Source organism: Equus caballus, chromosome 10 (genome assembly GCF_041296265.1).
Source record: "Equus caballus isolate H_3958 breed thoroughbred chromosome 10, TB-T2T, whole genome shotgun sequence".
NCBI lineage: Eukaryota > Metazoa > Chordata > Mammalia > Perissodactyla > Equidae > Equus > Equus caballus.
This window is the reverse complement of record NC_091693.1, coordinates 77,401,689-77,545,867: the sequence shown is the minus strand read 5'-3', so window position 1 is coordinate 77,545,867 and position 144,179 is coordinate 77,401,689. Positions and strand designations below refer to the sequence as shown.

The following is a 144,179-nucleotide window of genomic DNA, read 5'->3' as shown; positions in this document are numbered from 1 at the left end:
TATTTTTAGTAGTGAACTAAAAGGAACAAAGAAAGAGAAGTTGCTTTGGGAGATCTTGGCAAAATCTCCACATGGGGCTGAATTTCCTGGCACCAACTTTATGGCAATTTTTCCTTCTTAAGAAAACAAAGGGTATTAATACATTTTAAACACTCTTCTTGAACAAAGTAAGCCAATCAAGGTCATGACACTATTTCTTGTGAAATATCCAGGGACCTGCACCAAGAGAGACAAATAACATTCAAAGTACTTGCTTGAGGTTCTTTTTGTTACCAAATTACACAAAAATATTAATGGAATATCTCTATAGTCGGGAACTTTTCTTCTTTTTGCAACCTGTATAATCCCCAAGGAAGAATACCTAAACCTCTTTCTCACTTCTATCATGTCACTGTTTAGGAGGAAATTAAGGCTCATTGTTTTTAACTTGCTTTCTTTGATGTAAAAACACATACAATAGTCTGAGAGAACTTCCAAATGCATGATGTATTTATCAAGTGCAAGAGTAGGAGTGTTTCATGCCACATCATATATGGAAACCTGGTGCCAATTAGAATTGAGAATGCATGAAAATTGTCCTTTTGATGGATCCTCTGATCTGCTTAGTATGGATTATTTTCGTTTTTAGATAAAAAATTTAGAAGAGTTTTTTTTTCTGGTTTTGTAATCCTTGAGTATTTCTGTTGTTTACTCTGCACACGAAATGCCAAAGTAAGCTTTGAGTAATGATTACCAGACAGGTAGCTATAAAAGGAAGGTATTAATCTGGGATCAGTTGAAGATTAAATAAACCACTCTAGCTATTTGTAACAGAAACAGGATGAAATATAGGGAATTAGACACTGACAAACTCTTAGAAGGATCGAAGGAATAGGTTTTAGCCTGAGGAGAGCTTTCAGGAAACTCTCAGAATACCCGTCACAGAAACTGGCCTGCTAAGGCACAGTTGTCTCTACTATAATCAGAAAGTTGGAGAATCAGGGAGCTGCTTTCTCACCTGCTGGCTCCAGGAATATCCTGCCTTAGCTGTCATCCAGCAATGAGAGAGCTTCACCCAGAAATACTGGTTCCAGAGGCATGCCACATGGGCCATATCTCAGCAGCAAAATGGATGTCTTGGGTGCATTTTCTCTTAATTGAGTTTTGAATTCACATCTTACACAAGTACGCATGATAGGCAGGGCTTAAATCAAGTGTGAGCGTATGGGAATTTGGGAAATGTCATTTTACCCTCTGCTCCCTTTGTGGGGCAGAGGTGACCACAGAAGGCAGCGGGAACAGAGGTCAGGTGAGCCAATCTACTACACCCCATCCACAACTCAGAGCTAATGGGATATGTTTTAAATGTGTTCGTTAAGAGAGGAGAATAAAGAAAAGATAGAGATATTGTATGCCTGGAAATATTCTGGGGTAGTGGTTCCTAAAGCAGAATTATCATTGGAATCACCTGGCAAGATTTATAATAACACAATTCCAAGGTTACCCAGAGAGATTTTGATATGGGTGGTCTTGGCAAGGCTGAACTTTCTACTGAAAACCAAAATCTTAGGTTGAAATTCTAGGTATGCTAATACATTTAACGCCGTGTGGTTTATAAAATAAATAATATATTCCTGTTTTTCTAAATCATATTAATAAATTTGGATTCTAATATTTCTTCAATGATAAATACAAAGCAAGACTAGGAGAACAGCAATGCTATTAGTTCTTTGAGCCTACCGTTCCAGAAATAGTATGTGACTTATACCAAGGGTGCTTCCACGTTAAAAATAATGTGTCATGTGATACTCAGCAAGGAAGAAACATAACCCAACAATCCTAAGGATGAAATATATTAAATCAATGCTAACACGTAAAGTTCTATGTTGCAATGGAGAGTATCATCAATCATAATACGAATTTCTAGGATTCATGAAGTCTAATCAGCTCTTTTTTAATTTATATGGGCACACTTCTGAGAACATTGAGAAGTCTTGCCCCAAGAGAGCATCTGGTCTCCTAGGCCTTCAGATGAATAAAATATTTTCATACTCATTTTCTGGGAGAAACAGAATCCTTAAATAAATATTTTCCATCTACATTTTAAGTCTTTGCAACACATAATTTTCGAGACAATTTATTGGAGTAGCTCCTGATATAGTTTGATCAGCAACATCATTATAAATCATAAATGGGCCATTGAGATTTGTGGTATTTTTCACCCAATACCCTATTGGAAAGTATAGTGTTATAAGCATATCTTTGAATGCTAGTGATATAAAATTAAAATAAAATTGGGGCATTAATTTATGCATTTTTTATTTCCAAAGTAGCTTGTGAAACTGAAAAGATCAATTGAAACCATTATTATGATTACATTATTTTTGTTTTAAATGCATAGGAATAATTTTACAAATATTAGTGCCCATCAATTTGGTGAAGGTGAGTCTCCACTGGATATTGTTAAGAAAATGCCAGAATTTTGTCAATTTTCTGCTCTCATATTAATTTACCATCGTTTTGGAAATATTCAATATCCTGAAAATAACAATTATAGACATAAGTAAATATGAAGGATTTTGTGGAGCAATTGTAGTAAGTTAAGGTGCTTCTGGAACTCAAATACATTTGCTGAATGTATTTTATTCTGCCATTCAGATACATACAAGAAGTACTAATCTTTGAAGAAAGTAAAATGTAAAACATAAGTAATAATGCATTTTGTATGTTTATGTTTCCACAAATGGGGCTTACAAAGGAATATAATTACCTAAATTATAATTATAGTTTTTTTATAAATATAATTTATAAATTGTACATAAGCCACAATTTTGGAAGATTATTTAATCTTAGAGGGTATATGCTGCTTTTATCCCTAGTCTAATCTGTAATATTTAAAACAAAATTGAAGGTGCATAGATGACATTATTTGGAAAGCCTTTCCATGCCCTATGGAAGTTCATGTCCCCTTAGAATATCTTTAAATTTCGTGAGGTGAGTTTTCATGAGTGACTTCCAGATTCTTGCCACTCCATCAATGGAAAATTTTGGAGTATGATTTGCCTTGCAATATTGATGGGCTTAGCCTGTTTTGTACCGTGTCAGACAGTTGCAGAACTCTTGTCTCTTGCCTTCATTTCCACAGAGAAACCAACTGGCAGGAGACATTTGTGAATTTGGCATATTTTCCAAAAGTCTTGGGAAGACTTGAGAATGCACTGCAAAATGCAAAAAATCTGTTTTTGTTTTTTTTTTTCAAATATGGATATCAATCTTTTTTTTTTTTTTTTAAAGATTGGCACCTGAGCTAACAACTGTGGCCAATCTTTGGGGATTTTTTTCTTAAAGATTGGTACCTGAGCTAACAACTGTGGCCAATCTTTTTTTTTTTTTTCTACTTTATCTCCCCAAATCCCCCCTGGTACATAGTTGTATATCTTAGTTGCAGGTCCTTCTAGTTGTGGCATATGGGACGCCACCTCAACGTGGCCTGATGTGCGCTGCCATGTCCATGCCCAGGATCCGAACCTGCGAAACCCTGGGCCACCACAGCGGAGGGCGCGAACCCAATCACTCAGCCACGGGGCCGGCCCCCCCCAAAAAAACCCTTTTTTTGAATGCTCTAACATCCTCACTTCTTTCTCCATTTTTTCCTACAACCAAATTCCTATTCATTTATAATCCAGAGTACTCTAACCATATCTTTTACTTCCTTGGCGCTTGTTTATCCATGACTACAGTATTGATTATTGAGGTTTTTCCCAACAAAAGACTACTCCTTCCCTACGAAAGAATTCTGTTGTAATCTGGCTGTTATCTGAAGCGTGAAATTTGTTTAATCATACTCCTTGGTTAATGTCATAACCTTATCATTTGTCCATACAGGGCCAATTTTCATTTACTTGGTTAGTTTCATAATTAATTATTTTCGTTAATGTAATAAACAAACACATGTGAGCCTTCTACCCAAAACAAAGCCTAGGACTTTGACAACAGCCATACGGTTTTCCTGAATTCATTTTCCTGCTTCCTCCCACCCAAAATACCCATCTTCCTGAGTCTCATGTTCATCATTTCTTTGCCTTATTTAGTTGTAGTGCATCTATATATTTTCCTAAAACATATATATTAGTGTAGTATTTTTATCTTTATAAACCATTATCTTTATAAAATATAATATTCTAGGAATTAACTTTTACATCTGCAATAGTTTCTTTTGGCTACATTGCTTGAATTGGAATTCCTGGGTCATAGGTTAACCTTCAACTTTAGAAGAAAATGCCAAAGTGTTTTCCAAAGTGGATTCACCAGTTTAGACTCCCACAAGTAGATTCAAATCTTCCCCAACACTTAGTATTGACAGGCTTTTTAATGTTGGCCAATTAGATGCATATAAAATGACAATTATGTCTTGATTTGCATTTTCCTAATCAAGGTTGAGGTGAACATCTTTTCATGTGTTTATTGGTCTATGAAGTTTCTTCCTCTGTGAAATATATCTGTTTATCTTCTACCCAATTTCATACAGGTTGTTTGTTTTCTTATTCTTATTCTTGATCCTAACAATTTTAGAGTGTGGGTGTCATGAATAACTTCTGCCAGTTTGTAACTTTCACTTTCTTTAAAGTAGCTTTTGATGCTCAAAAATTCTTACTTCAAATATGGCCAAATTTGTTAGTATTTTATTTTGTGGTCAATATCTTTTATCTTGTTTAAAGAAACAACCTACCAAAGGTCCAAAAGATAATCATCTTTATTTTCTACCAAGAATTTTAAAGTTTTGAGTCCTTAATTATCTGGACTATATTTTTATATATATCATGAGAATTTTATAGTTTTATAACAGTCCTAATATTTGGCAGAGCAAGTCTATTCATGGGCCTTTATTTATATATATATATATTAGAATTTTATTAACATCATGAAAAATTTTGGGTTTTTTAATTGGAATTGCATCTACTTTATAGATCAATTTGAAAGAGTTGACACCTTTATGATATTGACTTCCTATTCATGAAAATGATGTATCTATTTACATACATAGTCTTTAATATTGTGTAATAATGTTTTATAATATTCCCCATAGGGTTTTTATACATATTTTATAGATTTATTCTTAGATAACTGAGGTTCCTTGAGACTACTGAAAATGATGTCTTCTCCTTCATTATATTTTTCTAGTACTTTGTTGCTGTTATATAGAAATATGACTGAGTTTTGTATACATCTTATTTCTAGCCTGCTTTCTACATTATTCTATTATTTTTAATAATCCATAGGTTATTTTTCTATGTAAATAATAATCTATGCAACTAATTATATTTTAGTTTACTCTTTTCTGATTTAATTTTTCTTATGATATTATTGTAATGTCTAAAAACTTCAATTCAAAGTCAAATATAAGCTGTCACATAGGACATTGTTGTCACATTCCTGATTTTCAAAGGAAAGTTTCTAATGATCACCTATTTATTAAGTCATTTCCAAGCGTTTTGTAGTTAAACTTTTTTCAGGGTAAACACTTTCCCTTAAATTCCTAGTTCTCTAATTATTTCTATTATGAATGAGTCTGCTGGTGGGCCATATGCCTTTTGCCATCTAATGCCATATGGTCTTTAATAAGGCCTAAAACAAAGCAAGAAAGTCTTTGATCTACCCCACCATCTGCCACCCGGCTATGAGATGCTACGTCTGTGTCAACCAGAAACCTAGCAAGAAGTTTTTCCTTGGATATTGTGAACAGGAACATTACATTTTAGATTATTATAGTTCTGCTTCCTCTTTCCTGCACTTTCTGTCTTCTCCCTCTAACCTCTTGAAATTAAAGAAGGAACAGAAGTAGCGTATTGCACCATAGGAAGTGTGGTTCCTACAAACAAGGTGGTATCATCTTGAACAAATACTCAAAACCCACTTAAAGCAGTAAATGATAGATATCATAGTTTTCCTGCACAGAACATATCAAAAATGTCAGAGAATTTGGCAGTGAGGGCAGAAGAATATCCCAACTCATTTCAAAGTTGTTTCACAACTGGTAGCTGATCCATCAGCTTATCTTCCAGCTGAGATAGCTAGCTCAGATAGCTCCTCTATCTGAGAGGAGGATCTTGCCAGTGACCATCTGGGCAGCAAGTTTAGTAAAAAAAAAAAAAAAAATCCACTCCCATTGTTTGTGACAAAAACCATGTCTGATGATTATTTCTCTTTGTTTAAAGAGGAGAGATGGAAAATAACAATCAAATGCAGCACGAAATCTGTGGCATATCTACAAAAAAGTAGAGGACACTATCATAAAGACAGAGAATAAGAGTACACCCTTGAAAAATGATTTATCAAAGAAACAGAAGGAAAAAACAGAAAAGTGTCTCTTTGGTATATTAATATGTACAAGTGGCTTGGATAAAACAGGAGCGAGAACCCATAAGAAAGGAACAGATTGAAATAAAAATATGAGCCAATTGAAAACAGACAAAAAAAGGGCCGAGATTCAAAAATAAGTTGGATGTGATCAGAAGATTCAAAGAAATTAATAACTAAATAGAAGAAGCTAGATCAACCAAGGAGACAGTAATAAATAGCATGATATTGAAATTTCCAGAATGTAGAGAGATGTTATGGGTAGTAAAGTAAAAATGTTGGACATGAAGAGAATGAAAATACAGCCTAATAATTGCAGATATTACAAAGAAGGACATCAAAACAATTGGAATAAGATACGTAATAAACAAAATCATAATTGAGGAAAACTTTCTGTAACAGTATATAGAGCAAAATGCCACGTCATTTGAGATAACGAATGTAAATAAAACTGAAATTCTCTAACGGTAACAGTATTTTTTAATGAAATGTAATCAAATAAGTAAATGTAAAAAATAAGGAAAAAAGCCAATAAACATTCAATCAGAGGAAGAGATGCATAAAATGTTATAAGAAGTATGGCCGACCATAGTCTTTTCCATTGCAGCATTTAGATACCAAGTAAATATAGAGTAATGTCACAGAGTTTTTGGAAAAAGCTGTGGCCCAATTTTTTTTCATTATAGCTGAATGTAGAAGAGATTTTCTCTTTGAAAATCAATCAGCAGGCATTCTCATTATACCGTTTTTGTGTGGTGTTGGTCTGCAGGAAAAGAGTATATTAAGCTACGGACTTGAGAACTCAATTTATTCTACAATTATATTTCTCTTGCAAAATAGTAAATATTAATTGCAGGCGTCAGTCTGGATGGCCTAATTGACTTGCATCTGCCCCTGAGACAAGATCAAGGTTTGCTGTCAATTCATGTTTCGAAATCCTTGGGAACAAGACCAGATTCTGACCAATGACAGACATTTGAAGGAAATGACTTTGAACTCATAGGAAAGATACACATGTACAGCACTTCCTTGAGGCGGAGGATTGTGGGTGTGGGAAGGGAGGCTCTCTTCAGTTTAAGCAACCATGTTCAAAACTCCATTGTTTTGCTTACCGTGTCAAGGGAAATCATATTATCAAAGAAAGGATGGATCAGAAAAGATTGAAGTAATGCTTCAGTTCAGAATTTCTTGGGGATCTTTCAGGAGAGGATTGTGCTTCTATCTCTTTGAACATTATCTTTTCAAAACTTGAACAGATCAGGGGCCAGGCTGGTGGTGCCGAGGTTAAGCGTGCGCTTTCTGCTTCGGGTTCCGGGGTCTGCCGGCCCGGATCCCGGGTGCGGACACGACACCGCTTGGCACGCCATGCTGTGGTAGGAATCCCACGTATAAAGTAGAGGAAGATGGACACGGATGTTAGCTCAGGGCCAGTCTTCCTCAGCAAAAAGAGGACGATTGGCAGATGTTAGCTCAGGGCTGATCTTCCTCAAAAAGAAAAAAACACTTGAACAGATCAGAATTGAGTTAAAATTTATAAATTCTTTCAGAAAGGATTCTCATTATTATATGTATTTCCATTTACAGACCATAAGGTTTTAGCTCCATGTATTCAAAGTTCTTTCAGTAATATGTATATTTTCTATATAAAAGTCTATGTTCTCAATCTATTTATTCTCTTCAAGATATGCTTCAGTTGCAAAAAGAATTAAGACAAAAACTCCATAACCCAGGAATTAGCACTTTTAATCTTAAATCTATACAAGTCCAGTACTTAGAAAAATTAATATAATAATCTTTGGCTGTCCTATATTAAAATCCTATTATGAGAAGATTTTCTTGCTTTGACTTTGAAAGATTACCGTCCAGGCTCAAAACATACTGTTTCTTCCACTGGCGATCTGTGTATTTATCCTTAGATAAATTATCTAACCACTTTAGCATTTGTATCATAGTCTGGAAATGATGGTGTTACTCTGGATCACCAATTAGGTTTCTTCTTTCTCTAATGTCCTAGGAGTCTTTAGTATGTAGGGGAATAGAATTTGCTACTCCAAAATGTATCTCTTTGGCTTGATTATTTTTAAGAACAAAGGACTCAGGAAGAAGCTTTGACCCACCCTCTAACTGCCTAAAAGAATTTAAGTTAGAAGGCCTGTTCCAGGAAGAAGCTATGACCTAGATAACTATAGTATGCCACGAACTAGGTGTGGTAGACAGGGAGGAACCTAGCAACACTCATTTAATCAAAGTCCTCTCCACATCTGGTTGTCTTTGCAAGGCAGGCAGACGTTTGTTTACCGAACATTTGCTTTTCCATCTCCATGTGAATTACCTTCGTCCCCTCCCCTTTGAAGTATCAAACCACTGCCCCCAACATCCGCCTTTGGCTTTAGTTGAAGTTGGTATTTAAGTGGTGGCTGTGGCCATTCAGTTTTCCTGGGTTTCTCCCATGTACACATGTTACTAAATTTGTTTGATTTTCTCCTGTTCTGTTTCATGTCAATTTAATTCTTAGACCAGCCAGAAGGACCTGGAAGATAGAGGAATATTTCTCCCTCTCCTACAGATACTTCTACATTATGTTGGTTCATTTGCAAATTTAACTTGAGGGAAACCCTACCCGAGAAGTTAAGACATCTTTGACGCGTGTATGTTAACAGTCACCTCGTAGGAGCCTCACTCTTCGTAAGTCATGCACTCACCCAGAGGCACTCAGGATTCTAATTCAGGGGAAACAAAACAATTCTACTGAAGTAAAACTTGGAGATAAAAAAAATTTGTAATGTTTTTATGAGGATAAAATTGGAGAGGGGGCGAGAAGGAACTAAATAGCTGTTTGAGTTTCTCAGGTAAATAAAGCTAAATTTAACCTGGAAATCTCAAAAATTTTGCTTCACCATAAGTTTTATTAAATATTTAATTACCTACTTAATGAGGACTGTAAACTAATCATTTGCAAAATTGCAAAAACATGAATTTTCAGTTGTTGTATATGCTCAATTCACCATTTTCTTTCAAGTGTTTATGGCTAATAAAATAGCCGTAGTCAGCATCAAAGGGAACACTTGGCAAAGACTCATTTTATTGTTCACATCAATTTTGAAACAAGTAATTCACTGAAGACGCCTCACTTACAGAGTCATGCCTCAAAAACCTTCATTTTCTTATTTCTTACATTTTGTAGTTTTTTCATTATATCCATTTTATTAATTTTATTTAATTTGAATAAAAATAGTTCAATATAGTATAACAAATTGAGATATTTACTCTTTTAAAAAAAGAGCCACTGGGGCCTGACCCATGGCATAGTGGTTAAGTTTGGCATGCTCCACTTCAGCTGCCCAGGTACACAGGCTGGGATCCTGGGCAAGGACCTACACCACTTGTCAGCCATGCTGTGGGGGCAACCCACATATAAAGTGAAGGAAGATTGGCAAAGTTGTTAGCTCAGGGCTGATCTTCCTCAACAAAGAAAAAAAAAGAGCCAGTTATAAAAAACTAGATGTTCAACTGACCGATTTAATAATAAATGCAAATTACTCCTCAGCCATATTTTTTAGAGTCAAAAATGAAATGAAAAGATTTATAGCTAATAAGCAAAAAGTGGCTATAAAAAAATGCTGAAAAAGATTAAGTTAATCCTAAAGAAGGCAGGAACAGAGGAAAAAAGGAACAAAGAACAGATAGAATTTAACATAGAAAACAAAAAGCAAGACAGTAGAATTAAAAAAAACAACCCAAGTATATGCTATCAGTAAGAAATTTTACTTTAATTATAAAATCACATAGGCTACAAGTAAAATGACAGAAAAAATATCATGCAAACGCTCATCGTAAGAAAGCTGAAGTGCTTGTGTTATTATGAGGCAAAGTAGACCAAGACAAGGAACCTTACTAGGGATTAAGAGAGACATATTATAATGATGAAAGGGTCAATTATTCAATTACTATTTCTTGCAAAGGGACTTGAGAGAACATTTTAGAGTGATGAAAATACTCTCCATCTTGATTACTTTGTTAGATACTTGGGTATGAACATTTGTCAGAACTATCAAACTGTACACTTTCAATGGATACATTTGTTGTATGTAAATTATATCTTAATAAAAGTTAAAAAGGAAAAAAAAGATGACATTTGCCAAATGAACCATAAGTGGGCTAGAGTTGTATTATAGCATAATAATTTGAAACAAATGCTCTGGAGCCAGACTGCCAGGAGCTAAGTCCTGCTTCTGCTCCGTACTGTAAATAAGATTAACTGAATTAATTAACTTCTCTGTTTCTCGGTTCCTCTTTAAAATGGGTATTGTCATAGTTAAATGGTCATTGTAAGGATTAAATGAGTTAATACAAATAAAGCGCTTAGAATAGTGAACCAGCAAGTACTCAATAGACGTTAGCTCTTATATTCTGTATCCTCTGCTTAACCCTGATTAACAGTAGGTGCTTCTGACAATTTGTAACATTACTATGATACATTCAAAGGAGAAAAATAAGAAGACAAAGAGAAACAGGAAGAAAAAAATAGCCCTTTATTGCAAATCAACTTTTAACCCAGGAATTAACTAGAATTCATTTGCATGTCTGGATTTTTAACTTGAGCAATGACAAACCTCTTCCTGTAATTTGATTTGCGTAGTTGGCACACACCCTATAGGGAAAGATGGCAGCCAAATACAATTTAGAATTAGTGCCGAGAATTCTTGTTAGTTAATTTGGAAACTCTGAGGAAGAACCTTTGGGCGCTGTACTGTCACGTTACACCTAGGATGTGCTTAATAAGTATATTTGAATAGATTAATGAATGGGAGGGCATGGGACACATTCTGAGTATATGACACTAGTGGCTGTGCTTTGTAAATTTACAAGGGGAAGACCCAAGAGGAGAACAAAATATGATGTTGTTGATCCCAAGGGATCTTGTTTCTTTAAGACTCTACTTAAAGCACTGTGTAGCTCTACCATTTTCCACTATAAAATTTAGAAGCAGACCTGCTAATTTGTGTCCTGTTGAACAACTGTCTCTAGATAATTTTTTATTTCACACTCTATCAATAAAATGCTTGTTAACCTCATATATGTGTATTTATTCATTGATAACTTGCATGAGTATATTGCCATATTAAGAGTATGAATATTATAATACATATTAAATAGAAATTGCTGAGAATGAGATGAAATAAATAATATTTTATATATTGTCTTGCTAATTACTTTATATATCGCCTTGCTAATTACTTCGTGTTACTGTTAGCTACTATTTTGAGGCCAAATGTACACTTAGGGTTGAGGATTATCTTCAGCAATAGAGGACATAAATTCACATTTCAAGTGGTCTTCTTGTAATTGTGAAGTTTCTTAGCCAAATTTTTTTTTTGTTAAAACTATTTTTATGCTCCCAATTTATGCCTTAGAATGTGGCTGGTAAGAACTTGCACTAGGAATGGAACACATATTGGCCCTCACTTTCTTTTGTTAGGTCATATGTTATTAGCATCGTTTTATATTTTATTTTTTATATTTTTTTTTATTGTGGTACCATTGGTTTATAACATCATATAAATTTCAGGTGTACATAACTATATTTCGATTTCTGTGTTGATTACATCATGTTCACCACCCAAAGACTAACTACAATCTATCACCATACACGTGTGTCTAATGACCACTTTCACCATCCTCCCTCTCTGCTTCCCCTCTGGTGACCACCAATCCAATCTCTGTCTCTTTCTGTTTGTTTATTGTTGTTACTATCTTCTATTTACGATTGAGACTATATGGTATTTGACTTTCTCCCTCTGACTTATTTCACTTAGCATAATACCCGCACAGTCCATCCATGTTATTGCAAATGGCCAGAGTTTGCCCTTTTTATGGCTAAGTAGTATTCCATTGTGTATATATACCACATCTTCTTTATCCATTCATCCCTTGATGGAAACTTAGGTTGCTTCCAAGTCTTGGCTATTGTGAATAATGCTGCAGTGAAGATCGGGGTGCATATATCTTTATATATCTTTGACCTCTTGCTAAAAGATCTACTCTTTTACTCCCCTCCTCCCACATTCTATGTTTTTCATATCATATTTAACCTCTTTTTGTGCCCATGTTCCCATTACCCTCTTATCATGGAAATAGATAATTTTAATACTTTTGTCTTTTGACCTTCATATTAGCTTCATAGGTGGGTGATCTGGAACTTTTACTGTATTTTTGTATTTACCACTGATTTTATGGGTGTTTTTCTTTTTTTGATAACTTTATTATTCCTATTTTTGGTCTTCTCTTTCCCACTTAAATGAGTCCCTTTAGCATTTCTTGTAGGGGTGGTTTCTTGGTGATAAACTCTTTTAGTTTTTGCTTGTCTGGGACATTTTTTATCTCTCCTTCCATTCTGAATGATAACCTTGCTGAGTATAGTATTTGGGCTATAAGTTTTTTCCTTTTAGCACTTTAAGTATATCATGCCACTCCCTTCCAGCCTGTAAGGTTTCTGCTGAGAAGTCAGCTGATGGCCTTATGGGGTTTCCTGTGTATGTGACTTATATTTCTCTTGTGTTTTTTAGGATTCTCTCTTTATCTTCAATTCTTGACATTTTAATTATAATGTGTCTTGGTGTGGGCCTCTTTGAGTTCATTTTACGTTGTGGTCTCTGTGCTTCCTGCACCTGGGAGTCTGTTTCCCTCCTTAGGTTAGAAAACTTTTCAGCTATTATTTCTTCAAATAGATCTTCCACCCCTTGTCTCTCTCTTCTCCTTCTGGGACCCCTATAATACTGATGTTAGTGCACTTAATATTGTCCCAGGGATCCCCTAGAATATCCTCATTCTTTCTAATTCTTTTATCTTATATCCGTTCAGTTTGAGTGATTTCCTCTAGTCTTTCAGCCAGCTCGCTGACCTGTTCTTCTGCATCATCTACTCTGCTATTAAGTCCCTCTAGTGAAATTTTCATTTCCAATATTATATTCTTCACTTCTGATTAGTTCTTTTATATATTTTCCAATTCTTTGTGGAAGTTCTCACTGAGTTAATCCATTCTTCTCCCAACATCGGTGAACATCCTTACGACTATTAGTTTGTGCTCTTTGTCAGGCAGACTGTTTGTCCTCTCTGATTCATTTAGTTCTGTTCCTGGGGTTTTGTCCTATTCCCTTATTTGGAAGGTATTTTTTTGTCTCTTCATTTTACCTCTTTCTCTGTGCTTACATCTACGTATTAGGTAGGTCAGCTATGTATCCCAATATTGGAGAGGTGACCTATGTAAGAGATGCCTTATGAGGCTCAGCAGTATGCTTCCCTCTCCTCACCAGTTCCAAATGTTCAGGAGTGACCCCTGTGTGGGTCACATGTGCCCTTCTGTTGTGGCAGCACTCCTATTGCTGCAGGTACCCAGAGAAGCTAGGGTATCCCCCTGGCCAGCTGGTTGCAATGCTCAGTTGCGTGTGGCTGCTATGGTCTCTTCAGTCTCTTTATTGGACATGGGGAGCCCCAGCACTGTTGGCTGCAAGGTCTGATAGCACATTCCTGATGCAGTTTTTCTGTTAAGTGAGTAGGCTCCTAGCATGGGTGGTTGCTAGGCTCAGAGTCTTACATTTTCTTTAGGTCTCTAGCCTGCAAGGCTGTTGTCAGTTCCTTCATGACTGCAGCTGAGTGGGGCTGGCCCCAGGCAGTGGAGCACCCAACCATTTCAGGCTTTGGAGGGTGGGGCTGATGCCATATGTGGCTGTTTGAGAAACACAAGTCTGCTGCAGCTGATAAGCCCCACCACCTGCAAGGCCACACACCCTGTCAACATAGTCCTGCTTCGTGTGTATGCCCAAACCCACTGAAGCAGACCCAGCCACCCCACTGCAGAGACCCCACACACTCTAGCAATGCAGGCCCTCCCCTCACACATGCCCTGCCCCACAGAGGCAGACCCACTCTCCTGGCTGTAGAGGTTCCAGGCAACCTGCCTATGTGGGCCCACAAGTTGTCCAAGGGCTTGCTATTGGGTGAGGACAGTCCCTAGGGTGGGCTGCCTGAGCTGATATTAGCATTGTTTTAAATCCAGTTTTTTAAAGACATTTTTCCAATCTTTTGTCTCAATCGATAATATTTAGTTTAAATAAAAATAGATAACATTATTTATGAATTTACTTAATTGGATCCACATGCAATACAAAGAGTCATAGTAAGCTGAAATGGGATGAAAAGTGAGACTGCCAGTGTCTATCATGCACTCTTTCCTCAGGATCCTTCATGACAAGTGACTGTCTGACATATGCCTAAGTAAAGGACCAATGTCTACCCACAACTAAATTGTAGTAAAGATTAATTTATATCTCATTTTACATAAAATTAAATATGAATGGAAATATTGATATTTTCTTCTGGCACCTTAATACATCTTCTTGCAGACTCACTGGGATTCATGTACCTTCCTTGAGTGACCAATCAGAAAAACAGGTCCACAAGCCACACAAGGAGGAGAGAAACCTCAAGGATAGTGGGTATGAATTTGCAGCCCAGACCTACATATAATAATACATATCTTTGTTTTTCTGTAACTGAACTTGATTACTAGCTCAACTTTTCATTTTTATCTAATAGCAGAAAACTTTATAATATAGTCATTTTTCTGCAAAGTCAGTAAAAGTTGTGATTATTGAGGCGTTTTAGGTTTTCACTAAGTCGATTCAAGGATTCCTTCTTCCTCCTTCTCCATGAGGTTTCATCTAAGATCTGAAGACAGGGGATGAGATGAAAGAGCTAGGGGCCAGTGGGCAGGAAGGAACTAGTTACTATGGTAGCATCACAATATCTTCTTTGGACATTGGCATCATCCCAGTGCATCTGATGTTGGTGTTTCCTGCCCCAAATGGGAGAAAGGGTAATGTCAAGAAAGATTATAAGACATTTGGCTGGAGCAACTTATTGAATTGTAATTCCATTTAGTGCACTGAGGAAACTAAGGGAAAAACTAGTTTAGAAGGGGTTAACCAGCATTTAAGATGTCTATTATGCATTTAAGGCAGATATCTAGTAGATTCTTGAATATGGTAGTCTGGAGCTCAGAGGAGAGATTTACGGTTAAGATATACATTTAGGAGCCACTGGAAAGATATAATTGATCTTTAAAACCATGGGACTGAATTGGGTCATTTAATCTTAGGTTTCCAGGAACAAATGTGGACAGCACAGAGAACTGATTCAAAGACTGAGCCTTAGGAATCCTCCATTAATAAATCAGGAAGAGTAGAAGAATCCAGAAAAGGAAACTGAGAAAAAGTGGCTGGTGAGGTGGGAGGAAAACAAGGATAAGTATCATGTATCAGAAGCAAAAGGAACAAGCACTGGAGAAGGAGTGACCGATTAACTTCGTGAAATGTGGGTGAGAAATCGGGAGAGATGAAGACAGAGTTTATCTTCAGACTGGGTAACATGGTGGTCACTGATGCCTTTGACAGGAGTGATTTTCATAGACTGGATGAGAGTAAGTTCCAGAGAAACTAAGAGAGAAATTGGATGCAGTGAGTACAGACAAATCTTTTAAAAAGTTTCTCATAAAGAAGAACCCATAAATTGGGGAAGTGGTTGGAAGGTTATGTGGAGTAATGGGAATTTTTTCTTTTTTAAGATGGGTGATATTACAGCATGTTGGTATGCTAATGAGAATTGTGCAGTAGATAGGGAATGATTGTAGGAACAAAGCACTTAGGTGAGGAAGAGAGCACAGGATCCAGGGAATAATTTGAAGTTTGAGATTAGATGCAAATAGAATGCAGATTATATGGCTATAAATGCATGCATGTTGGTTAACGGAGTGTTGGAGGGAGGAAGTCCTTTTCTGATTGCGTCTATTTTCTCACTGTAGTTAGAAGCAACTTCATTAGTGGAATGAAGAGGGAAAGTGTTTGAGGAGAGGAAATGTATGAAATAGATGCCTCAGAGAGCGCAGGAAGGAACTCATTCAGGAAATGCCTTTGGAGGTATAGAAAGTGTTTAGGGTCTACTTCAGAATCATGGTTATAAATAGAAATTAATACTCTATATTATATACTTTATGACATAGTAGTTTATATTACATTAAAATAAAATATTATCTAAATATAAATTAGTAATGTAAAATAATCAGAATGGGTGTGTGTTTTTTAGCTATAAGTACAGCCCAGAGTAGGAAGAGAGATGGCTTTTACCAGATTGGGTTTCACATGGCGAGAACAATGGAAAGAGAGAGGGTCAAGTGACTTTAAGATACACATAAGGAAGTATAGCCATGAGTCATGGAGATCCCTGGTGGGTCAAAGGATTGTTGGGTGGGCAGTATTAGATGTAGAGAACTGGAAAAAAAAAATAAGTGGTTGTTAGAGAATAAGAATCTAGAAGTGGTACAGTAATTGGTGATGCCAATATCTGGAATATGACCGGAAGAAGAGTTGGTGAGTAAAGGTAGAGAACAGAGTAATTGGAAGGGACACTAAGTAACTGCAAGGTCTGGGCGTTGGCTAGATCTTCTGTATGGATATTAAAGCTACAAAAATTATGAGGAGTTTAAGGGACAGACAATGAGCCAGGTGATTTAATCATCGTGAAATGAAGAGGTGTGATGGAAAGTTCTTAACCTAACAGGAGGAACAACAGAGAAGATTATCTTAAAGTATGTGCTTCAAAGGAGGCTATACATACAGAGCGGGAAGAAGCAATGATCTGGAAGAGTTGGAGAGAACAAGGAAGAAAGTTGCTCCACCTCCAGCTTCACATGTCCAAGAGGTGTGGGAGGAGACGGGTAACTGTTGTCCAGGGAAAACCAGAATTCAGTTAGAGCAAAGGATGTGAAGGAAAAATTTAAATAAGAAGATGAAGTATAGGAGGGTTTTTCTAATGATGGGCTTTTTTGAATTTCTGCAGGCTGGCACAGTGAAGTTTTAAAGGATTGGAGAGGGGCTATGTTAGAGCCATGAAGGACGAGACCATGAGTTATGAAAGATGACCAGGGAGGCTTGGACATCAGGGACACTAAGCTATTCCTAATGATTGTCCCTAGAGGCGGTCAGTGCTCAGTCCTCATTACAGCCTTCATGGAGATGGTATCATTGACTATTTGCAGTAGTAAGAAGTGGGAGTGGTGGGGGGCAGTGTGGTCTCGATAGAGGCACTGAGCACCCCATGGGTCTGCTTTAGAGCTGCTATGGGCAGGGTCAAAGCTTGAGGAGCCACAGTAACATTGTAAGTCTAAGTGAAATAGGATAATGCATTTTGCACTGTTTAACTAATGTGTTTTTTTCACCCTGGAAATTCTCTTTTATCTTGTTGCTCTTTCAAACTAGACTTCAAGGCACCTGGTGTCTCCACTGAAGCATAGGGAAAGGGAAAGGCAAAAAAAAAAAAAAAAAAAAAAAAGGTTTCAGAAGCTAACACTTTCAAGTTGAAAAAGCCTGACCATTTGAATTACTTGAAAGTCTCAGGGAAAATTAAGGAAAAGGTTATAATTTCAGGAGTGAAGTCCTGGAGGAGGTGGGAGGGTCTGAGAACTACAGCCCAGTACAGGAGTTGCCTGAGGAGAAGGGACGTTTCTTCCATTGAAAAAGGAGAGGATGGCAGAGCACGTGGGCACTGAAGCAGGCAAGATGGTGGGTTTGACCGGAGAAGATGAGGAAATGCTTGCTTGATTTTCCTCTATGAAATATGCTATATCCATCAGCTAAAAATAAACCTTAAATGAATTGAGATTATCTAGAATTGATAGAGATTAGGTGGAAACCACTTTGTGGAACTCTTAATTGAAACTAAGTTCTACTTTAGAGAGATAATGCTAAATTTCTTATGCAACTTAGTCTTGTGGGCTGATAGTGGTACCCACTGTGTGTAGGAGCCTGTCTGTAACAAATACATGAGCTGGAGAATCAAATCATCTTGAGGTGACAGATGGGAGGAAATTTGCATAAGGGGATGAGGCCGACTGCAAAGTCAATACTAATTTCAGATAAACTGCTGGACAGTGATGAGACTGAGTATGGACAAATTACTGAGTGCTTTAAATTTTCTAGGTAGAAGCATAGGAATCTATATAAGGAAAGAAACAGGAGTCAACAGAGCCTTATAAATTGCTACAGATTCAATTCTCTAAATCCCTGGAGAACACCTCAGAAGGAGTGAAAGTTTTATTTAGAGCCCATTCTTTAGGTTCTGAATCCCTAAAAAAAGCTGTCTACAAAAGCACAGCAAGACAGAGAGCCCCAATTAACTTGAAGAACTGCCATCAAGCAGTGACCTGGGGTACGTGCCCGGGGACAGACCATTCTTGGGGAGAGGAGTTTGGACTCTGTGGTAAAGCCAGAGGGAACCACTTAGTTCCAGAGAGAGAATTGTTTCAGACAGCTGCTAAACATTTAGTCTGGAGTAAGCAGTTTTCTTTTTCTTTGGCTTTATGAAAACAGTATTTTATTCTTAGCTGAGGCTCTTAAAAAGAAGCCAGAGCTAAAAACAGCAGAGACCATGTGGCTTAAGAGGACTCAACAAATCAGAGAGCGGCCGCTGACCCTTTGTAGCCTAAGCTAGGCCAGTATTTTCTTGGACTGGACAACTGATGGCAAAAGACAGCAATCACCATGTGAAAGGGAGGGATACGCCTAGAACTTTGGGTGGGAAACAGGCTATATTGCTGGTAAACTCTGAGTACCATAAAGCTTGGTTTGTGCAGTGGGAGAGAGGTTATCCCCAAGCACATGTGTTGTGTTGGCATACAGTAATCAGAAATAGCATCCCCCTTCACTTTCAAAAGTGTCCAAAGCTTAGATAAAGAGTAGTACAAGGCACCCTATCTATAAGCAAAGCTAACTCTTCACTCCTTGTGCAAGGGCTTTCATCAGGGCTTTCTCACGAAGACTAGCTTCTGTCAGCGTCATGACCAATGTCCCCAGAGGAGGGTAACGAAGGAAAGGAGAAGCCTAGGTAGCACTTGAAGGAGGGAAAAATCCCTATAAAATGACTGGCAATTCTAGTCAAGGGAGTTGCATGTGGAACCCACTATTTGGGCCTGACCCAGGAGAGGCAAGAGGAAATGTTACCCAGAGAACCACAGGCTGCATTGCACGATGAGGAGGTTCGCATGCTTCTCACCCCTTTGGAAACTGCAGACAGGAGCAAACACATTTGCATGAGAAGTCAGTTTCCTTTCTCAGAACACAAAGAGTTACTAGAGCAAAATTGTATTTTAAAATATAAATCGTTGATTCTTTCTTTTTGCTCCTTGGCCTTTCTCTCAATCAAATCAGTAAACTATCTTGCTAGTCAGCTAAGTCACCAAGGGAGGGAGTCTGCCGCAGAGAAAAGCAGAGTGGGCACGGGGGTGGAAAGCTGGGGAGCGGCAGTGGATTTTCAGTGATAGAAGTCAAAGCATTTGAGTTTGGGGACCCAGGGATGTAAACAACGGATCTGGAAGAGTGCTTAATGATATAAGACCCAGTCCCCCCCAGATCAAATTCCATAAAACTCGATAGGAAGTAAAGATTACCTGGGCTGGGGCAAAGGGACAAGAAAAAAGGAAGTAGGGACCTAATCATGGAAGCCAGAGAGCTTGGGAGCTAGTGAGTACCTGCTGACGCCCAGTGTCTGCCACCAGCTTCCTTTTGCCAGATTGAGTCCTGATGTAGAGTACAGGACAAAAATCCTGTGTAGGTTTGGAAGGGTCTGAGAGACAAAGAGTCTGTGCCTGGGTTCTCAGGTGGAGCGAGAGAAGGTAGCAACCTTCGCTGAGTTCTTTTCTCACCCAGTAGTGCAGCAGAGCACTAGGCAGCCATTTGCATCTAAGTAGATATGTCTGACACAGAATTTTCCTGAGCTAAATGTGCTGAAAAGAGGTGTGAAAATTGCTAAGTGTGAAGTGAAACCAGAAAGGCCTTGAAGACAGGATGTGGTAGCAACCTCAGTGGAAACATTAAAGGAACGTGACTTCTCAGCATGCATGCAGGCACGCATTGAAGATGGAATCAAGGACAAGATGCACCCCTGCCATACCTTGCTCCTTTACGACCACCGTCATCACCTGGAATGTAGGCCCAACAGCAAGGCTGAGAGCAGAGGTGATAACAATAGTAGCGAACACATAGGGCTTTCTATAGACCAGGCACTATTCTATGTAATTTACGTATATTAACACATTTAATTCTCACAACAGTCCTATGATGTAGATACCACTATAAACCCATTGTACAGATGAGGAAACAGGCACACAGAGGTTAAGAATAAAAATCTTGAATTAATTAAGATTAAGTAAAATTGACGTCAGTTTTATGATACCTTCTAGACTAGAGTGCTTAAAGAAAAAATGTAAGTATACGTACATATTTATGTATATATATGTGTGTATGAATTTATTACACACCTGAATTTTCACACAAAGATTTAATCCCACTAAAAATAAGCCTGATATGAATTTTTAATTATGAGGTGTTATATATACCAGATAATAGAGAATCAAAGTAACAGTATATTTGGCACAAAACCACAGAAAAAATCGGAGTAACTCTAGCAACCCAGAAGAACAGGAAAAATTCCACAGTCTGTCCTTTCCTCTTTAGCATAAACCTAGTCTTTCAATTTTTCCTTGTCCTCCCACCTATCAACTACCTCCTCCCTTCATTCCTCTCTCTTTAGACACCTTGCCCTAGAGTGAATCATCCCAATGCTGCTTTTATCAACACCTTTAACTCTCTCACGACCTCCAGGTGTACACCAAGTCTGTCGTCTTCTCTATTTATCCTGCCTTTGACATTAGCGGATTCAGGGTAAGAGTAAAGACAGAGGCCCAGAGACTGTTAAATGCATGTTCTATCTCCCTACCTTGTCAGGTATACCTTCATAATCACTCCCTCTCTTGATAAATAGCCCTTCGTATGACTCCCTACCTTGACAAGTATACCTTTGTAATCCAAAGTCATGCGTAACATTATTATTTCATAAGGCTGAATATTAGCAAAATATCAAAGACAAAAGAATTTAGTTATATTGCACGTCTACACGGTTAATAAACTATCAATATGTGATCAATAATAATTACAAACATAATTTATGAATTATTATTCCATAAAATGTATTTTCTTGCGATGATTTAAATAATGATGTGATAATTGAGATTTTTCACTTATTTTGTATTCTATTTACAGTAGTTATTCTAAAGGATTAAAAGACAGTATGTAATTATATTCAATGTGCACAAAGCTTGAACACAGTTTTATTAAAAAGTAAATTAAAATAAAACAAAAAATCCCAAAATTAAAATTATTTTCTATATTTTCAAAGCATTTTTCTCCTGAAATATCCAACATTACCTATTAAAATTTTAAAGCAAATCTAAAATAAAAATTAATGGTATTAATGAGTGTTAAACATTAAAATGAATATTAAACCTTTTAATTTTAAAATTTGCATAATTCTTATTATATATGTTAATGAAATTAAAATTATTCAGAATTCTAGCATTCAGTTTTCATCTAGTTGAACTGGTATTGCAATTCCTGTTACATCTAAAAGTCATATAAATTGCTTAAAACTATAAAATGTTCCTTGCCTGCCATGTGCACCTGTTGTGAATGCTGTTATAATTTATGGTCAATACTGGAACCACAAGTTGCAACATGAAAAGAAGCAAGAAACAGTATGCCTGGTGTTATGGGAAATGATGTTTCATGATGCAAGAATCTACTGCATTCTCACTGCCTGTGAGAATTTGACAAGTTGATCTGTCTTCTATCTTAGCTAGATAATTCTCCTGCTCAAACCTTCCCCACACTCAAAGCATTGTCTGTCTCTGACAGTGACAGTAGCCCACAAACACTCCTGGCATTTAAGCATAGTTGCCTTTTATTTAAGAATATGGGCTATAGGAAAGGATATATGTGGAGAAGTGATTCCCTGGGGCCTGTACGGTGTTAGTCATGAAGCAGATATTTAGCGTTGTAAGTCAGGCTACTCCACCTGGGAGCACCAGGTCGTTAGAACAGAGAAGCCCTTCTTTTTCCTAATATAGATATGCTGACATACACACAGATGTAGAGAGAAAATATACTTGTAAAAAGCTGGCTATCATAACGCTCTCATATGTAAAACCTTTTTCCAACGTTAGTTCTTAATTCCTTTAAAGCAATGAAAATACTTAAATATATATATATATTTAAGTATTTTGTTTTATTGTGCATAATTCATTAGATGGAAAAGGTATTTTCTTAGTTAAAAAAACATGTTTTATGCCTAATACCTCCATATTTCTTGATGATTAAAGAGCCTAAATATAGGTAGCTATAGATTTATTGTAAATATATTAAACAAACTAGAAGAATCTCTCAAAAATCTTATATGAAAAATAAGCAATGTGGTAAAATCATGTAGTAACTGATTAGTGAAAAATGTCAATATTATTGCAGATAGACAAGTTTATTGAATTTAAGTGTAAAATTGCCCATAGTTAGGTTTTGAAAACTATACAGCTAGAAATTTTAGAGACTTGTGGGCATTACCAAAAAAATTTTTTAAATTAATATTCATCTGGAAAATCACCCGAAATAAATTTCTTAATTTTCGTAAATAAAATCTCATGTTTGTTCAAATTTTCAAAATAAGATACAAAATTTACTATACAATGGTGATAAATATACCCTTTAACAAACATCAATGAGATTTTATTTAGATTTTTTTTGTCTATATATATATATATGCACATGTATCTGTACATATATAGATGTATATATGTATATTGTATATGCACATATATATACACATATTAATGTATATGTGTATGTATATGCATATATATGTGTGTATATATATTATTCTCATAGAATAAGATATTGAGTCAAAACAGCCTAGAAGTTAATAGCTTTTGCAAAAGGGACAATCTAGGAAGATTTAATTCACTGTAGTTTCCAAACTGGGATTGCTAGATCCATTTTCTGGTGTTATTATAAACTATTTAAAGCGTGGTAAGGACTACTTAACATTTTACCAATACATTATCCAACTGCTTATTAAAATATCTGCGCCGTTGTACATTTCCACCAGCATGAGGGCAACGATAACTTAAGATTAAACTCTTAATATATGCTAGAGTCTGTGCTAAACACGTTACAGGAATCTCATTTAAATCATCATTAATCACCTATGAGGTGGATGCTATTATTACTCCCAATTTACTGTGGGGAAGTGGAGGCTTGCCCAAGGCTTGCAAGCTGTGAGAGGTACAGCAGCGACTCCAGTCAGGTCTGTGTCTCGGAGCTCAGGCTCTGTACCATCACGTCATCCTGGTTTATCTTGGCTCACTCAATAGGCAAAAAGTAAATAAGTTTGTATTTTATTTACATTCTCATCATTTTTTCAAACATTCATTTTTCCTTTTATGTGGCCTATTTTTTGTACCATTCTTTATTTCTCAATTTGAATACTAATGCTTTTCTTATTGTATTGAGTTCTTCTCCATTGTCTAAGTAACTATCAATATTTTCCCCAATTTTTATCTTTCCTTTGTTTTATATAATAAATTCTTCCTTAAATAATTAAACATACAGAATTTTTTCAGAATAGAAGTTTTGAAAGAGTGTCTAGTCCATTTCCCTCATGTAGTATTTGAGGACAGTCAAGGTCACACACAGCTAATTGTTAGTCTCTGAGTGTAACCTGGGAAGGAGCAGGTAAGAAATATACTATATGAACATTATAACACCAAATTTGATTGGAACTTCCAAAATTATTTGTTTCATTACAATCTTTATTCTTGAATTAGACTATTTTTTACTCTTCTATAAGATTTACTTAGAATTAAAATGTGTGACTATCTTGCTCAATTAAAACATACAAAGATTTGAAAAAAATGTGTGTGAATATTCATAAACTATGGGTAAGTGGTAGAAATGGAGATACGGTAATTATAGCTTTCTTTTTATTTATTTATTTTTTTAAGAAAGATTGTCCCTGAGCTAACTGCTGCCAATCCTCTTCTTTTTGCTGAGGAAGACTGGCCCTGAGCTAACCTGCTTCCTCTACTTTATATGTGGGACACCTACCACAGCATGGCATGCCAAGCAGTGCCATGTCCGCACCGAGGATCCGAACCGGCGAACCACAGGCTGCTGAAGCAAATGCAAACTTAACCACTGCGCCACCGGGCTGGCCCCTCTAGTTGACTTTCTTTTTCAATGTTAGCTAGATCCAGGAAAATAAATCGATACAACTAGAGCAAAATCCCACCATGATTTTCTTGACTTTCTCTGCCCCATTCTTATTTTGGAAACAATCTTGACCTTAATCCAGATGGGTGGCCAAGGGTTAAGTATTACTTTGCTTTGCTCCTAGTCCCGCTATGAACTTCTTAGATTTCTTTTTCCATACTAGATGAAAGTAAGGAGGAACAAATGACTGACAAAATGAATTCCAAGGAGGAAATTCAAACATTTGCCAAGAACCAAAGATAAGTTTTTTGTTTTATGCTATGCCTTTCCAATTTGTTGCCTACAAGCATAAATATTTGTGACCTAGGATTCGTTCTAAGCCAGAGGATAAAACATGATTTTGGAAGTTTCCCTTATAGAAAATGTGTGTTAATGTGAACAAAAATAGGGTGACAAAACCAAAGTATATTTCCAAACAACAGCAAAAATTCTCACACTCTTAACTCCTATTTTTGTTTAGAAAAGAGAGATGGTGTAAAACAACCCCTCTTACTCCTGTGGCCCCTTGCCCCCTCCCACACTACTCCAAACACACATACACACACACGCACACACATACACACGACACCCAAACTGAGAATTCAGCCAAAGAAATACAAGAGGGACAACTTCGTAGAGATGAGTTTATTTATAACAACGTAATATTAGCATTTTCTGGAAAATACAGTAAAATACAGGAAAGACAAAATCAAGTGGGAGCACTGAAGCATTCGGTCATGCTTTTTGTTCTTTATAATTCTTTGATTAAAAGGAAAACCCTGATAATAGGATCCATAGAAGCTGCATGTTAATGGAAGATAACAATCTGCTTTGGAACGTGAAATTTTTTTGTCTCTACACTACATGGCTTTAAGTGTACCAAGGTTTTTACAAGGAAAATGTTTTTCAGCAGCATGCTTGGCAAACTATGAAGATGATCTCGCTTTGCCAAATGGACTTTGAGCAGCTTCCTAAGTGACTTTCGTCACAGTGTGTTACTCAGTTACGCATGCTAACGTGCCATCCTAGATGAATCTGACCTCTCAAAAATCTCACCATGCCTCTGTTTCGAGCCCGCTATTCCTCCCCTGTTACCCTCTAAGACTGTCAAAATCAACCACTTCTACTGTCAGGAGAAAAGCATAATATAAAAAATGTAAGCATAACTAGTACGCCTGAAACTTGTTTGTTTTCCAGTTGTTGGTGGACGGTTGTTTAGGGCCAACAAACTCTAAATTCGGTGTGTCCTTCAACAGTTACTCAGCAGAGACAGAACCACTCCTACTTGTTTCCAGCCATTTGGTGAGAAATCTGCAGTTATATTTTTTCTCTCATTTTCAATTTTTATAGAACTAATTCTTTGCCCTTATTTTCCAATATCCATTCTTCCTCACATTTCTCTTTATATATTATCTTTAGTATTTCTTCTCTTTACTCTCTTCTTCTCTTTTCGTCTACTAATTATCTAAATTTCTTTCTCTTAGGAAAGAGATCAAAACAAATACTTGCCTGTAAAGTTGACCTGTCAACTACCATCTGGTTACTGTTTTGTTCCTTTTTAGAAAATCAACAGTAGATCTTTCACGAAAGTGGAAATTCTGAACACTTACGCTGCCAGAGTGTGGCTGTGTACCAGCCTATTAAAATGCAAGAGTCTTAGTGATAGAGACAACAGCGGTGCAGACTCTCATTTTCACCTCTGCCTGCTTTCTCAAAGGCTGAGAGCATTTGAAATGCTATTTCTTAAACAACACTAAAACCAATCAAAGAGAAAGGGTGGAGAAACTTCGATCTGAGGAGAGATTGCCTTTGTTAGCAGGTTTTTAGCCAGGGTTAAGTTAGATTTGCAAGAAACACATCAAGTATTCCAGGAGAGAAGATGTGAGTGCTGAGCAGCCATTTGTATGGTTGAGGTTTCTTGCAGCATGTACAGGTTGTTCTCTGATGTGGAGATCTTTTTGACAGAGTTGGCTAGTTTTTGTAAGTTGCCATCCATTTCCCATGTATTGGCTAAGAGTAAGGTATAAAATATTTTCATTTATACAACTTGAGAAACATAAGGATTTTGATAACTTTTATCTCATTGCTCCACTACTCGAAAAAAAAATCTTTAAGGGGCCGGCCAGGTGCGCGCAGTTAAGTTCACACATTCCACTTCAGTAGCCTGGGGTTCACTCTTTCTGATCCCAGGGGTGGACCTATGCACCACTTATCAAGCCATGCTGTGGCAGGCATCCCACATATAAAGTAGAGGAAGTTAGGCACAGATGTTAGCTCAGGGCCAGTCTTCCTCAAAAGAAAGAAAGAAAGAAAGAAAGAAACTTTAACTGTATCTATCACCTACAGGATACTGTCCAGATGCCTCAGCCTACCTTTCCCAAGTCTCTAGAATCTAATGTTAATCTCATTTGCAATCTTACTTGCCGTATCTTGCACTGCTTCTCTCTGCACTTCGATACTTCGATGCCAACCACACCAGCCCATTTCTCCCCACATGTGCTTCGTGCATTTCTGCCTCCTCTCAAGCTCTGGACACAGCGGAAATGCTGTCCCCGCTCCTTACTTTGCATTGTCCATCATCTCCGGCTGGGCCTGTATTCAGGGAGGCAGTAGATACTCTACAAGAACACCCAGAAAGGCAGCCACTGCTGGTTTCGCCTCCGCCTCCTCTCTTATCTGATTGTAGCCGGAAGACCTCAAATGTGCTAACTCCAAAGAGATCTGAGAATAGAGACCGGATGAGGTGAGGAGGAACGAGAAGATTATTTTGAGGGGTGAAAGCCTTAAGAAAGGGAGAGGAATGTCCTTATAGTCACCAGCCGCTCAGGTGGGGTGGCTCCTTACCAAGTGTAACAGGACGTATCAGGACAAGGTAAGTCGGACCTGAGTCAGAGTGGAGCTATTTCTGTATCTTGGAGAAGCAGCGAGGGAGGAGTGGGGACAGCTGTGGGAAGGCATTCAGCTGAATTAAACTGAGTAAGTGAAAGTTTTATATAGCATTGCTTGCTATAGAGAGTCTGATCATTCCTTCAGTCAATACTGAGAATTTATAATACCACTCATCTGAGTGTGTATTTGTGAATACTGCACACACAATGGACAGTGTGTCTCTTCTCAGCCAGAAAATTGAAATAAGTAGCGCAGAAAAAAAAAATAAAAACAAAACAAAATATGAATTTGTTTGCAGGGTAGAAGTACCTATGCTACCATTACTAAAAATCAATTTTATTCTCTCAAAATATCTCTTAAGATGAGTCCAAAAATCAGCTACTATCAGAATTAGGTAGGATTTAGAGGACTATTCAGTAACTTCATTCTATCTCTGAGAAAAGTGAAGTCCCAAGAAATTAAGAATGCTTGTATTTGAAAAGAACTTCTATGGAAAAGAACCTCTCCTTCTTCCTCTCTTGGATTTTCTGTCACTCCTGGTGACAGAATCATCCAGGCCACTTAGCCTCATTTTTTGCTAATAGGTGAAGTAATAGGTTATCTCCCTGGGTCTGCGTCCTCTGATGGAGCAAAGTCCGCTCACACTGTCTCCTGGCCAACCCCCCGAACGCCCATCGCTGTAGGGAAGCAGGTGTTCTTGTCGGAAGAGTGGGGCTGATCCTTTTGTTAATTACCAGTAGGGGTGACAAACATTTGGGGAGGAGACCCAAGGCCATCTTAGATGTGGGGGAAAGGGGAAGACTGGTGGGAGGATGGCGTCCATGGAGAGCAGGCTGGCTTCAGGGAAGTTGCCCCAGAACCTCGTTGCACTATTTCAGGGTGTAGCGCTCAGTGCAGACAAAGTTAGTGTTTCTTGTTCTCCCTTTATATTTAATGTCACATTGTTTTGAAAATCCCAGCCATGACAGGAGGCGCCAAGAGAAGAAGCTCATCCCCATACTTATACCAAAGCCACCCAAGAGAGGCAGGGAGCAGCCTGAAGGGGGCCGAGTCAATGGAAGTAAGAGAACTCCAAGAGAAAGGAAAAAGGGGAGATGGGCTAAGAGCTGAATTCTGCACCTGCTGAGCATTCTTCAAAGAGACTTTAAGTCCTGTCTTTAAACACACCCTCACCTTCAATCACCATCTTAACCATTTAATTAATCTGTGCCTCAGTTTCCTCAGCTGTAAAGTGGGAACAATAATATCTACACCACGGGGTTGTGAGAATTTAAAGAATTAAAATGGGTAAAGCCCATGGTATCAGGTTCTGGTATAAAGTTATTACTGTTTAAGTGTTTGCTTTCCTCTGGGGAGACGATACAGGTTAGTGGTTAAGGGCACAGATTCTGGATTCAACCTGATTTGGTTTGAAACTTGGTTCTGCCATGTACTAGTGTGACCTTGGGCAAGGACTTCTCTGGGCCCATTTTTTCATGTGTAGGGCCTTGTAAGAATTAAATAGGTTAACACACAAAAAGCACTGGAAACAGTCCTTAATGCATGTTGCCAGCTGTTAATGCTCATTATCTGTCCCTTCCCCTCTTTGTTTACCCACTTGCGGCCCATCATTGAATATGGAACTTCTTGTCCAGTGAAAGCACGCCAGAGACATCAAGAAGCTGTGCTCAGAGCCTCTTACTCCGAGCAGGTACCCTGCCAAGACTTACTTGGTCAGCACTCCCTGAGTGCACTGAACTTTCCCACATAAAATACAATGGGGTTTGTGGGAACAGGTAACCCTGTTTCCCTTCCTGCCCTTGGAAGATCAGGAATAATCACTTAGTTAACCCCCATTCTGTTTTCATGAGACCCACCTTTCTCCTAAGCAGAGGGGGAAACGGTTAAGTCATAGAAGATATTTTGAATTAAATCAAGAATAAAGCCACACATTCACATACCAATTACTCAGGCTCAAGCTGCTGGGAGCTTTTCAAAGTCTCAAGGTCAAGATTGAAAATCGTGCTTTTAACTTGAAAAACATCAAAGGTTAATTGTGAATCTAAAATTTTAGAGCATTCAGAACTGTTTTTAACTTGATTTTAACGAATAAAGCATTTGTTCATAATGGCTTAAATTTTTAAAAAAGAAAGAAATCCAGTCGACCTTGCAATACAGAAAAAAGAATTCTTTGTTGCATGGAAGAAAAAGTTGTAGCCTTTGTACTCCTAAGAAGTGTATTTTTAATATGTATTAGAGCACTCTTTTTTGGTACCTAAGAACATAGGGTATCCTAAAAATCAATAGCCAGGGGTTAGCACACTTTCTATTATGATTTCCTTTCTAAACTGTCTCTCAGAAAAATTGTGTTTGAATACTGTAGTTTTTGCTTGTCGTCTTATTTTGTTTTTGCAATAATCCTGCCCAACATATGTAGCAGACTTGGTAAAGCAAACAAATCAAAACAAATTGGAAACCTTAAGAAACTTGATAAAATTTTTTGTGAAGTCAAGAAGTGTGATGCTAGCACCACCTAGTGTCTATATTGCGTAATTGCCGCAAGTGAAATTATAAGAGGAAAATAATTAATCCAAGGTACACAGCCAATTTAGGTGAAAATCCTGGAATTAAATCCACATTGACTGATAGCGCCCTGCTTTTTTTCTATTGTTCTACACAATCTTATAATATCAAAGAAAGTAAAGATTTAAAAAGTAAATCCTTCCACTAACAGAAATCCAATTTAAGTGAAAATTTTATTATAAAACAGGAATATTTGAATGTCTAATATGTCTGAAGAACCACGAGAGCCTTCACAGAGCTGCCAAAGTCAATTCCATACACTCTACGGTGGGGCAAGACTGTTTGCATAATTTCTTGCTCTGAGAAGCACGGTTCCCCGAGGCCTCTGCAGCGAACCCCACCCAGGGCTTCCGGTGTTGCTGTGCCGTCAGTGTTGCCGTCAGTGTTGCCATACAGTATTCAACCTCTGGAATACATCTACATGGAACAAAGGAGATCATCTCATTCGCCTACGTGGCCCTACTTTTAAGATATTTAGTTACTTCATGCCACATTATTTTTGTGTTTCCCACAGAAAGTCGATGTGCCCTTTTCACAGGCATGACCAGCCCCAGGACAAATGTGAAATGAGTCAAGTTTGGGTTTGATGTCTCTGTTCTCTTCAGTTCAGCCTGTATACCCTTTGCCTCACTTCCGGGTACTACCTCCCACCCAAAAAAGCCACCGGCTCCTCGCCAATTTTCCATTCCTCAGGGTCCTGCAAGTCAACGGCAAATTAAATGGTAATTGTGCTCTCCACATAAAATCTTTTCTGGAATAAAGTAAAATGTGAATGAATGAAGGAGCAAATGAATGACTAAATACTAAACAAACAAGTCAAATTGCTTGTGCAAAAATATGAATGCCTCACGATGACTTAAGTGCTACTCTGCCTATATACGGCTTTTCAATTTTCCCTAGGAGTTCTGAGTGGAACTCAGACAAATTTAATAAGACCTGTGGATGAGATGGTTTGGGGCAGAGGGCCCTTTTGGTGCAGAGGTGGTGCACATCCTGGCTCAGATCCCCATCCCAGATCACTGTTGTCACTTTCTTACTTGCCTGAATTCCCAAAGGCACTCCCTGAATCTATATCCTTCATCTGTAAAGTGAGAAATATGAACAACTATTTCCTATGACTATTATTATGAAGTTTCAAAAGGATCTACTATGGTACTTAGTAATCACTAGTTACTCAAAGTATGACCATAATAATAATAATTACTGTTATTACTGTTCCTATTGATGTGTGCTCAATGTGAAATTCATTCGAGGATTTTAGCAGGTGGCAACAATACCTTCCCTAGCCCTTTGTTTGAGACAATGCGTCCATTTTTAAATACCTGCAGATTTTCAATGTTCTGAGAGTTGTCATCAATAACTCCGAAAAAAAGTGGAACCCACTCTGATTAATCGGTCCTAGTTTTAGCTAAGGAGGTGCTGCTCATGGAAAGAAATGAGAGCAAAGGAATAGAAGAAAAATCTACTTTGGCAAATAACAGAAAGGAATCGACAGATGTAGGACATTCACCTTAAAGTCTCCACCATCCTTTATGCTCAGGCAATTAATAATGATAGTAGTAATAGTTTTTGCTATATATCAGGTACTTTCCTTAGCAATGTACTCATTTAAGTCTCATAATAATTCACCATTTTGCACACTGAAGAAGCTGAAGCACAGAGAGTAAAATAACTTGACCAAAGTCTCGAGAACAAATGGCAGAGCTGTCATTTGAACTTGAGGTATCCGCTTCCACAGATAAGACAGCAGGCTCCGTGGTGGCCCTTCCTCTTTCTCTCTCTGCCTCTCCACCATCATCTGCCCCAGCCACCTGAGCTGGCAAAACTGAAGCGAATGCACCATTGCCTTTTGCAAGTAGGACGCCTCCCCTTGTGGTTGCTCACATTCTAAGAAGATTCAAACCTTTCCAGCCCAGATCACGAAAATATCTCTTGGCACATGACACAGAACAGTTTCCTTTTGTTCTTCTTTCTCCTCGTTCATACAGAGTCAAGTTTCCGGATAGCCACTTTATAGCGTTATCACCCCCTTTTGTCCTGGTTTGTCTGACAGTATTAATGAAGACTTTATAGCTATTGACTAAAGCAAGAGGCTTATAAAAAGAAAATGACAAAAATGGGCATGGAGACGTTCTTTACTGAGCTCCGACTAGGTAGCTTTGTTGAAAGTGTCTGCTTCCTATGACAAAACACCATAGCTTCCCCCAAATAGCTTGATTTTTTTAAAAACTTGGTAGGAGAATTCAATTTTGTCTTTAAACTACTACTGACCTTTCATTATTCTTTGTCTGGATTCCTTCGCAGCAAAAAAATCCTTTTGCTGGCAAATACTCAACAAACCTGATACCTTGGGTAACACAAAATACTTATAAATATGTATACAATGGGACATTTATGTGTGCATTGTGAGGAATAAGTGATTTAGGATATACATCACTCGGAATATGTCACCACTAGCAATAATGAAGATGGACATGGCTTCATTTCTGGTCTTCTAAATACCATATAACACTATGACCCAAGAGCTATAATGCTTTTTTTCCTTCTACATTTTTATGGAACAAGTTATTCATTTAAACACTGGCTCAAAATTCTGTTTCATTGCAGTAACTGTCATAAAACACTAGCGAGGTGACTCATTGTTACAGGGTAATACTCATCACCTGTCAGCAGCTCATTAGCATGAATGAGTTGGCACTAATGTGGCAATTACCATGAATTGTCAATTGCTATCCTTGTGTCTTCTCCCAGCACCAAGAATCAGGGATGTTTGTGAAATCGCAGAAGAGGGCAGAAGAGAGTCAAATTGACAAATCCAGCTGCCCACCACCTCTACTACCAGCGAATAATGGCAAAAGCATCTGGAATAAAAATGATGATGATGATGATAGCTAATATTTATTGAACAATTGTTCTTTGCTAGGCACTAGTCAAGTGTTTTACATATACAATCTCATTTACTACTTCCACTTGCCCCATAAAGTACATACTATTATTAATACCATTCCACAGAGGGTAAAACAGACTTCGAGACATGACGTAAATTGCCCAAGATCACACAGCTGGTGAGTAGGTCATCTGAATCCAAAATCCACGTGGTTAACAGTTTAACTGTCTTCCAGGATTTCTCAACCTCAGCTCTACTGACACACGTGGCCAGATAACTCTTTGCTGTGAGGCTCTGCCCTGTAGGACTGCAGGATGCTTAGCAGCTTAGCAGCATCCCTGGCCTCTGCCCACTAGATGCCAGTAGCGCCTTCTCTCCCCGGCCCCGTTCCCTAGTTGTGGTGGCCGAAAATGTCTCCAGACATTACCAAATGTCCTCCAGGGGCCAAAATTGCCACTACCCCCAAGCTGAAAACCACTGTTCTATTCTAACCCCTCTTTATACTGATTATATAATATCATGTCATTAAATAACTCTCAGAAATATAATTGTAATGGCTATAATACATTTTATTGAATATGAAATTAGTGCTACACCTTAAGTGTTACTTTTGATTATTTTATAAAGAAAAATCTATATTTGAGAACTTAAAACAATCAGGTGCTTTGGAATCTATCCCTTTGGTGTATATTAGACATAAAAGTAAACGTTGTCAATGAAATAACAAGCAGGGGGTGTTTTATGTTGCAGAGACAATCACCTTCCTGCTTTCAAACGTGCTGCTATTTTCACGTGGTCTACTTTAGAAGATAAAATGAAGGAGACTGTCAGCAACGAGTTTCTTAAACAGTGAAGAGTTTATTTGATTACTGTATACAGACATAGCCTAAGTCACATCAAAGAAAATATAATTGCATGCATATATATCTGAAAATGAAAACAGACTCATTAGTCAAATTTTTTTAAATTCAGAATTCTATTATTTTCTTAAAATGTCTAATAAATCAAAATTTACTAAAGCTTTGGTTTTGGTTTTGTTCCTTTTAAAATACATACTTCAATATATATTAAAAGCTAGTATTTTGCTATTCCTACTTATATCATTCACTAAATATTTAGGTGCCTATTCTCCTATTTACCTCTTTAGGAAAGATATAAAAATTAAGGTCTGCATTCCTGAGGAAATTATTTTAGGGACAAGATATTTATACACAAAAGCCCTAAGAATAAGAACAGATAGTGTAAAGCAACTAGTAAGGTGTTTTGTATAATTCACATTAAAGAAAAACGTATACAGACACTTACACACATCAAAGTTAAGGAAGATAGTGAAATTCATTTGATAGGCATGTCTATATAAACAATTTGTTGCAAATTTTGCATTTGAAGAGTCCGCATGAAAAAATCACAGTATGCATAGACTAGAGGCAAAATATAGCAGACAAAAACATCCCAGAGATGTTTAGGTTGTCAAACTTTTACTATTTTCCCAAATCTTTCTAGGGTTGGGGGAAAAACTGATGCACTTCTAATTAAAAACTGAGAATTAGAGACATGATGTAATTGCCCAAGATCACACAGCTACACCCTCTATCCATGAATTTGTGACTATTCTATTATTCCTTCTCCCTAAAAAACATAATTTCCCACATATTCCATCAAGTTTTAAATTAATTGTGCTTGGTTTATATCTACCAAGAGATGGTTTACTTGTTACCATAAAAATGGAATTGAAAATACATCTGGCTAAATTAATCCAAAAAGAACAGTGGATTTTGTTGGGTTTATAGACAATGTGTATTTAAGCGACTATACATTTTCAACCTTTTCTTTGGGTGCACTTTGGAAGTGATGTGCCTTTTAATAACCTACGTTGCACATCATGGTTGCAATCCAAGTGAATAGCATCACAACAAAATGATGTAGCACACACATGTTGCTGAGGGCTGCAATGTTAGCACAGTTACTACCAGATCAAACGTCTCTGGAGAGCAGAGCCACTACGTCTTCCAACGTGAAGAAATTCAGCACTTTTTTTAAGTTGTGAGCCTTCATTTTGCTTCATTGTTGGGCTTTTTCAGTTGATCTTGTGTTGTTTCTTCACCTTTCTTTTTCACATCTAAAAGGATAAATAATTTTCATTCATATATAGAATATATTGATATATATTTCACATTATATTGGAATAAAACAGTTGTTTTTTTTTCTTTATGCAGTCTAGTCATTTCCTACTTGATTAGGACACATTTTCCCTAAATCCAGATATGGAAACTACTGAAAGAAAAGAGATACCAGTAAGTTGGGGGATCTACGTTCTCCTAATTACCTTTCTCTCTTATTGTCCAAAATTACTATGTGCCAGGCAGTCTTCTAAGATATTATTACAATCTCTCATTACAGATTAGTCCTTTGAAGTACAAACAGGTTAAGTGACTCACCCAAAGTCACAGAACTAGGTAGTAACAGAGCCACAATTTGGACACAGGCTGACTGGCTCCATAGTCCACACAATTCCTCATCTCCCTATGCTGAATCACACTCTCTCCAGCTTCCCCACTTTTTCCTCCTCCTTTGCTCTTAGAAGATGATCACACTTTCTACTTCACAGGAAATAAAAATCAAGGCCATCAGATAAGAACTGCCTCAACTTTCTGCCATCAAACTTCTAAAACCCCCTGTGGTCGGCACCGATTCCTTCTGCCCTCCCTCCTAGAACAATGGAAGACGACGTGCTACTTAGGACTAGCTAGATAATTTATGGGAGCCCCGTGCAAAGTGAAAACACAGCATCCCTTATTCAAAACACATGGAAAATTTCAAGATGGCCACAGTAGACTATTAAACCAAGTGTGAGTCTCTTCCGAGCCCAGAGCCTTGTGCAACTACACTGGTTGCACAGCTTTGGAGCTGGCCCTGGTGCTGCTTACCCTATCTGAGTCTAATTCCTTCATGAACCAGGATCCTATCCATTTCTGCCTCATCAGGAAGCTGACTCTAATGATCATGCCCTCTCTCCATTTCATCTGACTTTCCCTCTTTCTCTTGGTTCCCTCATTTCCTCAAGTCACTACCATCTTCAAACTAACAAGCAAAGGCCTTCTTTCAACGGCAATTCTTCCACTTATTGTCTTTTCCTTTGTCCTTTAAAATGTATCATCTTTCATCATCTCCATTTAAAAATAAAACGGTTAAGTCTCTACTACTTCTCGAAAACTGCTCTTACCAAAATCATCAATGGCATCTGAAGATAAATCTGATGAACTCTATTCAGTTCTTCAACTTTCATTCATGAAATATTTATTAAGCATATATTATGTACCAAGCAGTGAAAAAAATATGCATTCCAGCTCTCAGGGAACTTCTAGTGAAGGAAATGGACAATAAACAAAATAAACAAAATGTGTGGCAAGTGAGAAGTGATACGTGCTATGGAGAAAATTAAAGAATATGAATTGTGAAGTCTTGGGGCCTGGAGGTTGCAATTTTAGATAGGGTTGTCTGGGAATACCTCGTGGAGAAGGAGGCATGTGAGTAAAGACCTGAGGAGGTGATGGAGGGACCCCCTAGCTATGTGGATAAAAGAGAGAAGAGTATTCCTAGGAGAAGGAACAGAAAAGCCCAAGGCAGCAACGTGCAGGAAGGAACTGCGGGCGAGACAGTGTGGAGAATAAAAGAGTGGAAGAAGGGGTCAGATTGGTATCAAAGGACGAGATCTTTTAGGTGAAAAATGGCAGATTTCTGGACCAATTCTGAAAGTAGAGCTGAAAATATTTGCTGATGAATTAGATGGAGAGTTGAGAGAAGAGAGGAGATGAAGATGATTCCAAAGTTTTTGGCTTTAGCCACTGGACAAATGAAATTGCCATTCGCCAAGATGGTGAAGATGCAGGAAGAGCAGTTTTCAGGGACAATATCTGGAGTTCATTTTAGTATCCATCAAGTTTGAGATTCCTGTTAGATGTCCAAGTAGAGATGTCAAGTAGGCAATTAAACACGTGAGAGTGAAGTTCAGAGGAGCTTGAGGCTAAAGATGGCAAATGAGTGAGTTATCAGAAGGATGATCATTATCCCAGTGAGATTGGATAATATCACAAGAAAGGGAGTGTTGACAGAGAGGATGTCCAAAGACTGAGTTCTAGTACCAGCCAATTCATTAAAAGATAGAGGAAATAAAAAAACAAAAGTGTGAAGAGCAGCCAGTGAGGCAAGAAGAAAACCAGGAGAGTAGGGTGTCCTGGAAGCTGAGGGAAGAAAAGTGTTGAGAAGAAGGGACAATCAATCATGATAAAACTGCTAAGAGATCCTGTAAGATGAGAACTAAGAATTGGCCACTGAATTCAGCAGAGACGTCACTTATGATCCTGAAGTAGCAGTGGGGTGGTGCAGTGGGATGAAAGCCCTATATTAGGGTTAGAGAAAAAAATGGGACAAAGGATTTGGAGGCAGAAAAATAGTCTTTTGAAGAGCTTTGCTACAAAACAGTAGCTGGAAGGAGAATTGGGATCAAGAGAGGGTTTGAATCTTAGCAATCACACTCAATTGCCTTCTGATTAGTATGGCAGGTGCTTAATAAGTGTTTACTGAAACAACTCCCTCAGGAAAATGGTCTTGGTAATAAATGGTACGCAAAGCACTAAATTATTTCCAGAATGATTTCAGCAGCATTTGCCACCATAGGTTCTAAGCAAGCTACCCACATAGCATTAGAGCTTTCAGAGAAGAGCTGTCAGCTACGCTTTCTCTAAGTTGGTCTAATGAGGAGACGGTGATATGAAGGCGCCTTAAGTAGTCTTCTTGCTATGAAGTCAATTAGAAACTCAGGATAATGATTAGATGAAGACTAGCAGGAGATCATCTTTTGACGACCTAGTATCTTGCTCAGGACTATCAGCTAAAATATGAAATGTAGGTCCAAACACCTCTTATACCAGTCTCATTTTTTGCTTTAAAATATGAAATTGGATATTTAGAAATATACTGAAAGATGATTGGAGATTAAAGGAAACAATAAACTCAAAGAAGTTTTGATTGTTGCTAACTTTGTATTGTAATGTTAATAAAAGGAAAACAGTAGTCAAACAAAGAAGTTATCTTATTTATAAAATCAAGCAATTTCTAGGATATTTATCATTATTATTATTATTCCGCCTTCTGCACTTGTCAATTGTTTTTCATTATAATTGAGTATATTTTCAGTATATTTCCCAAACATCATTTCTCTGAGTATACAACATCAAATTTTCCTTTCAAACCTGTTTCCTTTCAAATGTGGAAAAGCTTTGTACAACATTTGTTTATCTCATTTTCGCGGCCATAATTAGTAAGAACTTTTGGAAAGGTAAGAAAATGCTGGTTCCTAAATTATCTGTGTTGATTCTGTTTTCCTTATGTATAGCTTTGAAATGATTGTCTTTATATATATATATAGGTGGTAACCTGTGTTATTTTATATAAAGATCACATGCAGAATGCAATGATGTATCCTTTAGGCAATACACCACTTGAATTATTTACTGAACTATGCTTTTAAATTAATATAGGTTTAAAACATGCCATATCGAATAGTCTTTTTTTTCACATTTTTCTATTTCCATTATCATGTTCTCTTCGTGTCAGTTGCTTTTTCCACTTCTTGTGAGAACATGAGGTACAGTACAACATTTTCAGAGTGCCTCACAGAACAATAACTCTAAGATGCTTCTTCAAAGATGGCCAAATAAATGAGAGAAGGAAGTGCCGTGTGTCCTATCCTTAGAGGTATGTAGGCACAAGGGGATGGTAAAGTCTTTGTAACAAAGGATCTGAGAAGTCCTTGTTTATAAAGGAAACATTCTGAGAAGTGTAAAAAGCCAATTACATTTACATCAGTAATTCCGAACTTATGTGACCACAGCACCCTCTTCTGTATGTGACACATTAACATCCAGAAGAATTTCCATGAAATATTCGTCGAGAAAAGTTGGTATAATGAGAAAGATGAAAGCCCTGGAGCCAGAGATCTTATCGTCACCCAAGTTTGTGAGCTGGGCGAGTCACCTAATGTGCTTGGGGCTTAGTCATGGTAACATCTATATTTTGAAAGGCTGGATCTTCTAAAGGTCCTTCTCCTTCTTACATTTGTGTTTCCATAGGTATTAAAAGTCTACTCATGTGGCTTGTCAGTTATGGGGTAATTTCATTTGCACTGTTTTCTCCTCTATCATATAAAAGATATTTCGAAACTACAAATTCAAATATTCCAAAATGTACATCTCCAAATGTCTTTTTTATTGTTCCCCCAGAACTATATATCCAGCTGCTTAACCAACATGTCCATTTGGACGTCATAAGCATCTCCTGGGCATCTCAAATGGAATATGGAGGAAGCAGAAATCACTCCTTTAACTCTCAAAATTCCCCCTCCTCCAGGCTGGCCCTTCTCAGTATATGGCACCACCATAAACTCTATTGCTTTAAGAATTATCCTCCATTTCCCTTCTTCATTATCTGTAGTCATCTCCACCACATCCAATTCATCAGCAAGTCCCATTGATTCTGCCTACAAAACATACCCCAAATTCATCTACCTTTCTCCATCTTTTATACCTATTGAAACTTTCATTTCTCACTGGACTATGGCAACAGTCCCCATGGGCAAAGGTTAACAAAACCCTTTCCCCTTCTCTAAAGAAATTTGAAATTCAGGTTAATTTTCTAGCTCTGTTACCCTGGAACCTGATTAAGGTGGAATGTCATCCTGGTTACTAAGCTTACGGAAAAAAGGATCCAAATGGTCAAATACAACTGTACAGAGAGAAACTATATAGGAACTATAAATACCACGTAAGAAACCATAGGGTTAGGCTTCCATGAATGCAACGACTCTGTAACTGCGCATGTCTCTTGCAGGGAAGCTACTTTGAAGGATTTGTTACAAAGTATTAGCTCCCATGAGACACAGGGCTTCTAACTCATTGCCTCCATTGATGCAGATCTTGTCTACCTGCAGCTGAGTTTTCACTTAGTGCTGAGGTGGGGGTGGCACAGAGACTAGCCCCCAGGACTGCTATATGGATTGCTGCAAGGACTCCCATGGAAGAAGACTTTGAGAGGCTGTCCTTCTGGTCTGCTGTGTTTTCAACCTGTATACTTCTGAGTAGATTGGTGCCCATGGGGTCTTGTGAGTCCGAATGTTTAATTTGGCCTCAAAAGATTTCCTAACAGGAGTTGCACCTCTTAATTCAACTATTTCCACGATTTCTCTTCTACAATCTATTCTCCACATAACAGATAAAGTGAACATTCAAACATATATGTCACTCTCCTTCTGAAAAGCCTCACATTTAGAATAAAATTCTATTCATTCATCTAGGTTTCTAAAACCATAAAAGATCTAGCCCTTGTTTATTTCTCCATCATTGTGTACCACTCTCCCTCTCACCCACTGCCTGCAAGTCATAGGATTTTGTTTCTTGGTCCCGTTCCTCTTCTTCCACTCTAAGAATTTTTTACTAACTGCTCCTTCTGCAAAGAACGCTCTTAGCTCTGATCTGCATGTGCCTGGATCATTCAGTGGCTATTCAAAATATATCACTGTCAGTTGTCAGATTTCAATTAGGGCTTTTCTAATTTCTTGATCTAATATAGCCATCCAGTAGCTCTCTACCATAGCATCTTATTTTAATTCTCTGATAGAACATATCTTGGTTGACTTCTATATTTATTTGTTTACAATCTAACTCTCCCATTGGAATATAAGATCCATGACAGCAAGAATTCATATCTGTCTTATTCACCACCATACTGCTGGTTTTGAGAATGGTGCTTAGCGCTTAGTGGGTGCTAAGTTGAATGATGGATCAAATGAATAGTAAATGATAGTGGGAGTTAAGAAAAGGACCTTTGTGACATTCACAGTTTCCTGGGCTGCCATCCTTTGTCACCTCTTGCTGATATGTTATAAGGCATCATTGTCCTCCTTACTATGGTTACCAATCAATAAGAGATAGATTAAGGCAGATTATGAACAAGGAAAATTTTGGATGGGTTAATTTCATGCGGGATTCAAGACGTTTGAGATCCTAGATTTCTTCCCACCTGAGAATATCAAAAAACAAAAACAAAGGAAGATAGATCTGAGGTAAACTTGCAGATCTTTCCCAGAATTTGTATTTTTAAATGACAAAAACATTGAAACCATAATGCCTGAGACAGACAGCTTTCCATTTTTACTAACAATTGGAAACTATTCATTTTAAAATTCTCAATAATATTTGTACTTAGCTAATGAAAAAGAAGATACGCATTAAAGCTACTTATTTATAGCTTTGTTAATAAAGCATCGTCTAAGCCATCTACCTATGTAACTTATTGCCTTTTGCATATTCTTCAACATCTGGTGTTATATGTTGATCCACTTTTAACATTTTGAGTTTCTTATTTAATACTTTGACTCTTTCAAAATTATTTAAAGAAAATCATAAAAATAGGAACAATGTTCTTTCAGATAATGGTGTCTTTAGTGAACAAAACAAAATGGAGAAGACTGACTGCTAACTCTCCCACTGTGGACTTGTTCTCTTTTGCTTAACTAAGTAATGTCAACAAGCATTATATGTAGGGTATATAAACTTAAATAGTCCTGTGATACTGGCAAGTAACTTATCTTCTCTACCTCGAAAGTTGAGGATGGCCTTTCAACAGCAACATCATGTTCTGATAACCACATTACATTTTCAAAATTAAAAGGTCAAAAACATTACACGTTTTTATTTCTTTTCTTCCTTTTATTTCTTCCATCTTTTCTTTCACCTTATAGTAGTTTATGTGTATGTGTATTTTTTTTACTATTACTTGTAGTGAGTATGAGAAATGCAGTTACCTCTGGAAAAAGGTGAGGTAGCCACAGGACTCCAGGATTTAGCCACTGTCCTGGCCTAACAAGGATGTATGTGTTTCATAGGGCTCAAACCAGGAACATTTATGACTTTACCAGGTAATAAACAATGTCCTGAGGCAAAGAACCAAGAGCCCTCCTCTAGGGCTCACATGAAAGGGTATATGTGCATGGGAAGCTTCCAGCTCTCTCTTGCCTCATTGCCACCAGGAATAAATTGCTACATACTCATTGGAGTCCTTCTTGAAGTCTAAAATGGGGCACAAGGCATAGGTATTTTGGTAATGACTTGGAATTAAAGTTATCTTTAACCTCTAAGAATATTTTTAAATGAAAGGACTCTTTTCACACTTTGTTGAAAGTATTGTTATTTATTTTCAGAAGACTAAACTCTGGGAGCTCTGTGAACTGTATGTAAGCAATGAGGAGAACGACCCAAGATTGTTCTTCATTGGTTTGACAGCTCTCCTTTTTCCTTAATTCGACTTTTTCTACTGGTTGAAGAATGATCATCTTTTATACAAATACTCACCTTAAAGATCTCATCTCTAGTTGATAATAAACTTCTTAGATACGAGAAACAGAAAGGCTTGTAGAATACCACAGTGAAGCAGAAGCTTCCAAAGAGATTTGTCAACGGATGGCAGAAGAAAACTTACTTAATTTCTGAGTGCTTTTTGGTAAATTTTGTAAGCACATTGAGCAAAGGGATCATATTTACTCACTTTTGTATTCCCAATCACCAGCTCTGTGCATGACCACACACATCCAACGAATAAACAAATGTTCTGTTTCCATATACATACCGTGAGATAAAAAGATGAAATTGTTTGCTTTCAGAAATCCACTTAGCCTTAAACAAAAGCTGAGAGGTTTTAGCAAACAAGTAAGGAAAAAAAGAGCACTTTTAACTAGATAACAGGGTGACTGATCCAGAGGCGAGGATTGATTAAGACGAGGTAAGTGCTGCTGATTTTATGAGCATTTTGCATGTTACCTTCCTTCATGGAGAGAGCCTCCAGTCTGTGGGGCAACTCTGAGGTTCCGCCTGTCGCAGCTGAGCCCTGGATGTCTGGTACAGCATTCCGGCGGCCTGTCCTTGCTGAAGATGCAAAATTGTTGACCATAGGCTCCACATCAGTCATTTCCGGTGAATCTGTCCTCATAGCAACATCTACAAATAGAATGTGCACATGAAGAAGATGATCAGCCTACTCAAGGTATATATTCACAAAGGTGGTTGAAAGGCACGACTAGATCAAAAACACAACAGGCTCGAGAGTTCATCACACTCTGCATCTCTGTCTACTGTTACGGTCCTGGAACTTCCATTCGCACATTCACACGTTCGCTAACAGAGCAGGAAGTTCTTGGTGTGAGCCAAATTGCTATAAATAACCCCTGAGCGGAATGAGTCACTTGGATGCTGCAGGGTGCAGTAATCTCTTGCCTTTTGTTCTGCTTTTCTAAGGTTGGATCAGCCACACTAGGGCTTGGAGGAAATGAAAACTGACTCATTTGGCCACTCCCGGAGAGACTCTGCCTGCTAGTATTTGCTTGTAGTGCTTGTTCAGGCTGAAACTAAATCACTGTAATTTGCAGGGACCAAACAAAATACACTCTGTTCCTACTCTTTAGAAATAAGGAAGTTTCTCTCAAAGGCTTTTTTCCCCAGTGAGAGCTGTGTATTTCTATCTGTTCTGGTCTCAGACCTAATTTTCAATAGCCTCATGTTCATGTTTGGGAGAGCAGAACCTGTTTTACCTTTTCTTGCCTTCAAGTGGACATGGTAATCACTAGTGCTTTCCTAAGCATCCTCTATCTTCCTAGTAATTGTCTCTGTTATGAGAGAATTCTCAAGAGGTCATTCCCTATACCGGGAGGGAGGTAGCAGATTTTAAATTTGAAAGGACCATATTGTCCAACCTTCCCGACCCAGACAGTAAAGGGATGCATTAACATAACACAGCAGGTGTGTGTACAACAGTTTTTCCCAAGTTCAGACAGTACTTCTTCTGCCATTATCATAATTGCTCCTACTCCTCTCCAGAACAGGTTCCTCTTTTTATTAGTACATAATCCTTAGTGGTGCATATGCGTGCGTGTGCATGCGTGTGTGTGTGTGTTTATGCGTAGTGGGTGGTATCCAGTTCACAGAATAATATTTTCAGTTGTTCTTTAGATGAGCGTAATTCTAAATGGTTTTAAGCCACAGCAGAGCATACTGCCTATCTCACATCTCACGTAGGTTTGGCCTTTCACCTCCCACCTTCTTATTTCTCTCTTTCTGAGTGATCAGCATTGAGAGGATTTGGCATGGATTAGAAGGAACGATTCTCATTCTTTTTTTCCCACTTTTTCCTCAAATCTTGCCTGTACTCCTTCATTCGCATTTATTTCTCGCATTACCCTTTCCAATCAGTGACTCAAATATAGTTCTATTCTTATTTTATTAAGGTCCTGGAGCCTGCTTAAAAAAGCACTTGGAATCAATGCAAAAAGTATTTATTTAACACCAACTCTGTGCAAAGTACAGTGCTAGTTACTGTGGGATTTGCCATAATAAGTAAGGACTTCCTCTGCCTCAACTGGAGACCTTGGAAGGCTGCATGCCAGGCAGCTCCCCCCATGCACAGAGGAGGGAGTGGGCAATTCCAAAAGAGAAAATGGGCCCAACTGCCCAGGGAACACAGTTTTTGAGTGGGGTCCCAGAGAATGAGTAAGCAGATGCTGGTAAAAGGCTGCTCTCCGACTACGCACTTCTCATCTTTGCCCTTTTCCAACTGCTTTTGGACACAAAGCATTCATAGATTTCCAAAGGAGCACAAAGACTCTCCAAGTTCACAAAAGCCCAAGAACTGAATTTGCACCAGTGGGAAAAATGATACAACTTTGAGGTTCATATGGTCTGCCTGCACTCCTACCGTCTCAGAGTGAATACAGCCTGTTGTACAGAAGGGTTTAAATGCAAGACTTAAGAAGTTGGTTCCCCTTTTAATGAGACAGTGGTTTTAAAATGTCAAGTGACTTTTGATGACATCAACAGAAAGGAGAGAAGGGGAAGTTAACTCTGACCAACGTGGTCACCGTAGAAAAGACTTTATATCCCTCTGCCAAGTACATGGACTGGAACATAGTTGCCTAATAAATTCAGTTAATAAATGTTGAATCCTATAAATTATTAGCAGGCAAGCACAGTCAGTTTAGGTGCTTTTAATTATTAATATCCTCAATACGGACTGAAAGTTCAATTATTAAATATTAAAATGAATTTGTTATGTTAACATTAAAATAGCTTTGGAGGCAGGCTGTAGACCAATGGTAAATACAACGTCTTGCAGGTGTGGGCAACACTGATTGCCATACGCAGAGCAGTAGTTAATGCAAAAATTCTTACAGAACGACCCTCATCCAGGGCATCTGGCCAGTTATTCTCTTCAGACACTGGCCCTCTCTGGAAGGGAGTCATAAACATTCAACTGTGAACAGTCTTGCCAACCTGAAGTCAGTTACACACAATTCATCAGCTTCCCCTTGTGCAAAGATGGAATCCTCTGACACTTTAAATAGACCAGATGCTATACTTCTAACTTATTGGACTGATTCTCTTTTGCCATTTTTATTCTTGACAAGAGGAAAAATTAAGCCCTTTATCCTCTAGACTTATTTTCTTTGCCTAAGATTATTATTGAGAGTGATGTATCTTTGATGAAAAATAGTCCCGTAATTACTCTTCCAATGTAAATGTAACTTAAAGCAGTAGCTTAAGAATGGACACTTTAAATTGCATGCTTCTGTTTCAGAAAATTTTATAATTTACATATACTTATCTGTCTTATAAAGGAAAAATGCAGCTGCGATACAAACTAATAGAATTATTTTTACTATCAAAATTTATACATTAAATGTTACCGTATCCATCAAAGCAATTACTTTAGGAAGCTACACGTTTATTTCACCTCTCAAAATATTTTTGTGACTCCATCAGTGCAACTCACTTTATACTTACATATATGATGGTAGAATAACACTGTATTTAAAATACAACATTATGTTTTACAGTAAACTGTTTTCAATTAAAAAACGTATGTCCTATTTGATCACCCATCTCTTTGTACTAAGAATGAATTCAAGTTAGTTTTGAAGCCTCCTTAAGCAATTTAGATTTGCATATATTCAAAAGAAAATTATTTCAAGGGAAGATTTCAGAGCAGAGCTTTGAGCACTGATAAAATTACTGAATTACATTAGCAGACTCTAGGATGACCGCCCTTAAATCAGTCCTCGTGTTTGTTAAGCAGTCCATATGAACCAATGGAAAGTTTGGTCACCTAAAAGGGAGCATTCCTGAAGTTGAATCCTGCATTGCCTTCTAATAGACTTGCAGCTTCCAGCAAGACATTTACCTCCTCTGTTAATTAAGTTTCCACATTTATCAAAAGTAGGATTAATATTACCTATTCTACTACCTTGGAATCAAGCAAACTAATGGATATAAATGTGCTTGCTTAACAGCTACAGAAATGACATTTGTTTAGAAATTAGTCATATTAACTTATAGGCACTATAATAGATTATCATTATAAATATCATTTATTCTGTTAAACTGTGGTATTGATGTGGCTCTAGAGATAACTTCTAATGTCATGAGTTATAAAGACAAAAGAGATTAACACAGATACATTGCCAGAAACTTGGTGTTTAAAAAAAAACAGTGTGTAAAAAAATCATTTAAAAAAATCACTTACAACCTCCCTGCCTGCCACACACACACGCACGCACACACATGCACACACAAATGCCTCACAGCTGGCTCCCTTTCTGCAACATCTCTTCCAGATAAGCCACCCGTCACAGAAGACCACAGCTCCTTTACACCATTCATCGAAGTCTCTCCCTAAAGGTGAACTTTCCATTTACTTTCAGGAACAAACCACGTTGAAGTGTTTCTTTAATAATTACAATGGGATTGAAAGTCTCAAAAACAGTTCTTAATCTGAGTAACAATATAATGACATGACACATAATGAGGAAAGAAGAGTCACAAAATATGCGAGAGAACTCTACTTTCCCTGTAGGCTCGCCCTGACCGCCATTTAAAACGGTGTCGCCTCCCTGTGGCTCCTGATTCTCCGTGCCTGGCTCTCCTTTCCCCTGGCACTTAGCAGCCTTGACATGCATTAGAACTTAGTATGATTGCCCTCAGTGTTTACTGTCTGTCCTCCTCCACAAAGGCAGAGGTTTTCTAGGCCGTTTCATGGATATTTTCAGAGCGCTAAAAGCTCTGCCTGGCACCCAGTGGGCACTCTAAACAATTTGTTTACTAAACAGTTATCTTTCCTTTTTTTTCAAAATGAATTCTTTTCTATTTGCATATGAAAATATGTGCTCATTGTTGGAAAAAAAATGACAATTCTGAAAGACATAAAATAGAAAAAACAAATTGCCTTATATCCCATTAACTGGTGACAGCACTGTTATAACTCTGGTGCATATCCTTCCAGCATTTTTTCAGTGCTCACATACACAAGCGTATCCAATATATATCTTACATGTGAATATTTCAAAGCTAGATAATACTTATTTGATACCACTGTATTATATCTTAAAAATACAATATGTTCAGGCCAAGATAATTCTAATCTTTTTTTTTTATTACTGAGGTAACATCGATTTAAAACATTATATAAATTTCAGGTGTACATCACTATATTTCAATTTATGTGTAAACTACATTGGGTTCACCACTCAAAGACTAATTGCCATCCATCACCACATCCATGTACCCTTTTACCCCTTTCGCCCTACCACCTCCCCGTAAATTTTTAGTGAAAGTTTTGTAAAAAGAAAATTTTCTAGAAAGCGAACATTTCAGGGTCTATGCCAAATATGTAAAATATGCATAGTCAAAAAGCCAAATGCAATGGCGAAAGTAAGAAACATGGCTGAGGACTGAAACCCTTCACAAACCTTTCCTTAATTAAACTGGATAAATCCAGTTGACATATACGTGAGATGCTTTTTAAGATGTGTGCAAGTTTAACAGTTCCAGTGATGTATTTTTCTTCTATTTCACCAATTTAAAGAAAAATTCTTTGGGATGTCTCTGAGTCCTTTTTTGAAAGGATTTAATTTCCATCTTTTTTTTTTGTTCCAATTGCGAAAAGGGGGAAAATGAGACTTTTCAAGCTCTGATTTGCTTTCTAAGTTCTCTTCAGTACTTTATTTTTCTTTGCAGAGGAAGTAATCATTTTAGTGTTTCATCAAGCACAAAATTCAATCAAAATCACAGTAGCAAAAATTTAAAAGTAGTTTTGAGGATTTTCTGGGTCATCATATAGGCGAAAAGCTCCCAACCAAATACAATAACTTCAGAAGGAAATGTCATACCATTGAAATATTTTTGTCCATCAAAGTATGTATTGATATTAACCTACAATTAAGTTAACAGAAGTGAAATTATTTATACAGATACATTTAACTTTTACAAAAACCTTTTGTAAAAATCAGAAATTGTTGCTACAGTTATTTAATATTATATAACTTCAATAGAAAAAAAGATTTCATGAAAAATATCTAAAATATATTCAATTGACATAACAAATGAAAAAAGAAGCTCAAAACCAGTATACATATAATATTAATTTTAAAAATATATGCACAGGAAAACATAGTAGGGAAAATACACCAAAATTTTAAGAGTAGTTCTTTCACGATAGTGTTCTTGTAAATGATTTCTATTTTCTTCTTTGAACTTTATTGAATTCTTCAAATATTCTGTAATGAAGATTTTTATAATATGAAAAATGGCATAAACATTTGTAGAGCACACAATGTTTTAAAGCACTTTAATAAGAATTAGCTCACGTGATTCTGTACTGCGTTGAAGTCTTTACTATCTTTATTTTAAAGTGAGGAAACTGATGATCACAGAACTGAAGTAGTTTGGCTAAAGCAACCCAGCTAGCAAGTGACAGAGTTAATACCAGAGCCCGCTTCATCTGAGACCTCATGCATTGCTCCTTGTATCACATCTGACCAAATATCTGTTGAAAAAAGACAATCTTAATTCAACAGATTGTTTTTAAACATCTACTATATCCTTCACTCAGTACCAGATTCCGGAGAAATAGTGCCAAATAAGACTAAACACTGTGATGGACACAGTGGGGACACAGAAAAAGCCTAATACGTGGTCTTCACTCTGAAAGTGTGTGATGGAATTGTACAGATGAAATACATGCATGTTAAAGGGAATGTAAAAATAGAAGTCAACATATGCTATATTAAAATAAGCGGTATAAATGAAAAATGCTATAGAAATGTAGAAGAAAAATGGTTACTGAATTTGGGGACTACTAAGAGAGATTTCACAGAAGCTGTAGAACTCATATTGGGGCCTAACATTTGGGAGGGATTCATACAGGTAGAAAGAAAAGGAAAAGGCCTACCAAACCAGAGAAATATCTTAAGCTAAATCAAGAAGATGGGAGTGTAAAAGGGAGGTTCCAAGTTAAGGAAAAGGAAACATCTGGCTGGAATGGAATGTTATGTCATATAGAGTTGGAAAATAAGTTGGACCATAGTCTTAACTAGAACCCAAGTTACAACGAAAATGAACATCATTAAAAAGGAGATTGGTGGCACAGCAGTTAAGTTCTCACATTCTGCTTCAGCGGCCCTGGGTTCGCAGGTTTGGATCCCTTGTGCAGACCACTTGTGCAGCCATACTATGGCAGGCGTCCCACATATATACAGTAGAGGAAGATAGGCACAGATGTTAGGTCAGGGCCAGTCTTCCTCTGCAAAATGAGGAGGATTGGTGTGGATGTTTGCTCAGGGCTAAGCTTCCTCAAAAAAAAGAAAGAAAGAAAGAAAAAGGAGATTGTATTTTTTCCTGTGAGCACTGAGGAACATGAACATTTCTAAGTCATATAGTAAAGGTGATTATAAGATGCATTGTCTGAAAACAGAGACTGAGGTGAAGGAGCGCCTTTAGAAGGATCAAAAGGGAAGTTTGGGAAGTAAATCCACCGTAATAAGAGTCATAGCTGATTATAAAATTTATATGTAAATAGCTTCTTATTTAAAAAAGGAATAAAAAGAAAAAAGGACTTACACTATCAGACCTGAAGGCTCATTATAAAGCTTGAGGATAAACATTTTCAGATATGAAGATTCATCACAGAGTATTAGTTATTAAGATAGTGTGATATCCTTCAAGGATAGGCAAATAGAAAAACAGAATAAAACAGAGACATATGGTCCCTTTATGTGTGACAAATGGTGTAACTACTGATGTGGTCACTGATTGCCCTCCCCAATGAGGATAAGCATCCAATCCATTGAAGGCCTCAATAGAAGAAAAGGCTGAGTGAGGAAGAATTTGCTCTCTCTGCCTGTCTTCCAGCTGGGACATTCAGACTCAGGTTGGACTGGAACTCACGCTCAGCTCTCCTGCTTCTCAGGCCTTCAGACTTGGAATAGAACTATGCCGTCCACTCTCCCGGGTCTCCTGCTTGCTGACTGCAGATCTGGGGCTTTCTCAGTCTCTACAACAGCATGAGCCAATTCCTTATACTAGATAAATATATATCTAGATCTAATAGATCTCATATATCTATTAAATATATATTTATCTATTATAAATATAATTATCTATATTTATATAATATACACATATTATATCTAGTAGATATATATTTATCTGTTATATAGAATTGGCTTATATATCCCATTGGTTCTGTTTCTCTGGAGAATCCTGATTAGCATATTGGTGGCATAATTGTCATTCTTTGTGGTGTGTGGAGAGCCTTATTTTCTGGCTTATTTTGAGGATTTATCATTTTGGTATTCTGCAACGGCATTACAGGTGCCTAGGTACTTTTTGTTTATCCTCCTTAGGATTTCTTAGGATTCTTGAATTTGAGACTTTAATCAATTCTGGAAAATTCTCAGGTATTATCTCTTTGGATATTGCCTTTTATCCTTTCTCTATTATTTCCTTGAGAATTCCAATTAGACATATGAGATAGACATGCTCATTCAATTGACCTTGTCTCTCAACCTTTCCTTCATATTTTTCTGTGTCCATCCAGGCTCTAAATTGGCCTATCTCTTGTCTTTCTGTGCTGCATTCTGCATAACGTCTTCAGATCTTCTTCCAGTTCACTAATTCTCTCTTAATCTCTGTCTAATCTGCTGCACAAACTATGCATCACTTTAATTTCTAATTATTTTGTTTTTCATTTCCAGACAATCTGTTTGGCTCTTTTCCAAGTCTGCTTCATTGTATTATACTATCTTATTCCTTAGGCATATGTAATTTAAATATCTTCGTTTATTCTTTTCAAATATATTAAGCCTATTTTGGGGGGGGGGATTTTTTTGGCTGAGGAAGATTGGCCCTGAGCTAACATTTGTTGCCAATCTTCCTCTTTTTGCTTGAGGAAGATTGGTTCTGAGCTAATACCTGTACCAGTCTTCCTCTATTTTGCATGTGGGACACTGCCTCAGCATGGCTTGATGAGCACTGTGTAGGTCTGTGCCCAGGATCCAAACTCACAAACCCTGGGCCGCCAAAGCTGAGTGCATGAACTTAACCACTATGCCACCAGGCCAGACCCCTATTACACCTATTTTTTAGAATTCTGTGCAAATAATTCCAATATATGAATTCTTGGTAATCTGATTCTGTTATTTATTGTTTCTGCAGAATCTCTCTCATGTTGGCTTATTTCCTTGTATGTTTTATAGCTAGGGATTGTGAACTCATGTTTTTAAAAACTTTTTCTTTGGAATTATCTGAGACCTGGGTTAAAGTGTTTTCCTCTACATAGGCTCTGAATTTGCCTCTACTGGGTGCCTGGGGGCACCACCAAATTGGCTTGCTTTAAATTCTCAGCATGGACTTTTTCAGACTACAAGGACTACACAGTTGCAAATCTGTGAGGTTCTGCTTTTGGTAATAAACTATCGGGAGTGCCTTTTTCCCCTTTTCCACTCAAAGCAAGGCCAAGACTCACAAATATCCCTACTGTCTTTCTTTGAAGGCTGGGGTTTTGTCACATTACCTTTTGACTGAACACGTCACTCCTATCAGTGTAAACCTTATGCTGGGGACCCAATCTGACTTTTCACCCTGAGTGGGTCCTAAATTTCTTCCATTTCTCCACAAACATGGCTCTTTAAAAGAGGAGTTATGAATCACTAGGGAACCCAGGGAAGCCTTTGGGTGTAGCACTCACCTGCCTAGATTTGTGATTTCTCATTGTTCTGGGCTTATGAAGTATTCTCTTACTAATTTGCCAATATGAACATTCATTGAAAAAGAGTCGTGAAGATATTGTACCCTACACTTCAGTGTGCTGTGTACTAGGGCTTTGTAAAGAACATTAAGTCTTCCATAGTTCCAGAAAAGGAAGTTCTGGCTAAGGTTCAATGATTTCTTATTCAAGTAACAACAAGATATCTATTTCACTCAGTCACCAAAAACAGATGTGCAGTAACATAGTTGCATTATTCTTTAACAGAACTTATTTTAACTCACAGATCTCCATTTTTCCTTCACAGCAGAAAATAGTCTTGTGATTCAAAGCAAAATCATTCACTTCCACAATAAAATTTATTCTCTCTGGGGTAAATTTCCAACCAATTCATGATCATCCACAGGATTCATTCCTCCATGTGGTGGAAAGCCTAAAGTCAAGGCTCAATATTACATGCTGCCCTGACATCTCGTAAAATTAGGAGGGCTTCAAATGGCCTAATCTTAAGTTTTCCACCCCATCATGCACCCATGGATAAGGTACCCTACCAAACAACGTGCCTTATCAGTGTGACCAAGAACGGTTCATGCTTATTCCTGAGTAGTGGTTTTCAGCTCCTTGCCAGTCTGTGGAATTATTCAAACAAGGCGATCACATCTTCTTGTGGGAACTAGGAGGTACCACACTCTTTTGTTACTATAAAGTCTGCCTCCCAAAGCCCTTGGTTTTTCCCTCTGTTCCTGTGTATAATCTCCATGTGATGTCTATGATGTCCTTCTCCCTGAGCTGTGAATATATGTGACTAATGAACTTCTGTGGAGCTCATCTGTCCAGTGTCAATGCTGTGTGTTTAGCCACCTCCATATCCCCAGGGCAGGAATCTCTCCCTCAACAATGAGGTGAATAGGAGGCAACAAAAACCATTGGTGTCACAAACCACATGACATGCCTGACCACAACTGAGGACACTTGGTTAGCTTTAATTAACTGCTCTTGGCTAACTTAACTAGTTCCACAATATGGTGAAGACTGCCTGAGATAGAACCACTAGTTGCTAGCAGGCTTGGGCTGTGCCCTGTGTGGTATTCTGTTGTCTTTGTCATCCATTGTCATCTCTTTCCACCCTAAAATGTTCTTGTCCTCAAGATGAGAATTGTTATTTGACTATACCCTGGCATAACCTGGTGCTGTCAAGCCTAGCCTGTCTTCGGCAGGCAGTCTCTGATGCTCCCACATGTAAAGGCTGTGAAAACACAGTGCCTGAACCAGTCAGTGCTTCAGTCTTGCTTACCAAGGGTCAGGTTAAGTCCCAGCATCTAGCCTGGTGACCATAACTGGCTTCTTGGGGAAGCTATACAGACTCTGTTTGTAACTGTGCACATCTAGGACAGACCCAGAGATAGCCCTTTGTGAGGTTTGTGGAAAGGAAGAAGACCACCATCCCACAGAGAATTAAGCATGGCATCCTGGTTGCTCTTATTCATGCAAGGGTAGTGACCTTTCTGGTCTCCTGTGCTTCTGCTTCCCTTGCTGCTGTTGCTTGCGCTCTCCTGACCCTCAAGGGTATTGAGGTGCACATCCATGGTGGCCTGTGGCCCAGGGGCTGATGGAAAAAAAAAAAAGAGTTGGGGGGAAGAAGGAGTATTTGGTACTCAACTGCTCTTCCAATGCAAAACCCATAGCCAATGCACCTAGGCTTTGCTTAGTACTGTGCTTACCAGCACACCAAAGGGCTAATCTTGCAAGCATGGGCCTTATGGCCTCCATCCATGTCATAGACAAAATGATTTTACTGTATGAGGACCCTGACTGCAGGAAAATTGGCATTCCCTGGAGGAAGAGGCAGCCACCTGCCAGAGAGGCCACCAATCTCCTGAATCTTTCCCCATAAACACCCAGAAGGTTGGCACCACAGGTCATTGTATAGACAGAAACTGAAAGCTGCAACTTTATGTGGCTAGAAACTCAAAATATTCTCCAGGAACTTGTACAGAGAAAAGAAAAAAAGGAAGCCTGCATGACAGAAAAGGTGGGGCTGTAGCAGAGGATGGTTTTGATCTATCAAGTCTAGGTGGTAGACCCAGCAATCTTCCAGTGTACCACTCTGCTATCTATGCCTTTGTTGTAACAATGACGCTAATCCTCAGGATTATACGGAAACACTCATGGCACCCTTGTGGAACCAGGAAGGAGTTAATTCGAACCCAACTTAAGCCCAGGGTCTCTAAATCATATAAATCAATCATTGCTATGGAAGAGACCCCTAACCTTGATGACATTGATTTGAGGCTTTCTGGAGGAAGAAACTTACAAATATGATAGGGATATAGAGGAACACTCCCCCACCCCTCACCAACATAAGATAAACCAAAAAAAAAATGGAAAGAAAGAAACCTGGAGGCAGGGAGATAAAACCAACAAAAACCAAGTTACAAGGGCTCATAATCTGACCCAACTGGAGATCCAAAATTTACTAAAAGAGTTTTATACATCCAATAATGAAAGGACACTGGTTGGCTTTTGTGCCTCTACAACACAGGTTCTGAATTAACTTCAGTATCAGCTGAAATTCACCAACTGGCAAAACTTCATGGCCTTGACATGTAAGGCTAACATTGCAGTTATGCCTGGGGATCCCACTAAATTTAAACATGGTATCCCCCATAATGGAGGATTTACTTAAGGGAATTACTGAATACAAAATAGAAGACAGGTATGCCTCACTCTAACTATCAGAACTCGTCTTGCTTAAATTCCCCATGGTAACAGCACTCCTTGCCCTAAAATATCCCATAGTGGGCATGGATGCTCTGACCCAATGAAAAATAAATGAAAATTAAATTGTCTTTGACATTTACAAATTGGCTTGACAAAATGAGAACCCGTGACCCATCCCCCACCTCATCCCCATAAAAATGGTTAACACGACTCAATGTAATTTAAAACAGGGTCCTCGAGGATTAAAACTTGTTATATAACTGGTAATGAGTGAAGGGTGATTAACTCTACTGCTTCTTCACTTAACAGCCCTATCTGGCCTGTTCTTAAACCTGGAACAAATGACTGCTGCCCCACAGTGAATTGCTGCAACAGTAACACCACGGTCCCAACCTTTTCAGCCTCTACAGCCAACAACCTAATTACTAAACTTGCTGACTCCATCCAATCAGCAACCGGTAAATATTTTGCTACTATAAATTTGACTAATACGTTCCATTTAATGCCTATGTCAACAGCCTCTGCACTACAGTTTGCCTTTACCACTAAAGGGAGACAATACATGTGGACAAGGCTACTCATGGGATGCCTCAGTAGTCTTGCCATTGTACACAATCTTTACAGGCAAGACCTTGACTATATCCCACTTTCTCCAGGGGCACAGGTATGCCATTACATTGATGACATCCTTCTCCAAGGAGATTTGGTTCACATACCACTAAAGACATACAAATATTCACAAAGTAGCTCAAAAAAGGGGATGGACCATTGTCCTACACATAGTGCAAGGCCCTGCCACCTCCATCAAATTCCTGAAAGTTACTTGGTTATCTGAAGGTTGCTCCATCCCTGACATTTTCAAGAAATAGATATTGACCCTCTCAGCACCCACAAGGTTAATACAAGTCCAACATCTTTTAATCCCTTTTGGGTTCTGGAGGTAACATATTCCTCATTTACAAATTTTACTTAATGTCACTGATGCTGTTATTTACAAATTAGCCCACCTTGTAGGAGGTCCCCTCCAACAAAAGGCTCTAGAAATCTGTCCAAATTGAAATCAACAAGAACTTCAGTTCGTGCCCTCAGACACCTCTTCACTGTAGAGGTTTCAGCACCTTCTCTCAGGGTTCCTGGAGTCTCCGGACCACCTCTGATGGTCATAAGTTGCCCATGGGCTCTGACGCAAGAAATTGCTTTTTTGGCCTTGTGGTATACAGCCTTAGAGTGGCAATTACTGGCTACAGACCGGGCTCTTCTGGAAATGGAGGCTTTCACAAACCTTGAGACTGTGACCCTCTGTACCCAGCTATCTATTATGCTTTGAGTTATTGAAGCAGCACTGCAAGAGCTTGGCATAGCTCCTGAAGCCTCCTTGCTATAGGATGGAATCAAACGTGGGCATGTTCCACCTGTAGGAGGGAGTGGCTTCCCCTGTCCTCAGTCCCTTGACAGACGCCACAGTGCTGGAAGAGGTCATCCCTCTCCCAGAGCCCCTGATTACCTAAGGAGCCCCTTGGGATCAACTGAATGAACGGCAATAGGAGTTCATATACTTTACTAACGATATCATCACCATCGTAAGTGATGGCTTTCAGTGGAGAACTGCTGCGTTTCATCCCTTAACCAGAATGTCCCTCATAAAAGAGAGAACTCAAGGGTCAGCATACTTGATACACTGCAGACAACTGACAATCAGCCCCATCTGTACATTTACACAGATTCTTAGACCATTACTTAAGAGTTGCCCCCTTTTGGGTAAGAACTTTGGGAATCTCTTGCTTCATAGATACAAAACATATAAATCAAGGTAATATATTTCTCTACATATACCAAGGCCATGATACAAGGCCTCACCAGGATACTCCTTAACCCTTTCAGAGTTCTACAATCTACTCATAGTGACCAAACCACTCATTTTACTTCTCAGAATATACAGTGCTGGGCTCTTGAAGAAAGCATTCACTTAAACTCCCACCTCCCCTATAGGACACAGGCAGCCAGCTCCAGGCAGCCAGTATAATTGAGGCTTATTTAGGGACTCCATTTAAGCCACAAAATGGAAAATTCACCCCAACCCCTTGGGGATACCCACTCCCTACACCCATGCCACAGAGACCTTTCAATTGCCTTTATTGTCTATAAATGGTGACACCTCTGAAGTTCATATTTTTGATGACAACCTCACCATGTAGCCGTCTCCCTCCTAGTCAGATGCTTTCTTTGCTCCCTAAAAGTCTCTGTCATCATCAAGATTTAAATCGATGTCAAGGCATCAAGGGGTCAATTGTGCCATAAGGCTAAAAATTAAGGATTGGTAGGATGTGCTGCCTTGACATTTGATAAAATAAGGCCTCGAATGGCTTAACCCAAGCTCCCCTCCCTACTCTGCTCCCACGAATAAGGTCCCTTCACCAAACAACCCTCCTTATCAAAGGCACCAGACATGATTCCTGCTCATCTCTGAGTAGTAGGTTTCAGTTCCCTGCCTGCCTGCAAAATTATTCAAACAAACCAATCATGTCTTCCCACAGCAACCAAAAGGCACGTCATCCTCTTAACACTACAAAGCCTGCCTCCCTCAGCCCTGGTTGTCACTCTGTTCCCAAGTGCATCCCCTGTGTGGCCCTGCATGGTGTCCTCCTCCTCAAGGTTGTGGGTATAAACTGCTGTTGATCTCATCTGATCACACCTGTCCAGGGTCAGGTGTCGTGTGTTTAGCCATCTCCATGGTGGGACTCCCTCCTTCACCAATGGGTTGAAAGGCGGGTGATTAAAATGCCCTATCACAATTACCACTTTCCTTTCTCTCTTGAAATTGAGCCTTAAGTATAGAGAGGACAAAGCATCAGGTTCACATATGTCCTGTGTCCATGCTGACCTTCACTGAGTTGCAACATGCCCTGTTTTGTCATTGTGCACTGGGATCCACTGTTGTTGTCTCAATATAACCATAACCTCAGGAGGAGGTATATGCATCTGCACTGACTTTGTTCCAACCTTAGGATATTTAGGGTTCATGGTCTATTTAAACCATTCTGTGCCCTTCTGGAGGTCATCTCAGTCTCTCTCCTGCACCCCTCTGAGGGTCTGGGGACTCCATGAGGTGTCCATTGCTTCCTTTCTAGGGTTATACTAGACGTAGAGCTTCTTTAAGATGCTCAGATTCCCTGAAAACGAAAGCATAGTCCTCTCTATACTTGGATTGCCTACCTCATTCAAATTTCTAATGCTTAATCCCCCTCCAGCTCAACTCAGTGAGCTGGGGTCCTGGGCACCTTCCCAGAGACTCAGACAATGTCTGGGGCCTCATGATATCTTTCATTCTTCTCCCACCACAGCCAATGATTCAATTCTCTTCCCAGAAACACAAAAACTCTTATGTCGTCATATACTTCCTTCCCATTCTAAGGTTTGGTCTCAGTTCTCCAGTCTCAGATCAAAACATCTTTTCTCTCATAATGTCAGGTATTTCCAGAGACAACTTTGACTTTCAAGACTATGGCTCTGTTCACCACAAATCAGAAACTTCAGTGAACTCTTGTTCTAGATTATGTGTACCATTCTTTGGGAAACAGTGTCCACAGAAAGCATTAAAGGAAGTGTAAAGGAGTAAAGAAATCTTAGTTGATAATTAAAATAATTATCAGCTATACACTTTAAAACAGGTATTCTTAATTGAGCCCTTACTTAGCGAGGTAGTACATTGCTTTATATACATTATTTTACTTAATCCTTACCACAAATGTCAGAGATGGAGAGGTGGGGTTATCTCCATAACTCAAATGAGACAACTTGAATTGAATCTTTCAGATACCAGGAACTTGCTTTAAATTAGGATTTAAGCCTTATTATATGTGATTACAAAACATAGGCTTTTAGTCATTTCATTATGCTGCCTCCCTTCTAGAGTCATAGACCCTTATATATTTAGAAGAGATTATAATAGCATAGAAATACCAAGAATTATAAAGTTAAGGACCCAGAAGCTACCTAAAACTCACCTACTATACCATTTACCATATGCATGAATTATTTCATAAGGAACAGTTTCTTTCTTTGAACCACATATTCTCCAGTGTTGAACCAAACTCAAAGCATTGCTCAAGCAATTCATCTGATATGAAACTTTAACTCAATTTTGAATCTTAAAAATGAAAATCTTATGATTGAAATAATATGCACAACTTTGAACAAAAATTACTTTTTTATTGTCTTGGTAATTTTCACTAACTGTTACACAATACACGTATATAGTATAATTATATATCTACGAACACACACATTCAGATACCTTAAAATTCTTTCACAGAATAAAATGGAAGCAAGTGCCTATTGCTGGTGGTATAATCTTATGTATAATTTAATTATTGTTATTTTCAGGTGTGTCAGTTTTACCTTCCAACTTATCTTCCATGTCACAACAATTAGCAGAATTCATTGAAAATAGTAAGGGATTGATAGAAACTTTTGTTGAAAGATTCTAAGACTTTTCTTTGTTTGATTTTAGACTTTTGTTTTGCTGCACTTTATCTTTGTAGTTTTTGATTAAAATATGAAAATAAGTTGGCATTTTATGGGAGGACATCTTCCAATTAAGAGGAGAGGGGCCCCAAAGAATGCCTCAAAGGAAACCCACTATCAGAATCCCTGGAGGAAACTGACAGTTGCCTGCACTGTATTTGCCAGACCTTGTAGTCATTTTTATATGGTAAGACAAATAAATATGCATTCCCCTTGAAAGATACAATTATGATTTGTGACCTTTTCCAAGCTGCCCTAGCTCACCACACCTTCGACCGAGTCTCAGTAGCTGCTAGATGATCAGGCACTCTGCTTCATCCATCTGCTCTAACAGTGACCTCTTTCGAATTCTTTTTTATAAGCTTTGGATATTTTCTTTTTATAGCTTTGCCAACATAATCATATTACATCCTGACAACAGGCAGTGTAAATTAATTCCTCTTCTGTCTTAGGAGCCTCGCCACAGAGAAGAACCAGATTTTGCACCTCAACACTTGATTAAATTGTGGAAAGGAGAAGACAAAGAAATGAGGTCTCTGGGAAAATTGTATCTCATTTATGCCAGCCTGGAGACTCACGGAGTGAATCTGAAGCAAATTAACTCTTCGTAAGATTTTTTTTAATGTCTTGATGGGGGTGAGGAGAGCAGTAGATAGAGCAAGAGAGCACGCAAGGGTGGGCAAAAAGCCTATTTACCTGAAAGTAATCTTACGCCAGATGAACCAGAGCAGCATTTCCCAAACATGCCTGCTCCGAAGGCTCGCCTGGGAAGTCTGTTAACAATGCAGATTCCCAGGGTCTTCCCTAGAGCCTCTGACAGTATGTTTGACACCGTACATTACAAGCACCCAAGAAGATTCTTGTTGTCACACAAGTTTGGGAATAACTGAATTGAAAGTTAGGTCAGATTCTCCTCCACCTTTCTCTAATAATACACTGAAAAAAACCCATAAATCCATAAATTATGTTGCTTCAGGGTCTATAGCATGTATCACTCAAAAGAATTGACTGTTTACCAATAGTTTTAGCAAAGCATACCAATGTGTACACACAGCCTTGGGAACCTAGTCGTCCACTTGCAGACCTTATTAAAACTTTCCTTGTAGCAAATGAGAAATTAAATAAATCACAAAATTAACTTTGTCCATGCCTGCTCTATCAGGACACATACTGATGACCTTGGCTACATCAGTCGTCCCCTGCGCTCTTTCACCTTTCACTCTAATAACCAACTCTGACGCCCGCCACTAACCCAGTTTAATATGTTGTTCACTCAACATTCTATGAGAATGACTTGTTTTACCCCCAGAAGGCCATACCTCCTGGGAGGCAAGAACAAGTAGATTCTAGGTGTGGACAGTGGATAGTAGATGTGCAATGAGCACTTTCCAAATGAACTTCACATTGATCTGACAGTGTGAAATCTACATCATTTGCAGATCTTGTCTGTGTAGACAGGAAGCTTATGTTATTGAAATTGATAAAAGAGCTCTGTTGGCATTTTAAGCATTACTGCATTTATTCCTAGGTCAGCACTATGTCTGAACCAAGAAAGACCTTTCACGTCATCCTGCCACTCTGACCAGTTCACACCAGATTTTTCACTGTTATCTTTTGACATTTGATTAAGGATGCTGAAGAATTTTAGTTGGAAAAATTCCCCCACATCCATCATAATTAAAATAACTAAAGAAAATACTATAAAGCTGACTCCATTTGTAATAATCTGCAAATTAGTATAATTACAGACATTTCTCAAAGATCCTCACCAGCAGGGGCAGGTGGAAAGGAAAGGAAGCACAGATACATTGAAAATAACAGAAGAAATTGCTCACCAAAGCTTATTTAGGCTGGAGAGTCAGCCTGAGGGGCCAGAACACCGAGGATGATGTCAACTAAGATCTCTCTGGGTATATCTCAAAAACATTGTAAGAAAATGGACTAAGAAAAAGGCTGATTGAAGATCTCATTTAATTCAACTAGTATTTGGGGGGTGTCATTTATAGATGTTCATCTTCCGAATAAAAAATTCAAAAGCAATCTTTTGAAACGTAATCAATGTAAAACAGCTGTTGGTAATAGGACAAATACTGAGAAAGAATATATGAAGGCAGAAAAGGAAGGGAGAAAAGCCTGCATCATCACTTTGGAATACATGGTAGGGCACAATTTCACTACAGCACTATGTCCAGGCTCCGGCCAACAGCTGAATCCCAGACTAATTGCTTTGCGCCCTTCACCGTCTTCCTTCATCAACCTCCTCTCGTTCCCTCCCAGCCTCCACTGGGGCCCCGGATCTTCCAATGGCCTCTTCCTCTTCATCCTAGCCAAACCAGTTCTTGGAAAATATGTACCTAATTCATTCACAGGGGTATCCTCTATGTGTTCTTCTCTACAAGGAGAATTCCAGACAAACTCAGACCAAAGAAGCAAATCATTAATGGCAGCATTTCCACAAATTAGTTAATAGAAAAGGGGTGTTATTTGGGAAAGACGGAGGATTTTCCTGAATTGTCAGCATTTTGTCTTCTGCCCATTCTTAAGGCTGGTAGGGGTTATGGAGTCAAACCTGTGTTCCCAGCATCATCAATTGTGTAATATGGGGCAGATTCCTTAACCTCTTTGAGCCTCGTCCCTGCCGTGTAATGTTCCCTCAATGACTAAAGTCTCCCTGTATTTTTCCTTTGCAGTGTAGGCGGGAGAACCTCAATTTTGACAGTTTCTTTCTAGTAATTAAGTAGCTTTCAGCTGTGGCCTCTTTGATTCCTCTTACCTTACACACAAGTCTGCTGAAATCCAACCCACCTAAATTTCCCAAATAACCAGGAACTAAAGAGGAAAGTAGTGACTAAAACATATTCTACTTCACTTATAGGCATTTAAAACCAATTTACTTTACTTTTAAGACCTATGGATTTAGGTGCCTTCACTGTAGCAACCTCAAAACTTGGAGTGTTCTGAGCTGGATGGATAAAATTTACAAAAAATATATTTTGCTTGCACTAAAAATTGTGAGTTTAAAGAAAAATCGAATTAGTGTGTATGTGCTAGCTCTTGTTTCACTTGAATGAAGAGTGCTCTGGTTGTCCCTGGGTCTTTTAGTTTCAGAGGAGTTGATTCATGAGTTCCAAGCTATACAGTCCATCCTGGAACACTGAGGTTTCCAAAAACTTCGAAGCCTTGCATGCTGGAGTCTCCAGGACACAGACAATAATCATACATCACAGGGGACTGAGAGAGGAGCATTCTGGCATTTTCAGAAGCCTCTAATGCAGACGTAGAAATAATGAAAAACAATATAAATGTTCTTTTTTTTACCTACTTGTGTGTGTTGCTTTCCCCAGCAAACCCTCTGTGGAGCAGGGAGAGAAAGTAGAGTTGCCTATCTTCTGTTAACTTGAATACTCTTTATATTTTAAAGCATTGTTCAATTGCCTTGCATAATTGATTAAAATTCAAAACCTGTTTCCCAGTGAATTCTAAATCAGCAGTCTTTCTGTAGTTTGAAACCTCATGATTCTTTGATGTGTTTTTAACATAAGCTAGCCCAGTCATAGCAGCATATTTTTACTGAGTAAATTTTTTTTCAGAGGCATTTGTTCAACTGAGGTCAAGTAGAGTGGCCATTTTGCTGCTGTATTAATGCATGGGGTAAACTCTTTTGAGCCTAAGAATCTTCTCTTTCTTTTAACCCTTTCTATGACTTGCCTTCAGCTTTATCTGGGAAACATATGTTGTCATTCTCATCTCTATTTCTCATATACATAGTATTAATTATAACTGTAAATAGAATTTTTAGTCTTTTTAAAACTGCAGCTTTTTTGTATCTGCACTCTGGCAAAATCTCTCCCTTTTTTTTTTAGTGGCGACTCTCATTTTTTTTAAATTAAGAGTAGTGATGGAAACATATGATTCAGCTCCTAAGTCTGTCACCATCTATAACTGGGAGCAAGTGACTAACTTTTCATAACACATTTTTAATGACCCGTGAAGTTCAGTAGCTGGGTGAAGATTAATAAGTGTGTTTTCTAAAGTTAAAAATATGTAGAAATATCTCAATGGGCTAATTTTGAATATTGAGATGTAAGATTTTGCACAAGAGACTCAAATGTCTGTCTGACCTTGACCACTGCGTACCTAATCCAGTTTCTTTTTCTTATTTTACAATTCAATGGAATTGATGCAAAGTCAAACTAATCAATGCTATCATAGACGGTTAAGAGAAAAACAAAACAACTGACAATCCATAAGTAACTTGGAGATATATGAGAATTGTGGAGCTAGAAGACACTTTAGTCATCAGCAAATTAATAAACAAAAAGTAAACAAACAAACAAAGTAACCCTGACTTCAGAGATAAGGAAAAGGCAATCAGATTACTGACAGGACAGAGATCTGGTTGATTTCAGAATAAAGTTTAGACATCATGTTACTGGACATCTGAAACAGTACTTATCCCACAATAATGGTAGTTTCTAATGTTTTCAAGGATAAAATCACTTTTTAACATCAGACCCCCTGTGGACATAATGAGTGTAATTCGTAAAGGAAAAAGGGCCAGCCTCTGGGCAGGGATGGGGAGGGGGGGGTAGGAGGGGTGGGGAGGGGCTGGGAGAGGAAGGTAGATCTTCTGCTACCCCTCTCTATGACGACCAGGGTTTCATGTGCTTAGGGGAGGGTTTCTGACTGCAAAGTCTATTAGGGAAAGACATGTCCATATCTTGACCTTGAGTCTTGCTTAGAAGTCAATTTGTGTTCTTCTAGGGCTTTATGAAAAAAATCACCCACTCCTTTGATTGGCAAACTCTCTTGCTTGGGAGTAGATTGTTGGAGTGAAAGAGGCTTGGTTAAATGAGAATCGCACTTTGGAAAGATGAAATTCAGACAATAAAAGTTACTCATTGTTGCGATTTGAAAGTTATATCCATTGAGGACTGAATTGCAGATCTGCCAGAATATAACAATCACAACATGTACTGATTTATCATGTGCAGGGAGAGATTCTGGCCTAGATTTCAAGGAGGCAAGACAAGACTGAAGCAGGCTTTGCCTATAGAAGGTGTGTAGACACCTGAATCAAAGTGACAGGCTGGACACCAAGGAGAGAGCCAAATAGTGGGGGACCCCTGTGAACAGGCAGTTAATGGACTCTAGTAGTAATGATGTCAAATATCCAATTCTAAATTTCCCATTTCTGCACTATAATTCCGGTAAAGTTTACTATGCACTGCAACCATCTAAGTGACATCTCTGTATTGGGAAACAAAGGGAGGATGCTGAGGACAATCCTAAGGTGATGTGGACTAGAGAGCACTGTAGCAGCACCAAAATCTTTAGGAGACAGCAGGAACTGGGGATCAGAGAGACCAGAGCACCAGACCAGAGAAAGTGGCAGATAGCATGCAGAACAGATTCACAGAATCAGGATTCTCAGAAATACTAGGTGTGGGGAAAACAAAAAGATTGTATACTCTGTAGTATGGGAGCTACAACTGTGTTTATTGAGGTTTAATGGCAAGATGATCCCTCAAGGTTGGAGAACCTACAGTCTTTAGATATCTGTTGATTGAGAAAATATATAATGGATGAAAAGGTACTATGAAATAAATATTTCAAAGAAATTAATTCTTATTTTTATAGTAATAATCTGTATATATTTGAAAATGGTAGTATATATAGTATGTGACAGTATTTATTTGGACACAGATATATAACTTTGTGGACCCCTCTAATAATTCTACAGAATCCTAGGAGACCAAGATCCCCAGGTTGGCAAACGCTGGACTAGATCATAAATCATGGCCCTAGTGGCCAGCACCCTGTCTCCTGTAACAACTGTAACTCTAATCTCTAACATGTGAGCCTTCCTCCACCTAATTTTAATTCCTTCCTTCTTCCGTGTATAATTATGGACTATTCAAGCTAAAAGAAAATTGTTTAGCACTCACCTAATCTAATCCCTTCAGTTAGCTCTTTGAGACTGAAAGACTATGTAACTATGATGGTCAATGTTCAGTAAACAATTCCAGGGGGTTTCAGCAATATATCTGGAGAATAGAATGGAAAAACCTTTTATGCTAGATTCTATCCCACAGTCCAATCATTTGTTTAGTCCAGAATCCTGGGAGCCAATATTGAGCACTCACAGCCCACCTCCGCATGAGGGCTATAGGCTGACACATTAGTGGCATCCTTCTCTGGGCCTTTTCCAAGTCTCACTTGTCAGACTACAATAGGCACATGGCACAGAATCATTCTAGAGGGAAAAACATAAAATATCACTCCTGAAAATTCTAAATTATTTTCAGCGAGGCTGGGATGGAAAAGTCTCACTTAATTAGCAAGTGCAATAAAGACGTGACATTTAAAAACAAATTATAACACATTTCCATCCTTCATTGGTACACTGAATAATGACATACTGTTTTTTTATGGTTGTCATTCCCAAGTTTTAATTGCTTTGGTTTAATTGGTTTAATCCAAAAAAATGTCAATTTGGTAATTACCCCTATGCTGTTGGAATTAGTGTCATTTATTGAGCAAAATAAAATTGACTTCAGAAAGGGAAAATCAATTACAATACAATACCAGGGGAAATACTATATCATTGAGGTATTAAAAGAAACAATATGGTATGTGACTGAAACTCAGTTTATTTTGTGAGATTAAAAGAAAATGTTCTTTTTTCAATTCTAAACAGTAATATACAAAATAATCAAATATAAGTTAGTTAACCCAGAATCACTTTCATTCAATTATAAATTTATTAATTCAGCTGGAAAATATCTTTTCAGTGCCAATTATGTGCCTGGCAAAACAGTTATACAACTGCTCTCATGGATTCTAATGGGTAAGAAAAAATAATCAACAGAAATCCTTGTAAGAATACAAAGTGTGGTGAGTCTTAGATGAAACACTACAAGGTGTTATGTGAGTGTATCAGAACCTGACTCATTGACAATAGGAGCTGAGATATGAAGGAAGAAAAGGGGCTAGCTGGTATAGAGGTAGAAAAAGAGGATTTTATGCAGAAGAGAAGAGCAAAGCACAGTTTAGGAACTGAAGGAAGGCTAGTGTGGCCAGGGTACAGAGAAGAAGGTTGAAACTGGCACAAGATGAAGTGGATCAGTTAGCAGGGGCCACATCATTGAGGCGTGTTAAGGATGTGGTCTATCCTAACAGCGATGGGAAGTCATTGAAGGTTTTTAAGCTGTAGCGTGAAAATCAAAATTGAACTTTGGAAAGATCACTTTGGCTGCAGCAAATGGAAAAGATTGGGAAAGAAGAAGAGTAGATTCAAGAGATGAGTCTGGAGGCAACTGCAGTATTCCAAGTGAGAGGTGATGATAAATTCGAAGGTAGAGTTTATACCTTCAATTTAAAAATCCACAAAGTCTAAAGTTATTTTCGGTCTATAAGTGACCTATTTTCACAGGATTATATGTGTCAGAGCTAAAAGGAAAGCAGAGTGATACAACAGAAGGTACGTGTGCTTTAGAACGAAATACACCTTGCCTGAGCACTCTGGTCTGAACTTTTGGCTCCACTACTTAATAGCTAATGGACCTTATGCAAGGCATTAGGCTCTCTGAGCCTCAGCTTCCGCATCTTTTGAGTGCACATAATAATACCTCCCACAGCTGAGAAGATTAAGTGTGACAACATGTGTGATATTCTCAGCATGTGGAAGGCCAGTTAATATTGAAGAGCCCCAGGACAGATCAGCTGGTCTCATTCCCTACGTTAGAGATCTTCGTCTTCCTTTTGAAGCCTGTTCCTCCTCCTGGGTTTTCTTTCTCAAGGAACAGCACCATAATCCACCCAGTTGCACAAGTCAGAAGCCCAGGAGGCATCCTTTTCCCTCATCCTCCATGATCATCAAGTCGTAGAAGCTATGCTCCAAATAGCTCTTCAGGTGATGGACTGACTGCTCTTCTCACCCTCCTTTACCGCCCTAGTTAAGGTCTGCAGCCTCTCTAGATTATTCTCTTCACATATTATCCTGCTCAGTTTTGTTGCCCTCTAGTCCATTCTTCACATCAGCCAAGCAAATCTCACTATCAGCTCCTCAGTCATTCCCCTTATTCAAGGAAAAATTCACCCAGTTCCTTGGCCCAACACCACACTACATGATCTACACTCTGCTCACTTCCCAGGCTCACCTCTTGCCACTCCTTCCCCCGACCCCGGTCCAGCAGTTGAAAGAAACTGCTCCTCCTTCAGTACTCTCTTCACCTCAAGATCCAGGCCAATGGACAGACGCATTTCCTCCTTGCTGGAGCGCTCTCCTTCCAAAGCTTCTCTTCACCGGTCAACAACTACTCAAAACTGAGGCCTCAGCTCAGACAGCACTTCTTCTGGGATGCACTTTTCCTCCATCTGACTATCCCAGTATGTAGGATGCCAATAACATGAATTTCATTATCAACTGAGAGTCTGACTGGCTTGCCTGTGGTCATATAGGTCTCCTGCCACATGTTGCAGTGTCCCTTTCTCTCCATTGTGCTGACACCTGCCTTATAAATTTCAATTGCCTCAGCTCTCTTCATTAAGCCTTAAAAACATTCCCTTCATGTGGTTTCAAAATGTTACACCACCTATACTGTGGGTTGTGATTTCTGCACCCAAAACAGATCAATGTAATTTCCTCACCAAAACCTTCTTTGACTCCCTCAGAAGTGGTAGCCGTGTCTCCTGTGGCTCTCTCTCAAGTGCTCCGCAGCAGTTTTCATGTTGGCCTCCCCATGATACTGTGAGCTCTTCTGAAACTAGGACCATGCTGGATTCATTTCACATCTCTGGCACCCAAGACCGTTCTTGGGACAGAGTAGTAGTTAATATTTGTTTAACTTAATGGCACTCCAGAAATGAATAGTGTTGAAATCAGGGCAACTAAAGTGATGTAATGGACACCATGAAAAAAAAATATGCAAGAATAAGATGCACTAAATGATGATGGTTCTGCCAGGAAGAGATATGGAGCTTGAGAAAAGACATGGACAGCTCTGGCTAAGATAAAGATCCAAGAAAGGGACAGAGGGGTTAGTTGATCGTGTAGTGGCGAGGTGTGACCCTCACTTTCTTCCTCCATGAAATAAGAAGTTTGAATGAGATGGCTCCAACAGTCCTTTCTCAATCAGGAATTCTGCAATTCGTTGGTCTGGCACTTGGATTTACTTAAAGCAGCTATGCAATCCAGGGTGAGACTGTCAATCTGGTTACTGCATGCAATGTAGACATCCCAATTCATCCTTTTCATTCCTGTAACTTCATCTGGACTAGACGAAATTGGATAATGATATCCCCTTATCCACATATGACAAGCAGAGCCAAAAGCTTTATCAATAAAAAGTCAGAGATACAGTGAGGCTGGAAAGCAGTGGTTTGCAAATATCAAAATCGGCATGGCACCCTTTTGAAAATCCCAGATCCAAAGCCTTGCTCCAGATCTGCCAAATCAGAATCTCCAAGGTGAAGCCTTAGGAATATGTATTTTTTTACAAAGCTCCCACAAGACTTTAATAATCAACTAGTTTGGGGACCATTTTTAAAGGAAAACAGGTGTTTCTCAAAGGGTAATCTGTAGATCACTTTCACGTGAATTATCTAAGATGCTTGTTAAAAATACTGGGAATGTGGTCAATACGGATTTTAACAATTCTTTTACTGATTTTATAAACATCAACTTCATCCACAAAATAGCTTATATATGCTGACAAACGACATCATTATGTGGACAAAACCTCAAAGTCTATGAAACAATATAGTAGAGAGAGGAAATTCTGATAGCAGTCTAGGTTTATTTCATTATCATCTATATTGTATTGTTTCATCATTTCATTTAGAGTTCAGGTAACTTGCCCAAAACCACAAGACTCATAGATTGATGCATTGGAACTGAAAATTAATGCCATATAGCTAAGAAACAGCCAATATTGCTACAGAATGTGTAAGTAAGAGTTCAGTACAACTTTTAATTAAACAATTTGCTGAGATCTTATCTGATGAAGCAAGTTAGCAACATGTCTCAGTTTCTGTTGGTTGGTTTTGTTAGCTACTACGCAAATGTTACTGTCATTATAATAACCAAGCCAAGATAAAATGACTATTACCTACTAAGCAACAATGTTTCAGAGATTTCCTGCTATCATAAAATGATCTAAGGCAGCCATCATTTCTCGTCAACACCTTCAAACACAAATACAGTTGAGAAGCCCAGCTCCATGCTGCCCAAAGTCTTACACACCTAACATGGAACCCTCCCAGCTCCAGACCTTAAGTTACCTGACTCTGCTTCGTTAATCTCCTTCACACCACAGGTCCTAGACTCCATGCTCTGCAACTCAATATGCCGACTATTTGCTTTAGTGCTGGAATAAGACTACAGTAGACTTGAAATGTTTTTCAACAAACAAAATACAAAATGCTACTACTACAGAGATCTTTTTAGGAAAAAGTATTTTTTTTCTCACTGGTTCTTCTCAATTCCTGTAATAAAATAACTCTTGCTAAGTTGAAATAGGAAGGATCTCCCAGATTCTCCATTCTTGAGTTGACCAGTTTGGGGTATAGCACAATAATAGGCATTTCAAAAACATGGTGAAACTGAATGGACCTTAGCTATTATAAGACTCAGCTTTGATTTTTCAAAAATCCACTAAAAATGTTAATGGAAAATGCAAAGTTGTCCAAAGCCACGTAACTTTTAACAGAGAACAAATTCTTCCCTTTTCTGTGTTCACACCCTACCCTTTTCCTCTTCCTTCCCACTGATGTTTCAGACTTTCTAAAAGATGTGGACATACAGGTATTTTCACAAAACGGAAAAAGTAATGAAAACAACACAAAGAAAGAGAAATTGCCAAAAAATAAATCAAACATTCACTAGCTGTAGCTAGATTTGGTAAAGATTTTTTGACTGAGGTTTTGATTTTTTTGTTTTGATTTCTGAGTGGTGATTTCTGTGTGTGTTTTACTCTCATTCAAATTTCGCATGCCAACTCAGATTTTATAGCTATATGCTATCAAGTGTTTTACTGAGGGAGCCAATTCTTCCATAAAATCAATATCTAATTTCCTAAATAAAGAAGAAAAGGATACTTACAAATCTCTGATTAAAATATGCTGTTATTTCTAAGACAGGTTTAGGAAGAAACTCTGATAAACTTTCTTTCCTGTAAATTAAAAGAAAACAAACCATGAAAGCCAGAAAAGGTAAAAACATCCAGATAGATTATCACATTTTAATCATCTTGTCTGTGTGTGTGTGGTTTTTTTTTTTTTTAGTTAAAACTGGTAAACACCATGACTCTCCTGACTTCCTTGGGAAAGGCAGACCCTTTAATTCTACAAAAAAATTTTCCATTAAAAGTCAAAAAGGCTTCATTTCAAACAACAGGTATTAGTACGTAGGACTGCCACCTACGAAATGCAGTGGATAATTACTTCATCAATGCTTTTAGGGATTAATGTCAAGTTGAGAAATTCATCACCTAAAAACGACCAACCAATACAGCAAAGAGGCAGAGAAAAATGGCTGTAACAAAATACTTATCATGACGACACCTTTGGGAGGTTGTGGAAACTTATTGTGCTTTTAGAATATGACTGTAGAGAATGGTCTGCATCTTTTAACTTCCCTGAGACATTGTACCAGTATCCCCAGCACACACATAGGGACCGTGTGGAAGGAATCCAACCACTTCACTCCTAGAAACTAAGATAAACTACATACATATAATTCCTGTTGACAGAATGGGCCCTGTATCTTGGGGCTTAGCACCTGACACAGGAAAGGTGAAAAATATTAGGAGTATGAACCATCAGTATTCTCCTCAGCCACTCAGAGCAATAGGACACTTTGCAAATTCCCTCCACCACATTCCCACTGCCTTAGTTCAGACTGCCATTCACTCTTCTTGGACAGTTGCATCACGTCCCAAATTATTTTCTTACACTCTTTCTTGCTTTCTGCAACTTTATTCTTTACACAGATGTCAGTGGAATTATTTCAAAGTTAATCTGCTTATGATTATTCTATGATTAATCCTTCACAGCCTTCCCATCACCCACAGGATCAAGCCCAAACCCTTCACAGGGTGCATCGTACCCTCCAGGAGTTGGCCCCAGGCTACCTGTCCTTCATTTTCACCCACGCTTGACCTGTACCCATCCTAAAGCTGTGCAGTCACACCCAGCCAATGGCACCCCTGTGCCTTGCTCATATTGCCCCAGAGGCTGAGGTTCTTTGCCCTCAATCCCAACGCCCCCACCCCCGCCATCCCCTGGCTAACATCTATTCATACCTTCAGGGGTAACCTGGGCACCCTTTCCCAGAAGGCTTCTCTGCCTCCTAGGGCTAGGTAGCTTCCCTCCTCTGTGTTCTGAAACACTCCGGCATATTTCTATCATCGAATTTATCACATACATTATAAATTTCTGATTAGTGTCAGCCTTCCTGTCCCCACCTCACATAAGTTTTTTAAGCCTTTTGAGGACATGGGCTGTGACTCATTTGTCTTGTACGATGTTTTGCACGTGGTAGGAGGAATGCAATAAATATCTGTTGAATGTCAAGGTGCATGAAGTGCTTTTCAGACTCAGAGCTGCCTGCATGCATATTTTATCACCCTGGAAGAATATTAAAATCAAAAGTAAACATCTTTTAATGTCGTTCCTATACCTAACTTCTCATATAGTTTTGGCTGTTCCTCTCACTCTGTCTCTAGGTCTGTTTCCCTTCAGTGAGGCCTCTTTGTTGAGGCTGAATATAAGGAACCGAGAAGAGGAAGAGAAAAAGAAATGAAAAAAAAAGATCATATGGGAAGTAGTTAAAAAATAAAAACTTAGAAGCTTCAAAATTTATGTAATGTAACGTAAACATGCATCCCTAAAAAAACGAGATTAAGAAAACATATTTTTTTTTTAAAGATTGGCACCTGGGCTAACAACTGTTGCCAATCTTCTTTTTTTTTTTTTCTACTTTTTCTCCCAAAGCCCCCAAGTACATAGTTGTATATTTTTAGTTGTGGGTCTTTCTAGTTGTAGTATGTGGGATGTCGCCTCAACGTGGCCTAATGAGCGCTGCCATGTCTGTGCCCAGGATCCAAACCTGCAAAACACTGGGCCGCCGAAGCAGAGCATGCAAACTTAACCACTCGGACACGGAGCCAGCCCCGAAAACATATTTTTAGAATCCTAATTTTTCAAACATTTGCATGCAGCTTTTGGCAAAGATCTAGAAGAAACTGCAAACAGGAATCCAGTTTAAAGTCAATTACATAAAACTAAACACTGTTATTTGTGCTGCTAAAATTCATGTTTTAAAAAAAACAATTTCTATTCCTTTTCCATAATTAAATCTGTGCTTTCATTTTATGAATTTTCACCTCTCTGCCCATTGCAAGAGAATCAAAAAGCAACAAATAAACAGAAGAGTGACATAGTTATTTTTCCCTTTCCACTTCTTTGCAGTTTGTTACATCAAAATATACTTATGCAATGGATTTTGAAAATAATATCCCATACACATTTTTGATTACTCACACACATAAAAATTCAGATTTATGGGGGATATGCTAAACACAAATATGCTAAAGATTAAGACACAGAGAGTCTCTACTCATCCTTTAAGTTATCAAAGATCAAAAATTTTACTAATGAGGGCAGCCCGGTGGTGCAGTACTTAAGTTCAGTGCATTCTGCTTCAGTGGCCCACGTTACTGGGTTTGAATCCTGGGCGCGGACCTACACCACTCATCAAGCCATGCTGTGGTGGTGACCCACATACAAAATAGAGGACGATTGACACAGATGTTAACTCAGGGTCAATCTTCCTCACCAAAAAAAAAAATTTTACTAGTGAAAGAGAAGCAATTCCTGAAAAGGTTTCAAGAACAGTGGCATGCCCCAACAAGGAAAACAAATTTTTTTTGAGCACACATCTCCTATTTATGAATATTTATTTTTATAAATTATAAATATTATTATACTAATAGACTAATATAATTTATATGCTCTGTTATAACTATTATATATGTTAAATGCATTAACAGAAATTTAAAACAAAATAAAAATATAACTAGGTGTTCTTCCTGTTCTTCAATATAGGATGCAGAATTTGCAGGACGTTGCTACCACACAAGGCCTAAATCTCTCCATTATCCTTCTTGGAATTACAATTAAATCTAGAGAAACTCTGGTGATATTTATGGCAGCTAAGAGATACCCAAGGCAAAAAAGCCAGTGGTCTCACTAAGGGTGACGTACACCTTGCAGGGTGACCAGATCAAGGTGTGGGTGGATATGCAGAAATCCATGTTAGAAACACACGCACACTCAGAATTGTGAATTAGCAGAGACCTTGAAAATTACCTAGTGCTGTGATTTTCTTTTTTAGCTGAGGATTTCTCCCCCATCAAATGAACTCTTTAGGAAATGGAGAATATATAAGATGAATATGAACTGAATTGCTCTGGCTAACTGCAGCTTCAGGGTCTGAGGCTCCACCCACTCTCTCTTCCTCCTCCTCTCCTCCCCCTCCAGAGGTGTAGTTTGAAGCCTACAGGACTACACTGCCATTTTAGAGATGGGGCTGCCAGGCTGCAGATGGAACAAGACCAGCCATTTCAAGACAACATAATAAAGTAGATAAAGTGGTTAATCCTGGGTGCTTGTCCATCTTCCCTTTTGTTGTCTCTACTTGTTTTCATGGACTGGCTTCCCTGCATGTCCAAATCTTATCTCAGTTGTAAACATAAATATTTACACTTTGAGCTGATGGTAATTAAGGTAATTTTTTATTATAGGTTTTGGTAAAATAATGAATACCTATTTTCTCTTTGAAATATATATTTTCTAACTTGAAAGTTTTAATGATTTAAGCAGCCATTCACGTCAATATGCAAATAATGTGTGTAAAGGAGAAGGACCCAATACACCTCAGACACAAGATGTCAGGGGGTCCCCAAAAATCTCAGAAGTCAAGGTAAACAATATTTTAATGCAGCATTTTTTACAAATAAAAATTAGTGCAAAAAATCCATGATGAGGGGCTGGCCCCGTGGCCGAGTAGTTAAGTTCTCGCGCTCCGCTGCAGGCGGCCCAGTGTTTCGTTAGTTCGAATCCTGGGCACGGACATGGCACTGCTCATCAGACCACGCTGAGGCAGTGTCCCACATGCCACAACTAGAAGAACCCACAATGAAGAATACACAACTATGTACCGGGGGGAGAAAAAGGAAAAAAAAAAAAAAAATCTAAAAAAAAAAAAAAATCCATGATGAACAAAATACCAAAACTTTAATTAAATAAAGATTTGACCCTGCACTTGTACCATTCAGCCTCTTCTCCATCACCCTAGCCCTGGAGCTGGTCCAGCGACTTCTCCGGAAGAATGAAGTACAAATACAAAAATGACATCAAGTTAGTTGTATTACATAAATGTGTGCCTCGACAATACCTAGGACTGTAGAAGGAGAAGGAAACGCAGTTGGAGGGCAAGCCCAGTCGAGGTGTATTGTGTGAGGTAGACCTTTATACCTCAGTCTGTGGGACTTAGGCTGAGGTTAAGTTGACCGGAAACAAATAAGCAACTAGAAAATCTAACACGTGAGGTAATACTCAGTCCACGCTTGCATTTGAGGTGTTCTAAATTTCAATGAGCTACCAAATCTATTATAGCTGCTTCAATAAGCATTCTTTTCTATTCTTGTTTTTAAAGGCAAACCACAGTTCTAAACACAGGTTTCACAAACCTGAAAGTCCAAAATGTGAACATCATCTGCTTCATAAAAGCAAAATTAACCACTTCAACTTCAAGATCTGGTTTTAAAAGGCTGTTCTTAAGATACATTTAACCTCTCAAGCATTACAATGGCAAAAACAACCATCAGAAATGAATCATTGTGACATTAGAAAGCATGGACAGTCATGAGGATGTTTTCTCTCCACAGAACCCAAAAAAACTAGCTTAGGAAAACAAATGACTCCAGCCTGAGAGCTAGTAGGCACTCAACACATATTTACTGGATAAATAAATGAACTAATGAATGAATAAAAGTTTAAAGAAGACTGGAAAAGGAGAATAGGACCAGATTATAAGAGCATTGAAACAGAGACTTCATGTTGTGGGCTATTAAGCTGAGGTTTAACAAGAAAAAAAAGATGGCTCTTCAAAAGAAAGAATGGGTGAATTGATAGTGAGCAAACAGTCAATCCAGCTGGAAGTAAGCTATAAGTCTCTAGAAGTAATCCTGGCATTGGGCAACACAGGTCCACCAAAGGGATGTAAAATTGGATGAAGGAAGGTGTGGCAGATACTGCTGGTTGGCCCCCAACAGCTTGGCTCCCCTTCTTCTCTAGAAATAGAAAGTTTAGCTGGGTACAAGGACTTTAGCTAAGGACCCTGTTACCAAGCCTCTTGCAGCTACATATGGCCATGCAACTAGATTTTGTCATTAAAACATAAGCTATGAGCAAAAAGGATGTATTCCATTTCTGGGGTTATACCCTAGAAGAGTGTGGCCCTTCCCTCCTCAGCTCCTCTTTCTGAAAACTGGACTGTGTCTGTGGTGGTGAGCTATCAATTGCCAAGTGGCAAGGACAATACCTAAGTGATGACAAAGCAGCAAGATGGAAGAAGCCTGCAACCTTAACACAGTTAAGCTACTATACCACCCCTGAACCATCTACCTGGGCTGTACATCAGACAGAACTAAACTTACATTGTGTTTAACCCATTGTTTCTTTTGGACTTTGTTATAACTGTCAAACCAATGTCTTGACTAATACAGATGAATATAAAAAAAATTTGAAAATGGAAAAAACCATGGAATGTGGTGATAGGCTACAGTGAATGAAGGGGAACAACGAACTGAAACAATTTCAAGGTTTTATGTTTAGGGATAAACGGACAAGATACTGTCCTTTCCTAAAACTATGATAATGGAAGCTAGTTCCCTACACAAAACAACAGTTGAGAAGGAGAGCTGGTGGAGGTTAGATGGTGGCCATCACTAAGCAGTTGGAACTATGGGCCTGGAACTCAGACAGGAGGAGAAAATGGAAAATGGAATTTCAGTGATTTTGTATAGTACGGATAGTTGAAAAGATGAGAATTGATGGAATCTCAGGCTAAGAGAGATCAGAGTATGCCAAAAACTGAACAATAGGATGTTATCTCAAAAGGCAGGAAGAGGAAGCAGTAATCAGCAAGAGAAAAAAAAGAACATTATTACATTAATAAGAGAAGCGTAATGATTGAAAACATGGAACAAAAGACTTAACTTTAACCCAAGATGACAAACTAATTTAAAAGGAATTTGATGTGATTTAAACTTCTTAAATCTGTTTAAAAGTCTCATGAAAATTTTAAAGTAATCATCCCTTGAGATAGACAAGCTTTCATCAGGATTCTGAACAAGGCAGGTCTCAATCATGCTTTAGTTTCAATTTAAATTTCCAGAATTCCAGGGGAACAAAGAACAAACAGGTACTTACATCATTCTCTCCTTTCTTTATTCTCATAATAGAGGAAGGAATGAGGTGAGAGGAGTAAAGGAAAATTAAAGCAGAAGTGTTTTGCTACTGTCCTCATTCTTTCTAGGCAGATGATGTTTGTAAGTGGAAATGACAAACACACAAAAGCCTCCTCCCCGACTTTTATGAAGTTATATTCAAAGTTACAGTGGATCTAAACTTCAAATTTACGCTTTGAAGTTAACACAAAGTTGGCAGCATGGAAGTCAACTGTTACTATAAGAAGCAAGAGTTTGGGAATCTGTATCATTTGCCAGATGCCTTCCAATTACTGGAAGGTCACTGTCATTCCAGAATATTCAGGTAACGTTGTTGTAACATGCCTTCCAGCAATCCTTCCCCACCCGGCCTCGATCATCCAACCAGGAGGAGTCAGACCAAAGTTTTCTGGTTTTCATCCTACTATCCATGTCAGATTGTTGAAGCTCACCACCATATTAACTTTTTCCTAGATGATTTTCTCTTTATCTTTAGCCTGCAGAATGTACATTATCACTACCCAAGGGACATCAGAGAAAATTCCAGGATTCTTTACCACTACGTTTTCATCGAAACCAATCATACAAATTCACTTGGTATGAGAAATTGATATTCCTCTGCATTCCTTTGAAGAGAAGTCTGTTAGTAATTTCCTTTCTTCTTCACATAGTGATTGCATTATCCATGGTCTTTACACTGTTTCGGAGACTGTTTTTGTCCTTGTTGCTTCAGTGTTATACTGGAGTTTCATAATCTATCTTTTTAAAAGTCCTTAATACTGGCTCAAATTTTGGGATTCCATATCTCCTCTTTTTATTTATATATATAATGACCAGACACGACTACTCAGTCCTTCAGGTAAATCAAGATGGGAAGGCCTATCCGAAAATGACCTCTCCTTTATAGATCATTGCCAAATATCTGAACAAGGGTTGCTGTACACCATCAAATCAGCTTGGGAGAAAAAAGCTTTTTTCTTATTTTGAGTTGGTATCAGCGAAGAGTGGAGGGGGCAGGGGTGGAGGCAGGAGGGAAGATCCTGTTTCACGGTACTTAGTATTCAACACGCAAAATTGTCATGCTTCACTCTCATCTGCTCTGCCCATCTCCTCGAGTGGTTTGTGTGGTTTTAGAATTCCTGGCATTTGACATATAATCTGAAAGCCACTCTGATCATTCAGGAAAGCCCCTCTCTCTACCCTCTCACCATGCGTCCTATGAAAACCACACCACTAAAGCACCAGAGGCACATTTCTTATAAGCTACTCACTGCTTCTTCATGTTTGCTTGCAAAGCTCCAATAAAGGAAGTAACTTTTAAATTTTTCCAACAATATTAAACTTCTTAGCCTATTTTACTTTCTTGCCTATATCATAATCCTAAAACACCAGGAAATCAGCTCATAAGCCCCTGATGTGTTCCACACGACTTCCAACATTTTAATAGGTGTATCTTGGGCTGAAGAGAAAACTGTTAGCCATCATAGTGAATAAAGTAATTCTGAAGTTAATAATAAAAGAGAGTTACAATTTTAAGTACTAATCCCAAGACTGCTCCATCCATACTAGCTGATTTAGATCTGGCATTCAAACATTGATGCTCACAAAAGAAAGCCAGTAAAAACTGCTATATACGAAAGTGAATATACCAACTCTTTGGGAGGGAAGGGAACAAATAATTGCTGAGTGCCCACGATTTTCCAGATGATTTAAGCACTCTCACTGAATCCTTAAAAAAGCTCTCAGAAGGAAATATTAATACCACTGGATGCCTGAAGGAGCCTGAGTTTGTATGGAGCCAGCGCCAAGAGGAGTCAGGAATGGAACCTAGGTCTGCCAGACACAAAGTCATACTGACTCATTATTAGTAGTGGTGCTTGACTAAGTCAACCCACAGGAGCAGCAAAGAGTAAATATGTGGGAAAGTAGAGTTGACGAACTCACTTCAGAGGTCACTTTGAACACACAATATATTTTTTTCAAAGTAGTTTTTATAAGACATCCTATTAGCATTATATTTTTAACACCAGATGCTCCATCCCCACCTTGATAAGATCGGTAATCTGTTCAAAGCAGCCTGATCTTTTTTTAAAAAGCACAGCAATGTCCTTGAAGGCAGTTCAGGACTAACACAAAATGTGTTGTCATCTTGCCTATGTACAAGAAGTGATCTTCCAGTAACACAGGTGGGAGGTGGGGGAGGAGCACGAAAAAACCATAATAGCTCTCCAATTTTAAAAGCTGTTCGTGAAATAGATATTGTTGTAATTTGGTGCTCTTTTGGGTAAGATAAGATGCTCTTATGAAGTGGACAGAGTGACTCTCTGTCCAAACAGTAAACACTTTGGACTTTAGTTTTCATAGCTGCACAGACAGCCTGTTGGAGCTCTACGGGCGGTTGTAAGTTGACCTTCTTGAGTCTGGTTGAGAGGCAGTGTCAACGGTGAGAACACTGGGAAAAGGAAGACAGATGGCCATAAAGGTTTGGTCAGAGAGGGCTAAAGCTGGGAGAGATTCTAACACTAAACACAGCATAATGCTTCGTACACGAGATTTGGAGCCAGACCAGCTCTAGAACATGACAGCTATAACTTGGGCAACTTCAGCCCAACTTTTTATTTATAATGTGGAAACAAAACTTCTGTCTCACAGGGTGTTATGAAGATTAAATGAGACAATGTCTGAAAAGTACTTAGCATAATACCTACCACATAGTAAGTGATTAATAAACGGCAGTCATTATTAAGATGTTCTTTGTACCAAAGGACAAACTACACTTTAGAAGGTTAAATGACTAGCAGTACTTCACAGGTCATTTCTTTACTGGGGGGAAGGGAGAATAAACTCAGCTTTATCTTGTACCAAATTGCCTCTAAATAACTAACTACCACCACAGGACCAGAGAAGATTTGTGAAATTTTCAAATGCAAATTTAATTATTTTGTTTCATTAATACAATTGATCATTTTTGCAATATATACAAATATCAAATCATTATGTTGTATAGCTGAATATAATGTTATATGTCAATTATACCTCAATTAAAAAAAACATTGACTTTATAGCCAAGCTTTTTTCCTCTTCCTGACCTCCATATCCTTTCAAAACTAACTCTGAATTCCTGCTTGAGACTGACGCTGTTATTTCTTGGGCCGAAGGTCTCCCTCTTGAACCTACTGTGTCCTGATATTCTTGGTCATTGCTATTTCTTTCTAGGAAAAGCACCAGAGAAGAGAAATGTATTAGAGGACTCATTCAGAGGCATGTATCTTTGCTAACTATTTAACATGCTGCAGGTTTAGATGCTTCTAGCTAAGATACAGATTGTTAGTTTCAGATTTTAGAATGGAATTCAGGAAAAAAATCTGAAACAGAATTTTGAGGTAAAGCCATTCCTAAAGGGTCTTTCGAAGAGTGACTCTTAAGCAGCGTCTGTAAGAACAATCTCTGAAGAATAAACTGACCTCATTAGGATTTCATACTTAATCCATCAAGAAAGAGGCTTAGGCTGAAATGCTCATTGCTGGTTTTCTGTCTTATCTTCACTAAGGGATGCAGTCTAGTCTTGTTTATTTTTGTCTTTGTTGTCATCATCATCATCATTTTGAGGATTTTTTTTTAAATCCAGGTATATAGGTCAACTTAAAAAAAGCTTTAGGAGCCAGCCCGGTGGTGCAGCAGTTAAGTTCACACGTCCTGCTTCTCGGCAGCCCTGGGTTCACCGGTTCCGATCCCAGGTGCGGAAATTGCACCACTTGGCAAAACTCATGCTGTGGCAGGCGTCCCACGTATAAAGTAGAGGAAGATGGGCACGGATGTTAGCTCAGGGCCAATCTTCCTTGGTAAAAAGGGGAGGATTGGCAGTGGTTAGCTCAGGGCTAATCTTCCTCAAAATAAATAAATAAATAAAAATTTCTTTTTAAAAAAAGCTTTACTTTTCTAATTCATCACCTGTCTAGAACTGGAGAGGTACGCACAGCAGGCCATAGCATTAGGCTGTACAGGCTATGCATTCCATGACTGTCATTCACACTGTTGTCCAAGGAATGCTCATAGCTGAATTTAAAAACTGTTTATGACATTATAAGTCCAGATTTAGAATAAAAGGAAGTCTTAATATACTTTTTACAAAGATGTATTTTCCCCCAGAGTGTCATTTACTAGGTACACTAAATTCTTTACATTAACTATATTTGCTTTTTGGAAGATGAATTCACTTATTTAGATAAGCTTTACTCCAAGACATTAAATTCAAGGCAAGAAGACTATGAACAGGAGACAAAAAGAGACAAAACTCAACAAAATATATTTAATGTCAAAATTATCTCTTTCCTTGTACTTGAGAATGATTACATATCTCATACCCAGGCCAGTGACATTCATTACTCACTGAATTTACACCTCCTGTAACAGCCCCTTGTTCACGTCAGGAGTTCTCTGGCTCAGGGAAAAATGGCAGCCGCAGTGGGGATTCACTGAAACCAATTCTCAGAGAAGCAGCTGCTGCTGAAAGCTGTGCTTCACACATCAATCATTTGCTGATTGTCGCAGCTAGTTCAGTCACAGCATCTGCTCAGTCTATTGGTTTTGCGGTTGTTGATATTTGCATTTGCACTGCAGCGTCACTGTTGTCATATCATGTTGCATGAGTTGAAACAACACCATCTTGTGGACCTTCAAATATGAGAAAATCCACATAATCATGAAAATACAACTGTTTTTGTGAAGGAGGTGGTGAAAAGAGCATTCCTTCTAAATGCGAAGAGACTAACTGATTTTCAGTAGAATGATTCCACCCACCTCTGTGTTTCTCTGAGGGGCTGGTCTCAATCAGTCACACTAAAGCAGTATCACAAATGCCAGATTTGGTGTTAAGGGTTGACTTGTGTCCCCCAAAAGATATTTTACATCCTAACCCTCAATGTCTGTAAATATGATCTTATTTGGAAATAGAATCTTTGTAGTTATAACCAAGTTACAATGAGGTCGGATTGAAGTAAGGTAGGTCCTTAATCCACTATGACTGATATCCTTGTAAAAGGAGGGAAGACAATGTGGAGGCAGACACATACAGGGAGAACATCATGTGATGATGGAGGCAGACCCGGGACTAATGCATCTACAAGCTGAGGAGTACCTGGGGCTACCAGAAGCTGGAGGAGACAGGGAAGGATCCTCCCCTAGGGGCTCTGGAGGCAGCGTAGCCCTGCCAAAACTTTGGTTTCAGGCTTCTAGCCTCCAGACTGTGAAAAAAGAAATTTCTGTTGTTTTAAGCCAGCCAGTTTGTGGTACTTTGTATGGCAGCCCTTTAGAGGCATCCATCTGGGGCAAGTGAAGGAATATCAGTGGCTCCTGGAGGGCATGGGTATAAACTGTGCTGACCTGGGGAACCAGAGTGACTTAAGGGACTCTTCTTTCAGGCCACGTTTACTCAGATTAGACACTTTCCTCAAATTAGAGCGTCCCTAAGTGTGTAGATAATTCTGAGGATCAGGCTAATAGATCTTAGATTAAAAAATACATAAAACTTGAGATAATACATAAAAAATACATAAAAGCTTGAGATAAACCAAATATCCCATAAAAGCTTTTGTTTCTACCGCTTCCTGGTGTCATCTCATGACCTCTCGCTATTAGCAGATATCAAGCCATCCATCACCACATCTACCCATGCTTAGAAGTTCCAACACACGCAAAAGAACAAAGAGATGCCTAAAATCACTAGAGTGCCTATTTCCATGAAATTCTTCAAAGCAAAAGAAGTGCAGAAGAAATGGCACAATCAGTATAAGGGAAATAGAGATTGTTTAAGGAATTGAGCCATTAAACTAAGCCTTCATAATTCTTGCTTAAGCTTGTCTCTTAGAAGGTAGCAAAACATAGCAGCTAGACTCCCACCCTTGAGTTATGCTAGCTCCACCACTGACTTGCTCTGTCTTTGGGCTAGTTACATACCCTCTGTAAACTTCAATTCACTCATTAGTAAAGTGAGACTAGTAATTCCACCAACTTTATAAAGAAAGCATTCAGTAAATATTAGCAATTATTGTTATTACTAATCTCAATGTTAGCTTAGGTTGCCACTTCACTCATGAAGAGATGTTCCTCCATGCTTTTGCTTTCTGTTTTTAAACCAGAAAGAAATAAAGCCAGCTGAAAAATGGGTCAACTCTAAAAAGTACTCATAATTCCATAACCTCACTGGGACTATATGCTATTGGACAGAAAGAGTAAATCCTTTGCAAAGCTTATTCATAAGAATCTTTCTAAAATGTTCTAACCCTTTTTTCCTGTTTGGTAAATAGAAGGTACTGGACATGACAGTATCTTTTTAATCACTGAGCCTCTTGCAGTTTTTGATAGTCATTATTCTGAATATCAAATATTATTAGGATGATCTTTTTACATAATACTTTTAAACTAATAAATATATCAGAATAGCCTTTTATAATGTACAAAACACGCTCATATGCTGAATCAATCTCCTTATAATGTCATCCTATTCTTTTGCTAAATACAGTTATTTACTTTTAAGGCTGACAAATTTCAAATTGTTGATTTCAGTTCACTAATCTGGTCTGACATAAGCATCAATTCTACCAAATGTTGCCCTTCCCAGTCTTGTGTCATCAACAAAGTTGAAACAAAAAATACTGTCTAATATTAAAGAGAGCTCTGCCAAGAACGGTGCTATGGAGAATGTCACTAGAGATTTTCCTCCACCTTGAAATGGGCCCACTCAAGAAAGATAGAGTTTATGGATAGATCTGAAGACTTAATATCGTTAAGATGGCAATATTCTCCAAATTGATCTACAGATCCAAATACAAGCCCCATCAAAATCCCAGCTTGTTTTTTTTTTTTGCAGAAATTTTTTCTAAATTCATCTGGAATGTAAAAAATATAAAATAGACAAAACAATCTTATAAAAGAACAAAGTTGGAAGGCTCACATGTTTCAATTTCAAAACTTATTACAAAGCTATAATAATCAAGACAGGGTGATACTGATATAATGATAGACATGTCAATCAATGGAATAGAATTGAGGGCCTAGGAAAAAACCCATATGTTTATGATGAATTGATTTTCAACAAGAGCGCCAAGACAATTCAATGGGGGAAAGAATAATATTTTCAACAACTGGTGCAGGGACAACTGGATTTCCAGATGCAAAAGAACAAAGTTGGACCCATACCTCATACCATACACAAGAATTAACTCGAAATGGATCATAGATCTAAATATAAGAGCTAAGACTATAGAACTTTTAGAAGAAAAATAAGAGTAAAACTTCATGACTTTGGGTTATGAAACTCTTTCTTAAATATGACACCAAGAGCACAAGTGACAAAAGAAAAAATAGATAAATTGAACTTCGCCAAAAGTAACAACTTTTGCACAGTAAAAACCACCATCAAAAAGTGAAAAGTTTATCCACAACAGTGGAAAAACTACTTTCCAATCATATATCTGATAAGTGACTTGTATCTAGAGTATATAAGAACTATTACAACTAAATAATAAAAGATAAATAATCTGATTTATCTACGGTAAATTTAGATAATCTAATGCTTTAAATGGGTGACTTTTATGGTATGCGAATTATATGTCAATAAAGGTATTTTTTAAAAGTTAAATTTACTGCAAAACATCCTCAGAGGATGTTAATGTTTAGTGTGAATATCTGAGGGGTGATTGACATGCAGTACTTCAATCAAGTTTATCCTTAGAGCCATTTATTCTTGAAGCATCTTGAAAAACATACTGATTGCAGATCCCAACTTGAGCTTGTTTTCTCTTTTTCCTAACCACAGAGTGTAGAATTAGGATGCCAGTTTGCCACATTTCACATCTTGTGTACGCTCTACCTTTTGATTATTCTTCTAAGATAGTAAGAAATGTCTAACTATGAATATTCAATCTATAAATATAATTGCTTTGTACAGAGAAAAGTTTATTAAACGGGTGAGTTTTTTAGATGAATGGTAATATCGATTGCAGGAATATGTCAATCACTGAGATTTTCTCTTCTACTTACAACTTAGTTCCAAGTCTGTTTTCCTCAAGAACCCAAACATTTCCATATAAAAACATGCTTTCTCTGGTCACTTAACAATAGACAGAATCATCCTTTAGACCACAAAATGGCATGGAGAGGGGGTTGCCTCATCTTATTCTGATCAAGAATTTGCGCTTAATGGAACAGGAACTTTTTAGTATAAGTAACCATGCACTTATTTAATTCCAAGATATTCATACCTTTTAGGCTTTCTAGTGATTACCATTCTAAACATATAGTGAGCTCTCTTGGCCAGGAAGTCTACGCAAGGAGGCCATGACTGCATCTATGATTTAGTTTGTAAGAGAACAACAGATCACAGAGCTACAGAATGCTAGAGTTAGGAGGAGCCTTAGAGAAGAATATATTTCACTCTTTACTCTCAATCCTCCAATTTTAGAACTGAGGGCCTATATGCCCTAGTCCCTGAATGAGTTGCCCAAGTGAAGAGCAGAGGCAGAATTAGAACCCAGGTCTTCTGAAATCTTTCACCATGTTCTTTTCATCACATCATATTGTCTTTCAATGCATAAGGCAACATGGGCTTCTTTGCTCTTGACCATGTTGTCAACAACAATGAATGTGCATACAAGTATGATAAACCCACCATGTTTTGTGGGGTTTTTCTTATGCACGTCAGAATCCTCTAAGTTCTGCTGTGTTCAGAAAACATCTGCAAATGATGCACCACTTAGCCGTCTCATTTATCCAGAAATTTATTTGAAATTTCCAACTCATTTATGAAGGCAAACTAAAGTAGATAATTAATTTTCAAGCTCTTTCACAATATTTTAATATCATGCACAGGATAAATGTTTTGATTCTTTTTTTCTTTTGTGCAGCTCTTTCTATTGTTGACTGTCATTCTCCATGTCTTTTTATTTAAAAACATCTTGTTTTTGACTTTTTTTTATTTGTGTCCTCTAAAGATAGCATGAGCTGAAATCTCTCAGCTAATAGATTTTCAAATTACTTCACTTTTGCATTTACAAATTCCCCTCTTGCTACTTCATTAAATCAACGTTAGTTACATACATAAATAACTTTACCCAAAAATGTTCGAGACTGAGAGTTTACTAAATTAGCATTTTAAATGCTAGTTAGGAATATGTCTCCTTTCAAACAGTGAAATTTTTGCCTTGAGCTTTAAGGATGACAAAATAATATTCTCCTTCACTAAGTTAAAGCTTGCTCAGTGCTTGTGTGGAAAAATAAAAATCAAGTACCTATTAGATAAATCACATAACAGCCAAATGGTCTTGCAGAATGATCTCACACTTAGTTTGATTTATCATTAGATTCATCATTCACAATATCTTTTAGAAGCCTAATTAAATTTCGGATCATCTCTGAGGGAAACAGCATGGTAAGGGCTGAATACTCCCGATGCCAACAATTTTAAAAGTACGCCCTAACTCTATAGCTAGAAATTTTAAAATACATTCAAGTGTATTTTATATGCATATATAAAGCCTCATTAATTTTGATAAGTAAATTAATAGAGTAAATAAAATTCAAATGAGGCTTGTCAAGAAAACAAATTATTTTAACATATTTAGAAGTATCCATTTCCATTTAAGTAATATGCAAATAAAAACATCTTTATTCATGTAAAAAGTCCATATGACTTCTATTTGGTAAAGTTTAGTTTTTGTTCCTCATGAAAAAAATTGCTTTGATTAAAAATATTAAATAGAGGGCAGCCCTGTGGCCAAGTGGTTAAGTTCGTGCGTTCTGCTTCGGCGGCCCAGCGTTTCACTGGTTTGGATCCTGGGCGCAGACATGGCACTTTCATCAGGCCACGCTGGGGCAGTGTCCCACATAGCACAACCAGAAGGACCTAGAACTAGAATATACAACTATGGACTGGGGGGCTTTGGGGAGAAGAAGAAAAAAAAGAGAGAGAGAGAGAAATAAAAAGATTGGCAACAGATGTTAGCTCAGGTGCCAATCTTTAAAAAGAATTAAATAATTTAAGCCTACTGTCTAATATTATTGCAAAATGTTAGTTCCGTTAGGCTACGATTCTGTTAGATTCAACACTATACCCCCAGTATCTACAAGTGTTCCTGGCAGATGGTTAGTAGGAGCTTAATAAAAATTTGTCAAATGAGTGCTAAATAACTGTCACTGTTTATATAAACATCTAACATTACTAAGTGCTTCAAATGTGCCAGAAACTATGCTAAACTCTCTATGTTGTTGATTTTCATCCTCAAACAGCCCTACTGGAGACGAACCACTGTCATCTCCATTTTATGGAGGAGACTAATTTCAGATGCTCAGTAAATACCCAAGGTTGCCCGCTTAGAAAGTTTAGGGATTTAAACCCAGTTCTCCCTGATTACAGAGCCTCAGCTTAATCCCTACTCTACATTAACAATAATAGTAGAAATAATACCAGCAATTACATAATAATAATAATAAACACATTGTTGAGCTATTCCTGTGTGATACACGTGGTTTGAAGCCTTCATCTATGTCAGCTCATGTAATCCTCATAATAATCTTATAAATCAGATACTACTACCTCCGATTTACAGATGAGCACACAGTGTATGTTATTCTGCTTTGGCCTCAATTATTTCTAATCATTAATCTTGTTTTCATTATGGCTCTTTTTGAGTAATAAGCCAAAAAAGAAAGGTATAGTACGGTCTTCTCCAAATACTTTGTTCCAAGTCCTTCTTTCGGTGGGACCCTAGCTAAGGCATAAACATATAATAAAAATAACTTCTACTGAGAAACTAAAATATGCTAGGCAACTAACCTGAATTATTATCATAGTCTTCCTAACATTCTCAAGATAGAAATGATTATCCTCATTTTGCTGATGAGAAAGCTGAGGCTGGGAGAGTTTGCCCAAGCGATCAGCTAGTTAGCGCCAGGGTCAAGATTTAAACTTAGGTCATGAGTCCAACCCAAACACACTAACCAATTATTACTAATACTTCTCATTTTCTGAGGATAAAGGTTTTCCTAGAGCTTTGGCAAACTAGAATTGACCCATTCCTGAACCTGCTCCCAAAAAGCAGCCTCTTCCCTATGAGCCTCACCACTGCGATTTCAATGGCACATCAGAGCAATAAAGACGGAAGGGGCACATATCACAGGGATTCTTTTCAACAGAGGACCCAGAGTAGTTCCTGGACAAGAAATCCATTAATGGTTACCTGGTTTATTTTCACTCCACCTTCTCATGGAATATAAACCCTTCCATTTGCCTTTAGTAATGTTAGTGCCTTATGGCTCTGATACTGCGTTTTTCATGTTTTAGCACATCCAAAGTTGACCAAATCCACTCCTAGGAATATCACTAGTTCTCGCAACTTTTCTGAGGTAATAATACAGTCTTTGTTCATTTTGTGATGAACCGTAGAAGCAAAGGCACAATTAGAACTAATGTTGAGGACTTCCCTATTGAAGAGACCCACGTTTCCTCCAGACCCCTTGTCTTCAGTAAACCCTGGTTCAGATTTAAGGTAAGAACATGTAGCAGCCAGCAATGGTCCTGAGTCAGGTCTGTTCTTGTTCAGAACATGATACTCTCCCCTGGCCTTAATTTAGGAAGTGTTCTTACCTCACAGAGAGGGTCCCTACTACTAAGGAAAAGTCAAGCTTCAACTCCAACCTTATTAAACTTCCATCGTGATGTGCACATTATATTATAATGAGAATAATAGCAAGCTTGAAAAGAGGAAAAATGCAGTATAAATGAATGAAGGCAATTAGTGAAAAGTTGGATTTATTGCACCTCAAGGGATAATATTTAAGTCATCTTAAAGCACTTAGCAAACTACGTCAATAAACTTTCTACTCTATTTTGGAGTAATATGTAGCCAAAACTTATATATATCTCATTACTTTACTGAATTTGTAAATCAAATCTGACTCATTGTTTAGTGAGGATCATTCAATTACTATAATTATATAGTAACTAATCCAGTGCCCATATGTGCAGGTGTTGTCAAGGCATAATATAATGACCTTGTCCCAACCACTTCTGCAAATATAAGTTATATCTACTATTTCCTACTTATCATTTAAGAACTAGCACAAAACCAACCTATTCTAAAAACATTTTAGGCCCCCAGAAGATCTAGAGGACATAATATATTTAATTATTCTTAATTCATAAACTCAGGTTCTGGGCAGGTTTCTCTGAAATTTGCATGAAAGATTAATAACTTAATTTTAATATATATCCTAATCAACATGATGTAAAGAGCTTAATCCAGAGATTCAGGACAAGAGTAGAGAATTAAAATTTGTAAGTGTTCCTTTAAGGTTATCATACACCCCACCAGGTACCTGATACATGATAAAGCCCTTATCTTTAATTATGCCCCTTAATTGCTCTAGGAAGAGCTGCATGGTTCCTCCATCTGTGAAGCTGGACTGTGAGAACTTTTATTGGTTTTATTTTATTGAGTTCACTGAGATATGACCAAAAGTTGAATTACTCCCTAATCTTTCAAAGCTTAGAAACACGCAGTGGAAAAAGAGTTCAATAAATATCAATAGAGTTTGTTGGAAACATCAACATAAGGAAGATCCCAAGCAGCTCTTGCTTAACCATGATGAAAAAGGAAGCAGCATGCAGATATCCCCAAAACAGGAGACAATCCAAATACTTCTGGAATCATTCACTCATAAATTCCCCTCTCTACCAATTCTACATATTACCCTCAAAACTAAAGCTAAATAGCCCCCAAATATCATCTTAACATCAGTCAATGTTATCAATAAAGAGTAATGACATGACTTAAATTGTGATACTAAATTATGATGAATAGCTGCATTTTTGGTGTAAACAATCACCAACACCTATTGCAAGCCACCTGAATAACCACTCTGAAGGAAAACACGAACATTTCTGAGCATTTTGGTGATATTCATGAGAGATCCAAATGAATAAGTAGCCAACAGCAGCAGTTTTAGACTCCAGTTCTATTGGATAAAGGGAAAAGCCAAGAGCAACCAATCAAAAGCTTTGCTTGTCATTCATTCATTTAACAAATATGCTTTGAAGAACTAGAAGCTAGTGTGCAGGGGCAGGGGGGTACTTGGTAAACAAGAAAGACAAGATCCTAAAGACTAAGGAGACTATAGGACATATATAAGCAATCAAATACATAATTTAGTCTTGATGAGGGCTATAAAGGGGAAAATTAGGCTGTTAGGGAACAACGAGAACTCAAGGAGGACCTAAACTGGATAGAGAAATCAGAGGCAGCTTGTTGGAGATGGTGAACCAGGTGGAGCTGCATGTGGATCACTGGTGGCTTTGTCCTCATTGACAAAATCATTTACCTTCCCTCCGGTTCTGCAGAACCTAAGCCACTTCTGCCTCTACACCCTCAGTACCACAGATACAGTCCAGGGATGTCCTTGTTTCCCAGAGGGGAACTCCTACTCCCAGGCATCCCAACTCCATCAACCTCCTTGCCTCCTCATCCTCCCAGCTGGGCTTCTCACTGGCTGGCCTCATGCCTAAAGCCATAGCTGCATGGTCCCTCTGCACTGTGAAGCCAAGGTCAGAGGAGTGAGAACCAGCCAGGTGACACACCTGGGGATGATTCTCAGCACTAATAAAACAGTTTGGCTAAAAATCTTTTCTTGATGTTATAGGAGCAATTCCCTACCAAACAACAGCTGGGCAAGATTTATTTTCTTCAAATTCAAGTACCATACTTAAAATCTGTTTAAGTAAAGAAATCTCATTTAATTCTCCATGAACTGATTTTTTTTCAATTGTTTAGGAATATACTTAACATCTTAGTGTTTGGTTCACCTAAGATAAAAATGAGATTTATGGTATTGTTACTATTCTTTAAAAGAGCATTTAAAGTTTGATGATATAATGTCTGGAACATGACATTCTTTTATGTAACAGATTTACTGGATTTGTTATTTAATAGAGATAAACACGACCCTGATCAGATTCTGCTGTCACACACAATAGCTCAATAACCAATTGTTGTTTTTAGGTATAAACATTTGTGGGTGCTAAAACTGAAGATTCCTAGTTAGAAAGAAAAAAAAAATCTAAGAATATTACATCCAGGTGAACAAAACTCGCAATACCATGAAAGATAAATTACTATCAAGGGAAGAAAAAAATTCTAAAGTATAACACTGCCACTGAGCTCAGATTTTGCAATTTCAAGCATCTTCTTAAGTTTCTAAGTTTCAAAACCCTATAGCTGCACAGAACACAAATAGTTGTTTCTCTCTCAGTGTTTTATATATAGAAGAATAAAACCTAAAATGACTATTTTCCTATAAGCTTTCTTTTATTGGCTATCTAATTTTTTAAAAAATTAAGTTACTTCTTTTAGCACTATAAATATTGTCTAGTCTCTCTAGCAATCTACATTTTTTTCCATAATACCCATCACAATTGTAGCTATATATTTGTATGTTTATTTATGTCTATCTTCTCTACTAGACTGTTACCTCCATGAAGGCAGGTACCATTTCCATTTTTATTGCATCCTCAGGCCCTAGTAGGCAGGCCTTCAATATATTTTTATTGAATGAATGAATACTTATGATGATAAAGAACTATATAGTACTTATATATAAGAATTTTAAAAATCCCTGGATATGAGCTGAATGCAGGAAGGAAAACATGAAGGCCAAAAGTAATTTGAATTTCTAACCATATTAGCAGTATAAACAAAAAAATGAACTGATATGACCCATATTTTTCTTGTACCTGAAAAACTAAATCCAAAGAATTCAAATGTCACCCCAAATAGCCAAAGGAATCCTAAGAAAAAAAGAACAAAACTGGAGGTATCACACTCGCTGATTTCAAAATATACTGCAAAGCTATAGTAACCAAAACAGCATGGTACTGGCACAAAAACAGACACACAGAGCAATGGAACAGAATTGAGAGCCCAGAAATAAACCCACACATCTAGGGACAGCTAATTTTTGACAAGGGAGCCAAGAACACACAATGGAGAAAGGAAAGTCTCTCCAATAAATGGTGTTGGGAAAAGTGGACAGCCACATGCAAAAGAATGAAAGCAGACCATCATCTTATACCACCCACAAAAATTAACTCAAAATGGACTAAAGACTTGAACGTAAGACCTTAAGCCATGAAACTTCTGGATGAAAACATAGGCAGTAAGCTCTTCAACACTGGTCTTAGCAGCATATTTTCAAGTACCATGTCTGACCGGACAAGGGAAACAATAGAAAAAATAAACAAATGGACTACATCAAATTAAAAAGCTTCTGCACAGCAAAGGAAACCATCAACAAAATGAAAAGACAAGCTAACAATTGGGAGAAGATATTTGCAAGCATATATCTGATAAAGGGTGAATATCCAAAATATATAAAGAACACATACACCTCAAGAACAGAAAAACTAACAACCCAAATTAAAAACGGGTAAAAGATCTGGACATATATTTCTCCAAAGATATACAGATGACCAACAGGCACATGAAAAGATATTCAACATCATTAACTATTAGGGAAATGCAAATCAAAACTACAATGAGATATCACCTCACTCCCATCAGAATGGCTGTAGTTAACAAGTCAGGAAACAAAAAGTGTTGGAGAGCATGTGAAGAAAAGGGAACCCTCATACACTGCTGGTGGGAGTGCAAACTGGTGCAGCCACTATGGAAAGCAGTATGGAGTTTCCTCAAAAAGTTAAGAATAGAACTACCATATGATCCAGCTATTCTACTGCTGTGTATTTATCCAAAGAACATGAAAACATGAATGCATAAAGATATATGCAACCCTATGTTCACCGCAGTATTATTCACAATGGCCAAAACCTGGAAGCGACCTAGGTACCCATCGAGGGATGAATGGATAAAGAAAATGTGGTATATATACACAATGGAATACTACTCAGCCATAAGAAATGACGAAATCTTGCTGCTTGTGATCACATGGATGGACCTTGAGGGTACTATGCTAAGTGAAATAAGTCAGAGGGAGAAAGTCAAATACCATATGATCTCACTCATAAGTAGAAGATAAAAACAATGAGAAACAAACACACAGAAACAGACATTGGATTGGCAGTTACCATACAAGAAGGGGGAGGAGGGAGAGAGGAGGATGAAAGGGGTTATTAGGCACATGGGTGTGGTGATGGATTGTAATTAGTCTCTGGGTGGTGAACATGATGTAATCTACACAGAAATCGAAATAGAACGATGTACACCTGAAATTTATATAATGTTATAAACCAATGTTACGGCAATGAAAAAAAAAAAGAATTCAGATGTCAAAATTTCTCTTCTTAATACTAAAATTGTGAGAAGATATGAAATGAAAAAAGAATAAAAAGAGAGTGTAAAATATTCCAACAGATTAAGAGTAAATCAGTACAGAAAAATATAACAACTAATGACCGGGAGGGAACAAGGCTTGCATCTGCTTTTAGAGTTTCAGGCTAGAATACCAAAATGTAGGTTACATTCTTAAAATCTACAGTCACACAATAAGGCCAGTTGGTATTTATGCTCCACCCTAGCTTTGGTTCACAACCCTGAACACCGTAGACTTTCAATAAATGCCTATTAATGCAAACAATATTCTAAAAGTAAACAGTAACTAGCGTGAGTTTACCTTTAGAATGTAATTATGGAACTACAACTGAAGGACTAGAGGAAATGACGCGAATGACAACTCTCATCTCCACTCTAAATGCTATTTCTGTACATATTTTTACGTTCAGGAAATGGACTGGGGTAGCAAGGAAAATACATTTTGTTATGTGCCTATCCTGTACCATGCACTTTTCACACACACACCTTATTCCAACATAATGATCTGAATTATCTGCATTTTCTTTATGAGGAAACCAAGGTTTAGAAAATTTAACTAACGTCTTACACTTAGGAAGATAAGGTAAAATAACGAAAGACCAGGAGAGGCAGCAGAAGGAGTTTGGCTGCCCTCAAGCCCCAAGATTATCTGCTCTAAAATAAAACAGAAGTGACGTCCTGCTGATCATAAATGGAGATGTGAAAAGCACTCCATGAAGAGGGAGCTGCTGACTATTGCCAGGAAGCCCTCAACACCAATTCTTTTTTTTTCTTCAAACAATCCTTTCAAGTTGTATTAAATAGGATGCTGGGAGTTCAATATGGAAGAAAAAGTCCATGTTTTGGAATCAGACTCCTCCTTCTCCCAATCTCCCTTCTCCCATCTGTTCGAATTGTAAAGCATCGATTAAGCTGCCCTAGACATTTCCCACAAAAATCTTTCTCCCAGCCATAGATTGCACCTGAAATCCTGTCAAAGCAATTTATGTCTTGACACTTGGCCACCAGAACAAACACAAGAGAAGAGAATGGCCGAACACACACCATTATTCCAAGTAAACAAGTCACGTGAGCTTGGCTGAAGGTGATAGTCACCTGGAAAAAGCAATCCAGGAAGCCGTCATCTTGTTTTGTGATTAACAACCAAATGTTCACTCAGGAACGTGCCCCTTTCCCCTAGCAGAGATAACATTTTAGTCACACGTCAACCTAACTTCTTTTTTTTGAAGTACATTCTAAACAAGATACTGAGAAAGCTCAGATATCCAAGGACCAGCCTTCTGGGATTTACAGAATCTAGAATTCTTAGCTAAATAAAACTAAATTCTAAACCTCTTAGCAAAATCAGATCAATAGGTAAATATTGTCAATTTAAAGACGCTGATAGCCATAGACCCTAGATAAGATGATTTTCTGGAGGATGAAAAGAAAAAAAAACTGTTGAGAAAAAGTCACTACGGCTAATTCTCTTTGCAAAGAAAAACCAACCACATTATGGTACCAAAAAGCATATTGTAGCTGCAATACTTCATTCTATTTTTGTAGGAAAAATAAATGACCCAAAAGCAAACTATTAGCTAGAACTTTTTCAAGAAACCAAGTTTGAGAGCCTGTGCTTGAGTAATTGGCTGTAGTCTTTGTGGACACATCATTTACATCTGCCTACAAGTGTGTGACGGCTATGAGTTATCAAGAACAAAACTGAACAATCAGAAAGGTCAGTTTTATGTGTTAACTTGACTAGGCTATAGTCCCCAGTTATTCAATCAAACACCAATCTGGTGGTGTTGTAAAGGAATTTTGTAGATGTGATTAACATCCATAATCAATTGATTTAAGTGAACGAGATTATCCTCAATAATCTGGGCATGCCTTACTTGAAAGAACAGAACAGTAGTTTCCCTGAGAAAGAAGTAGTTCCACCTGTACACTGCAGCTTCAGTTGCTGCCAGAGAGTTCCCAGCCTGCCAACCTGCCCTGTGGATTTTGGACTTGCCTAGCCAGCCTCTATAATCACATAAACCATACTTATATAATCTCTCTCTTGGCCAGTTGCTCCAAACTGCAATGCAGAAAAGAGTAAAAAAAAGGATGAGCTCATGGTTTGAGATTTCCAGTTCAACCTCTGCATAAATGACCTGAAAGCTTCTGTGTCTACCCAGAAGGAAACGCTTATCTCCTGTGGCTGTAGGGTTGAGATTTTAAACCCAGAATCCCATCCTCTAAATTGCTGAATTACAACACAAATTGAATTCCCAACCTTGCAGAACATCTTCTGTTCAAGTGAGGGCATCGATTGGGAAGGAATGGGATCTTGAAAATTGGAATGGAGACATCTGGGGAATCCTAATGAAGCTGAGGATATCAAACTCTTAAATTCTGTGAGTCATCTTTGCCAGTAGAAGCCACCCTTCCACCCCTGTCTGAGGAAGTTAACCCCTGCTTTTCTGGAAGAACCTGTAATAGTCTCCTGAGGTACAGGTCTTGCAAGACACCGTTGATTCTCCTCAGGACCTACCCGTCACCCGTCTTTGCTTCTAGACTTATGTTCCAGCAGGTTCAAAAGGGTGAGGTACAAAGTTTGGCCCATGAAGAAGTGTGCTACACATAAAAAGAAATGTCTGATTTTTCCAGTTGATATGGATAGAAATCTAGGGAATATGTATGTGGATGGATATTAATGATATTGGATAATTGTGGAAGGAACATATAGTTGGATCAGAATGAATTTATGATATGAGCTTCTTAAGCAGAGATTCTGGACTCAAAGGGCTAGAAAGAGGTCTAACATTTTGGTTGGTTGGTTGAAAAATGGACCAACATTATATTAAATCAAAATGCCACAACAAATTGCTTTGGTATACTGTGGAATAAATGTTAAGGTGGCTTTATCATGTAAAACCTGTTCTTTGGACTCCTGAAGGATCCAAAGGACACACCTTTACTATGATTATGAGAAATACATTTGTGAGGGGAGTCCCAGCATCCTTGAAGAAGTCTTAGGTAACTCTTCTCTATAGGTCAGAAATTACAGTGAGAATTGCTGCCGCTGAACTGGAATCCCCAAATACAATGGGAAAAATTGGGTGCCAGGGCAACAGGGCCAAGTGGCAGCACTTAATCACCAAAGAAAATGTAGATGTGGTTACCATAGTGGACCGCACAGCCAAAGCAGTAATCAGAATAGTCTGACTTGCAGAGAGAGACCTGTGGTGTTGGCTAGCTGACCATGGTGTCTCTAGGAAATAAATAAAGGACGGTCTAGTAAATTCTTACATGATCTGTATAAACATAAGAATTCTAGGGCTGATATACAGAAGTATATCTAGAATAATCAAAACAGAGTCACTACCTCTCAATTAATTCCTAGTCTTGACCTAGTTTACAGACCCAGAGCCCTTTGAATGAAGGGGAGGTTAACTCCCATTGAGAACCTGCTATACTGCCTCAAATTTCATACTGTTGATCTTTCTCCCAGCCTTCTCCTATGAAAGCCAGTGGCAGACAGAGATGCTGCTTGGAGATTTGGCAGCCCCTATAGGTAAATCAGAACGCAAACTCTGAGGCTTTTGGAACAAAGCCCTACCTTCTTCTGCAGATATCTACTCTACTTTTGAGATACAACTTTTGGCTCACAACTGGGCCTTAGTAGAAAATGAATGCCCAATCATGGGGACCAAATTACCATGAAAGCTGAGCTGCACATCGTGAACTGATTGCTGTCTGACCACCAAGCCATAAAGCTGGGCATGCACAGAAGCTCTCCAATACCAACTGGAGGAGGTCTATACAAGATTGGGCTCAAGCAGGCCCTGGAGGCCCTAAGTAAATTACATGGGGAAGTGGCCCAAATGCCCATGGCCCCTACTCTTGCTACATTACCTACTCTCTACCAGTCCATACTTAATGCCTCATGGGAGTTCCCAAAACTAGCTGACTGAGGAAGAGAAAACTTGGGTCTGGCTTACAGATGGTTCTGGATGGTATGAAGGCGTCATTTGAAAGCAGACAGTTGTTACACTACAGCCCCTTTCTAATAAATCTCTGAAGGACAACGATGAAGGGAAATCCTCCCAGGGGTCAGACCTTTGACAGTGCTGAAAGGTGCTCACATTGCTTGGAAGGAAAAATAGCCAAAGGTACAAAAGTGTACTGATTCATAGACTGTGACCAATGGTTTGACTGGATGGTCAGTAATTTGCAAAAGAAAATGATTGGAAAGTGGTGACAAAGAAATCTGGGGAAGAGGCATGTGGATAGACTCCTCTGAATGGGTAAGAACGAGGAGATACTTGTGTTCCATGTGAATACTCACCAAAGGGCGACCTCAGCAGAGGAGTATTTTGATAACCAAATAGATAGGATGACCTATTTTGTGGATACTGTGTCTCTTTTAACAGCCCCTGGTGTCAGTGCCCAATGGGCTCATGAACAGCAGCCATGATGGCAAAGGTAAAGATTATACATAGGCTCCGCAACATGGAGTTGCCCTCACTAAGGCCTACCTGGTTACAGCCACTACTGAGTGCCCAATCAGCCAACAGCAGACGCAACACTGAGTTCCTGATATGGCACCATTCCCCAGGATCATCAGCCAGCTCTCTGGTGGCAGGTTGATTATACTGGACTGCTTCCACCAGAGAAGGAGTGGTGCTTTACTCTTACTCCAATAGACGTTCTTGATATAGAGATGCTGTCCTTGCATGCAATACTTCTTCCAAAACTATCATATGTGGATTTACAGAATGCCTTACCCACCATCATGGTATTCCATACAGCATTATTTCTGATCAAGAAGTTCACTTCACAGCAAATGAAGTCCAACAATGCTCATTCACTGCTATTACCATGTTCATCGTCTTGAAGCAGATGGCATGATGGAACAGTGGGATGGCCTTTGAAGATGCAGTTACAGTGCTTGTGAGGTGGCAGTACTTGACGGGGCTCTGGCAATATCCTCCAAGAGGCTATATATACTCTAAATCAGCATCCAATATATGACATTCTGTCTCCCCAGATAGGATTCATGGGTCCAGGAATCAAGGGGTATAAATGGGGGTGGCACCACTCACTATTATCCCTAGCAAAATTTTGCCTCCCATCCCTGTGATCCTATGCTTTGCTGGTTGAGGGGTCGTAGTTTCAAAGGAAAGAGTGCTTCCACCAGGAGACACAACAATTCCATTGAACTGAGAGTAAAGACTGATACCAGGCACTTTAGGCTCCCCAGGCCTCTGAGTCAATAGGAAAAGATGGGAGTTTCTATATTGCCTGGGGTGATTACCAAGTGGCAATTGGGCTGTACTACACAATGGAGGGTCGGGAATAAAGGAGATCCCTTAGGGCGTCTCTTATTACTGCCATTGAAAACCACAGTTCAATTCACAAGTCAATAAAACCCACAAAACAACTGCTAATGGCTCAGACCCTTCGGGAATGAAGGTTTGGGTCACCCCACCAGGCAAAGAATAATAAACAGCTGATGTACCTGCTTGAGAGCAAAGGGAATATGGAATATATGGAATGGGTAGTGGAAGAAGGGAGTTGTAAATACCAGCTATGACCATGTGACCAATTCCAGAAATGAGGACTCTAAGATATGAGTATTTCTTACTTATTTGTTATAATGTTTGTGTGTGTATGTTTGTATCAAATATATTTGCTTTGTTCCCTCTCGTGTGCTTATCATCTAACATAAGATATATTAATAATAGCTGACTTTACATCGCTGTATTTTAAGTTACAGGACATGAGGAGAAGAGTGAACACCCAATGACCTTGCATCCTCTTCTGGGGAAGGGATAGCATGCTTTCAATTACACACTGGATGGCTGTATCATGTCAGGTGGAAGTATGACTTTGTTGTTGTCTTGATCTTGAGATTAAGTCTGATGTGAGGAAATGGGTATGGGTGCTAAGTCGACAAGAAGTGGACTGTGATGGTCAAGTTTATGCATCAACTTGGCTAGGCTGTGGTCCCCACTTGTTCAATCAAACACTGATGCAAACGCTGCTGTGAAGGAATTTTGTAGATGTGATTAACATCTACAATAAATTGATTTAAGTAAAGGAGATGATTCTCAATAATCTGGGTGGGCCTGATCCAATCATCCGAAAGACCTTCAGAGCAGAACTGTGCTTTCCTTGAGGAAGAAGAAAGCCAGTACGGACTGCAGCATTAGTTCTGCCCCAGAGCTTCCAGTCTGCCCTTCCTGCCCTAAAATTTCAGACTCTTCTAGCCAGCATCCACAAATACTTAAGCTGATCCTTTGCAATAAGTGTTTTAATATATATCTTCTACTGGTTCTGTTCTATGGTGGAACCCTGACTAATACAATTATGTTCAAATTATGAGGGCATATAAGAGTGGGACATATTAAAGTGATTTCCACTAAAAAATTTCCATTAAAAAAAGGGAAGGTTGATTATCCATTGCGATTCTCAAAGGTATACCAGAAATACAGCATTTCTATGAAGATAGTGGAAAGAGATATGAAACTAAAACACAGTCTGGTAAATAACTTGCCCCAAATCTACAAAGAAGGTCAGAATTTTAAACTAGATTTCTGACAGCCAAGTTTATCCTGATCCTAATTACTTGAATTAACTCATTTGATAAATGAATGCGTAGTTTTCTAGACAATATTCACCATTATGAAGAAAGTCTATTAGAAAGAATCATGAGTTTTCTTCTACTGAAAACAGTACTTGGAGAAACAATGATGAAGCTTTGGAATTTCATAAGAACCAAGTAAAATCTAAAAAAGATAAGCAAACATCAGCCTAAGATTTAATTCAAAATGCAAGGAATGGGAATGCTTGAATTTTGTTTCATTTGAGGGTTTCTTTTCTTTAACCACAAATATGTCAGAGGCATAAAATCTAGATCAGGAGCAGAAAGCTGTTAAAAGCTAAGACACAAGCGAAAGAACCAGTGCCCAATTTTCTCTCTTAGTCCTTGGAGGTGGAGGCCCCAGTTTGATGCAGAGCATTCCCAAGTAGCAAAACTAGGTCTGACATTCCCCTAAACAGTGATAGCCAGAGAAAAGGCCAGTTAACACCATGTCATTATAAGGAAATTAATTCAGCAACTTACATGCCATTTTCTCCTCCGTTTCAAACAAGCTCAGCCAGAAAAAAACACTTACTTGCTAATCCTCTCATTTTATCTTTTCTTCCCTGATACATGACCTCCTCCTTAGGATAAATCCAAGAAGCGTAGGGAATAATATCTCTATACTGTATGCTTCACTTAACCTAGGCTCCATGTGGCCAGTTTCAACTGCATGGGATTTAGTCTGATCTGAAGGTTATTGCAAGCTTTACAAAATGACAAGGCTGATTACATCAAAGGTGCCTTCTAGCAATAAACTCAGTAGCAACAAAGTAAAGCATAGTTTAGTAATTAACACGCTTGAGTTTCTCAATTTTCAAAAGACAGTCACATGAGTCTATACTAAGGACTATGAAAGCTAGCATCTATAAAGATCTGCCTGGCTCTCTACTCTAGTCTCCCTCCAGATCACACATCCCCCAAAACTAAGGGTGTTACAAGTTCCCTTTAACCTGTGGCCCCACATAAGAGTCTCTGCTTTAATGCCCTGGATAGTACTCTACTGTCTCCAAAATGGGCCTCTGCACTAGCCTATCCAGCTTTCCTAGGGCCTGAATGTGAGGCAGTCCCAGCCCCAACCCTGGAGCCCCACTATCTGTGATCAGATCTCTGTTTATCTGCCTGGATATCACCTACTGCCAGACTCTATGTCACCATGGCCCGCCCACCCACCGGGACACCATCTGCTGCATCTTCCTGGTCTTCCCAGACTCCGACCTCCTGCCTCTCAGGACAGCCTCCTGTTGACATCATCATTCTCTCCAGGTGATAAGCCCACCAGCTTGGCCGGACTTTCTCCCATCAGCTGAAATGAGTTCCAATTTCAATGGCTGCTTCCGCCCTGGTGGGTGTGTTCTGTCTTTAAAAAACAAACGAATCCATCCCTCTACCACCAAGTTCTGATTCTGACATTAAACTGCTCTACGCCCTACAAAATATTTCAATTTAACAGGTTTCAAGCTTAATTAAAAGAGACTGTGAATTGCTTCACAAAGAGTTATGGGTGTGTGATATGCTTAAAAAGATAAAAGTCGTGTACCAACCTGTACTAAAGAAACCTGATAGACAGTGGAATATTTTCACTGACACCACAGAGGTGAAAAGCAATAATCAAATTCAGTTTTCCAAAGAGCCTGCCATCCAACCGCACATTTATAATGACATAAATTGAAAAAAGTAAGTGACGATAACCCTTTAGAAGGTACATAAAATGTCTACACAATACAAAAACAAGTTCCAACCCCAGTTAGAGAGGTTGTCAGTCTATACAACTATGATATAGATATTTTGCCCCAATTTTAAGACAATTTTTTAGTTATGCATAGGGCCTTAATTTAAAACAAGTGACAAAAATATCGTCAATGTTAGACCATGTAGCCACTAATACTCTGCATAGAAACAATGTTTTCACCAACATAAGTTTAATAAGTTAAAGGTGTTCAAAACAAAGGTAAGAAACAGGAGCTTGAAACTGGAAATTCACTTAATAGAAATCAGACCCAATGAAATTCAATCACATTAAAAATTTATTAAACAAATAGTCATATAGGCATTATTCAAAGTGCTTCACAAATATCAATTGATTTAATCTTCTTAATAACTTTATAAGATAGGTACTATTGTCAGTTCCATTTTACAAGTAAGAAACCTGAGACAGAGAGGTTACGTAATTTACCTGAAGACAAATAGCTAAAAAATGGCACAAGAGGGACTCAAATGTGCCCTCAATGATTTGCTCCACTGCGCTGTGCCGCAAATGCAGGGTATCTCTGAATGACTAAGACTCATGCAGTGGCAAAGCAAGGTACAAAATAGAGATTTGACTTCTAACATTCCACCAAATCTTTTGTTTCATTCAAATGTTCACCTACTGTCAGAAAGACTATGGAAATCCCAGACGGTGGGCTAGCAAATTGCCATAAGCAAAACAGCCAAAGAAATATTATAAAGTACTGTTGAAATTACAACGTGATGTGGTGTGATTAAGTTATGATATGCATTTACTGAAAACAGACTCCACAAACTAACATGCAGAATAATTTTAAGTGAAGTGGCTCATTTTGGGTAGCCCTCTAGCATCAGCTCACAAAGTTGAGCCATGTCCCACATAACAAACAAGTAACGTATAACCAAAACCCAAACTAAACCAAAGAAGAGTCTTCACAGATAGGCAACATGGATATGACTTTGAGAGACACTGTCCTTCCAGCCACCCTGCAGCAGCCGTGCCCACACATACAGAACCGTTATACACTGAAGACTAATAATAATCAGGGCCGACGCCATGGCTGAGCACTTAAGTTCCCTTGCTCCACTTCGGTGGCCCAGGGTTTCGCTGGTTCGGATCCTGGGCACGGACCTACACACCACTCATCAGGCCATGCTGAGGCAGCATCCCACATAGCACAACCGGAAGGATCTACAACTTGAATATACAGCTATGTATTGAGGAGCTTTGGGCAGAAGAAGAAGAAGAAAAAAGCTCAGGTGCCAATATTTAAAAAATAATAATAATCAGCAGCAGCAGCTAAAATATTCATGACATCTTCCAGCAATCTGAAGATACATCATCTGAGACAAACAATAATCAGCTCATGCGCAGCTTTTGGACAATGATTTCATTTTTTCAACAGTTATGTCCTTGACCTTTTAGGGCTGCGTTTAAAAGCAACCATAAGTTCCTACATTTCCCTACCAATGGATTTTTATTTTTTATGACTATAGTTAAAATTTCTTTGTTATTTACAAGGCAGGATAATAGGCTGACAATCAAAATACTGTCTGTTCTCAAGCATCTGTAAATTAGGACTTTATAGGCTGAATTTATGTGTAAAATAATCAAATTAGCACACTTTTAATAAGAACATAATTAGGTGCAACTTGATACTTAACACAAGATAAATCTTCACTTTCAATATATCACCTAACTTTCCAGCATGTAGTCAAGAATACTGGTTTTGTTTATCTTGTAAATGTATAAAACATCTTGGGAAAACAACTTTGAAACAAGTAAAATTTAAAAACCATTTGCAAGACTTTTAATCCCAGGAGTTGCATTAGTTTAGAAGTTTAAAATAAAAATGAAATGATGAATCATTTGTCCTAACTCCATGTACTATAAATGATATAATTGCAATACCACCTTACACCCGAGACTGGGTCTGGTTCAGGGAAATTGCAGACCTGAGTTGGAACTGAAAAGCCTTAGTTAATCAGCGAGTCAGTTCTCTATCTCCAGCACAATCTTGGCACACCCAAACCTTGCAGAAACAGACACGTCCCATTTCTTAACTGGCCACCTGTTAAAAAGACAAGTGCAGAGCAAAATGAAGCTGACGAGTAACTGGAAAAGAGATGACTTCTGATCACCAGTGAAATCTGATTTACCTGGCCACATTCCACTACCTATTGGGACAACTGGGACAGAGTGTTTTATCCAGGGGAAAGAGGCAACAGTTAGGTTTACCTGCACAGGGAGAGAGCGATCATAAGGAAAAAATGATGGATTAAAACCATACCGTAACCAGCCATTCTGAAGCAGAATATCAGGCACTTTCCTGATGAGGTGGTCCTAAGAATCCATTATCTTACTTCTCTACATCTTTTTAAACATAAGTAGCATGATGAAAAGAACAAAAGACTAGAAAGCTTTCTGTATCTTCCCTATGCAATTGTTTGATTTTGAGGTTTGGGCTGGGTATTTCAAGGAATGGTATTTCAAGGCCATTAACCAGCTGTGTAACCCAGAAAGTCATTTCACCCCAAGCCAGCCTTGTTTTCTTCATATGCAGGTTAATCCTCCATTGTGGTTGGCCTGGGAAAGTCCTAGTTTATTTACATTTTCCTGACTTCCCCTCTGGTTCTGCTTTTGTCATTTTCAAAAATTCCCAGTGTTGATAATATATAAAGACATAAATTGGAAAAAAAATATTTTCTCCTAACTCTTCCAGCAATAACATCCTGTCATCCATAGGCCAAATTTAGGAGTAGTGAAGGCCACTAGATGTAAACAGCAAATGTCTTATCAAGGAAAACACAAATTCCACCAGAGAGAACAGAGCTAGAACTATATATAACTCCATAGATCGCAAAAACATAGTGCTGTGAAAAGCAGTGTGACATTATTTTCATAAATTTTGAAAACACAAACCAGGGCTAAATATTGGAATGGTTGCATAAATACATGGGTAAAAGTACAAAATGGATTGGAACAATACACACTAATTCATAGATGCTTCCGAAAGGAGACAACTAATTGTGGCACTTTATTTCTTTAAAGAAGACTTCAAGCAAATATTATCAAACAAAATGTGTCAATTCTGTGAGGTTGGAATTGATTTTATTCTTTGTTCTTCTCTGCATTGTTTAAAGGTCTGAATGTATAAATTACCTAGTGGAAAACAGCACATGGACTACGGAAACACAGAGAAGATGGAGCTAATCAAAGATAGGCCTGGAAAAGTAAGCATAGAGTATTGAAATAGCTCGTTTATTTAGCTGGTAAGCATAACTCCCAGTCAACCACAGTCTGTTGAGTTGATATTACAGGCAACCAGCAATTGCTGTATTGGCTCATGTTGGCGTAACCTGGCTGTAGAACAACCATCTGAGGTCCTATTGGCCTTCTTAATGGCTAATTCAAGTTATTTGACGGTTGATACCAGCAACATGACTGAAACAGAGGAACTGATTGCAACACAGATACTGAGTTACAACCAAAGCCCCGACAACTTTAAAACTCATCTAACACGCACCGTACAGGTCATAACGCATTGTCCAAGACCCTTTTGCCATGACAAAAAGAGGTTGACAATATAGGTCGCTTAGTATAATTCAAAGAGCTAGAGACTAAGCTAAAAAAGGAATCTTTCCAGTATCTAAGGACAGACAAATAATAAGCAAATGCTAACAAATGGAACAACTGGTCCCATGTGTTTTGTAATGTCAAACATGTTTACTATTTCTCACTGCACATTTCAGAAAGATTTTGTTTTTATAAATCTCCGGTTAGGGAGAGAGGGACTTTCTACACTAATGGGCATCATTTTAACTTTCTGGATTGCTTAAGGCATTATCCCAAGATAAGACTGTAGGTCCCCATAATAACAGTGCCATTTCTTGAGTGTCTGTTATAGGCTGAACACTTTAAATTAGTTCGTTTACACTCATTATTTTATTCCATTCTTACCCCAGTCCTGTGAGACATATACAATTACTATCTCCATGACTCCGATGTAGGAACTAAGGCTCAGGGATAAGAAATTTGGCCAAAGTCTAAGAGTTAAGTGCAAAGCTGGTGTGCCTGACTCCAAAGCGGCCTCGGAGTCCCTTACTGCACTGTCTTCAGGGAAGCCCTTTCCACATCAGTGATCTCAATAACAGATCCTGGAACTTTTGTCCTCAAAGACGAGTTAACTACCAACCCTTCATCCCCAGCCCCTCGCCATCCCGTATATGAATCCTTTGTGCTATATTCCTTCCTAGTGGTAAGAAGCTTCTGGAACCATCTCGGTTACCAGAATTAGCTTGTTATAATTTCAGGCAGCCATTCCTTTGATTAAAAAAAAAAATGTGTCTTCCTCTGATTCCCATCTGCTCACCCTCCTCAGTCACACAGAACAGATGACATTCCTCACGTGGTTGAAGAAAGTGAGCACATCCTTCCTACGACCTCCTCAAAGTACTGACCATCAGCCACTTGTAATATACGCTCTTTTGGGTCTCCTCACAATCCACTAGTCAGTTTTTCTCCAATCAGCATTTCCATTCTGGCAGTTCGCAAACCCTGGGGAATTGCAAAGTGTCTTCAGCTCTGTGTACTCAGTGCCCACAACAGTGCCTGGCACAGGGTAAATGACGTAAGTGTTCAGTAAATATTTACTGAATGAAGGAATGAGAAAATGAGTTTTGCAAATACTATGAACATTAAATAACACTTGTTTTCATCAGTCGTAATTAGGCTAAACTGTCAATGACCACCCCCACTCTCGTATACATTCCCTTTTCTCTCCTTTACAAAGGTGTCTGTTCTGCTCTTAGGATTGTTGGTTGTTTTATTTGCTTTGTTGCCCGTTTTCCCCTCCAGAATTCAAGATTTACAAATAGCTTTTTAACAGTCTTCAAAAGTGACAGCCTGGCTAGCATGAAAATTAACAAGATTTATTTCTTTATCTTAGAGTTGTGCTTGTTTGATTTTGTGACTCTTATTTAACACAAAATGGCTAAGCCTAACTTTTGCTTTTATTACTCATAAGAAGAAGAAAACCTTTTTTACATTTCTTTTGGCTACTTGCAGGCCATTTTCTGAGGATGGTCAATAACACGTATGCTAAGTGTGTATCTAAGAACAAATAAAGATGCATGCTTAAACTAACATTTGTTTAGCAAAGGTATTAGAGCTCGGGTCTAAGCTGTATTTTTTTTTTTTTTAGATTTGTATATTTCCAGGCATGTCTTATGAGCCAGCAGGATGGATCTGCCAAGGATATAACTTCACGAGGACCTAAAAGTCTTTATAAGTAGGACACGATGATGGCTGTTAGCCAACCCTAGGACCAAGACCTTTAAGCTTCCTAAGAAAAAGCCACCTATTAACAGCAAAAAATGTACACATTTTAAGGAAAAAAGATATCACCTCTTTTCTAATAATTATAACCTTTGAGAAGCAGCATGTACTACTTAAGATTAAAGACTCATAAGTTAAAGCACTTGAGTTCTAATTCAGCTCTACCACTTATTAGCTGTGTGACCTTGGCCAACCAACTTAGCTTCTCTGAGCCTCAGCTTCCTAATTGGTAAAATGAGAATGATAGTAGTTCATACCTCTTAGATTGTTGTGAAGATTAAATGAATTAATATTTATAAAGTATTTAGAACCAATTCTAGCATATATTATAAGAACTTTAAAAATGTTAGTCATTGTTTAAATTTATTGCATTGGCTAAAATTTATAGAACAATGCTAACTATAGGTGATGCAATTGGGCATGTAGCAAGTCTCTAACGTTTGTCTGTTTTCTTGAAATTGTTTTTTCACAATTTAATAACATCTCTCTATTCCTAAATTACTATGTTGTACTTATCTGTGTTTTCTTAAAAGAAATATAGCTGCATTTTATCAAATGTCATTTGGAATCTATTAGGAAGTAAAACAATAGGAGTTTTATTCTTTAGTTTATTCTTTAGACTATGAAATTATTTTAACAAATTTCCCAATATTGAGCCACTTGTACATTCCTAGAATAAACACCATTTGCTATTTTATTGTTTTGTTGATTTCTACAACGTTAGATTTCCCGTATCTAACATTGCAATGAATTTTTGTGATTTTTCTTTCTTGTGCTACTTTTACTAGGTTGTTTTTTGTTTTTTTAGTATTACACTTTTTACTAAATGAGTCAGAAAAATGCTTCATCTCTTTTGTAGAGTTCATAGAGCATGGGATAATGTGTTCCTTAAAAGTGTGTATTTTCAACCACTGATTATAAATACCTGATATAAACAAGATACTTTGCTCATCTAAACAGAGTATTTTAGTTCCTGCCAAATCTTTCTATCCAAGCTGGTCAAGGACATAGGCTTAAGTATCAGATAAAATTAGGCTCAGATCCTAACTTCACCACCCTCTAGTTAAATGTGTGCACTTGGCAAGGTGCGCTTTATCACAGGGAATAACCGTACCTTCCTTATCTTCCCCACACAGAGATACCGTGAGAATTACATCAGATTATGTTTATAAATCACTATACACTCCACCCACAATAAAGACTCCATCAATTATTTTATATGTTAGTTTTAATTTTCCTTAAAGAAAAAGTCAATGTTTATGATTTTACTTGCTATTTTTCCTTATTATGGAGATTTTAGTTGTTTATGTAGAAATATGAAGGCTTTTGATAAAATTTTTGGTGTGAAATTCCTTCAAAATAAATGGTAGATTCAATTAAGGTATATTACTCTCTGCTGACACAAGTTTAAAAGTTAAATTGAAGTAAAAATGTTCTGATAACACATGAAAATGAACCCATGGTAGGTTAAAAGGAAAGTTGTGCTGGTTTTGAGAAAACCAGGCAATGAGCCTAAACCAAATTTAATGTCTTCCACTCTTTCCTGTTCCCTTGGAGCTTTGTTCTCCTGGGAATCCGAGAGTGGGAGGAGGATGTTAGAGCCTTCGCAAGGGCTGCAGCTGACTCCATCCTCTCTGATCCACCGTCTCAACAGCAACAAGGGAGCCAGTCTCTCACTCCAGGAGGGAAAACACAGCACAACAGGATTGAAGTGGCCTCAAATACATACCCTACCATCATAACAGAAGTGTTGTGAAATATTAATAAGATTGCAACAGGAATGTAGCCTCATGTTTAAAGGACACGTAATTTGTGTAGGTGAATATGAGTATATAGAGATACATACAGTATGATAGTACATATACAGATGAGTATATACAGAGATCTATATATATTTATATTCACCTACACAAATAGATGTCTTTTATATATGTATATATCACTGTTATATATATGCATTTATACATATAAAACAAACGCTATCTATATGGATATATAGATATATATCACCAGCACAGAGAAACCTGTTTCTCAAAAAAGTATTTGAGATTTATGTCACCCAGTCAGCTTCATCAAGAAAATTTGCTTGTACGTACTGATTATAAATCTATTACTATGGTCTCTGAGAAGATTAGTATTAGAATAGTAGTAAGTTTATAAGACCTGATAGGTAACATTATGAGCTTCTCTTCTGTCTTAAAGGCTATAAATCTAAAACATTATTTTGGTGGACCAGCTGCGTCTGCTGAGAACAATTTAAATGAGCCCAGCAACAAATGTAAACATCAAACCAAGCTTGGTCGCTGTGCTGATCACTGGTCCCTGGCAGACACAGATGGAAATGTGTATCTCAAGTTCTCGACATGCATTATTTCCTTTTCATTTAACATTAATAATAGATTCTATGAAGCTCTGATTAAACTATATTGATTTGTTTTCTAAAATAAAGACCTCCCATGCTAGCTTTTCTTTGCTATCCTCTGGCTTTATAGCAACAAAGATATTTTCAGGAATAATAGCAGGATCAATGGATCAAATGTGTACCTACCTCTATGTCTTCTGCCCCGTGTGGCCTCAATAACTTGATGGTTTCCAGCTTCCCCCAGATTTCTCTTGATGGAGTGGCTTTTCAGTATCCCATGACCCCTGAAGGAAACAAAGGGGGAAAGAAGATTTATTAAGAGAAATATCTTTTGTTCCTTCTGTCTTTTGGAAAAAATAAATGATTCCTTGGACAATAACATCTAATTTAATGCCAAATACTACACAATTTTCCAACACTGTTCAATGTTATTTTTTCATTCCTCATCCTGATTTCTTTTTCTTTTATACTTCTCTGATTTATAGGAGGATGGAATCTCTTCTTTGAGTAAGCATCCCAATACTCCCTTATAAATGAGGAGTGTGTTTCTTTTTATTTTTTTGTTCACCATTCAAACCCATCAATTGTATTTTGAGCAATCTTTCCTGTGTTTTGCTATAAGACTGTGTAACATGAGCAGCTAGAGGCACTCCTACTAAATAGCAACATCAACGATATAGCAATATATATATTTTTCTTCAGTTTCTCAAATTTCTATTGAAAGTACGCTGAGTGACAGCCTTCCTCAAATGTATGATTTTAAAAGCAGTAAATCCCTGTAGCAGTTTGTCTTTGAATTCCGATACCGGGGAGCAAGGACACTGTTTCCCTCAATTATATGATATGGTGATTGCAATTCTGGAAGAGACAATGAACCCAGTAAAATCCAGCCCACATACAACGCTTCAGCATCAAGAGATAACTTGAAAATTTGCTATGAATAGGCATCCGACCCACTTGCATGGTTTTCCTGTTCATATCCTTTTAGGTATGTATATATCAAAAGCCCCCATTTTAAAACTAATAATACAAAAAACAACTTAGTTACCTTCATTTCCAAATATACTCTTGAAAGTGGTGGCTACAACTGAGCCATCCTTTCACTTGGGCAGTCTACACATTTGAGCAAACACATAGTAAACACTTAGTTGTCCTAGATGAGAAAGCCATGTTTCTTTCATATTATAGAGATCATCTGTTCCTTTTTCTGCAAAGTGTAGGGCCAGGAATGTCAAAATTCCTATGCTTGTATGAGCCGTCTAACTTTACTAGAATCATTCAGAGTGGGGGAAGAGTCCAGTGCTGTCTGCTGTTTTCTTCTCTCCTCTCTTTCTTCCTAATAAACCACCAAATTCTGTCTATTCTAGGCTCATAATGTTCCTCAGCTTACTGTTCCTTCCAGTTCATCCCCCTAGGCACCATCTAGCTCGAAGCTTCTTACTCATACCTTCCTCCATCTCATGAACTCTTACAGAGATGATGACATCTCTCACTAGTCCCTGGTTCGAGGCATGTTCCTTCCAATCCATGTTCCACAGACCATTCACATCGGAACAGTAACTGAATTTTTAATTTGTATAAAAGCTAAGAATTATATATGGCGGAAATATTTCACCACGATTCTCAAATAAAGTATCTTTTTCCCCACATGCCAACAACATTATGCTAGCCATATTTTAAGTTAATTTTCAAATAATTCCATTACTCTTCTCTTTTCCTTTCTTCTCACATTTCCTCATAGCTTACAAGTAATCCAGTAAAAGAAAGTCCTAAGGGCACTACAATATAGAGATGGAAGCACTGAACTTAGCCCCAGTTCCAGCTCACCCATCTATCAGCTGTTGACTCTGAGCACTCATCTCCTTTCTTATAGGTAAATGACAGAGCCTTTCTTATCACCTGGGGATGAAAATATTTATCTTGCTGATCTCTCCAGGTTGCTCTGGGAATCAAGGAAGATCACATACAATAAAATGCCAATTCTGCAGCATTGTTATTACCCTCCCTGAAGAACTACAAAAGTAAAAACTGTGCTTCTCGTGCTTAACACTAGATTCAGATTGGGATCCTGGAAAGGTAGCCGTGGTCACAGTCCTTTTGGGATTGCAATGTTGTAAAGAGTTTTGTTTTGACTTCCAAAGGGAAAAAAAATACCAAAGGAATCATACGCTAATATATTTGAATTTCCAAGACATGCTGAATCTAAAAGGGAAAGAAAAGGCAAAGGAGCTCAAAACAGTGACAAATCTTAATTGGCTCAAACTGCTGTTTGACTAAAATAACCCAACTGTCATCTGTGGCACAAATGTTAATACCATCTCCTTGAAACCCAGCTAAGGACTCCAGATATTCCTGGACACTTTCTAATGGGAAATATATGCCTATTCTCCATCATTGTGTTGTAGGTTTTTAATTGAAGAATGTGGAACATATATAACAGGAAGAGTTTGTTTTGCTTCTAAAAAGGAAATGAAAAATATCAACCCAATATCATTTCACATACAAGCAGCAGTGTGGCCTCAGTTCAAGGAAGTTTTACTTTGAGACTAAGAAAACCAGGGGGATATATTTGAACTCATGTATCTAAACAAACCATGAAACTGTAGAAATTAAGTATAGAACGAGAAGAGCAGAGTGGTAGGAATAAAGACCACAGCTATATTTTCTTAAAATTTGGTGAGATGAATGTTAATTAGAGTTCACAAAGTTTAAATTTTCCTGTGAAGAAAAACAACACTCAATGAAGTATAATTTTTTTCTTTGAAAATTATTGTCCCATATTAAGAAGGATCTATAATTTTGTTCATTCATTCATTCATTCACTCAGATATTCAAAAACCAATTCTTCCTGAGTTCCTCCTGTGCGTGGCTGGTTTGGCCCCCCTGGCCACAAGAGGCTGGCAATGAATGCCCAAAGAATTGCATGAACAGGCCACATAAAAAACATCCTGCTTCTTCCATCTAGAATGCGCATCACCCTTCACTCTCAGGAGCAGGCCCTAGACCATCTTTAAAGGCCCAACTCAAACGCTGCTTCATTTGTAAAGCTCTTTGGAACTGCACCAGTTGGGTATTAATCATAATCCCTGCCCCTGGATCCCTTTGTTCATAACTCTCTGATGCACTTATCACCGTCTGCTTGCATTACAGCTGTGTGTGTGTATCAGTCTTCTCCAGCAGGCTGTGAACGTCTTGAATGGCCATGTTTTATTCATCCATCTACAGGACTTAGTGAGATATGCTGTTGGTACTCAATTAGTGATTAGTGAATGGAAAATTCATGCATCTGTACTTGCATGAGCAAAAGATATATCATAGCTTTAAAATGAAGCATTGCAAATGTTTTACGCTCACCCTTACTCCATGCACACCTAAAAAGATGAATTTATAACTTTGTGAAAATACGGAAAACTTGTGTATTCATTTATAAAAGTGTTCACCACAAAATCAGCATCATTCTATTCAAATTCTTTTATTTACTTATTCTTAGGTTTCCCTCTAACTGACACTTAGCCTATTCTCTTCTATTTTTTCCTACTATATATGCCTGATTTCTACAACTGTTGTAGTTTTTAAACTAACCTACTAACTAGATCTTTGGCAATTGCAACATTTTCAAGAGCTTTAATGGTTATTGTATGTGCATAAAATTGCAAATAACCTGTTTGTCAATTCATTAATTCAGCAAATATTATTGTCTACAATGTGGTAGATACCATGGAGGAAACACAGACCCTATTTCAGGGGACAAAGGGGTAAAGCTAGAGTAGTTGGTAATAAATATACACAGATAAACAAAATCAAAACTGTATCTAAGTGTCACATTTCTAACTTATCTGAAATTATTAATTAAAAAAATCTTTTGATTGAAACATCAATAGCTGAAGAATGAATTAAGAGGAACTGAAGAAAATAACTAAGAATTAGAGATATATTCGTGTTTCAGATTCAGCTAATAAAAGCAGTTAAACATCCAGTCTAATCATCTTCTTAGTTGCAAGTCAATACCATCAACATTTGAAATAGCCAAGTACAATCAGGTTTTCTAATCAAAAATGTACTGACTGCATTGTACAACTGCTTTTACACAGCAATTTGGCAAAGTTGACCAAGAGTCTTAAAAATGTTGATAAACTTTGACCCCATAATGCCACTGTGAGACTCCCCTGACCCTTCAGCTCCCAGGATAAACTCTCTTTTTACTTTGTCGTTGGCGCTGCTGCCAGGAGGAAGAGGAGATAAAGGGATTTGAACAGTTAGTAACATCTGCTCTACATCACAAACCTTGCATTTTACACTTTGCATTTTCCTCCATTTAATCATCACAATTAATCTACCACATAGTGGACTTGATTCAAAGCTCAGAGATGGTGAGATACCTCCCTAAGGTCACATAGCTAATAAGTCACAAAGACAGGAATCAAGATCAGCTCTGTCTGACTCTAAAGTCTGTGATAGATCCACTATGCGCCATAATGACTCACAAGATTCTTGAACTATTGACCTAGATTTTATATATAACTTTTCCTCTATACAACTTTTTTCTTATGACTAAACAGAAGTTCCTTGATGCTTATTATTTTGGTTCTTATCTCAAAGCTCTAAGAAAATGAATTTTTTTTGAGAACTGACTCAAAAACAATTTACTTATTCACTTCCTCTAATTATTCTTTTAACCATTTCCCCTTCCTTCACATCTCATACACCAAAGAAAATATACTTCACATCTCACACTGAAGAGAAACGACTTCAGTGCTAAATGCCTGCAGAATTTACCTTTCACATTCATAGAATTTGGATGGATGTAAAGAAGCTTGCTTAAAAAGGCTTCCTGCTGTAGACTATAGGCCCAAAGAATAAAATAAGAAACTAAAATAATAAATAAATAAATAAATAAATAAAAATAAATAAATGAATAAATAAAATAAATAAAATAAGAAAACAAATGATTGCATAGTTTTCACTCTCTTGCATTCTCATTATATTGTTTTAAGGTAAAAACAAGCTTGTTGTGAATACCAACTGGGTTCTCTTCATGAAATAACGTGGTACTTTCTGGGACCAGCCCGGTGGCACAGCTGTTAAGTGCGCACATTCTGCTTCAGCGGTCCAGGATTCGCTGGTTCGGATCCTGGGTGCGGACATGGCACCGCTTGACATGCCATGCTGTGGTAGGCGTCCCACATATAAAGTAAAGGAAGATGGGAACGGATGTTAGCTCAGGGCCAGTCTTCCTCAGCAAAAAGAGGAGGATTGGCAGCAGATGTTAGTTCAGGGCTAATCTTCCTCAAAATATATATATATATACTGTGATGATGGAGAGCACACATTCTGAAGACAGACTTTCTGATTATAAATCTTTACTGTGCACATTTGGCCTGATCACTTACCCTTTCTGGGCAGGCCTACACTTTTCCATATGTAAAATATCCGTAATAATAGTATCTATGACATGGAGTTGATGGGAGATTTAAATGACATGCTTATTTTAAGTCATACACAACAATGCCTGGCACATACTGTGCTTAATATACTTTCGATTTATAAATATCCTTATATAACAAAGACAAGTAGACTGCTCCTGCCGATGACACATATGATAAAATAGTAAAAGGATCACTTTTAAAAGCTAAATAACTTTAAATAGAGCATCTTAGAAAAACATTTAAATTTTCTATTACTATTGATAGAATAGCTCAGTATACTCTAATAGAATGGCTTAGACACATTAGTGAGTGTGCATGCATGTATGCAAAACAAAAACCTGTGTGCATTCTTGAGAGAAATTTTTTTTTTTTTTTAAGATTTTGTTTAATTTTTTTTCCTTCCCAAAGCCCCCCGGTACATAGTTGTATATTCTTCGTTGTGGGTCCTTCTAGTTGTGGCATGTGGGACGCTGCCTCAGCGTGGTTTGATGAGCAGTGCCATGTCCGCGCCCAGGATTCGAACCACCGAAACACTGGGCCGCCTGCAGCGGAGCGCGCGAACTTAACCACTCGGCCACGGGGCCAGCCCCTTGAGAGAAATTTTTAAATTTTTAACTATTTTTTTTTTTAAAGAATACAGATCCCTCAAAGAGTGCGGGTCCCAATGCCAGAAAGGAAGCTTCCCCTTTGTACCCAGAGCAAAACCCTGTCTCCAGAACCCTTTGGATCAACAGGCAGTTACAGCCCACGGCCAGAAGTGCAAAACTAGTGGGAGGGAGAGAGGTAAAAAAGGTTTATATTACTTCTTTTAGCTGGCCATTGTTAATTATTTCTCAGATCTGACAATGGCATCTTCCTCTTCTTCACACTTTAGGCTTAGATACAACTATGAGTTATCCCAAGATATTGAAAGAGCTGTTTCGGCCTTTAAAATCTGTGCCTGGGGGGGCCGGCCTGGTGGCGCAGCGGTTAAGTTCCCACGTTCCCACGTTCGGATCCCTGGTGCCGACGTTTGGCAAGCCATGCTGTGGTAGGCGTCCCACATATATAAAGTAGAGGAAGATGGGCACGGATGTTAGCTCAGGGCCAGGCTTCCTCAGCAAAAAGAGGAGGACTGGCAGTAGTTAGCTCAGGGCTAATCTACCCCACCCCCCCCCCCAAAAAAAACATATCTGTGTCTGGATCTTCGGGAGAAGCCATTGCTCAACACAGGCAAGGTTAAGTCCTAAAAGCAGAACTCAGCCTTCTTAGGAGAGCTGATTCATTTCCACATGTTATCAACTCTCCCAAACAGTCATTTATGGACTACGTTAAATTTTAAAAATAAAATAAGATGTAGTCCTTATGTTCTGACTTTTCTATACAGAAAGAAAACTCAAAGCAGTATCTCAAATATTAGTAGCAAGTTCTTACATTGATATTGAGTCAAATATTTTGCCATTCCGGCCTACTTGGTCAGTCCACAGTTAGCTTGCTGGTTTTTCTCAAATGTAAATATTTGCTTTGGCTAAATAATGTTAATAGGGAAAGTTACATATGCCATGTGGCATGAAGAAAAATTACTTTCCATTGACCCAGAAAACTTACCTTGCAACTAAGCCTGAAGGAGAAAGAAACTGGAATGAAAGTATTTGAAATGAGAACTCTAGCTGCTACAGCTACCTGCCTTGCTCCAAGTTCATGTTTAATTAAATTTACATCAATAATTCCATAAATTGCTTGCAAGTTCACAGAACATAAGTTATTGTCTTTGATTCTAAGGTCAAATACTTACTGCTAACAACCCTTGTCCCCCTGAGGGAGGCTTGGCCCCCGGCCAGACTGTACAGGTCCACCACTGTTGTAAAACTCCGTGGGGGATGGTGCACCACCATGCGCCCCCCGGTTGCTCAGCAACAAGCTCTTATGACTGCTCTTCTGGGACTGCTAGGCAACAGGGCTGAGTCTGACCTAGCTGCTCCCAGCTCACTGCCTCTCAAGAGGGCCAGGTTAACAGGAGGCCAGGGGCCTTGAGTCACTAGTTACATAATCTATACACATTTCTCAGAACGCTCTCCAACTGTCGCTAAATAAAAATCAGTGTGGCTAGTTCCTACCCTGAAGGGCACCCTTGAATGTATCCTTAATTTAAACTCTCTCCTTGGATCTTTAGAGAAGCTGACAGAAAACTAATGTATCAGAGCCAAAATCTGTGGCCAAAAAAGTCTATTAAAAAAAGCACGCTCACACACAGAAAGGAGGCCATTCCCTTTAAAAGCATGTTTGAAATATGACTTTCAAAGCTTTCAAAATTTCAAAGTATTTTGCTATTTAGGTATTTTCTGTTAACAGACAAAAAAGGGAAAAATATAAGAATTAAACCACATTACTCTTATGACAAGTCTGTTCCTAAAATATTTTAACACAGATTCCTTTTTAAGGATAGCAATTCCTAGGAAAGACCTTCAATTCTTATCTATAGTTAAATCCACATTTATATCTTCAGTCTCAATGTCTCCTTCTTTCTAGACTCAACTCAAACTCGATACATCTAAATCTTTCAAGATCTAGCAATAACAACACCTCCTCTGAAAGACCTGATTTTAGAATTACTTATATCCACCTTTGAGAGTCTTTATACTTGATTCATACTGCAACGGTGGCATTAGTCACAATGTTTTAGTTATTTACCTTCTCAACATTAATCCCATGTTCTTCAAGGGCTAGGATCTTGTTTTGTTTGACCTGGTCTCCTTGATGCCTGGCATATTCCTTAGCACTAAGGAGGTGATATATCATAGTTTACTAATGATTAGAGAACAGTACTCCTAGGCAAAATTGTAAAATACAAGAGGATGGGGTATGTTTAACCTCTTAATTAACCAGGGATGGGTAATAAAGTAACTTGCCGAAAACCAAATCAAAAACTTAATCTCCTGTCTTCTGGGCTGGTTTTCTTCCCTCTAAACCTTGATGAGTCCTCAAGGGCAAAGAAGCAGATACCTCTGCAGTGATCCAATCCACCCAGTAATGTGGTTAAAATAATCAGATGCCTGTGCCGCTTTTATTATAATCATAACAACATGCAACTCAAGAGAGCTACCTGGTCACTAAAAGCTGGTCTGGAGCTGCTCTGGGAAGATAATTTCCCATTCAGATTAGCAACTCTGAAAGCAGTTTTTTCAGGAATCTTGGTCCAACGAAAGTAGGAAAGAGAGTATAAAAGAAACCAAAAAAAATGAAGGCTAAATAAAAAGCAAGAAAAAGTTATTCTCATTTTAAAACCTCCTAAATAATACCTCACAAAATAGCATTTAGTCAACATCTGTCTCCCTCAAAGCACTAATTAAAAAAATAAATAAGAACAGGAGCAAACACACAAAATCTCACAAATGCAGCAGCCAAGTGTAATATCAGGATGCTGCTCAACCTAAGCTCACCACCTCGAGCGGTGGAGACACAGGCCTCTACGTTCACATACAGCAATGCTTCTGTGCTTTTTCTGTAATTTCTTAAGTTCACATATATGTTTATGCAACTCCATTGCCAAATATTTTGATATTAGTAGTAACATAACGGTCTAAATTAATCCACACAACACAAATTCTAATCAATGGAAATCTGAATTGTTAGCCTATCTGCATAATTTAAGTTTAATTGTTAGCCTGTCTGTGTAGACTCATCTAGAGAGAGATTCTTAGCCTACCACAAGCTTGTGAGTTCAATATACTGCTATGGCTATCCTTCGTACCCTTGGAAATAGTTAACTGCAGGCCGGAAGGTACTCGCAACCAACCACATGACAAATTGTGTATATCACAGCAGTTTTCCTCAAAGCATTAATTATATATTAAAGCAAAATAGACACATGATAAAGTAGAATGCAAAATTTATACAAATTTCTAAGATGAATATGAAATTTCAAAGAAATTCTGTACTTTTCAATGGAGTGCTTCGAGTTATGCCTCCAGTTTATTGGGAGTTCTTTGGTGGAAAAGAGTGAGAAGCCCTTCGCTTGGGGAATCTATCCTGGCTTATGCTGAGGGCAGATTCCTTCCCTTTCATGTGAAAGACACATTCTGCCTTGGCTCTCGCCGACCACCACCACCAGTGAACTCAAAGAGTGCTACCCGACTTAGACACACCATTACTTTTTTACTGCAGCTTCACCTTTATAACATCTTTTTTATTTTGAGGTATAAATCTTTCTGCAGGTGCTTCACAGGACCAGTCTAAACCCCTATACCTGTAAGACAGTCCTTCAAATAAAATAATGGTCACAAGTAATGGAGGTGTCCTAGATGCCAGGAAATGTGCTGGGTAATTAACAATCATTAACCATAACACTAAAACTGCAAGTAAAGAGTATCATCTCAATGCTACAAAAAAAAAACGAGAGAGAGAGAGAGAGAGAAACTAAGCCTGCAAAAGGATAAGTGACTTTTGCAAAATAACACAGCTGGTTAGGAGCAAAGCTGAGATTTAAACCCAGATCTAACTCCAAAACTTGTGCTTGTTTCTCTCTCTTTTTTTATACATATGTTACACCACATTTTCATGCCCTTTCTCCTGAGTATTCATTTCTTCTAGCTAAATATCTCCATTTTATGACTATTCCTTCTATCACTTCTGCAGTAACTCACCTTCCTGATCAATGTGTGTGTGTGTGTGTGTTTACTTGTAGGAGTAGAGTATCCAGAACGATTTGGCCAGGGCAGAAGAGAGGTGGGCCATCACTTCCCGTGTTCTGGATAAGATACTGCTATTAACACAACTTAAAAATACATCACCTTTGTTGGACAGTCACTTGACATTACCAATTCATATTGAATTTGCCACAAACCAAAATCCTTTAGTATTCTTTTTAACAGATTCTGCTAATAAACATTTCTTCTCTATCTGGTTTCTTCTTAAAAATGTATACAACTCTTGTATTTATCCACATATAAATAACCTGTCAAAATAATTTTTGACTCATAGAATATAGCACTCATTATATGATTCCCTAAAAACTTTCAAGGATGCAAATTAGCCACAAATTTAAGTCCAAAGTCTTCATGCCAGCATTTAAGATTCTTCACTACAGCCTCAATGTATCTTTCCACCCTTATCTTCTTCCAGCCCCTGAAATTCTTCACAGTTCTGTCCCATTCTTTTCTGTGTTTGTGCCTTTGTTCATGCTGTTCTCTCAGTCTGGAATGTTTTGCCCATTCATTGAAAGCCCATCAGTCCTTCAAGGACCATCCATCTCAATTACTACATCCTCTATAAAGTCTTTTTGATTAATTTCAAAGTTTATCTTTCTCTTCTTTGAAACCCCACAGTACTTTTTAGTTTTCACGGCACTTATTGCCTTCTTCCTCACAAGAAGGTTGTGCATCTTATCTTCCCTCATCTCCCCGAAACAGATGTGATTCTAAGCTTCTTATGGAAAGGATGGAGGCTCACTCATTCCTGTATGCATACCACTAAACACAAGTGCCTGAATCCAGGAGGATACTTTTTAATAGATATTTCTTTGTTTGAATTTAGTTAACTATTCATCTCAGATATGCCTGTACTGAGTTCCAAAATTCATTAAACACTTAAATAAAGGATGTCTATAATCATCCACAGAAATGAACCTGAAAATGAATGGGCACATGTAGCAATAAAATAAAGAATTATAGACTCTGGAATAATACAAGTACCTTTTCAAGGTACTGATCTCCTGATGAGGAACTGAAACCATATTATTCATACTGGTGTAATCATGTTGACAAAAAACTGAAATCTCAAGAGATTAAGAGACTTCTTGAGGGTCACATGGCAAATTAAAAGTTGATGGCCTCACGACAAAGCTTTTTAATTTCCAGTTTAGTGATTTTTCCCACAATTATCTCCCAAATTATGTGTCGATGTGTTTTCTTAAATGTTAGCTGTAAAAATATTTACATAACAAAGAAAGATTCCCTTCTTTCTTATTTTTATCTTCAAAATACTATTTTGTCATGCAGAATTTAAAATAAAATCTATTAATGATAACTAAAGACAGTTACATTGAACAAAATTTGTCTATACAAAGCTTACTTGTTTTGCAACTTAAACTACAAAGAATAAAGTCAAAAATAAGTGTATTAAAAATACTGCTATTCACCCTATCAAAGTTCCAACAACATTTCTCACAGAAGTAGAACAAAGAATCCTAAAATTTATATGGAACAACAAAAGACCCCGAATAGGGGCTGGCCCCGTGGCTGAGTGGTTAAGTTCAGGCGCTCCACTGCAGACGGCCCAGTGTTTCGTTGGTTCGAATCCTGGATGCAGACATGGCACTGCTCATCAAACCACGCTGAGGCAGCGTCCCACATGCCACAACTAGAAGGACCCACAACAAAGAATATACAACTATGTACCAGGGGGCTTTGGGGAGAAAAAGGAAAAAATAAAATCTTTAAAAAGAAAAAAAAAAAAGACCCCGAATAGCCAAAGGATTCCTGAGAAAAAAGAACAAAGCTGGAGGTATCACACTCCCTGATTTCAAATTATACTACAAAGCCATAGTAACCAAAACAGCATGGTACTGGCACAAAAACAGACACACAGATCAATGGAACAAAATTGAGAGCCCAGAAGTAAACCCACACGTTTATGGACAGCTAATATTTGACAAGGGAGCCAAGAGCATACGATGGAGAAAGGAGAGTCTCTTCAATAAATGGTGTTGGGAAAACTGGACAGCCACATGCAAAAGAATGAAAGTAGACCATTCCCTTACACCATGCACAAAAATCAACTCAAAATGGATTAAACACTTGAATGTAAGACCCGAAACCATGAGACTTCTAGAAGAAAACATAGGCAGTACGCTCTATGACATTGGTCTGAGCAGCATATTTTCAAGTCCCATGTCTGATTGGGCAAGGGAAACAAAAGAAAAAATGAACAAATGGGACTACATCAAACTAAAAAGCTTCTGCACAGCAAAGGAAACCATCAACAAAACGAAAAGACAAGCTAACAATTGGGAGAAGATATTTGCAAACCATATAACAGATAAGGGGTTAATATCCAAAATATACAAAGAACTCATACAGCTCAACAACAAAAAAACCAACAATCCAATTAGAAAATGGGTAAAAGATCTGAACATAGATTTCTCCAAAGAAGACATACAGATGGCCAACAGGCATATGAAAAGATGCTCAACATCATTAGCTATCAGGGAAACGCAAATCAAAACTACAATAAGGTATCACCTCACTCCGGTCAGAATGGCTATAATTAACAAGGCAGGAAATGACAAATGTTGGAGAGGGTGAGGAGAGAAGGGAACCGTTGTTCACTGCTGGTGGCAGTGCAAACTGGTGCAGCCACTATGGAAAGCAGTTTGGAGTATCCTCAGAAAATTAAGGATAGATCTACCATATGATCCAGCTATTCCACTGCTGGGTATTTATCCAAAGAACTTGAAAACACAAAGGCATAAAGATACTTGCACCCCTATATTCACTGCGGCATTATACACAACAGCCAAGACATGGAAGCAACCTAGGTGCCCATCAAGGGACGAATGGATAAAGAAGATGTGGTATTTATACATGACGGACTACTACTCAGCCATAAGAAATGACGAAATCCGGCCATTTGTGACAACATGGATGGACCTTGAGGGTATTATGCTGAGTGAAATATGTCAGAGGGAGAAAGTCAAATACCATATGATCTCACTCATAAGTTGAAGATAAAAATGACAAAAAAAAACACATAGCATTGGAGATTGGACTGGTGGTTACCTTTGGGGAAGGGGGGAGGGGAGAGGGCAAAAGGGGTGATTAGGCTCACATGTGAGGGGATGCACCATAATTAGTGTTCGGGTGGTGAACATGATGTAACGTATACAGAATTTGAAATATGATGTACATCCGAAAAAACAAATAAAAAAAAAAAATTGAGGGAACTATGTGGGAGGGAATATGTGTGAACTCTGCACAACTTGCTCATTTTTCTGTATATCTAAAACTTCTGAAAAATAAAGTTTATTCATAATAACAAAAAAAAATACTCCTATTCAGTCAAAATTAATTTCATAAAACCTTTGCACTAATGATGTTGGCAGGTTTAATTAGAGTCTGTTTATGCCTCTGTTTTCTTTTTAACCTGTTTGTCCTCAGTTCGGAGGATAGTGATAACTTTGCCTGCCAAATATCCGTTTCCCCTTTGAGGAGCCTTCCCTCCTACCTCATTCCACGCGATTCAGTTGTTTCCAAGAATGAAGCTGAGACCCAGACCTTACAAATCAGAGCTCCAAATGCCCCTAGTCACAGTGATTGGTGCAGAAGTGGCATGTGACTCAAACCTGCCCCAGCAGGCTTATTACTTTTTTCCAACCCAGCAAACGCTTAAAGAGTGGGCTTATGAGCAAGTTAGTCCATCCTAGGACTGGTGCCAAAGCTACTAAGTAAAGACACTTTTTTCTCTTTGAATTTAAACTTGAGACGTTAGGCCCAGAGCTGTTGATAGCTATTTTTTCTTAGAATGAAGCCAAGTTGAAGGAGAGTAGAGCCAAAAGTAGAAGGAAATTGGCTCCTAACAAAATAATTTGACCTCTAGGTCAAGCTATGACTGAAATCTGGGTTACATAAATCTGATAAATTCTCTCTGTCTCTTTAAGGCAATTTGACATGGATTTTTCTATCATGGGCAACTGTAACATTCCTAACTAATGCACTTAGTTACCTGAGTTTCTCAACACACAAGAGATTAAAAGGATCATACAGAAAACAGGAACAGTAAGAGCTATCACATACTTCAGATGAAATAATAGCTTGTAGCTTGAAAGTGAAGATGAAAACAGGTGATGTGTAAAAAGAAAATAAGGAATTTCAAAATTTTCAAAGGTGTGGAGTCTTTATGTCAAGGACTTACTCCACATAGCATTCTGGAAATCCCCTCAGTCCCAGGAAAACCAGGATAGTTGGTCGAGCTATTTGAGAATATACATATTTCTGCAGTGATTTGCATAAACAAGAAGATAAAGAGTCATTAGGTCATGGAGGACTCAAAGCAAATGGCGATGAGACTCTGAGGTTGCTGTGGTTGTTGGGGAGAGGGGTAAGGGACTAGCCAGAAGTACAAAGAATTCTTAGGTTCTCCGTTGACTTGCGCTGACAAAAACATGAAATCCACTGAGAAACATCTTAATTCAAACACTAAGAACACAGAGAATGAAAATAGATGGGTTAAAGAATCAGCCATCCCAATGAAGGCAAAGGACAAGCGTAGTGTGAATCTTTGGATTGGCATAAAAAAAGGATATACGATGCTATGCCCAGAGAGTTTCTGAATTTGAGAGTTTAGGAAGAAACAATTCATATGATAACAAGTACAGGGTGTGGCCACAGAAGTGGTTGGGTGAGAACAGATAAAAGAGAAGATTACTGCTTGAGTTGTGGAGGTCAAAAACTGAGAGGTTGTGGTGTTGGATGCAGACATGAAGTCACCCAGACTGAGGACAAGAGAAATGTGGAAGAAAATGACTGTACACCAGTTGCTGGAGTTCAGTGAAGGAGAAATTTGTTCAGATGACAGGCAGATGATAGGAATGAGCAATGATAAAGGACAGTACAGGCAGATGGCTCAAAAGAACAAGGCTAAGTCTAAGAGGGTGGAGAAATAATGGTCTAGAGGTAGGATATGGCATATGGAGGGAATGTGACTCACCTCCCTACCCTGAGATTGAGGGTCTTCAATAGAAAGGGCTCAAGGGGAAGTGAGATGCCCAGGAGAGAGTCGAGTTTCAGGGCTAGGGAAAAGAGTGAAGGTTAAGAGGAGTTTATTGTTACTGAACAGGTGTTCCAGAGGGCATAATGGAATGGTTTAGAAGGAAGAATAAAAAGCAGAGGCCAGGTCAGGGAGAGGCAGCACAAAGCATAATAAAGTCTCAAAGCAGAGAGGAAAAATGAGTAGACAAATGATAAAAACAGAGATTTGGAACATTAGAAAACTATCTGTTTTGCAGGGCTAAAATAATTATATGTTCCCAAACTGGCAATGTGGGAATTTAGGAAGAAAGAGCATCTGTGATGTGGGACATGAATTCCTTTGCCTTCTGGGGTGAGGTGGTGAGTACAGATGTGGATCAAGGTAGCTTAGGAAGATAACTGAAGAGCCTAGAGTCATGTGCAGGAATGGCAGGCAGGAAAGCATGTGGGTGGAAAGTATGTGGGACTTCACAATGGGCAGGACAGCTATAAGAGGAGGGCTCCAAGCAGGTACAGTGGTGAGGAAGCACGGATGCTATTTCTAATCAGCAGGGGAAGAATCAGTTACAGAACAAACGGATTTGAGACAAGATCAGCCATTAAAAAATAATCATAATCAAGTTAGACTCCCTACTTCGTTCCCTATTAAAATAACTTCCAAAGGATTAAATATTTAAATTTTTAAAAAAGAGATCAAAAGTACTATAAAAAAATGCAGGGGAATATTTTTACAAGTGGGAAAGTCCTTCTCAAGCTTAATAAAATGAGAAACTATGCGAGAAGAAATTGATAGCTTTGACATCATAAAATTTAAGTTTTTTCCACAAAGCAATACACCCTAACTAGAGTTGATATCCTTATGAGTAAAAAATTCTTGCAAACAAAGAAAGGATTGAAAAATAGGCAAAGAATATAAAAAGGCAATTCATAAAAATGATCCAAAATATCCAATAAACATATTGGCTAACTAAAATTACTCAGCCTCACTAGCAGTCAAAGAAAAAGAAATATGAGCTATTTTTTCCTTCTGATTTTTAAATTTCAAATTTTTGAAACAGTGTTGATATGTGATTAGAATGTTGAGTATAAATTGCTATAGGCTTTCTGAAAAGGATATTAGCAAAATGTATCAAAAAATCTTTTAAAAAGTGAATATCCTCTGACTTGGCAATTCTATGTCTAGAAATTTATTTAAAGGAATTAATGATACAGGTGTGTACAATGTTATAAAGATTATGAAGAGCGGGGTCCGGCCCCATGGCCGAGTGGTTAAGTTCGAGCACTCTGCTTCGGTGGCCCAGGGTTTCACCGGTTCGGATCCTGGGCATGGACCTAGTACACAGAAAACAGAGCCACAAGACCATCTCCACAAGTCGGAGAATAAAGGAAATATGTGAAAGTACCTAGTTGGGGGTCTGGCCTGTTGTTCAGTAAATAGTAGTTTCCCTTCTTTTAACATGTACTACTATCAATTTTATGGAAAGGAAAAATAACTACTGTGCCTTAGAAAAAATTTCAAGCTTCTATTACATATTGAAAAGTAAAATATATGTTTAAGCCCTCTACCTTTACCCTAATCCCATTTCCTCCTTTGGAACTCAGCTCCATGAATTATCTTTTCTGTACCTTCAGCCTCTCCCACACTAATGAGTCCTTCATAACATCTAAGGAGAGAACCAAGGCTCTCCTTGGAACATTAACTAAAAATTAATTTGACTCTGTGTCCTGACATGCCCTCCCTCCTTCCCCTGCCCCAAACTTTTTTTCTATCTTTAAGCTATAATCATCCTGGGATAAGCGCTCAACACTGGCTGATCCCATTTCATTACTTCCCATTTCTTACCCAACACAATCTGGCTTCTACCTCCCAATCGTAAACCCATTACTCTCACTTTCCACTTGTCAAACCAAAAGTCCTTTCAAACTCTTCTTCTGCTAGGTCTTCTGATCACTATGACCTATTGATCATGCCACACATTTTGAAGATCTATATAGCCGTGTTGCTATGACAATGCCCTTTCCGGCTTCTCTTCTTGAGCTCCCAGGGCAAATCGCTTCCCAGGTTTCCACTTTCTCCCATTTCCCTTCTCATTCTATGTGCTTGACATAGGAGGTCTCATCATTATATTTACCTCCTAGAAGCCAAGATCAACTAAATCCATGCCTGCTGAACTTGTTATACAATAGCCTCTTGGATATCTTCACTTCTGATTCATCTTTTATTCATTATCTTCCCCGAGACGTGCTAGTTTCCTAGGGCTACCATAACAAATTGCCACAAACCAAGTGCTTTAAAATGACAGGAGCTTATTCTCACACAGTTCAGGAGGCCAGCGATTCAAAATCAAGGTGTCAGCAGGGTTAGTTGCTTCTTGGGGACTCATAAGGAAAATCTGTTCCACATCTCTCTTCTTGCTTCTGGTGGTGGCTGGCAAATCTTGGAATCCCTTGCAGTTCCGTAACTCCAATCACTGCCTCTATCATCATGTGTTTTCTTCCCTCTATGTGTCTCTATCTCTGTGTCTCTTCTCTTCTTATAAGGGCACCAGTTGTATTGGGATAAGGGCCAACCCTATTCCAATATGTCCTCATGTTAACCAATTACCACTACAATGACCCTATTTCTAAAAAAGAGTCACATTCTAGGAAGTGCATGAAATTTGAGACATTATCCAACCCAATAAACCCACCAAATGTGCCGTCATTCTTGTATTTCCATCTATGTAAATAGTGCCAGGCCTCAACCTCAAGCGAAGACTCTAGAAGCACTCTTCATTCCCACTTCTCCTTAACTGCATATCCCAATTATCATCAAGACTGATCATTTTTGGTTCCTGATATTTCTAGACTTTGAATACTCTTGTTTATCTCTAATTCTTCATCCCTAATCCCTGACTCATTCTTTAGCATCCTTGCTCAGACTACCACAACAGTCTGTCTAACACCCCTCAAATCCAAAGTCCTCACAGCTACAAGAGTATACACAGATACATACACTCAACTTCATGGCATGTTAGAGAGATGTAGAGTTGTTTTTTATTTTTTGGTTTTCTAACTTTTCACAGTAGTGAAAAATGCTTCTTTACTGCAATCACACAATTATGATAGACATCTTTCTTCAGGGGTGGAGGAACTGAGAGGCAGAGTGGTTTCTGTGGAAGCCCTGGCCTTTGTAACATCTGCTTTTGGCCCGATAGACTCTTTACAAACCTTCAGAATGTGACAAAATCCATCATATCTATGAGCTGGCTTTTTATTAGGAAAAATAAAAGATTTCAAGACCTCTTTGGGAAAGGCAAAAAAGAGGGACTTATTTCAGTGTTTTGAGATTTATTATTATACCTGGCTCCAGAGGCATATCGTAGAAGTACTTATTCTAATTTTTAAAATAAACAAACATAATAAACCAATGCAACTGCATGAGTAGTAAGCCATCCTTGCTTACACACATACACACACACACAGACTGATTTTAAGAACAGTATTTTCTTCTAAGACATATTAGCCCAGTCCATAGAGATTAGTCTAGAAGTAAATCATTTCGTGATCATTTAAATATAAGCATGCTTGGGCAGACTGTTCCTGTCTTCCGTGGCTTTATTCCTGAAACTGTCACACTGGACCTCAGTTTCCTCCTTTACTTCACTCAAAAAGCCTACAGTTAACCGTGTAAATTTCCACACTCCCAAATGGGACTTTTTTCATCAGCATAGATTTTAGGGCTTAGAAGGAAGTAGAGGGTGCAGAAGGGAGAATCTCAGAGGCAGAGGAAGGCATTTAGCTCCATTAATATTGTCTGTAAATGCTTCTGCTGCTGCTCCCCAGACAAGTGTTCAAGCTATCTTGGCTCCAGACTACATAATCTTAAAGTGTTCATTCCCCGGGCCCTCTTTCCAGTCTAAAAAATCCTATTCTCACTGATCCAGGATTCTAGGTGAGATTACCTCCTCCTGTTCAGAAATATATGCAAATCTGAATTGTTCTATTATTTAGACAGCTCTGAACTTCTCCAATCAAGCACCAAATTCTTGGACACCATCACATTTAAGAATAGGAGTGACTGAAGGACACAGATCCACTCTGCTCTACAAAGTCCTGAGCGTGTGCACTCTACCTGGGCAGACGTCCAAAACTGCTATTTGCAACGAGGCTGGAATGAAAAGTGTATCTCACTTGAGTAAAAAGTGGACTATCTAGGGGCCAGCCTGATGGCATAGTGGTTGAGTCCATGCACTCTGCCTTGGTGGCCCAGGGTTCACAAGTTCAATCCCTGGTGCAGACCTACCCTCTGCTCATGGGGCTGAGCTGTGGCGGCATCCCACATGCAAAATAGAAGAAAATAGGCACAGATGTTAGCTCAGGGCCAATCTTCCTCACACAAAAAAACAAGAAAGCAGACTATCTATTTGATTTCTCAAAATCAAAATCAATTGTACTTCCAATAAAAAGAAAAAATAGTAATAACCATTTTTGTTTTCATGAGTATCTTCAAATGCTTCACCTAGACTTCTTCACTTGTAATGTCACTAACTGATAATGACTTATAAAAAGTACATAGAGCATATTAATATGAAAATTTCTGAGACCAACAGGACTCAGAAGAGCATGTACTAATGGCAGAAGTTTTAAAACAGGAAGATAAGAGCCCTGGATTTATCTCTAATATGTGATTTTTTTTTTTAATGAGGAAGATAGGTCCTGAGCTAACATCTGTGCCAATCATCCTCTATCTTATGAGAGACGCTGCCACAGCATGGTTTGACGGTGGTGCTAATTCTTCCCCGGGATGTGAACACACAAACCTTGGGCCTCCGAAGTGGAGTGCACAAACTTAACTGCTAAGCCACAAGACTGGGCCCCTTAATACATGATTTTTGTACATTTAAATAACTTAATCTTGAGCCTTAGATCTCTACATCTAATAATAGAACATGTTTAATTAATATTGAAAAGAATTATGTGGCATCACGATTAAGGAAGCTTACTTTATCATAGCATTTATAGGTTTTCTGTTTTTTTGGTATTTAGAAAGGAAGGATTTTTTTCCAACTCAGTTAAAATCTTGTGTTGAAGGAATGGAAAACCACTGAATTTACCATCAAGCCGTTCAAGTCTAAGTCTCTTCAACAACTTAAAATACAATTTTCAAATCATCTTCTCTCTCATTTTCAATGGATATTAAAGGAAATTTAATCTTGATTAAGCCTAATTTATTCTCATTTAGCATTAAAAAAAGACATTGGGAGGACAGATGGATAAGCAGAAAGAAGAGGATTTTTAGGGCAGTGGAAATATTCTGTATGACATTATAATGATGGATACATGTGATTATACATTTGTCCAAATCCATAGAATGTACAAGAGTGAACCTTAAAATCTGGACTTTGGGTGATTATGACGTGTCAATGTAGGTTCATCTATTGTAACAAATGGACCACTCTGGGGAGTGACGTTGATAATGAGGCAGGCTATGCATGTGTGGGGACAGGAGTACATCAGAAATCTCTGTACCTTCCTTTCAATTTTTCTGTGAATCTAAAACCACTCCAAAAATTATCTTTAAAAATATTTTATTACTTCTGAGAAATATTACATTTTTTTCAAAATTCTTTACTATATTTGAGCTCTAAATTTGAAAGGAAGCAAAATGTTTCTTCTCCCAACCTTCTCTCTACTATGTATCAAATCATATACAATCCAGTAAGGAACATTTATTTCTCCAGAATTTTCTACATTTGTAAATATATAACTTCTACATAAAAGTCATTCTATAGTGTACTTAAAAAGGTAGACATAAGCTTATCACACAACCCAGCAATTCCATTGCTAGACATCTACCAAAGAGAAATAAAAACACATGTACTCACAAAGACTTGCATGTGAATGTTCTTAACATCACACCTCATAATGGCCAAGACTGAAAACAACCGAAATGTCCATCCTCTGGTGAATGGAGAGACAGAATGTGGTACAACCATATAAGGAAAACTGCTCAACAATAAAGAGGAATGAAGTGCTGATACACTTTACAACATGGATGAATCTCAAAAACATTATGCTAAGTTAAAGAAGCCATAAACAGAAGATCACACACTGTATGATTCCATTTATATGAAATGTCCAGAAAAGGCAACTCTGTAGGGAGAAAGTAAATTAGTGGCTGCCCGAAGCTGCGAATAAGAATAGGGATTAACTATAAATGGGCATGAGGGATCTTTTTGGGGTGATGAAAATGTTCTAAAACCAACTCATTGTGATGGTTTTACAACTTGGTAAAATTTCTCTAAAAGTCATTGAAAGGGATAAATTTCTAGAAATCTAAATTTCTAGTTTAAAATTGACTAAAAAGAAGAAAAATTCTCTAACAAAAAACAAATTTGACACATTTTTAAATATTCTGCATAAGCTATTCCATTAGCCTTTGATATTTTGTTGAAGAAAGTTGAGGTAAAAATAAGACTAAAAAGTCAATTACTAAAAACTTTTTTAATAAATTTTTTTCCAAAGTATACTTCCCTTCAAAACTGAATCATTTGATCTTCCAAAACATCTTTTTTAGAAAATATACGCCCTTGAGATAGCATCAGTAAAGGAGCATTGACCAGCATGGGTTATAGTAACAGGAAACAAAAAAGGTTTTCAAAACACTGTTCTAACCAACCTTGATCCAGGACCTACCCCCATTACACCATTTCCTCTGAGATTTATGGCCATCAGATTTCTTCTTAATAATCCAAATTCTGAGCTCTATGAGTATTAAATCCAAGAAGGAATTTTGTTCATGGCAATGGCAGTAAAAAGAAAGGCATCTTGTGAAGAGAGAATGCCGACAGTTGGATTTTGAATTTACATGTACACAGAGAAATGCAATACTCGGAGTAATTCTAATCCAACACTTTTTCCAGTATCCAAACCAATAATATGAGTGTTTTAGTTTTTGATTTTTTCCTTGGTGAATGTTTAAGTATCATCGGCCTCGAATCTCCACTTGCCAGTCCTGCACAGACTCTAATAGTACCACCTGCAGTTTTTGGTTTTCAGTTTAGATTTTGCCGTGTGCCCCGCTGATGCCCTGCGCTTTTCCAAAGGAGCCCATTTCGGCCGCGTTCCCTGGGATGAACTCTACGAAGACTTGGCCTCTGTCTTAGCCTCACTGGGCAGCGACCTGCCGCCGGGGCAGCTGGTAAAGCAGGGTCGTCTCCTCCAGAAGGTGCTCCCTCGGGGTTGCAGCAGCAGCCGCAGCAGCTTCCAGAACCCACGCCCCCAACGCCCTCCATCCCCTCAGCCTTGTGACCACGTAACACTCTAGTCCTCCCTGGCTCCCGGCCAGAGTCCTAGGCTCAGAGGAAATCCAAGAGCTGCAGGGGACACTTGGGATCATCTGGGCTAATTACCTCCAAATTTTATCAAAGAATGGACGGAGACTGGCGAAGTGAAGTGACTTGGCTGAAGCCACACAGTTCGACTCTGGCAGAGCCACTTAGAACTCGGGTCTCTGCTGACCGGTGGCCGCGAGCGGCTACCTGGGACTCAGAACGCGCAGCCCAGGGAAAACGACGTGGCATCCCCGGCGGGAGAGGCGAAGGGCTCAGCAAGTTATGACAGGAAGACACCAAGGTCCACGTTCAGGGTGTAATAGGCAAAAAGCAGGTGACCGGACCTCTCTGGTTACGCCTGGTGACCTGAGCGCCCTCTTGTATCTAAAAGTACCCTCGTTCGCTTGTTAATGATGTGCTCGCCCTGGCAAAGGGGCATCTGCTTTGAGTTGCCCCCGCGCTTGTGCAGACGGGATGGAAAATGGGAAAGTTGCAGTTCTATAGCCTCGCTCGCTCTGTCTCCCCGACTCCCCAAGCCCTTTCCCTCCAGCCTCGCACCAGCGACACCCACTCCCGCTGCCCCTCCGCCAGCTACGTACCACCGCGCGCAGAGCCGCCCGCCGCGCCCGGGCCGGGTCCCCTCGCGCTCGGGCTCGCCCAGCCGCTCGGTGGCCGGGGCAGCGCCGCGGGCTCTAGCTCGCTGCCGCCTCTACCGTCCGCCGGGATGCGGCCGCGTCTGAGAGGCTGGGCTGGGGCGCAGCCAGGCGGTGGCGGCGACTCCGGGGGCGGAGGGAGCGGCCGCGGGGAGCCGCCCCGAGCGCAGAGCGTGGCTCGCGGGCCGTGTCCAGCCTTCGGGGCAGCCCAGGCCACCGCCGAGCTCTCAGGGCAAGAGCGATGGTGGCTCTTCCCTGCGGGCACCGGGGGCAGGACTCTTGTTCCTGTGTGCGTGTTAACAGACAACTAATCTGAGATCATCACAGAATGCGTATCCTCCCCCGCCCCCCGGCCCCCGCCACCGTCAGCGCCCCTGGGTGACTGTTCAGCTTCTAAGAATTAGATTGATATGACTGCTACAACTTGTTGGTCCCACGCGTTTGTGAGCGCCCGGAGGGTTTGTGCTCCAAGTGTCAGGAGATTGCCCTTTCACGTAATCGTGGCTGCTTGCAGAAGGCACGAATGTGCATAGTTTTCTTATCTGCACCAGGAATCTGGGTCTTCCTTAACAGATTATTTTAACAGATTGGAAAGCAACGTACAAAGCGGACAACTTTGGGGTTAAGAAAAGTAGAAAATAATGTATATCAAGCTTCACTTTCAGGTTCTTTCTAAGGAAAATGAGGTCCTTACTATGACAGTCCCATTGTGTTTTAAACACTGTATTAAATGGATGACGGTACTGCGGATAAAATTAAGGTGCTTTTCTCTGCTTCCTGAGAAGGTGGTTTCTCCTCCCCGAGGTCCTGAGATCTCCTCTGTTTTCCAGAAAGTCATTATTCGTGTCCAGAGTCTTCTTTTTTTTTTTATTTTATTTTTTTTTTTATTGTTTTTTTTATTTTTTTTTTTAAAGATTTTATTTTTTCCTTTTTCTCCCCAAAGCCCCCCGGTACATAGTTGTGTGTTCTTCGTTGTGGGTCCTTCTAGTTGTGGCACGTGGGATGCCGCCTCAGCGTGGTTTGATGAGCAGTGCCATGTCCGCGCCCAGGATTCGAACTAACGAAACACTGGGCCGCCTGCAGCGGAGCGCACGAACTTAACCACTCGGCCACGGGGCCAGCCCCCGTGTCCAGAGTCTTCTTAACACCAACATGCTCATTGATACTGCTCCGGCTTCCTACTCAGAGCCTATGATAGCTGCCACGCACAATCGACTACTTTCAAATTCTCTTTTTAGGCAAAGGCTATGTAAGCTGTGACAATATAATCAGGCAAATAATTTAAAGTATCTGCTTATGGTGCTACCGTCTGGCTCTTCAAATCATTTAATATTTCTACCCTCACAAGTGGTAATAATCATCTGTTTTCAGACAGATAAACTGAGGCTCAGCAAGGTTAGATAATTTGAATAAAGTGAAATAGCTAAGAAGATTCCACGTCATTTTTTGAACTCAAGTCTTTCTGGCTTTAAGGTTAATTGTTTGGCATTATCAAATATATTTCTAAGGCCTATTATTACTTTATTATATAATGATATAGAATATTATTATTCTCCAAGGCAGATTATTCTAAGGCCTATTTCTTTTATAAAGCCTGTAATAGAGACACTAAAATGTTTGGACTTATGAGTTACACTATCATGATTGTATTTTTATGATCCTGCAACTGTATTCCTTATACTCACAAAATTTGTTTTGTAAAATCTGTATTTTTGGGTAAATTCAACAAAACCATTAGCCCTCACTGATATGCTTTTAAGTCACATATCTGAAATCATCAGAACCACTTGAACGCGTGCTCCTTGAAGGCTCTATCTTCAGTACCTAGATTGGTACCTGTACAAATAGCTGCTTAGTAAGCAATTTTTAAATGAATAAATATAACCACATTTTCTTCAATTAAGACAAAATAACAACTTAAGAAAAACACTTTTATAGAGTGCTTTTGTCTGTTTGTAGTGGATGGAAGATTATTGATAGCCCCTCTTTTCTACTAGGAAGGTAAGGGAGATGATGGAGGCAGGTAAACGGCCAGAAGGTTTCTGTAGCTGCTGTTGGGAATGGCAGAGGGAACCTGATCCTAAGTACAACAAAGTACTTTTGAGTCCAGGAATTGGTGGTCATAGTAGTTCTACACAATTGTGTGAATTTGTGTAAAATATTTGACTCTAAATGCAGAAAGCTTGATTAATCTGACTTTGGGATTTTGTCAAGCGGTTTGATAGAAAGACAAGGAGAAAGCTTGGCTACTGTTTTTAAGAGAGTGTTTGAAGGCCAGAGCTATGAGGTTAACTTAAGACTGTGTAGGAAAATAAGCGAAGACATAAAAGGAGAGAGAAAAAGAAGCCAAAGAACTACAAGTCTCGCTCAAATGAGAGAGAGAGAAAGATAAGAAGTTGTAGTCAGGAAGTGGGATAATTTTCTTGAGAGAGTTGATAGTAGAATGCTGGCATGCTTTATGGCAGATCTGTGGCTGGCATTGGCTGATAGAGAATGAAGATCAAGAAACTGGAGACTAAGGTACTGAAAAGGCTATCCACATGGACATTGAAGTCACCAATAGTGATGCCATGGGATAGAGAAGAAGTGAGTCAGGTACCAAAGATTGCCATGATGTAGTGGAATGATCTGGAACTAACTGGAAGACTGTGCAGACCTGGGGCAGAAGGTACATATCCAGGGAGCAAGAGCCTAACTGGATCGCAGACCGGTAGAAGAGATGGTACACAGTTCAAAAGCAATACTGGAGAGCTAAAAGGATGCCAGTGCTGCCTGCCATGGTCCTCAGGTGAGAGATCATGAGCAGTCTATAGTGAAGGGAGATCTCGGGGAAACTATTCTTAGAAGAAAGCTAATTTTCACCTAAAGCAAGAAAATGGAGGAAGCCTAATGTGAATAGGTTATGAAGGTAGTAGGATTTCTTCAGTATCAAATGAGGATTCTGCAAGGTCAGAGTGGATAGATTTAGGAGGCAGGGCCAGCTTCATGGTTGTGCAACCTGTGCAGTAGCACAGGGCTCTATTTTTAAGAAGGCCCAGTGCTTGATTTAATGCTCTGCTGTCCCTGCCTTGAAATGCTTCATTTTTAAACAAGTGACCTCACATTTTTCTTTTGCATTGAGCCCTGCAAATTCCGTAGCCAGCCCTGTTTGGAAGTGGAGTAGCGGGAGCATGGGTGAAGCAAGAAGCAGCACAAACGTCCTGAGGGGTAATGTATGAGAGAGGCTAAACGCAGGAGATTGTATTTTGAGGGGAGACCAAGAGAGGCAGGAGAAAGGATGTGGCTGCAAGGTTTCAAATGACATCTAGTATTGCTTTCTTCAGGGCCAGGTTAGCTGAGACCTGGGCAGGAGAGGCAGACAGTATCCACCAGCTTACTCTGTTTCTGTAAGGCTAGCGTCTCAGTTTCCCAGGGTTGCCATAACAGATTACCACAGACTTTGTGACTTGAACCCGCAGAATTTTATTCTCTCACAGTTCCAAAGGCTAGAAGTTCAAAATCAAGGTGTTGGCAGGGCAGTGCTCCCTCCGAAGGCTCTAGAGGAGGATCCTATTTTGCCTCTTTAGTTTCTGGTGGCTCTAGGTAATCCTTGGGGCTCCTTGGCTTGTAGCTGCATAACTCCAATCTCTGCCTCCACCTCCACAGATTCTCTTTTTCCCCTCTACTGTCTGTATTCTCCTCTTCTTCTAAGGACGCTTTTTGGATTTAGAGTCCATCCGGTTAATCCAGGATGATCTCATCTGGAACTCCTTACCTCAATTACATCTTCAAAGAGCCTTTATCCAAATAAGGTCACATTCACAGGTACCAGGGTTCGGATTCGGACATACCTTTTTGGAGACCAGCATTCAGTCCTCTACAGTGAGCTTGGCTGAGGCCACAGGTAGAGCCAGGCTGGGTGACGCTGGCAGCTGATAGCTTTTCAGGTCTACTTGGCAAACCAACATATCTATAATAATATGAAGCTTATCAATGTTTATAAAGCTTTCCATCCATGAGATTTAATACATATAAAATTCAGAATATTAAAATTGCCCAGAGAGACTTTACATCTCTAGGAGCAGCTATCTGTCCTTGGACACAAAAAGGGACTGGGGAGAAAAGTCGTGTACCTGAGACAGCGCCAAGTCTGGTTACAGGAATTTGAGGAAATGGGGTTCTCCACTCCTCCTCTTTAGCCATCCTCCATTCCAGAGGACATATGTGTTTCCCTGGTACTAAAGGAAAGTTTACAGGGTGACCACATTTCATCCCTCCCTAAAAATATGAGATTTAGAAGGGCTGGAGGAGTGACCTTTTACCTCTGTGGCAGAGGCTGAGCTAGTTTCCCAAGCTGTGCCTTATAGAGGACAATTTCAAAAACCCCTAGAGAGAGGAGAAAGAAATGTTGAAATGATGCTAATTGTGTTATCCCATCCTCTTCCTCCAGCTGACAGGCTCTCTGAGAAATGGTTAAGTAGCTGTCAGAGCCAAATGGAACTCTCCTTAAAAAGCATCACACTATTTGGTCCTTTCTCTCTTCTGCTCATGACAGAATAGGGGCCATAAATTCCATCAAAGCTTCCATCCATTATTTTCTGAGTGATGACAATGAGAAGATTCCAACTTGTGGCAGTGGGACAGCAGCATAACTGGGCTGAGGAGCATTAGAGGAACATCTTTGGTGACCTCTAAGGAAGTTGCCCTGAGACCAGGCTTGGTGTATGAAATAGTGGCCTATGGCCACAGGGAGTGGAGCCAGAGTTGCCCGCTGGTGACCCTGCTCGTGCTGTGTGGCAGAAAAGATGCCACAGACCCACATCCACCAAGGGAGAAGTTAGGCAATGAAAAGGTTGAGGCACAACTGGCTTTCAGAAGATCAGAGGCTGTAGAATGAGAAGCAGGGGGAAGAGGAAGAGACTGCTTTCCTTTTAGTGTTTAAAGTAGAAATTTCCTAAGAAAGTATTTCAAATTATCATTGTGCCCACGCATTTCTCCTGTTCCTAGTCAATGGGGCATTATTTTACAGAGTAGCAGAGTCTATGAAGATATGTGCACCCCTATGTTCACCACAGCATTATTCACAATAGCTAAGACTAAGCAATCTAGGTGCCCATCAAGGGACGAATGGATAAAGAAGATGTGGTATATATACACAATGGAATACTATATAACCATAGAAGGGATGAAATCTTGCCATTTGCAACAACATGGATAGACCTTGAGAGCATTATGCTCAGCGAAATAAGTCATAGGGAGAAAGTCAAATACCATATGATTTCACTCATAAATAGAAAATAAAAAACAACTACAAACAAACACATAGAGACAAAGATTGGATTGGTGGTTACCAGAGGGGAAGTGGGGACCAATCAAGACAAAAGAAGTGATTAGGCACATGTGTATTGTGATGGATTGTAGTTAGTCTTTGGGTGGTGAACATGATGTAGTCTACACAGAAATAGAAATATAATGATGTACACCTGAAATTTATATAATGTTATAAACCAATTTTTCCTCAATTAAAAAAAAAAAGAACACCGAAAACAGAAATCTTGGGTTCTAATCTCAGCGTCAATGTCACCAATGGTGTGTAATCTCAGTAAAGTCAGTATTCTCTGAAGGGAAGACGTAGGACTAAAGAATTGTCCTGCTGTAAGATTCTTTTAAGTCTCTGAATTCGCTTCTTTATTAAATTCAAATTATTCAGTCCAACATTTAGAACACTTTACCCACCTATCTCCATCTCACTTCAATTCTTATCATTTCCCAACACAAATCCTGTTTTCCAGATAAGCTAATCAACTTGCCCTTCCATGTGGCTTCTTTATTCCAAAATTCACAATTGAATCGAAAGAGGAATAGTACACTTATTTTTACTACCTTCCACTCTTAAGTAATGTTGCTTAATTTTTCAAGTTCCTGTTCACAAATAATCTACTTATACAGGCCTACTGATGAATTTTTTTCCATCTGTGATCAATTCATTCAAACGTGTGCCAAGTTGCTATCCAGATGTTGTAGCCTTTCTTTCACATATTTGGGGAGTACAGCAATTTTAAATTAAAAGGAAAAAATTATTCTCGCAGGTTTTAGGCACATCCTTAAAAACCTTTTCATGCATATTGTCTCCTAATTATACTGTAAGTTTCTTAGCATGAAGTTCTTATATTCCATAATAGTATTTTCTAACATCCCAGTAAATGAGACGATCTGAATGTTTTAGGACCAACAAAAGAAAATTACTAACCATCTAGCCATCCACTAGCACAGCTTCAACAAAGTGCTTGGCCCAGAGTAGGCATTCAATAAATACTTTGCATAAATACCTAAGTAAGTTCATCCACACCTTTCTACTCAACCATAATTACATGTATATACACATAAAAACACCTACCATTCTCCTCCTTTCTTCAATATGATGACTTTAATACCTGGCAAAAACATCAAAAGAAATTAAAGAAATCTAAAACTTAAAGATATCTTTGTGATTCGCCAGTATGAGGTAATTTATTTGCCCAAATAAGCTTTATTTTTAACAATATATATAAGAAATACTTGAAAGCATTTCAACATACTGTTCTATGAATTGTTTCTGTGTACAGATTTGTTAAATCAGAGATAACAGCATTAGGATTAGATGATCGTCATAATTAAAAAATTAATTCACAACTTCTAACACAGAGGATCTTGGTGTCTCTAGAATTTTCTCTTATTATATTAGAAAATATACATTTTATTGGAGCTCCAGTAACATTTTCATGGTATCTATCATATTCTTTAAAGTAGATGTTATTTTTTATGGTCCCAAATTACTCCATAACTGTAGATAAATATAACAAATGCTAAGTTGTCTTATCAAATAAGTTGGGTCTTTTTGATTTGGGGCAAACTCTAATTTAACATAACTCAAGCATCACTGATGAAACTCAGAGTGGGTGGCATCTTCTAAAAAAGGAAGCTTCTGAAATGTTCCTGGGGCACTGGACTTGAGGCTAGCCTTTCAAAAATTCCCTGAGAATTTAAACTTAACCCAATTGGGACACTTTTTTTGGTAATTTTTCTTGTTCTGTACAAAAGGTAGAAAAGATGTAAAGAATTGACATTAGCCCATAAACTTAAGGCAAATAACAAAAAATTGTATTCCCTAATTTAAAGTATGTTAATGGTTGAAATATAATCTTTAGCATGAATATTTCTCTGAGCTTCTTGAATTAGATGCATCTTACCAGTGATTCTCCTTGTTAGTCGCAGCCCTCGACAAAATTTTAAAATAGTAAAGCCTGTCCCCTTTCTGCCTCTTTTTCATTTTCTCCTTCCCAACCATTTGAGGTTCTCCTGTGATCAATGAGTAGCTTTATAAACACACTGACCCTCTCAGTAGCTTCTTGTGCGACACTCTTTGAGGTCAGCAGTAGTGGGGTGGGGCAGAGTAATTGACATTGCAGAAGAGAACTGTAGGGAGATAGCAATGTCTGAGAACAATTAATTTCCAAAGGGTAGAGCTTAAGCACCACTCCCATATCTAGCGAGAGGATATCTTTCTATACAAACCAGAACTTAGCATTACCAATTAATAGATATGCATAAGATAAATCTTTTTTCCAAACTTGTATTAATAAAGAAAGAAAGAGAGAAGTTTGGAAGAAAAGGAGTAACTGCAGTCAATCTCCTTAAAGATTTACCGGACAATGGCCATGCTTTCCTGACTGATTCCAAACTATTTAATGAAGATTCCTCTTCTTAAATAATAATGAAGACTTTGATATAGAATTCTAGGTTGACATGTTTTTTCCCCAATGCTTTTAAAAATTTGCTGTTCGTCGTATGTACAAAATGTCTTTTACTCTCTGTTTTTAAGATTTTCTCTTTACCAGTGATTTTAAGTAATTTTTATTATGATGCCTTTGGTGTAGTTTTCTTCCTGTTTCATGCACTTGAGGTCCATTGCACTTCTTGGGTTAGAAACATTTCAGTCATTTTTTCAAATAATTTTTCTTCCCACCCCCCCGCCCCCCACTTGAGGATTCTGATCAACATATACGCTTAATCTGCTTGAAGTTGTCCCATAGATCATTGATGCTCTGTTCATTTGGTTTTGGTCTTTTTCCCCTCTGTGTTTTATTTTGAATAGTTCTATTGCTGTGTCTTCAAGCTCACTGATTTATTTTATTCTGTAGTGTTTAATCTACTGGTAATTGTATAGTGTCCTTTTCATCTCAGATATTGTATTTTTTCACTTTAGAGTTTTGATTTGGGTCTTTACATATTTTCCATACATAATATGCTCTATCTTTGCTTTCATGAGCATATGGGATATAGCTACAATAACTTTTATGATGTCATCACCTACTAATTCTATTGTCTGTGTCAATTTTGGATTGATTCTATGGATAGCTTTTCCTCCTCACTATAGGTCTTATGTCCCCACTTCTTTATATGCCTAGTAATTTTTCATTAGCCACCAGACATTATGATTTTGCCTTGTTGGATGGGTGATGGCTATTTTTGTGTTTTTATTAGTATTCTTGAACTTTGTTCTTGACCATAGTAAAGTTACTGGGAAAGAGTTTACCCTTTTGAGGCTTTCCATTAAGTTTTATGAGATAGGATTAGAGAGAAGTCATTAATCTTCTTTTTTGAGCTTATTTTGCTCCATTCTTAAGGTAATAGCTTTTTGAGTACTCTATCTAATGTATCTTGAAGTGTCACTAAAATCCCATGTATAGGAACATGAACTACCCTCAGCTGTTCGTGAACTTAGGTGACTTTGTTCTCCTTCAAGTGATTCTTGTTTCCTTACATTCATAAACTGGTTTGTAGCCAACTGAAGACTGGAAGAGACGTGGAGGCTTCACGAGCTCTTTCTCTGTGAAGCTCTCTCTGCACAGGGACTTTGCCCTGCAACCGCCAGGTACTCTGGGTCCCCAGATGACCAGTTTTCTCTTCAACTCTGGGAGATGCTCAGACTCAGCCTGGGTTCCCCCACCTGCTATTACCTGGAGACTCTCTTCAGACACTGTGTTGAGGCAATCATAGTGCTTACCTCATTTGTTTCCTCTTTCTTAGGGATCATAGTCCTATGCTGCCCAATGTTCGATATCTGAAAACATTGTCCCATATATTTTGTCTGCTTTTACACTTGTTTCAGGCAGGAGAGTAAATATAGTCCCTATTATGCCATCTTGACTAGAAACAGGAGTCCAATTAATCTGTTTTTGCTCTTTAGTTTTTGTTTGTGTTTTGTTTTGCTTTTCATATAAATTCTTTTCCACAAAACACTTAGTTATAGTTCACAGCACACAATGGACTTTTTATAAATGTTTTGGATTGAATGAAATAAATCTTAAAGAAAAAGGGGAAACTCTGTTCACTTACATTTTGCTCAGAGGAAAACTTATCTGGAGAATTTAGTGGAGGACACAATTCTGAGATAACCAGTTCTATTCTCAGCTCTGTTCCTGACAACTTCTATGGCCTGAAGCTTTTATGCCTAAGTTTTCATATAAAATTGTAATGGATGTTGGCATTCCTTTCTAAAATTAAGACAGGTTTTTTACATTAGATTCAAACAAGGACAGTCTTAACTAGGATTATTTTAAAATTCTATCTACATTGCCTTTGAAGTACTTTAACAATTGTGAATGTTATCCGTTTATAAATTATTCATTATTCATTATCAATAAGGGAGCCGATTCCAAGTCATACACTGGAAATCATCTGATAAAGGCACTATTAATAGCAACACCAAGGTTACCTATCAAGGAGGGGGACAAATAAAAAATTATTTCTCAGTTCAATGGTGATAGTCTTCTCATCTTCTACATTAACTAAATGACTTAATGGGTCTTTATTAACAAATTCCCCATTTTTCCACAAAACATTTCTATGATAGCTATATAGAAACAGCTTATACAAATTTCTGCTGTATTTCAAAAGAAAAAGCTTATAAACTTGCTGCATTCAACTCTTTTCCCACCCTGCCCCCTGGTTCATATCAAGTCATCTGGGGCACCCAAAATGAAGAAAATTAAGTAGCACTGATACGTGAAAGAATTCTCTATTTTCCCTGAAACCCATGTGCACAGATCTGTAGACACAGTTGGCCTGATGTGTTAGAAGATTTAGTTTCATCCAGTATACAAATCCTCTCAGTAAAGGGACAATTTATGGCTGAGAACATTAGCTTGGCACCACACGCTTTTACCAACAATACTTTTAGTGTGTGAAAGTTGATGAGAGAAAGTGACCTCCAAACATTTTTAGATTTCAAACCCAAACATTCTTAAGATTTCAAATAAAAAGTCTTATCCCTACCTGCGCCTAAATATCAGAGTTATGTACATCATTGTTATACTAGATCCCGAGACCAGTAAAATCCATACTATCAGGGAGCTTGTTAGAAAGGTGAGATCTCAGATCCCATGCAAAACCTGCTGAGTCATGGCTTGCATTTAACAAGACTCTCAAGTGATTCACGTACGCATTAAAGTTTGAGAAGCAACGCTGCGCATCACCTTGCCTCCTTAACTCAGTGGTTAAACTCGAGGTTTTACTCTCCATAAACTGTGCTTCTCTTACTCTAAGAAAGGTCATGCCTCTTGTCTTTGTACAATAGTCCTAGTGTTGAAGTGAATCCGATTTCTGTGATGACAAATGCAACGTATAGGCAGTTTCCGGTGGAGGAGTGAGGCACTGTGGAAAACCACTCAGGAAAGCAAGGACCTTTCTTTCCTGAAAATGTGTCTCAGATCTCTTGATTCTGAACTATCAGATGCTGTATATGACTATATAATAATAAAAATGCAACTCTTCCCTGATTCTTTCAATGATTAGAATTTTCCAGAATTTACTCAAGCCCCTAATTTAAAATAAAACCAAATTTCATTATTCTGATGGGAAGGCTGGATATAGTTGTTCAAAACCCCAGTCATAATACTAGAAATTTCGGTGAAGAAGTGATGCTGAAGGTTATTTGGTCCTCCTGTTTGAGACCACTTCCTGTTGCATTTAAAGAGAAGTACTTTGCAATAAAAAAATTGCATAACTCATTATTTATCATCTATATAACTGACACGCTGCCAGCTTCCAAAGGAATTTATCATTATAAAAGACCACCATATAAAATAAGACAAATTAGATTTGCAAAAAAACAGTACATAAAGGGAATGAAGTAAATATATCAACCACCTGGGCTATATTTACTGAGATTAAATATTAAATTTTGTTCTTCATTTCCTGGAAATTAAGGCAAAATTGGAAACAAAACAGACTATATAGCAAGTTAGCATTTGCAATCCCACGTATAGAGTCCCCATTAAGGATATTAGTAACCACATAGTTCATTTTGCTTTTCAAAACTTTCTATATGAATGATCAATTTTTTGAACAGGACTTTTGTCTGAAGGGTTTTATTTCTACAGTAAAATGAAAGATGCTTAAATTTGGTTCAATGTCATTCTAACTGTTGAATATACAAGAAAAATCCAATCCCATTTGCCTGAATAGTCCTGAATCCTGAATAAATGAAACAGGTAAGAACAAAGATATGGTTTAATTTTAAAAAAACAAAAAATCTTTGACTTCCTAACGTTTGATGAAATTATATCTACCTGGTCAAAACTCTCTTGACAGGTATCCATGAAACAACTAGTATTATGGAAATAAAGTGGTTTTTGCCCAATACAAATATTCAGTCCTTCCCCAGATGAAGACATGTTGAGAACCAACAGGGTTCATGTACACTTGTATTGGCTTATTTTATGACAATGTTGGTATTAAGACCAGAAACAGAATACTGAGTTCTTGACTAAGATTTCAACTACCATCTTGGCAATTCAGTTTGAATGAGTTCAAATTTACGGGGAGTTATTTTTACAAAGAATGGTGAATGGATATTTTTCATTTCT

The 144,179-nt window shown here is 38.3% G+C and overlaps 1 protein-coding gene across 9 annotated transcripts; it reads right to left on the bottom strand.

The window, feature by feature from the left end:
* Positions 1–33,694: 33,694 nt before the first annotated feature.
* On the bottom strand, positions 33,695–132,592 carry PKIB (cAMP-dependent protein kinase inhibitor beta). 9 transcript variants are annotated; one of them, XM_070223700.1, is made up of 7 exons: positions 132,238–132,506; positions 130,190–130,265; positions 109,361–109,458; positions 70,346–70,415; positions 53,498–53,602; positions 42,729–42,905; positions 33,695–34,975 (listed from the first exon to the last, which is right to left on the bottom strand). In XM_070223700.1, exons 5-7 carry the CDS (start codon positions 53,580–53,582, stop codon positions 34,908–34,910), a joined length of 330 nt encoding a protein of 109 aa, XP_070079801.1. In that variant the 5' UTR covers positions 53,583–53,602; positions 70,346–70,415; positions 109,361–109,458; positions 130,190–130,265; positions 132,238–132,506; the 3' UTR covers positions 33,695–34,907. The 9 variants fall into 9 exon arrangements, with proteins under 9 accessions (XP_070079801.1, XP_070079803.1, XP_023506770.1 ...); XM_070223702.1 differs by lacking the exons at positions 130,190–130,265; positions 132,238–132,506 and adding exons at positions 81,148–81,431; positions 116,375–116,504; XM_023651002.2 differs by lacking the exon at positions 130,190–130,265 and having other exon boundaries at positions 132,238–132,381.
* Positions 132,593–144,179: the final 11,587 nt, after the last annotated feature.

What these genes read in the sequence shown, in the direction of transcription:
- PKIB (XM_003362368.5), bottom strand. Translation starts at nt 130,218, where the DNA reads ATGTTAAGAACATTCACATGCAAGTCTTT. An exon ending in ACATTCACATGCAAGTCTTT is followed by an intron (nt 109,459 to 130,189) that starts GTGAGTACATGT and finishes TGTTTCCTTCAG; the next exon opens with GGGTCATGGGATACTGAAAA. An exon ending in ACGGGGCAGAAGACATAGAG is followed by an intron (nt 42,906 to 109,360) that starts GTAGGTACACAT and finishes TTCTATTTGTAG; the next exon opens with ATGTTGCTATGAGGACAGAT.